Consider the following 144,179-nt stretch of genomic DNA (forward strand, 5'->3'; position numbering starts at 1 on the left):
AAACTCGTGACCAGCGTTCACACAGCGGAGCCCTGGCCGTGGGCGCTGCCTGCCCCTGGGCGCTGGGACTCCGGGCTGGCTGGCTGCAGACCCTCAGGCTCTGGTGGTGGGGACCTCACTGGGGCTGCTGGTCCAGGCTCCTGTCAGATGGGCCAGCTACACCCCCAGGACTCTGTGGTCCCCATACAGGTGGCAGCAGCAGAAGCCAGAGAAGCGTCTGCCCAGGTGAGCATCTAGGACTCACTGTCACCTATTGGAGGAAGCTGTGGAAACAAGTCACTGATGTTGGCTGATGGTGATGGCAGGAGGGTCAGCAGAGGACCGTGTGGAGCTGGCAGAGCTGCAGAGACCCCTGCTGACTGTGCCGTCTCTGCAGCCCTGCGTGGGTCCTCAGTGGCTGGCCCTGGCAGTGTCCTTGGCTGTGCGTGGCTTTGTTAGGATTTGTCCTCCAGGCCTCTTGCTGGCAGTGCCACTTGGACGTGCCCCACTTCTCCTGTTGACACTCACTGGGAGGTGTCTCTCTGGCCTTCCAGCAGGTCTCCTGATAACTGGCCACTGCGTCCTCCGGGAGCCTGGACTTGCAGTCATTTTCTTGCTGAGCGCGCTCTATCTGATCTGTTCAGACCCTGGCCTTGGGGTTGACAGTAAAAAGGCAGCCATGGGCCCGCGCCCGGCCTGGCCATCCCCCTCCAGAGGCCACCATGGTGGCCTCCCAGGCGTCCTGAGCTGGGTCCCGCACATGCGAGCACACGGGTGTGCTCTTGGTGCCCCACTTTTCACAGATGGTAGAAACCGGGCTTGGATGTTTCTTGTGGTTGGTGACATTTGTACTTTGTGTGATTCAACGTTCCCAGTGAAGCTTATACCCAGGAGCAACTCCGCTTTCGTGTCACCGTCGTTACCCTCCTGCTGCAGAAGCTCAGGTGGTTCTTTGATGAACCACCCAAAGGCTGTCCTAGGGGACAGTGACTCGTGCTTGTAGCTAATGGTACTAACACCAATGGCCACTCATTGTCATCTCAGTGGAGAGCCTGGTGGGGGAGGAGTGGCTGCCGAGGGACCCTCCTCTCTCTGGGCTGTGGCCGAGGGTCCCCAGCCACCTGTCTGCAGGTAGTTGTCCCAGCCAGGCGATGGCAGTCCCCACGGAGCTGAGCTGCATACAGCAGGCTCTCCCTGCCCCAGATGAGGAGTCTGAGGTGACTCTAGGCAGCCCTGCATGGGTGACTGTGCTGTGGGTGAATGTTCACTCCAACAGGAGCGTCCTGGTCCAACGAGTGCCAGAAGGACCAAATCCCTGGCATGTCAGGTGTCCTCGGGCTGCTGCTGGGGCCAAGGGACGAGCTGGTGCTTAAATTCAAAAGGCAAACCAGTGTGCTGAGCTCAAGGGGCTGTGCCAGGGACAGCGTGGAGGGCAACAGGGTGGAGGTGGAGTCTGGGGACCCTAGGCACTTGGGTGACAGGTCCAACTGAGGCAGGTGCGGGGCTGCCCATCCTGGGTGCCTGGCTGGGAGGTGGAGGTGGCAGGTGAGGCCTGAGGAAGGCCAGACCTCCACCCAGGCCCAGCTGCCTCTCTGGGGCTCAGAGGCCGCGGGGCTCAGCTTCGCGGGGCTCAGCTTCACGGGCCTGAAGCCATTCGAGGGACTTGCTTCTTGGATTAGGACTTAATTCAACAAATGTCTGGATTTGGTGAGAGCAGGAGCGTGGGCAGAGGCCTCTGCATCCACCCTCTAGGTGCCTGCCGTCTAGGGAGTGACAAACCCTGCCAACTTCCCAAGAGGACCCAGGCAGTTTCCTAGGGAGGACGGGCTCCCTCACCTGGCCCCCTGCCTCTCGGGGTCCTTTTAGCTTCTGGGCTGCCCGCTGAAGACCTGCAAGTCACGGGGACAGCAGGACGGAATCTGCATCATCAGGAGCTTCTGTCCAGGAAGTGTCTGAAACCCATTTTCCCGGCCTCCCCTTTCCTCTGTCCCCAGCGAATCTTCGCAGGGCCTCTGGCATGCCCTCAACAGCCTGGGGTGCTGGGGCGCTCCCAATTTGCTTCTATTTTGTTCTTTACAACAAAGGCAATTCAAGAATGCAAAATGTTTTTTTTTTTTTTTAAATAAATAATAACCTTCCCTCAGCTCCTGTGCCCTGAGTTGGGGAGATGTGGCCACGACAGACAGGCATCAACTGTGCTGGCTCTGCAGACTGCGGGGGCCCACCTGCCTGGGGTCTTTGAAGCCGTGGGCCACAGCTTAGCTACACAGCTAATTAAAATGAGCCGGTTCCTGAGCCCAGTCCCTGCCACTCAGAAGAAAGCTCCTCTGCTCACAGAGGGAGTCGTCTCCCTGCAGGGCAGGGTGCACCTCCACCAGTGTAGGGGCACAAGTCACTTGAAGCTCTCCGCCCAGCTCCCAGGGTGCTGTGGGCAGTGAGCCAGCCTGGCCCTCAGGTGGTACAAATGCCCCCTGGGAGAGGCAGGCTAATTCCCCAGGGCTCTGATCATCAAAGACTGAGGGCTGCTGCTCTGGCCTGGGTCTGGTGACGGCCGAGCCATCTGGGCAGTGCAGTCTGCATGGCAGGAAGGAAGCAGGTGGCTTGGGAATGGTTTCCATGCCTTCTGATTCCTGGGCATGACTGGGAGGGCACTGACCCTGTCCAAATGCAGCCAGCCCTCCTCATCCCTGGATGGGGACGTGAACTGAATGACGGGGTGTCTCAACTGTGGCTGCCCCAGCAGGTGCTGTTTGTGCTGAAATCTTTGATAAGACAGGCAAGTGATTAAAAGGAACAAGGCAGAACTCAGTGCTAAGTCAAATATTTGAAGGATGCTGATAAGTGGGTTCTTGGAGGTTCCCAAGATGTGGGTAGAGAACACTGAGCAGGGACAACGTCCTCAGCTGCTTGGGCAGAGGCCACTTTCTCTGTATTCTAAGTCATTGCTGGGAATCAAGTTGGAGGTGGGATCCAGTCCTATATTGCAAGTTAACAAGGGCAAAAGTTGTTTTTGGGGGGAGGGTACTGGGGCTTGAACTCAGGGGCACTGGACTACTGAGCCACATCCCCAGTCCCATTTTGTATTTTATTTAGAGACAGTGCCTCACTTTTGTTGATGCTGGATTTGAACTCTCAATCCTCCTGCCTCAGCCTCCCGAGCTGCTGTGATTACAGGCATGTGCCACAGTGCCCGGCTGAAAAGTTGGCTTTTGAATGTTAAAAGAAGATGGTAGTTTGACATAAATCTATTAAGTAGGTAGGTTTACAAAAGGGCTATGTAATGGAAACCTGAGGCACTCCTTAGGGGATACCTTCTGCAGCCATGTTAAACATGAATTATGGATAAGCAAACAGCAAGATTACCCAGCCTCTAGTTCTGGCCTCTTATAGAACAAATTATTGCTAGACTTTAACAAAACTATTATTTTTTGGTCCAAACTTCTTTTGTTTGCTAACAGGAGAGGGGCCATAGCAGTCAGGCCTGCTGTTCAGGAGGCTGAGGCTGAATTCTGTGCTGTGAGAGGTGCTGAGTCGCAAGGAGCCTGGTGGAGAGTTAAAAATACAAGTTGCCTGGGTGAGGGCTTTGCCAACAAGCCCGGCAGGCTGTCCTCCCACGCGGTGACCTTGGCAAGGCCTGAGAAGCTGAGTGGGAGGAGCCAGGGCCACAGCCTCCGGTCTTCCAGCAGCACCTTTGTCTCCAGCTCTGCCAGGACTTGAACCAGTGCCAGCAGGGTGGTGGGTGGGGGGGTGAATGGCCCAGGGGGTTGCAAGACCCGGGAGAGGGCACGGAGCTGCTCAGCATTTGAATCTGCTTGTTGACAGCCAGGGCTAAGCCCTGGTTCTTTCCCTCCCTCCCTCGGGAACAGAAAGGCTCCCAGTGCAGAGCAAATGGCTGCTTCTGGAAGCTCACGTTCAACACCAGAGGCCAAAGACATGGTGCCCACACGGGCACGCTGGAGCCCAGCGAGAGGGAGCCTGCCCTGCACAGTAGAGCAGGCCGGCCAAGTCACCACCACAGGCCCTGCCGCAGGAGCCAGGTAACCATCTGGCCTGGCTGCCCAGGGTGACGGACGCTGCAGGTCTGCGGCTCGCAGCTCTGCAGCCTGGGCCGGCCAGCACCATAAGCTCGCTGCTGAGGCAGCTGCTCTGCAAAGCAAGGGCCCGGTCAGGGGGTCAGGGAGGAGACAGCCCTGTCTGGGCCCACTGTCACTGGCCCCCCTAGGAGCAGCCACCAGACAGTTGAGGAGAGGGACCTGTGCAAGGGTGAGCCCTCTGTACAAGGCTGAGCAAAACCAGCTTGCAGTGATGATGCTGGCCATTGAACAGGTGGGAAGTGTCACCCCCGGGACCTACGTAGTCTCATTGCCCCACATCTGGGACATCCAGAAAAACAACGGGAGCAAAAAGAAAAAAAAAAGTACTTTCAGTAACTTTTAAAATAAATGTTTTCAGGGCTCTATTTTGAGAAAATCAAAAGTATTTGAAAAAAATATATTTTATATACAAAAAGGCATAAGCTCTGGATTGATTTCCAATCTATTTTAAGCACCTGTGTCAGTTTCGTTGAAAGATTTATGGATGGACAGCTTGGGGCCTAATGGGTAAAGTTCCAGGTCTTCAGTCCTCAGGGGACAGTGCGTGTCTCCTTTCTGTTTCAGAAAGGACCAAATGCCACTGCTGAGGAAATCCAGTTTTCCTTCAATCAGCTGAAATCTGAGCGGTTGGCCAGGGCAGGATTTCTATTGGGAGGGAAGATGCTGCTGTCCCTAGTGTTAAGGTGACTCATAACGTGGACCAAGGCAACACCATGCCCAACGCCCCAGAGATGAGAGCTGGGGGAGGGCACTGCAGTCCCGCCCGTGTCCATGCAGGAAAGGTAGCTGTTCCTTGAAAATGGCTACACTCGCAGGCTGCCTGTGTCCCTGGTGGGTCTCTGACCCTGGGCTGGGAACCCTGTGGTAGAGGCTCTGGGGAAGACTTGGCTGGGGCCCTCCACTGAGAGAACGGTGGAGAGCTGGTTCTGAGCCATGCCAGGAGGGGCCTGCCACCATGTACCCTGCGGAGTGTGAGAACAGCCTGAGCCACAATGAAGTTCAGAACACTTATACCAGGACAGACAGAGGCAGGAGGTACGCCACGTGTTTGGGGATGAGACCGGGTGGTGTCCTGCCCCCCCACCCCCCGCTGCATGTTCGGGGAGGAGCCCAGGAGGAAGAATCTGGGAAGCAGAAGAGCTCCAAGGAAACACAGGTGCCAAATGCACTCGGCACAGGCCTGGGACGCAGTTCCCTGCAAAGCCAGAGGACACAGGTGAGGCGGGGTGGCTGCGGGGTGGCTTCGGCCTGGCCGTGCTGACCACTGGGGGATGTTGGTTGAGCCTCGGTCGAGGCAGTTGACCCTGAGAGGTTCTACCCAGCTGCAGACAGACCTGTTTGGCCTGAAGGTTCACTGGGGCTAAGGGCTCTGCTCCGGAACTCAGGCTATCTTCCTGGGGGGCTGGGGGGCTAAACATCTCCCCCCTGGCTGGCTGTTAGCAGGGAATGCGCGTAGTTAAAACTGTTTTTAATTTTAGAAAGATTTTCTGCGTCTCCTGATTCTAGATGTTTCATTATCTCCAGTGGCTGCCAGGTGAGGAGGTAGGCCCTACCCGCAGAGTGCGCGGCTCACCTGGAAGGAGCTGCCTGAGAAAGAAACCGCAGGGGCCCAGCTGCAGGAGGACGAGCACCCGAATACAGGCAGGCCAGCAGAATGGGGCGCACAGCAGCTCCCTGCTGACAGGGGCATTTCTCCCAAGAACAGGAGCAGGATTCCGGTGCCCACCTGCTCCTGGGAGGCAGTCTGAGGGGGCAGTCTCTGGCCGGGGAGTGCAGTTTCCCCTGGGCTCTTCGCCTGGCTGTGTGAGCTGAGCCGCAGCGGGGTGTGGAAGGGTGGCTGACTGAAGCAAGCCCAGAACCCTCCCCAAGCTTCAGGCACAGCGCTTGCCTGGGCGGGGCCTGAGTTCCATCGCCAGCACTGGATCCCTGCTCACTTCTCTTCAGAGGAGGCAGCAGGTGACTTCATGTTGAGGCCAGCATTTTTCTGTCCCTAATAGTCCTTGTACCTTCTTTATCAAGAGCTGTACAATTCATCTGCTTCTAACCCTTCAACCCCCTCCTTGCACTTTGTCTGGGCCACCGTGGCCTCTCCTGAGCATCTTTGGGGAGGCCTCATCTCCTCCTGCTGTGTCATAGCTCCTCTCTGGCCTTGGCCTCTGTCCCCCTGTCCTGGGTCTGAGAACCCACATTTCCCTTCCCCAGTAACAGCCCTCCGTATATCCAATTCTGAAGGCCTGGATCCCCAGACACATTTTTATTTCTTTACTTTGTGTTGTTTCCTAACTGCACTGTCCCGGGGTCAGGGAACAGGCTACAAGGTGTCCGTCTCCTGCAATCAGAGACTTTCCAACATGGTCTGTGGACATGTGAAATGAGACAAGGTTCCACACACATCTCCTGGATCAAGCTTGCTAATGATGTTATGCAAATCCTCCAGGTCTTTAGGTTGTTCAGTAACTCCATCTGCTGATGACCCACTGCATGTGTGTCTCAGGCTGGGGGTGGAACCCAGGGGTCTCATGCCAGGCAAGCTCCATCAGCCTGTGTAGAGCAGCTGGTAGAGCAGCTGATGCTGCTGCTATTTAGAAAAAAAGTAAATCAAGACCAATGCGATGGTTCCCTGCTCTGGGAGGGAAGCTACTTCTCTATTGCTCTCTCGCAGAGTCTTATTTTATCTTCAGGGATTGAAGGCACGGTCCCTCCTCGACCTCTCCCTTTGGAGGATGGCTGTTAAGTTTGTGAATATTGAGAAAATACTTACTTTGTATCATATATTGTTGACATAATAGAAAGCAAAATAGTTCTTAATGAAATAATTGTATAAATATATACTTATAAACCCTGGTAAAAGCTATGAAGAAAAAGCACTGCTCTCCAGGTCACACTGGGCAGTGGCGAGGTGGGAGCTCAGAGGAGACCACTCTGAGTTGATCTTTGATCAACTTGAGCTTGATCTTTGATCCAAAGGATGGGGCCTTGTAGGCCCAGAGACCGGCACATCCCCAGGACCGCAAGGTCCTTGAAAGAGTTTGGAGGCTAGGAAGATGGCCACCAGGGCAGGAGCCGGGGCCAGCTGAGCCTGGTGTTCAGAGCATGGAGCTCCCTAGGCCTCCAGTGGGACCAGGGCAGGGCGGTGAGGGAGGAGGTGAAGTTTGAGTCGTGTTACTCTAAGCCACAGAGAGCAGGGTAAGATGGAAGGAGCCATGGCACACACCCATGCTTTGCCTGTGGCTAAGGGCAGCGGAGGCAGGTGAGGGTGCCACGCTCAGGAGCAGCTGGTCCCCCAAATGCCTACCGCTCTGTAGACAGCTCTCTTAGGGTTTGCAAGTTTATAAAACTGGTCCTTCCCACTTTTCTTCTTGCTCCCAATGAGGCACTAAATATTGTCACTGGGAAAAGTGAGCGCAAGGTCGTAGTTGTAACTGGTCATGGTGTCACAGGAGGAGCGGCAGACAGGAAGAGGGCTCTGGAAGGCCAGCTGGTCCACGGCAAACTCGTAGGCGTGAATCAGCCCCCGGTGTCTGGAGAAAGCAGAGGGACAACAGGTCAGGATGGCGTTACTGGCCCTCGCCCTGACGAGCTCTGGCTCTGTAGAAGGCAGGGCTTGGGACAAGACAGCAATTCATTTCGGGGCCCACAATGTGTCAGACACTCAGCATCCTGGGTCCAGGCAGAGCAGGCTGTGGAGGCGAGGCCTGTGGATGTGGGTGGGGTCAGCTGCAGGGGGCACTCAGGAGCTAAGCACAGTCCCAGAAAAGGCCCCTGAGCCCACCCACACAGGGACCTCTTCTGCCTGGCAGCTGGGTCACCAGCAGACTGAACAGGAGCTCTGAGGACCAGGCATGGCCCTAGGATTCTAAGCACAGGCAGGTCTGTGGGCTGCTGGGGCTCAGAGCCTCCAGCCGGCACCAAGTGCCACAAGTAGCTGGGGAAGGCTTCTGACAGGCCCTGGGTACTTCTCCTGGCTCTTTGGAGGTCACGGATAGGAAGAATGGCCACACCTGGGGTGCCCACAGGGGCAATGTGCCATGGAGGCTTCTATCAATGAAACCCAACTAAGATCGTCCTTGTGGACATGGCAGACCCGGCCCCACCCGACCCCACTGACCTCCTGTGAGTGGCGAAGCTGTCCAAGTCCGAGTTCCGCACCACCTTCTCATAGGGCACGTTGGCCGTGATGAGGCTGTGGCTGTTGAAGGAGATGTGCCTCACGGCGTGCCTGGGAGTGGGGAGGGGAACGCCTCTGAGGTGGAGCCCATTGCAGAAGAGGGGACAGCGCAGCCTCAAGCGGAGTCTGGACCCCTCAGGCCCTGCTTATCCCTGCAGAGCAGGCTCTCCCTCAGCTCCCACAGCTGCTGACACTTCGTAAACAAATCGGGGAGTCCCACCTGCACTCTGGCTGACATATAAGGACAAACTCAACTTGAGACAAATGGGCAACACAACACGCAGTGGAGACCAGCCCTGTTTTTGCCCCCCTGGCTAGAAGTCCTGGGCAGGCTTCCTGAGCTCTGAGCCGGGTTCCTCATCTGCAGCATGTGGGGACATTTAAGGGTGATCTGTAAGGCTTTAGCCATTTAGTCAGGACTAAAATGACACCTGTGCTCGGGCTGTGACAGCACATTGAGAACATCTTGGCAAGTGATGGCTTCAAGTCTAACGGACTTTCGCTCACTCTAGAAACCTTCTGTAGCACCTGCCAGGCCACAGTGCTAAGCTGGGAGGTGCCTGTGACACCAATGGCTCCCACAGGGGATGGCTGCCCTCAGAAGCTCCTCGCCAGGGGGAAGGTAAGGTGCATTTCCACAGCTCTCAGCCAAGGCCACCGCAGCACAAGAGAAGTGACGGCTTCTGGGAGTAGAACTGACTGAAGCACCTGGGAGGACACTCAGGGCCGAGGGGACACCAGGCCAGCACAGGAGTGGCCTATTCAGGCTGAGCCCAGGATGCTGTGGCAGAGGATGCTCCTGAGTAATAAAACCAAAGGGGGCATCAGAGCCCAGTGAGGGGGACAGAAGGCAAGAGGACGGGGGAGAGAAGGGAGGACTGAGGCCTGGGGATGTGTCACTAACGGGTGAGGAGGACCCAGAGGCTGGCTGAGGAGTCCGAAGCAGAAGGGGGGACATGAAAGTGACAACTGGACTGCGCTTAGGATGGGCAGAGGGCTCAGGGAGGACGTGGGTGAGTCAGCGGGTTCCAGGCAGGGGACCATGGAGAGGAGGAGGCTCCCTCGTGTGAGAAAAGTCAGTGCTGAGCACTTTAAAGGAACAGCTGGGGCAGCCCATACCTGGGAGACTGGCAGCTGCTGAATGGCCGGTCAAGAGGGGGCAGGGAGCCAACAGCCAGCACAGGCACAGCCAGCTCCAGGAGCTGCCCTCCAGCGCCAGCTCTCAAAACAAACTCCAGGTTTCCCTTAAAGGCAAATGCTTCTGGGAGGCCCATGTAGAACTTTTACTTGCTTTTGGCACCACCTGGTGGCAACAGTGGATCATCACAAAATCAGCAAGGGGCTTGTGCCAGTAGGGAAGGGAGGGAAAGAGACAGAACTGGGTGGTGTTGACACCACCAGGGGCCCTCCTCTGAAAAAGCTGCTAGCCACAGTACTCGCCAGTGCTGCTCTCCACCTCACCTTGCTGTCTGTTTTTTTCTTGAGATCTGGGGACTGGACTCAGGAGTGCTCGACCACTGAGCTATATCCCTGGCCCTGTATGAGATAGGGTCTCACTAAGTTGTCCAGGTTGGCCTTGACGTTGCAATCCTCCTGCCTCAGTGGCCTGGTTGCTGAATTACAGGCGTGTGTCACCTCACCTACAATGTCTATTTACAGGGTACTGAGTGTGTACCCCTTCCTCTGCTGTGGAGGTGGGAGTGTACTTGGTCAGCTCCAGCTCTGCTTTAAAGGTTAAGAGCAGGCTCACACAAAACCTTTTAACCACTTAGGCACTGTGAATATAAATGTGCCAGCTGGGTGCGGTGGCACACGCCTATAATCCCAGCAGCTTGGGCGGATTAGGAAGGACGATCATGAGTTCAAAGCCAGCCTCAGCAACAGCAAGGCCCTAATAAGCAACTCAGTGAGACCCTGTCTCTAAAGAAAATTGAAATAGGGCTGGGGATGTGGCTCAGTGGTCGAGTGCCCTGAGTTCAATCCCTGGTACCAAAAAAAAAAGTGTGTGTGACCCTACTGTGTGTACAACCAGAGAAGTGAAAAATTGTGATCCATTTGTGTACAATGAATCAAAGAGCATTCTGCTGTCATGTATACTGATTAGAATAAAAAAAGAAAGAAAGAAAGAAATGGAGATGCCTGGTATGGCATCACAATAGCCTAAAAAAAAAAAGAAAAAAGAAATAAAAAGTGCCTACATCCACAAAGCCATAAGCTGGTGCACAGCATAGGATCTACTTCTCTTCAATATTCTCAGTAAAGATTGAAATGAAAACTTGAGGCCGGATCACTTTTAGTCCTAGGTGCCCCCTACACAGTGTGAGGACAGCTCAAGCAACAGGCAGACCCTCTTGCAATCTGACACCCAGGAGTGTGTGCTCCCACCTGCATCCCCCTGCACCTAGTGGGAGCCACATCATGGCCTAGCTGAGCTGGCTTCTGACAGTTCTGAGCTAGCTTTAGTAAGATGGAGGAATTCTAAAACAACCAGAACAGCACTTATGAGAAATCAGTCCTTCTTAGAGAAGCTGGTCCTCTTCAGGGTTGGATATGAATGATGGCAAATGGATGCCCTAAGAGAGAAGAAATGCATCTCTCTGGAGCAGGACCATATCCTAGCCTCAGTTTCCTCATCTGAACACTGGAGGCAGCAGCACAGCCTGCTCACAGGATGCACTTGAGGAAGCGCTTAGTACAGTGCCTGGTTCGGGTGACTGGCATGATGGTTCGTGCGACTGCTATTCCTCAAAACACCTGCGGGACAAGCTTACCTGGAATGGACCTCCCACAACTTTTGGTTCATGCGGTAATCCCACACAGACACCAGGCCCTCCTCGCCTCCGCTGACAACCTTCCAGTCATCCATCTGGACTGCAGAGACCCCACGCTGGTGTGCCGAGAGTGACAGGGCAATTTTATCAGTGCGGAGGTCATGGATCCTCACCCTGGAAGGGCCAAAAGAGCACAGAGAAGGGAAAGGGGATTAGTTTAAAGCTTCCCCCTCAGTTGTGCTGATCTGGGTACAATGTTCCTACATAAATCTACTTCAACTGCACACACCTACAATACTGAAATAGACTACTCTCTCCCCACTGCTGTAGTTCAGAGTACCCACGACCACTTCATCACAATGATTTAAAAGCACATAGAACAGGAGTGACCCAGAGCAATTGCTGCTCTGTCCATCTGATCTCCTCAACAGGGAGACACCTGCAATGAGTGCATATCCAGGTAGAGGGTAGGTGACATCCAACTGGCACAAGGATGCCTCATGGTGTTGGCCTGAGAAGCGTGTCCCAGTGGTAACTATTATACAGTGATTTTGCTGGTGGTATAAGATTCTGTTAAGGGAAAATTGGTAAATTGGTGCCACTTGCCTGCAACCCAAACCCTTCCCTGGCCAGGAAACATTTCCCTGATCTGTGACCATCTTGACACTTAGGAAGTACTTTTATACTCGAGCCCAGCAGAACTGTGACAAGTGTGTGGATGCTTGGTAGTCACTTATCTGGAGACTTGAAATAATTACTTGCCTAGTAAGAATTTGGATTTAAGAACCTCCTTAAAAAACTCATTTTTTACAAATACATGCTAGCTTTTCACATGGATGAGTTAGAATGAGTCAGAAATCTCTTGTCTACTGCAAATACCATCATACTTAGTGCCAATAGCTAAAATTGAATGTGTCAAAATGTAAGCAAATTAATGAACAAGAATGAAGTGAATTTCACAGACCCTCTGACACAAATCAGAAAGGAAAAAAACAATTGCTACCCTGAAAAGACCCTGTCCTCGTGTGAAACGTGGTCAAAATATGTCTGACACAAAAGCATGGTGACACAGGATCACTGTAAACATAAACACAGTCCAAGGATCACTGCAAACACAGTCCACGCCCGGGGCTCTGTTCCCATAAGCAGCAACCCCCCCACACACTTATTTGCAGAGTTCAGTGGTGGAGGGGACTGTTTTGAACTAAAAATTCTAAGTTTAGTTTCCTGCAAAGTTTCAAGGCATGACGATTCGATTTTTAATTTTTAACAGGAAAGGACAAAAGTGAACTCCCTAAGGAGAACCTATGAAAGAAAATACAGCAAAGCATTAAAGGGACGGCGAGATGCCCACACAGCTGCAGCGAGCAGGAGGGCGGACGACCCCTCAGCCAGGGCCTGGCAGCCAGAGCAGCCAGCATGTCCGATGGGGCCACAGGCGCATCTCCCTTTCAGAAGTGAGACTCGTCACAGGTGGCCTGTGAGCATGTGTGCAGGTGACAAAGCTGGCAGGCTGCACTTCAATACCAGAAAAGGCAGGTTTCAGGGCAAGGTGTACTAAGGTGTGGTAAAGCTCAACTGGGGGAACCCAAAGCTGCACAAACCTAATTTCTTTCTTACAGATGGGACCGGTTTGTAATTCATTTTCCTTGGTCATTATAATCTGGTTAGGTTTTCTACTTTTTTGACTTAATTTTCTTAAATCTCCAGATTTCTAAGGGGAAAAAAATCACCCAAACTGACCCCCAGCCTGGAAAAGGAAGGGAAGCTCCACACTCCTGGGAAAGCAGGGACGTGGGCGTGGCCACACCGTACCTCACTCTCCGTGGAGGGGCCTCATCCTGGACACCCACTAGCACACTTGCTGCAGCACCGTCAAAAGAAAAACCACACGGTCATTTCCCTGGGTGCCGGAAAGAAGCCTGACCTCTAACACCCATTCCTAGCAGGAAAGAGAGTGTAAGGCAAAAGTAGATAATGATAGAACATGTAAGGTACAATATTGGAACAAATCGGGCAAATTTATAAATAGAGATGATAGTCCCAGAGAATTCAGTAATAATTCAAATATGCCAAAATCAATGGCTGTATTATGTATAAATAACCACTACTTTTAAAAATGTGATCAAAAAAGATCCCACTTTTCTAAAAGCAGTTAAAGGCAAAAATACTCTACTGTCTCAACTTGGGGCTGGAGGACATAAGTTACACCAAAATAAATTACAGAGGACTTAACAAGTTAGGCACAATTACACTGAAACTATTTGGAATAGGGATGACTATTCTAAACATCATAAAACCCAGAAGCCAGAAAAAGATTTATAACTATACATAAAAGTATTTTAACTTTTTCCCATACTGGAGGGAGAGACTGATAAACTGAGGAAAATATGTATAACAGAGGGCCACCCTCCTTCAAATTAATAGTAAAAACTGATAACCCAATATTAAAATGAAGGCAAGGATATGAAAAGCTTCAAAGAAAAAAATTCAAGTTTACTGTAAACGAAAAACTATCGTGCACAACCACTTGTCCCCTAAGATCCTCTGAGTAAGGCTGGGGCTTGGGAATGCTCCCAACACAAACACAGACTACCCAAACCCTACGCAAACACCACCCAGCCAAACAGCAGACACATGTAGAGTACATCTACACGGGCCATTAGCCACAGCACTGTGTTTAGTTGCAAAAATGGGGTCTCCATTTCAGACAACTTGTGGACCCTTCCACTGCAAATCACTTAATAATGGGGGCTTAAAACAGTGCTGAGCTCACCCACACAGTAGCTTCCCTGGGCCATGCTGACACCTAGATGGGGGGTACCTGGAGCTGCCTATGGGAGGGGGTGAGGCACTGGTGTGGTGCATGTCAAGACCGATGGGCCAGAGTCACCACAGAAAGCAGGACTCTTTTTTTTTAATTGGTTGTTCAAAACATTACAAAGCTCTTGACATATCATATTTCATACATTTGATTCAAGTGGGTTATGAACTCCCATTTTTACCCCGTATACAGATTGCAGAATCACATCGGTTACACATCCACGTTTTTACATATCGCCATACTAGTGACTGTTGTATTCTGCTATCTTTCCTATCCTCTACTATCCCCCCCTCCCCTCCCCTCCCATCTTCTCTCTCTACCCCATCTACTGTAATTCATTTCTCTCCCTTATTTTTTTCCCTTTCCCCTCACATCCTCTTATATGTAATTTTGTATAACAATGAGGGTCTCCTTCCATTTCCATGCAATTTCCCTTCTCTCTCCCTTTCCCTCCCACCTCTCGTCCCTGTTTAATGTTAATCTTTTTCTCATGCTCTGTTTTTAGTTGCTCTCCTTATATCAAAGAAGACATTTGGCATTTGTTTTTTAGGGATTGGCTAGCTTCACTTAGCATAATCTGCTCTAATGCCATCCATTTCCCTGCAAATTCCATGATTTTGTCATTTTTTAGTGCTGAGTAATACTCCATTGTGTATAAATGCCACATTTTTTAATCCATTCATCTATTGAAGGGCATCTAAATTGGTTCCACAGTCTAGCTATTGTGAATTGTGCTGCTATGAACATCGATGTAGCAGTATCCCTATAGTACACTCTTTTAAGGTCTTCAGGGAATAGTCCGAGAAGGGCAATAGCAGGGTCAAATGGTGGTTCCATTCCCAACTTTCCCAGGAATCTCCATACTGCTTTCCAAATTGGCCGCACCAATTGGCAGTCCCACCAGCAATGTACAAGTGTACCCTTTTCCCCACATCCTCGCCAGTACTTGTTGTTTGACTTCAGAATGGCTGCCAATCTTACTGGAGTGAGATGATATCTTAGGGTGGTTTTGATTTGCATTTCTCTGACTGCTAGAGATGGTGAGCATTTTTTCATGTACTTGTTGATTGATTGTATATCCTCCTCTGAGAAGTTTCTGTTCAGGTCCTTGGCCCATTTGTTGATTGGGTTATTTGTTTTCTTATTGTTTAATTTTTTGAGTTCTTTGTATACTCTGGATATTAGGGCTCTATCTGAAGTGTGAGGAGTAAAGATTTGTTCCCAGGATGTAGGCTCCCTATTTACCTCTCTTATTGTTTCTCTTGCTGAGAAAAAACTTTTTAGTTTGAGTAAGTCCCATTTGTTGACTCTTGTTTTTAACTCTTGTGCTATGGGTGTCCTATTAAGGAATTTGGAGCCCGACCCCACAATATTTAGATCGGAGCCAACTTTTTCTTCTATCAGACGCAGAGTCTCTGATTTGATATCAAGCTCCTTGATCCATTTTGAGTTAGCTTTTGTGCATGGTGAGAGAAAGGGATTCAGTTTCATTTTGTTGCATATGGATTTCCAGTTTTCCCAGCACCATTTGTTGAAGATGCTATCCTTCCTCCATTGTATGCTTTTAGCCCCTTTATCAAATATAAGATAGTTGTAATTTTGTGGATTGGTTTCTGTGTCCTCTATTCTGTACCATTGGTCCACCCGCCTGTTTTGGTACCAGTACCATGCTGTTTTTGTTACTATTGCTCTGTAGTACAGTTTGAAATCTGGTATTGTTATACCTCTTGATTCACACTTCCTGCTTAGAATTAGCAGGATTCTTAAGTCCTAGGCTTAGTCCCAGCTGGGGACTGAAGAGTACCAAGGTTCCTTCTTTTAAAAAAAGCCCTATAGAACTTCTATATTATGTGAAGATATAGTCCCTGAAATTAAATTCATGAGATTAGAGTATCTGGATTAGAGGATAAATTTGGAGAGATTACCAAGAAGGGAGCACAAGGGATAAAGAGATGGAAAATGTGAATGAGGAGTTGAGATGTGAAGGATAGAAGGGGTGGAGCCACACAAGTCCCAACTAAGTTCCAGAAGAGCAGAGAGTGTAAGGCAAAGAAGCAGCCCTCAAAGAGTTAATGGCTGCTATTTTCCCAGGAGTAAGTCATACACACTGATACTGAAGTAATCAGAATAAACTGAAATACATCCCCCAAAGGATGCTTTTTAAAAGTGAGAAAAAACAAAGCTCTTCAAAGCACCCTGAGGGGGGAACATTGCCTATTAAGGATGAGAATCAGGCTGACAGGAAAAACTAGAAAGGACATTAAAGTCACTGATTTGAATGACTGGATGTGGGTGGCACAATCAGCCAGGACATCCAATGAATGCTGGTTGAGCAATTTGGGGCATCCCTACGCTAGTTCACACGGGGCGTGAGAGACAGGCAGATCTACATCACCAATAGGCGCAGCCTCCAGTATGCGTCCCTCCCCACCCTGAATGAGCGTACTGGGGGGACACACACCTGTGCCACTGTAAGGATGACACCTGGAGGACAGCGGTCAACCGAGGAGGTGGACTATGCTGGCCAGGAAAAGGGGTGCATAGAAGACTGACCTCCTCAATGCCACTTTGTGCTTTTAAATTCAACTTGAAAGTTCATGCTGTTTATAAGCAACTAAAAATTCTGGAAGGACATACTGGAAATGTTAATGGCAGTTATACTGGAGAAGAGGTGTGGCAGTGGAAGAATGAGAGCCACAAAGAGTCTTCTGCTTTTGATTCTTGACACTGTCATGTGGTTTAAAAAACAAGAACTCATCCACAACCAGGAGGGAACCAGGTCTTCGAGGGTTCTAGTTATGCGCAGTCTCTGTTCTTGACATTATGTATATACCTTATATACACCCTCATTTGTATGTTGTGTGTCATAATGTTTAATAATTAATTTCTTAGGTAATGTTAAGTGGAAGCAGGATGTTGAAAAAAATATGGTCTTAGAGCCAGAGGCAGAGGCATTACTTCGTGCCTAGCCACGAGGAAGCAGTGGGGGTGCAGACCACTAGGGGCCTCCCGCTGTGGGATGCCATTCAGTCTGCTTAGTCTGCGTCTCCGCTGGAGGATCTGGGACTAGAAAGACCAGAGAGAGCTTGAAGTATGCTTTGAAAACAAAGATCCTTCTCTCTCTTCAGCTGCAGGGACACCCATCTCTGCGCTTGTGCAAGTAGGAGGACTAAGACTTTAGGGGCGAAGAAGGACAAGCAAAAGTGCTGGGTGAGAGGCCCGCTTCTGGACCACAGTGGGACCCTGCTAAGGATGGGGGGGGGGGGCATTTAGCCCAGTACTTCTGTGCGTGTTTGGTTACTAAGGGTCTATTTTTGGCGTGGTGATTTTCATAAAGAGCTCCTCTGTTGAATATTTATACTCCATAATTTACAGTTTGGCTGTTAAGGAGACAAAGGCAAACACAAATTTGGTCCAGAAGTTCAAAGTTTGCCATCTGTTTTCCTATTGTATTTAGACACCAGCATGGACAGCTCCAAACAAAATAAACAAATGCACCAAAAGATACAGCAGCAGTGTCTTTGATATCACCCAGGAAAACAACAGTGGGCCAAAACAGACTTGAACTTCTCCCTACAGGAAAAAAAGTAGTATTTTCTCTAACAACTCCTTAGAGGGACATCACTCTGGCTTCTTGTCTGCAAAAATAGCACACACCTCGGTGTGCTGAGTCCACCCAAGCCATCAAATTCACATTAAGAAGCAGGTATCGGCCTCGAACATCTGACAGCATGCAGCACCAAGTTGAAATGCAGCGAACCTTGGCACAGTCTACAACCTCAGCGTTCAAATCGAACACTTGCCGCTGGGAAACAGGTAGCACAGCAAATGGGCACAAAGATATGCCAGGACAACCGATTCCAGAGACAAAAAGAAGCCAACAGTAGATACTGCAAACCTCTATCTAGCGAGTATTTCATCAACTTTGCCCACTGAAAAGAAAAATAATTGGTCGGAAAGCTGTAATTGTATTATGTTTAATATTCATGGTTGGGCTGGAGGACTGTTCCAACACTCCCTCTCTGCAGCCCCTCTCTAATGAAAATCACACCATAGGAGCCGGCGCTAGCCCGCCAATTAAAACAAAAGACACCAGAACCTTCCAAAGACTCCAGCAGAGGAGCATCCATCTGATGGGCAGGAAAACGTGCTGGAACTGAGAGGGAGGCACGCTCTGGTTGGTCCTGTGTTAAGAGCTTTGAATAACTTATTATAACACTTGCAGATGGAGCGAATGCGACGCTGATGCCCCACTTGCGCACTCTCAAGCAGCAGGCGGTGGACCACAAGCCACCACAACTTTCTATTTGTCAGGCAGGAAGGAAGCTGAGAGACTCTTTAATTGGGGGCCACAAGTCAGGGCTCACTTCCTATTGGTCTGGATTAAATAGTCCCATATGATAATAAGGTAAATTGTATTTGGTGGCAAGGCTGAAGCCTATTCAGACTCTGGCTCAGCAGTTTCATTAAGAAGGACCCGACCTTCTGCTATATTTCCATCCAGAAAATAGAGGAAATAAGCAACAAAGCATTAAAACAGGCTTTTTTTGCTTATGACCAAATTAACTGAGAAAACTGGTGTATATTTCTTAAAAAGAAATCAATACATGATTCTGTTTGATCTTACTGAACCTGAGCTATTAAAAGAGCATTTTAAAATATAACCTTACATACCAAAATCAGTGGTTTTATCTGCACAGCACTGATGATGGCCTTCAATGAAATGATTCGTTTTAAATAGCGCCTAGAAGAGTACGTATTTTCAGGCTGACCTGCCCAATTTTTTCCGACTAGGCTAGTGCTTTCTGTGTTTTAAAGCTGGGTCTCTGATGTTTAGAGTTCTCTGTATACGGAACATAAAATCAGCATTGTCAAGAATAACATGTCATGTGGACAGGTCCCTGAATTTTTCTGGACCTTCATTTCCTTAGATGGTCTTGAAGAACTCTGTTAATCCTCAAATTCTGTGACCCATGACAAGCCGGCCCAAGATACTGCCTGTGGCAATGAGGGTCATGGATATCATGTCAAAACAATAAGGCACATGATCCCAAGTTGGAAGCACTGCCATTTTTTAAATTTTAAAACTTTTATGACTATTTTGTATATCCATGTTGTACATAAAGACTCTAAAACAAGTTTTTGACTTTCATTTACAACGATGTTGTGCAGCATGCCTGACATTCGGAAGCTTACTGTGTAATAAGTAGTATATTAAAATCAAAAACTGTACATAATCAAGGCAGTGTGGTGCTGGCAAATGTGGACATAGCTCAATGGAACAGAAATGAGAGTTTAGAATAAACTTTAAATTTGTGGTCAAACTTTCAAGAATAGGGGCTAAGAAAATTCAATGGGAAGAACAGTTTTCAACAAATGGTGCTAGACCAGTTAGATGTCCACATGCAAGAGAATGAGGAGGAACCCCTGCCCCACACCTGCTACAGAACTGCACACCTGAGAGTAAGAGCCAGACTACGAACAAACACAGCAGCAAATCTTTGTGACCCTAGGTTAATGGATTCTTATACATGACACCAAAGCCCAAGGAACAAAAAAGCAGATCAAGCTTCATCAATATTAAAAACTTCTGTGCTCAAGAAAGAGGAAAGAAAGAAGCCCACAGAATGAAAACATTTGCAAATCATATATCTGACAAAGGATTTGTATCTAGAAAAAATATGTAAACAACTCAGCAATTAAAAAAAAATAATTCAGCTAAAAATTGATTTGGATAGACAACTCTCCAAAGAAGAGACACGAACGGGCAATAAGCACCTGAAAGGCTGTCCAACACCACTAGCATAGGGGAGCCACATCAAAACCACAAGGAGGCAGCACTTCACACTCATTAGGACAACTCCAGACAACAACATTAAGTGCTGGTGAGGATAGAGAAAACAGAGTCTGCTTACAGTGTTGGCAGGTGTCTAAAATGGTGTGGCCACTTTAGAAGAGAGTCTGCTAATTTGTCAATAGTGAAACGTAGAGTTACCATACACTTCAAGTCCACTCCCAGGTATACAGAGCAAAGAGTATTGAAAACATGTCCACATGAACTATGGTAACAGCAGTAAACATAATAACCAAAAGGTGTAAACAACCCAGATGTCCATTAACTAATGAATGGATAAGCAAAATGTGGTCTAACTAAACAGTGGGATATTATTTGGCCATAAAAAGGAACGATGTGCTGGTACATGCTATAAACTGGGCTTCTCTTGAAAACAGCGTGCTGAGCAGGAAGCTAATCGTAAAAGATCATATACCATTCCTTGTACAAAATGTCCAGGAAAGAAAAATCCATGCAGAAACAGAGGAGACTAGTGGTTGCTCAGAGCTGCAGGCATTGGGGGAGATGGGCAGTGATGCTAATGGGTACAGGGTTTCTGTGAAGGTGTTTCAAAATTGATGGTGCTGATGGCTGCCTACCTTGTGAACTCACAAAACCCACTATTTGGTGCTATTTAAATCTCTGAATTATATGGTATGTTAATTCTATCTGAATACTAGGAGAGGAGAGTGTGGGATCTGTTGGTTCAACGAATGTTGCCTTAAGCAAGTGACAGCTTTCACTCTGATCAAAGCCCTTAGCGCCAACTTTTGCTCTAGTAAGCTCCATCCTAGATCCCTTCTTTCACTGGGAGAAGGAGCAGATCACAGATGAGAAGACTGAGGGCCAGAGAATAGGAAGGCATTTCATTTAACACAGCTCTTGCCTGTCAACTACTTGTTTATTTAAATCATTTACAAGAAAGTGGGAGTCCTGATTCTGGCCAAGACAGAGTGAGCCCACCACTGCTCAACCCATGGAGGAAAAACAAACACCTGTGGCTGCTAGGAACAAACTCAAGCCCCCAGACTGTGAAGGAGAGTCACAGCGGGGGCACAGCTGGCATGGGAGGTGTTCCCCAACCTTGCCCGTTCTCCTGCTGCTTGCCCTGAGTAGCTCCCACAGGAGAACCATGTGGCGCAGCAGGAGCTAAAATTCCAACAGAAACTACATCTTTCTGACTAAAGGAACCAATCAAAGGGGCCCCTGAAGTCCACAAGAGGAGGGTGGGAGTGCTTATGGGGTTTCTTATGCTCTTTTATGGCTTTGCCGCAAGCACAGTCCCCAGTTACAGTGGGGTGGTGGGGGTGATGCAGGAAGGGAAAACTCTTACAGAAACCCTGTCTTCTGGTTATAGGACCAGGGAAAGGAGCCCCTGAGGACTGGAAAGCTTAAGGACCAGGAGAAAAGGAAACTGAAAAAGCAGATTCCATAATCTTGTGCGAGAACCACGTGAGTCCCAGTCTTATCCCTGAGTATCCAGGACAGACCCAAGGTGTATCCGTGAAGCCTGTAAGACTTCAACTAAGATTAAACCACTGCCAAGCCTCAGACGAACCCCTACATAGCAATGTCCAAGACCAACAAAAACCACAGAGCAAAGGTTCTGGAAATTGAGCTGACACTGAATTCACCACCACAGACAATATGTGCAGTCTGAACCTAATTGGGGTGACTGCCTATTAAAAAAAAAAAAATTCTCCAGAGGGTTATGTAACAGGATCCAAAATATGCAACATTCACAATGTCCAGAATACAATTCAAAATACCTGACACATCATACACAAAAAGAAACAGGAAAATGTAATCCACTTTCAAAGGAAAAAACAAGTAACAGATGTCAACCTAAGGTAACCAAGACTTGGGGAATCATAACTTAAAAGCCCCTACCATAACCCTATTCCATAACAGTAAAATGAGTAAAAGTGACACTCTTAGTAGAGAAATGGCAACTATGAAAAAAGAACCAAATGGAAGTTTTGAACCAGAAAATACAAAATCTGAAATAAAATCTCTCTGGATGGGCTTGACAGCAGAATGAAGATGACAGAGGAAACAATCAGCGACCCTGAGGATGACCAGTAGAAATCAAAAACTCTGAAGAACAGAGGGCAGTGTGGGAAAGCAAATGAGCAGAGCATTGGTGACCTGCTGGGCGAGATCAAAAGATCTCACACTCATCACTCAAGTTCCTGAAGGAGAATTTTTATTTGAGAAAGAAATTAGTGCAGAGAAACTACAGGAGAAAATAATAATTGAAAGCTTTCCAAATTTGGTGGAAGACATAAATTTATAGACTCTAAATCTCAATGAATCCCAAACAGAGTTCAAACTAAAATCACAATTACCACCACCAAAATGATCTATTTGTTCTTGGTACCCATTCAAGCTTCTAATAAATATCCCAATTCCTAAGCTATTAATTCATTTATGCCTTCAGTGAATAAATATATATATTCACACCAGGGGTTGTAAAAAGGACCACTATCTTACGTAATGTTTGAAAATGCTGTCAGCTGTTCATGATGCCACTGGAATGACACGCCCTGGTTTCACAGATGCGAATGTGCTAGGATCAATATAGACAGACAAACAGTGTTAGACACCATCGAATCCAAGACAGACACTGTGGTCAATAGCCAGACACACTGTCCGCTTGACATCTAACAGCCCGCACCTGCAAGAAAAGATGCACTATGCCTTTGGAAAAACTCAGTTCTCCGGGCTGATAACACTGTAGACTCACACCACCTGCCCTCCTCATGGTGCAGGTCTTCTCTCCCAGCAAGAAAAAAAAGCACAATCTAACAGCGACTCAGTTTCAGACCAATCACTCTCTTACCCTCCCCATCAGACTCTTGCTTTCTTTCTGGAAAGGGTGATAGGCTTAAATTAAAAATGAAGAAATACCTAGCCTATTTCCCCTCCCTACCCCCAAAACAAAACCAAACAACAACAAATTTATAAAACCCCATCCAAGTTTTGTAAACTACTCAAACTGTTTTTCTTACTTTTTTTTTTTTATATTTATTTTTTAGTTTTCGGCGGACACAACATCTTTGTTGGTATGTGGTGCTGAGGATCGAACCCGGGCCGCATGCATGCCAGGCGAGCACGCTACCGCTTGAGCCACATCCCCAGCCCCTGTTTTTCTTACTTTTAAAGAATGACTTTCTTTAGTTTTGCCTTAACCACAGACAGTTTTATGTATCTCTAGAGTCCATTTCATTCTCAAGTTCTTTACACAGTACTAAGAGAATGCAGAGGCAATTAGATTTTTAAATAAAACAGGGAGGTTCCAGGGGTTCTGAAAATCACATCAGTCACTAGTAACAGCCAAGGACATAGTTCTCACAGCATCTGATCCTTGTTCCTTCTGAAATAAAACACGAGCACTGGAACTTTGGTGTGCATGTCCATTGAGATCTTAAGCCTCTACCACCTTTAGAAGATGCATTCCTTCCTTTTTACAAATGTACAATTTTTATTTGAAAACAAAGTACTTTTTAAAAAAGTTTTTTTAGTTGTAGGAGGACACAATGCTTTTATTTTATTTATCAATTTTTAAGTGGTGCTGAGAATCAAACCTAGAGCCTTACACGAGCTAGGTAAGTGCTCCACCACTGAGCCTCAGCCCTAGCCCCAAAACAAAGTATTTTTTTTTTTTTTAAGAGAGAGAGAGAGGGCTGAGGTTGTGGCTCAAGCGGTAGTGCGCTCGCCTGGCGTGCGTGCAGCCCGGGTTCGATCCTCAGCACCACATACAAACGAAGATGTTGTGTCTGCCAAATACTAAAAAATAAATATTGAAATTCTCTCTCTTATTATTTATTTTTTAGCTTTCAGTGGACACAACATCTTCGTTTGTATGTGGTGCTGAGGATTGAACCCGGGCCGCACGCACGCCAGGCGAGCGCGCTACCGCTTGAGCCACATCTCCAGCCCAAAACAAAGTATTTTTAATCCTGTATTTCAAGTGCTTGTTGAAGACTTAAGATTCTGATTCATAGCGCTTTCTTACATGTGAAGGCCAGCCCCTGATGCAGGGCAGTGGTCAAACAGCCCTAGGACTGGCCCTGTCTAAATGCTGCGCTGGATACCCAGTCCAAGTTCTTAGTCACCATTCTTTTTCATCCCGAGGGACAGAGGGATTTTTTTTTTTTTTAATGCAACACCAGTTTACTAACGAAATTTATTTAGCATGGTCAGATTTGAGCTTCAAACTGACCAGAGAGGCCTTTCATACCATACATGTGACTCTTCTTCTGGCAGTGGATGCATGATAAGGCAGCTTTATCAGGTGCACGAAGGACTCCTGACTGACAAGCTGATGTGCAGCTCACCATGGTCAGGACAGTCTGCTTTCACCATTTTCTTGGAGCTAACTGAGCTACACTATGCACAAGCAGAGGTCTCTTCTCTGCAATACCATTTAGGTTTCCTGTGAGTCTCACTGTGGCTCAACACCTAAATGCTCACACTGCAAACAAATCTGGGGCTTAATCTACAATCCCAAGCCTTTCCATTTGGATGTCCCCAAAAGCCCTCTATATTTGCTCTTTTGAAAACAAGAAGCTACTTGGTTCCTGTGTGAAGATTCTATGAGATAAGCTTGGAGCAATCTGATTTGTTTCATTTGCTGAGCCATGTGTAGGGGCTACTTAACAAGACTAGATTTTATAGAGAAAAACTGGACACACACTGAACTCAAGAGTTCAATGCTTAAGCATCAAAATATCAACCACTTTCAGAGACCTTGAGGAAAACAAAATGACAAGAATATGGTTTTCCAATGAAGCGTACATACATCATTTTTTGCTCTAAACTGGAGGTGGGAAGCTACTTGGGTGAAGGTTGGGAACTGAAAATATTATTTAATAAAATAATTATTTTTGCAAGCTATTGCACTGGTGGTACAGAGGTCTGGGATTTGGCAAGGAGAAGCGCCTGCCTCATGAGCTGATGCCCACCACTGAGCAGCCCACCACCTGCAGCCCGGGGCCGGGCCCAGGGGAGGGGCGCCAGCAGACCCTGGCCTCCAGCCACACTACCTCTCTTCAGGGTACTGGATCAGACACAGCAGATAACCAGCCAAAAAAAAAAAAAAGGCTGAAAGAAAAGGAAAAGAAAGGACAGGGGGGAGAGGGAATGGGGAACAGGAAAAACCTAAAATTTGGACTCAGAGGGTCTTTCAAACACTTTAATCCTTTCGTGCTGATGGTTCCTGGAGCGTCCGGGGCTGGCACTGGACCCGTTACCAGGAAAATCCGACTCTCTAAGCCAATGTGTTAAAGAGAAGGCTGCTAATCAGCTAAATAGAAACTGGAATCTGTTCACATCAAGTCTCTTTTCTCCCCCATCACCAGAGGGACACCATAGTGCTCTGAAACACACTCTTGACATCATTTGGCAGGCAACCCTGTTTTGTTGAACATGATTCATCCCTTAGGTTATTGTTTTTAATATTAGAAAGTGAGCTTTTAAATGCCAAAGAAATTTTGCAGCAGGGGGACAAAGGATATTCCAAGTGGTCTTGCTGGACCTTCCACCAACTGTGTCCACCAACTGGCTGAAAAGAAAGCCGTCCCACGGTGCTTCAGAAATGAAGCAGAGGCGTAGTGAGATCCAACTATTACCTAATACAAACCTGGGGTCTCTGTCAAGACCATGGATCCGATGGGTCAGAACTCAGGTGGGCAAAGCTACAGGGTGAGAACATAAGAGTGAGAGCACACACCAACCGGCACCCTGGAGGCTGGGGGCCAGGCCTCTGCCAAAACTGCAGTCCAACTCAAACCTACCTCCTATCCATGTTGCCACTGACCATAAGGTTGGGAGGGCTGTCCCTGAGGTTGACACAAGTGAAGTCACCGAGTGTGTTACCCAGCTTTGAGAGGCAGCGTTCAGCTTCCAGGCTGTACACGAGAATCTGAAAGAGGAAGAAAAACATGCGGGTGCTCAGTGCCTCAGATCACATCCCTTCACCACTGTTCAGGGCATGAGCATTCCACTCAGGTCCTATTGAAGAAGGTGGTCTTGCTGCTTCATCTCCTGACCACTTCCAGGTTATTCAAAGGAGAGGGGTAGGGCCAATAGAAAAAAACAACAGGAAATGCAAAGAAAAGAAGAGAGGAAAATCCAAAGAGTAGCTCAGGCCAAGTGCAAATTCATGGGACACAGAGAGAAATGCCAAGTGGGAACATTAGGAATCCTAATTTTAGATATTCTGTGCATGGAAGGCAGGTGCTCCACCACTAAGCTATATCCCCAGCCCACGTTTCCCAATTCAACAGCAAATGAAGGACGGAAACTAAAGGTCATAGATTGCTTCTGATTTAGAAGTAATGGGAACTTGAACAAGTGATGGGGAAGCTTGCAGGGATCCAGCTTGGGTTCTCTTCCTGTACTTGCACCACATAAGGTAAAAGCATGGACGGTACAAGCATCAGGAGGATGAAGCCTGTACTTAACCCTCAGATGGTTCCTTTGGACTGAACTGCAAACCCAAACCCAAACCTTCTTCCAACTCCCTCTTGTTGCTTTGGGGAGCTCTCTTTTGTAAGGTATGGAAGCAAATAAGAAGATGCCTGAGCTCTCTAGACAGGGCATCTGTCATTCTGGAACACTTCTGTGCCTTCTCCCCTGCAAAGTTGGGGTGGGATAGGGGTAAAGGATGATTCACAAGAATCTTCCCCAAAGATCAAGTCTTTTGCTTAAAAAAAAAAAAACCTTAACAATTCAATTCAACTTAATTTGACAAACATTAAATGATAAATATAGATCACTGTGGCAGGTGCCGGGGACACAGTCCTTGCTCCAAAATTCAGTTCAAAAGCTGCCTCACTAATGTGAACACATACCAACTTCCGACCATACTATCTATTCTGTTAATAATGTGGTAAATATTTTAAAATCAATCACCAAACTCAAAAGTTTTAATTGTATTCTTTTGTATAGAAATTCTCCTGTCAGCAACACATGGAAATGACATGCTCTTTTCTTGTTAACCTATACATTTATCACTTACCCATGTGCAGATTTTTATGTTGGTATTGAGAAGTTAATAATAAATTAAATAGTCTCCACTTTGACAACCATCAATTTCATTGTCAGCACACATTTCTAACAAGCCACTCTTTGGAAATTCCTGATAGTTGAAATATCACCACAATACTAATTAACCATTGCTAACAGCATTTAGAAGGAGAGATGACAATTTCAGAATTCAAAATGCCTTCTTAATCCATAAAGACTAGAGAATAAACTAAATGCACTTAAAAACAAGTTTATGACTCAGAAAAAATTAACAATTCTAAAATAACCAAAATAAGATTATTATTCCATATAAGAACATAGAAATAATTCTATCTAGAAATTTTTTTATCTTTAGCAAATAACCAAAAATCAGATAAAATCAACTCCTGAAGTGAATGAAAAAAATTAAAAACAGCAACCTGGTGGTGTGTATTAATTCTGTGAGTATTTCAAAATGACCAAAAGAAGTTTTTCCCACTGGTAACTGGGGATTAAAACCAGGAGTTCTTTACCACTGAGCTATATCCCAACCCAACCCTTTTTAAATTTTTTATTTTGAGACAAGACCTTGCTAAGTTGCCCAGGCTGGCCACAAATTTGCATTCCTGACTCGGCCTCAGCATGTGCTGCCATGCCTGTCTCCTAATAGAGATTTCTTCCCCCTAACATTTCTTTGTATTAAAAACACAAAGAAATGATAAATGTCTGAACTGAAGGATATGCCATTACTCTGATTTAATCATTATACATTGTACACGTGAACTGAAATGCCACACTGTACCCCATAAATATGTACAACAACTATGTTTCAATTAAAAATATGTATAATTAGGGCTGGGGATATAGCTCAGTTGGTAGAGTGCTTGCCTTGTATGCACAAGGCCCTGGGTTCAACCCCAGCACCACACACACAAAAAAATATGTATAATTAAAAGAAGCAATATTGTGCTCCTACTCATCAACAGAGTTTTCAATATTTTGGAACAATTTTCTTGTTTTTAAAACACTTCAACTTCTATAGCAGGAAGGTGGGTCTTCAGTCAGTAAAATAAACAAGGTAAATGCTAGCCTGGAAATCTGATATGGAGTCAATTCATATGTCTTTACTTTTTCTAGAAGTTTTTTTTTTCTTTGACAAGTAGACGAATCATCTCTGAGTGATTCAAAAAGACTCTCTGCAAATTCATCATGAAAACATCTAAGTCAGCAGTCAAGAGTCAAGCATTTTCTAAAATGTTCAATAATTCAAGGAATCAGAACTACCCGAAGAGTACCTTTATCATTGCGTTTAGTTAAAGACCACAGAGATTAGAAAACACATTACCATCTCAAAGGCGGTTCTTCCACGTTACAAGTCCCTTAACGACCTTTACCATGGCTCCCTCCCTCCCTCCACACTCTCTCTCTTTTAATAAGGTTGAGCAAATGGGACTTCATTTTATCTGACTACCACAGACTAGTGAGATTAATTATTCATGCTCGCACTCTCTCTTGTTAAGACCATGCATTAGACTAATTTTTCTCTTTATTGCCCTAGTTGGGTGCATCTCAACCCACGGTCACTTGACTCATTCTCAGGGTGTACAGATATGCTGAAAAGAAGAAAAAAGCTACCCAGACCTCCCCAATCTTGAAGAAAGCGCTGTGCTGGTGGCCACCAAGTCAACAGATATTGTTGGGGATTTTTTTCTTTTAAGTACCAAGTGTATATTATGGGAGGACTTAAGCAGTGATCACAGAGCAAATTTTTTACTGGCATCAGATGTTTCTTTAAGGATTATCCAAACAGGGCTGGGGTGGTGGCTCAGTGGTAGGGCGCTTGCCTAGCATGTGTGAGGCACTGGGTTCGATCCTCGGTACCACATATAAATAAATAAAATAAAGGTCCATCCACAACTAAAAAAAGAAAAGGAAAAAAAAAAAAGAATTATCCAAAACAGCTAAACCATGCTGAGACTGGTGTTACCTACAGGAAATGTAGGATGTCATCACAGACCCTGGGCATATTTCCTTGCTCTCTGGCTTCCACTAGACCTAGAAGGCACAGTGTGGTTGAAAGCATTGTCTTCAGAAGGAACTTGGGCAGAAATTCCTCTATTTATGGTGTTTTTCCCCTTAGAGATCTTGAATTATTTCTGATAAATCCCAGCCTTAGAAACTTAACTTTCAATTTTTATCAATTATTCTTATTTCTCTGAAATCTATTTCTAAATGTTTTTTTCTGATTTCAAATATGCTACATCTTGAATCAAATTCTAACATAACAGAATTACTTAATAAAACAAAGTGGCAGTCTTTTGTATATCCATCTCTCAGGGAAAACCACTTTTAACAGTTTGGTATATATACTTTTAGACTTTTATATATCAATGTTGTATATCTCTCTTTTTTATATGTGTCCAAAAACTTTCTTCTCTGCATGGATTATTATTTTACAATTTGTTTTTTCACTTGTCAGCGACTACAGTCAGATCTTATTTTAAATGGCTACACAGAATTTCTCTCGGCATATATAATTCTATATTAGTGAATATTTGGGTTGTTTCTGAATTTTTAAGATAAAACACATATAATGCTATAATTCATTCAACAGCAAGTCAAAAATATTTCTTAGTCACTTTTTATGCAATACGCACTGGAATGAACAGGGATGGCAGATGACGTGCAGGAGCTTCAGTCTGCTGCCAGATGAAAGAGTCTGCGCCTCTGCCAGCTGCTGCCGGCCACCAGCTGTCCTGCTCCTCTATACCCAGGACCACCTCTCTGTGGAGACCCACTGACCCACCGAATAGTTGTATCCTAGCAGCTGGTGCCTCAAGCAGCAGGGGCAGTACACTCAGAAGGGAGGCAACAACCTCAGGCCCAACATCTGGGAAGCATCAGCAGCTGCCCTGATCGGGCCTGCATCCTCCCTATGTGACCTGGATCCTCTGGGGTGCCCAGATGTTACTTTCCAAACCGTAATGGAAAGGGCTGGGAAATGGCCACTATCATTGTAATGGGGTAAGTCCAAGGCAGGCCAGTTCCTTCTTCGCTCAGCAAGAAGGGGGTTTGGCACTGCAAACTCTTCCTAAATCTGGGACTGACATTACCCTCAAAAGTGAATATGAAGTGAAATTATGGAGCCCTGTCAGCCTAGAATTCTGATGAACAAAGAAGGGAACTCCGTGCATGTTTTTTTCAAGTTTACCAAAATAGTGAAAGGCATTAGACCTACAACCAGCCAGCACCAAGTAGCACCAAGACCACCTCAGAACCCCAGCACAGCCTCTCCAAGCAGGTCAGGAGTGGGCAGGTGACTTCCTCATGAGACTGAAGCATTTTAAAAGCTTTGCGAATTAAATTTGTCCACTATCATTTTATAAAAGGAAGTAACAAAGCCAAAGGTCAGGAGACACTGGATGAACTGAAGCAGAACAGAAGCTAAAAGGCACAGGAAGAAGACCTGATGGACAGCCTTAGAGACAACATGGTCTACCTCTCTTCCTTTCTGCTCCCTGAAAGCTCTCCTCCATCACTACCACATATATTTTGCTCTTCTTGGGGGAAAAGTCATGATCAGAAGCCAAATTCTGGAGCACAGAGCCAGTAAACCTCATGTTCTCTTTTCCCACCCACTCAAGTGTACTCTGTGCTCTCTTCTTGAAGAAGCCCTCAGCACGCAGAGTTCTCCCCTCTTGTCAGGGTGGGAGGTATTTACTGTCTACATGCTTCATCTGGTGTTCTCACGGGGCCATCTTGAACCATGCATTATCCTCTTCCAAGTCTTAAAACATGGAGGATGGGAGAGTCCCCAAGGAGACTCTGAAGTTAGGTCAGGTGCAGCTCTGTTACAACACTGCACCACACACTGGAGAACATTCTATAAGACTTAAGACTCTAAGTAACTCCTTTGGAGTGGAACTCCTATCATTCATTCATTCCTGCAGCATGCAGCAAGGGCCCAGGATGTGCCAGGTACTATATTAGTTACACCTTCTCTGCATCTTGTTAAGTACTTGCATTGGCGTTTGGAGATAACTGGGACTCCATACCAGTCAAACACCGAAATCATCCTCATTAGGAACCCAATAAAGATTAACATTCTTTTTAATGCTTAACACATTTTTCCATGCCCAGATATTTGGCTTGTACAAAGAAACTGCTTCACCCTTCCCCAAAGAGAGGGAGGCTGCACAGATACCTGGTCATCATATCTACATTCTAGGAAACTGAAACTGCATCCAGTCCCGAGATTCCACTGCTCACAAGATGGCAAACTAACATGCCTAGAAAACAATGCTGAAAAACAGGATATGATTCTACCTGTTATCAGACAGGCCTTCAGACATTCTGTTTAACTCATAAGAAATTAAGGAAATTCAGAGGAGCCAAAAGTGACTAGAGCACTGAAAATCAGAAAGGTGAGTGAACGTTAGGCCAGGGACGCATGCCAGTGTCAGGAGCCCAAACAGCTGGTGAAATGGAAGACCAAGGGTCTGGCCAACACAAAGGAAAATGTTCTCCATAAAGCCGAGCCTTTTTAGGCACTTAGATAAAAGCAAACAAGGAGGAAAAAAAAATCTATCTACTGGTGGAGAGAGCTCACCTTATGGAAATCTGTCCACCTCAGCTTCAGCTCAGGGTGGACAAAACTCAAGCTGTGATCACATGTGTGCCCTCCCATGAGTTCAGGCGGAATTCACACCATCCGCATGGCCAGGAGAACCCAAGCCTAGTGATTCAAGTATTTTCAGTTCAGTGATATGGTTCCAGTACCTGGCAGAATCTTCTCAGGAGGACAACCTCCACCCAGACCCCTTAAGAGACCTATAAATCAAGATCAGCCAAAGATTAGCTCACAGTTAAAAAATAATTCCCAAAGCAGAAAAAAGCAATTTATCCTAAGTGAGAGAAACAAAACCAAGCTCAATTAGGGTTGGGGTTGTGGCTCAGAGGTAGACTGCTCGCCTAGCATGCGTGAGGCACTGGGTTCGAACCTCAACACCACATGAAAATAAAATAATGTGTCCACCTATAACTAAAAAATAAATATTTAAAAAAACAAGCTCAATTAGACTTCCAAGCATATTAGGTATTTTTCAAATAAAGAAAAAAACAAGCATGTCAAAAATGTTGATAGATAAAAGAGGGAGAGAATGTAACTTAGCAAAACTTATTAAGTAGGTTTGAAAAACAAATCATAGAAATTACAGTCAATGGATGATATAAACAAGAAGAAGGATGAGTCCAAGAGGGAATCTGTGAACTGAAGACTGATATGAGGAATTACCCAGAATGAAACAGAGAGAGATGGAAAAGAGGAGCAAGCAGTGTCCAGCACTCATCTGACCTGAGCTCCAGAGAGAAATGAGAGGAAATTTCAACAGGAAAAATGGCTGGGAATTTTCTGCAATGGAAAGGAAGGAAACACAAGAAATTTATCTTCCAAAGAAGATAAATTAAAAAATAAATCCATACCTAGAGACACTGGGGTAAAATCACAGAAAATTAAAAACAAAGAGATAATATTAAAAGCATCAAGAGGAAGAAAAAAATCCTAAAAGGGTCTGAGAGGTATGCTGGCAGCCACCTTCTCAGCAGCACAACCAGTATCTTCAAAAGACTAAGGGAGGGCTGGGGATACAGCTCAGTTGGCTGAGTGCTTGCCTTGCATGCACAAGGCCCTGGGTTCAATCCCTAGCATAAAAAAAAAAAAAAAAAAAAAAAAAAGACTAAGGGAAAGTACCTGTGAACCTGAACTATAAAAGACAGGAAGATTACCTTTTAAAGATGAAATAAAAATGTTTTTGGATTAAAACACTGAGAGCACTTGAGACCAATAGATCCTCACTAAAACAACAACAACAACAACAAAAACCTTCCAAAGGAAGTACTTTTGGGAAACAGAAAACAATTCCAGAAAAACATTCTGATGTGCTGGAAGGAGTACTGAACAGACTCAAGTAAATGTGCTAGAAGTAGACAAATCCTGGCTCCTTCCAACAAAAATAACACATAACACTGGTTTGGGAGTTCAGCAGAGTAAACACTCTCCAGTCTCTAGTCATTGTTGCAAGCAATCAAACACCATAAACAACAACGAAAATATTATAAAACAAGGAAAATGTACCATGATCACAAAGATGGCAGATGCACAGGGCATGCTTCATGTTCACACCATACTGTGTGAATGAACACTTCTCTGGATACCTGCACCATGCCTTGCACACGAGAGGGGCTCAGTATACAACTGATAAAAGAATGCACAGATGCGTAAGCCCTGCACACCTGTGTGGACCTGTCCAGTACAGGCAGGTGCCACACTGCCTTGTAGTAAAGACAGGCTTCACGAATACAAATGGAATGTTAAGTCAATCAGCTGTCCACCAGTGGCAAGGCATGGAGCTGCTTCCTGAGTTGCAAGTAAAGTTTCATTCCAGTCTTGAAGTATGAGACTAGGAACACTCATTTTTTTAAAAAAAGTACAAAACATATAAAAGATAAAGGCCTATAAATCTTTGGGGTAGAATCTACTCATGTAAACCACTAAAAGTGAGATTCTAATTCAATGTAACTATGATCCAGAGAAATGTGAAATTTAACTACAAAAAAATGCAGTATCTATGTATCAGTGCTCACACACAAAGCTAAGTGAAAGCTTCTGTAAATTCACAGATGAGCTAAGATTTTAAAAAAGGGATGAGAAAGATGGACAATTGAGGAGGGAGAGGGAGCTAGTGAGAAAAGAGTAAATCATACACAAAACAGCCAATAAAAAAATAAAAAAGCAGTTAATATACATGAATAATGGATGTCTGATTTAAAAGCAGTTTACTCCGATATGATGTAATTTTTGACAATCAGCCAGAGAGACTATTTTGTAAGTCCTTGCCAGAGATAAGTCATAGCGTGAGGCTTGGTAACACGGCCATATCTGTGAACATGTGGAAAATGACTTTCACCACCGTCCCAAAGGTGACTTTCTGTTGGCAAACAGAACCTCGCCTCTCAGGTGCACTTAGCAGCAGTGACCAGCAAGATGCAAGGACTGAAGAGCTGGCTCCCTGAATGAGCTCAGGTCTCTGAAACGTGCCCCCCAACAGTTTCCATGACATGCTTCTGGCACAGCACACACACACTCAGCACAGAGGGAGGAGCAGCCTGGGCTGCTTTCATGTGTAAGTTTTAATTGGAGTGACAAGCCCACAAGGCCAAGATATTTCAGGGACGAGACGGTGCTGCTGAGTGTCGCCAGGCTCTGGGTAGGCCAGGCCTGTATGAGCTCCCCACCACGTGCCAGTGCACCTGCAGCCCCCGCTGTTCCAGGACTGGACTCTTCCCGGGGAGGCAGTGCCAATCATGCAGGCTGTGCCAAATGCAGGCTTTGTGATGTGGGCAGATGTCTACAAAGGACCAGAGCAAAGCTGAACCAACACCTATTGTGACCTAAGCCTGAAAGGAACCTAGGGAGCAAAAGTGTTCCCAGGGGAAAACCAGGCAAAAGTCACCCAGACGTCTCTCAATTGCCTCCCTCCCCACTTCGTCTCTACCATGCAAAAGGTGCAGGGCCCATAAAGGAAGCCAGCTCTGCTTTGCGCAGTGAGCAGAATGCGGCTCTGCTTTGCTTCAGAGATCTCTTTAGTTTCTGTCCCAGTGCTAGGAAAGGATAAGAGCTGTGACCACAGAGAACTGGTAGACAGTTACATAAATGAAGAGGGGCGCCCACTGCCCGAGTGGTGGGTCAAGGAGGAGATAATGACTATGCATCTGCACATTCTCCTCTCATACTCTCACCGCGCCTCGTAATAAGGAACGCATGCAGTCTCCAAACACTCTACAATTACCCACGTTTATACAGTCCCCAGGAGAAAGAGTTATTATTAAATCTATGCTTTGGGAGAAAACTGGCTGTAAACTATGACACGAATTCTTTAAAATTTAAAGGAGCTTAAACATTATTTTAAAATGAAAATATTACAAGTGAGCTGCTTATAATATAAAACTACCTGTAAGTCTACAGACTTAATTAACACAGGATATTAAACCAGCTTGGTTATCAATTTTCTTTTGATTAGAATGGTGACTTCTAGCTTAGCCCCAAGTGAGGTGGACAAAGGCTTGGAAGAGGGTAGGCAGGCAGAATGTTACTAAGGTCAGATCACTGGAATAAATGACAGTTTGAAGGGGGGGCCTGAAAATTGCAGTATATAACCAGAGCCTTTGGTGTAGGACAGATAGTCCACCCCTAAAGTCTCCTCACCCCTGAGGCCTGGCCACCTTTAATCACATGACATAGTATACCATGGCATCACCGAGAGCTGCTTGACAGTGTTTGATACATACTGTTCATAACATCCAGCCTTTCACTCAAATTCTCTCCAAATATCACTCCATTTGAGTCTCACACCACCAACAGGGAGACAGAAAAATACTATTATCTTCATTTTATGCATTAAGAAACTGCATAAAACTGAGGCTTCAATAATTTTAAATAACTTGCCCCAAATCACACAGGTAACAAGGCAGCCACAGCAGCCCGAGGCACAGCCCAGGGGTCTCAGTCCTGTATCAGTGTACTCTCATATCTTTTCCCAATTCCTGTCAAAAATGGTTATTAATAGCGGCTGACATTCACAAAGTTCTCCTACACGCTCGACCCTGTAATAATGCACCATCTATCTGACCCCCACAATTCTATAAGGTGAGTGAAATATTTCACTTGTTGTACTTACAATGAAGTGAAGCTAGAGAGAGGGCAAACCTTTACCCAGCTCTCAAGTTCTGGAACCAGGACTGAAACCTGGACAGGTGGCCTTCAAAGCTTGTGCTCTTTAAATCTCCACCACAGACTGCTCAAAAGGTGGTCCAGAGCAGCAGCCACAGCAGCTATGGGCACACCGCAGACTGCAGTTCTCAGGCCCTGCCCAGACACACTGAATCAGAAGCTCTGGGTGGGCCAATGATCCCTATTTTAATCCTGTGGATTCTGATGTTCCCTAATGTGTGAAAACCCCTTCAAACCTTTGGGGCTGAAAAAGAGTTGCAGGCACAGGAGAGCTTAGTGTTACTCAGCTCTAACTGCCCACTTCCTGCCTCCTGCCATCTGGTTAGGCCACAATGCCATGCAGTAACCACAACATCCAAGTGTGAGGTGCAGGTCATGTGTACTGCAAAAGCTCAGACAGGGCATCTCTGAACAGCTGGTGAGGTTCTTCTAGTAGGTGGGACTCTGGATGGGAGGGAAAGAGGGACTGCTACTGTAGTCCCTGGAAGGGAATGAGCACAGCACATTCACACTGCACCTCCCTGGCTAGATCAAGGGCTCACCTTGCAAATGAAAGGCTGGGAGCCAACAGGGGGCCTCGCCCCCCCCAGGGTTTTGAGGGCCACACTGAAGGCAGACATGAGGGTCTAACCATAGTCCTCAGCATGTGGCCATACCTTCAATAAAACCTAAAATGGGCACAAGGCAGAGCACTTGAGCCCATGAGCAAAGACAGGGAAAGGGGAATAGGGCACAGCAAGTGAGGGAGGAATGCTACTCAGGAAGTATTTTTTTTTTCCATGTCATTTCCAATATGCATTTTAAAACTTATTGTGAAAGTGAGAAAAGAGTTCACAAACCAAGTGCAGAGGCCACCTGTAGGTAGAGTAGGTAGAGCCTAGGCCAGAGTCCTAACCTGCAAAGATCTAAAGAAAGCTGGGTTTAGAATTGGGGTCAGGCCCCGTCAATTGACCCTTGTTGTAGGCACAGTTCCTGAGCAGGACGGAGGAGTGGTGACTGGAAGCCGGGTCACTGCACAGCTGCTCTGGCCTGGGACACACCTCCTAAGACTTGAGGCCTCATTTTTACAAACTGTAACCCTCTTCCTCCTCTGGAGTTCCCAGCTTGGAATGTGATCAGTGGAACGGGGGCTGACCTGGCGCTTTCCTTTGTCTGTCTACAAGGGGTTTGCCCTGGAAATTAAGAAGACACCAAGGGAATGCTTTGAAGAGTAACTTTGCATCCATTAGAAGGACTCATCTCTGCGACTCAATAATTGATGTTACTTACAAAGGCCACTCTCTAACACAGTGCCTTATACAGAAGACTGAAGTGTTGGGTAAATTAATAAATCATATTCATCTATGCACTGGATTAAAAGCAAAGTTCTCTATAATACTGTGTTAGTCCAGTTTAAAGTGCTATGTGAATTTGGAAACAGTGAACTATTTTCTGTGGGACTGAAATTCGAACTCATATAGGCCATTTTTGTGGGCCCCTTTCTCTTCCTCTCTTCCAAAACAACATCATCGGCTGCAACTGTCTGAATGTGTGGGAAGCACACAGCCCGCTCTATGGCAGTACTGTTTTCACTTTGGCGATAAAGACAAACCATAGCTAATGGAGAAACACACTGGTTTTTAACACTAATAAACCTAGTTGCTGGCTGGGCAATATTTACTCTGTGATTCTTCTGGCACAAAAAACCCAAAGCCATCTCCATCTGTGCAGGTCAAATAAATTCAACAGTCAACTTGCAGTTTACATCCTCCAGTGAGTGAGAGATGGTGCAACAGGAAGAAACTTTCACATTAATAACCAGGGAAGCCATTAGAAAAAATGGGCCCTAAATAAAACTCTAAGTTTAACTGAAAATCCAAATGAGAAGAAAGGCAATGAACATCATAAATACACTTCAAATGTAATGGTTTTATAAACTTGCTCAGAGCCTCAAGAATACTAATTAGTTTCTTTAAAAATTAGAAAATTATACAAACATCACTGGCATACAAAAACTACACTAGTGTGAGTGCAGACAGGAGACATCTGGGACCTGGTGCCAGCCTCTCCAGGAAGGCTTCGCGTTACAAAGGCTTCCGCACCTCACCATGAGTCGGCCGTTACCGTTACCATTCATTACTGCACTTGTTCTCCTGGAAGCTAAACTGGCCCAACCCTTTCTATTCTGAGCGTATCTTTTCAAAACAATCCTCAGGAAAATGAATCCTGTGAAGATGCGGGGACTGCTATCGCTACAAGCATGGCTCCCACACCTGCTCAAGGTTACCAATGCCCCAGCCGGCCTGGACCCGGGGGGCTGCCTTTCCACACGGAGCTCCCTCTGGTGGGCCTGCTGCTTCCATCTGCACTGCCCTGCCACAGGCTTTGCCTGACATCTAAGCAACCCCATAAGTGGTGGGAGTGGGAGATGAGGGAGGAGAGTACAGAGCCCCAGCCACGTGCAAGGCACATTACTTACAAAGGTAGATGTTGTCCCGGTTTCCAAATGGGGAAACTGAATGAGTAACTTGCCTGAGGTTTGTCTGACTCCAAAACCCTTCCTTGCATGTCCCCAGTGGTGATATGACTACCTTACCTGTAGCTGACTGTTAACTTTCCCTGTACATACTTTTTATAACTTTGTCACTCCCTTCCAGACCACTAGAGATCCAAAAGCACTCTTAGTTTCTCTAAAAAGTGATAACATTCTAAGAAATACTTTCTGCAGAAAAACCTGCCATGGTTTTATAGAATATCAGACCCTCACAGGCCTCTAAGCTGGAAGACTTTTTGTTCTGTCTTGAGAAATCCTACAGATCTATGGAGGTGCTTCATGGTTTTCACTATAAGTGAGGAGAATTACATTTATTATTATTCATTATAAGCAACATACCTGCAATGATATCAATTATGGATATCATTTTAATATTAAAACATGCACAAAAACATTTCAATGTTTATTTATACAATTTTTTATCACTACAGAATTCACCAAGTTCATTGAGAAGGTCTTAGGAACATCCATCCATCCCAATCTGGAGAAAACCACCTTTATATTGCTAAGTCACACTCAAGAACCACAAGGGGTGTAATCCATGAGACAGATGTCATATTTCATTCATCTCTATGTCCAGCACCAACTAGACATTTAGCACAGAGCAAGTGCTCAGTCAGTAATTCTTAACAATAATATAACCTCAACAATGGATTCTTTTGATTGTATCACTCATGGTCTCCATGAGATATTTTTCTAAACTTCTTCAAGAAGGAAATAGAGTTTTAAAGGTTGAAAGTGAGCAATAAAATTTAAATAAGATATTCATTTTATGAACTTTCAACTTTATAACTATTCATCCTGCTTGTAAAATACCATTTTTATTCTCCTCTGGAATGGAATCTTGAACAAAAGACAAGATGGCTCTCCTACTCTGGAGAAGGTATGAGAACAAGGCCACAACCTGAGCACTGTGCTTCGGACTCCAAAGGCTCCCCAGACAAACATTTCAACTCATGACTAGTGCAGGCAACCAATCTGGGGTCCTTCGTGTCCGTGGTTGGGGAATGATTATCATAAGAGACGTTAGCAATTATTTTCCAGTGTGATGTAAGCTGAGGCAGCAGCGCCAAGCAAGCGTCCTTGTCAAACACAGTCCAGCCTTCTGGATGACTTCACTCACATTTTCCTGATTAGGATGCATGCCACGTGCTGCTTAATACAATCTGCCATCAAATGCCAAGTACTTCAGAACTAAATTAGAAAATACGTCCAAATACATAGAATGATGCTAAGAGCCCTAAGTGGATCTCGCTTTGCCTTTATGAGGCATGAGACTCATCGTCAACATAATGCTCTTCAAGGAAGCAATTCTCTCTTCTAACCCTCTACCTCTGAGAGCAAAATTTAATTCAGGCAACAAAAGAATTAATAAAGATGATATGCTATCATAAATATGGTTTCATAAATGAAAGTATTTTTGACAGATTCAGTAACTATGAGACACACAAACACACACACACACACACACACACACAAAATTTAAAGGGATGTTTGGGTACAAAGGGCCACATTAACAGAGTTCACAATGCTCTTTGCAATGCAGCATGACGAAGAGATGGAGCCAGAGTTAAGGCTGGGGATGTGGCTCAAGCGGTAGCACGCTCGCCTGGCATGCGTGCGGCCCGGGTTCGATCCTCAGCACCACAAACAGAGTTAACTACTGTTACATTAGTTTTCCTTTATAATCACATGCCACTCAGCAACAGCTACCTTTAAGGTCATTTATACACTGAAGTCTGAGAATCCAAGAAGGCAACTTCAAAACTTAACTATCGGGCTGGGGCTGGGGCTCAATGGAAGAGCACTTGCCTAGCATGTGTACGGCACTGGGTTTGATTCTCAGTACCACATATAAATAAATGAATAAAGTAAAGAGCTCCATTAACAATTTTAAAAAATATATTTAAAAAACACTATCAGGGAGGGAGGGGACAGGGCTAAAGAGTGACAGTGATCAAATTATATTGTCATATTGTGCACATATACAAATGTGTAATAACAAATTCCATCAATATATGCAAGTATAATGCACCAATAAAAAATGAAAAAAACAACAACAACTATTTTTGCCTAAAAGTAAAAGGCTTTCAAGCAGTACTTTTCAACAATACCACTTACTTACAAGACACAGGAACTGATGATAAATACCAGTTTCCTGTCCAACCATTCTTGCCAGCATCAACATGACCCTTAGAGAAGAAACAGAAGCAATGGACTCCACAACCCATTTCAGAAGCCCTGAACTACTCAGGATCCTCCAGCAGTAGATGAGTTCAGTACTATATCACAGGGAACAGGAAAAGGTGAAACCACTTAATCACCAACCAAAGAATCCAGGAATGTGGGTGCTGGACAGGGGACCAAAGACCCAAATGTCCAACCTCGATTTATAGGGGAGAGATTACCATCTTAAAAGAATCATAGACTCCCTCAAAGACACTGAATACACCAGCAAGGGACATGCATCAGAGTGTAGCTTTTCCCACTGTAAGAGCAGCCTGACAGGACTGTCAGACCTGCTGCACTGATTCCAGGTGAAGCCAGGTGGTCTAGTCATTTCTCTGAAAAACAGAGCTGCAAAATAATTACACAAAGGACAAGACAAGTCACATCTCAGCACATCCTTCCTGGCCTCATATTATTGTGATCCTTCTATGAAACCAAAAGGAGGAAAGGTATCAAGGAACTGCCAGGGGAATGGGATGCATTGCCACCCACCAGTCTCCAACATATAACTTCTGTGGAGGGTAACAGCTGTCAGAATTACCAAGGCACACATCCCTTTGACCAAGCCAGTCTCCTCTGAGGAATTAATCCTGCAAATGCATTCATGTAGACCAAGTGTTGCCTGCAATACAAAAGACTGGGAACAATCAAACATTCACCAAAGTGGAGCTAGCCAGATTCACCAAGGCACCTCCATAAGGTGCAATACTATGATGTTCCCCCGCAACAAAGAAAAGAACACCAGGAAGTTCCGTGTTTCACTGCATAATCAATCGTTGCCACTGCATTAAAGCATATTTACAGGTATTCCTTGCATCCTAATCTTGTACCAAAGACAATTTAGTAATAAATGATTTTAAAGTAATATCATCACAGGGCTGGGGTTGTGGCTCAGTGGCAGAGCATTTGCCTAGCATATGTGAGGCACTGGGGTCGATTCTCAACACTGCATATAAATAAATGAATAAAATAAAGGTTCATCAACATTTAAAATATATTTTTTTAAAAAAGCAATATCACAGTTTTTTTAAAGCTTTACATAATGGTCACACCTCACTTCTTTGGAAAAAAAATTTGGCATAAAATCTGTGATGATGATGATGCAGTAAAATACAGTTCTTTATTATCTCCAGAGACGGGGTACAAGGAAAAGCAAGGTGCAAAACAAACATACAGTATTTTTACCATTCACATTTTTTAAAAGGGAGAGTTCACGTAGAGTAGAGTACCCAGGAGTACATGAACCACCTCTGCAAGGATACACAAGGAACTGCCAGCAGTGATCTGGCTCTGGGAGGAGAAACTGGGAGGCAGGCTGAAAGCAGCGGGAAGGAGCCTGCCCATAGCACACCCTTCCCCTCCTTCTTCTGGTTTCTGAATCAGAAGGTTGCATCACTTACTTTTTTAAAAAGACATTTAAAAATCTGATATTTAAAGAAAGGGCAAAAATAACAGCCATTTTTATCTATGACTTTATGTAGCCAACGAAAATGCTGGCAAACCCAAGTGTGGCCCCTTAATTCTGACCCCTGAAACCCAAGTGTGGGAACTCCTGCCCCAAGGGCAAACCCAGACTGCAGAGCACTAATTCAGCCTTTTCCACTGAGCTGGAGAGGACCAAAACCCAGCTAGACTCACAAGCTTTTCTCTAGAGATTAAGCAGACAAGCTTTTGCTAAATTACTTTGTTTCTTCTCCTTAGAAAACTTTTGTTTATTAACAGAGCTTGCTTGGTTGCTTGACAAGTACCAGTTTGTGAAAATCTGTGTGTAATGCTGTTTTAACACTCCAATGCCAGGAACACACTGGTGCTCAGTGAGTATTATGATGCATACACAACAGACTGGCCAGTAGCATACATGACTGGGTAGGTCTGAACCATTATTACTCAATGCTCATGCAGCTGTGGTGCCTATAACATGCTAATGTGGTCAGCATATGGTGTAAGGACATTTTCTACCTAACAGTTACCACCACCTCTGGAGTGCTTCTACAGTTAGGGAGAGCTAGGTTCTTGGCTAAAATTCTATTTCAGCATTTGCTTTTACTATCTACTTTTATCACAGTTATAATCAATAATGCACTACAGCTAAACCCCAGTTCTGTATCAGGTACAAACAAAGATAAACTAAACCCTCTGTTCTCACAAAGCATTCATGTGAATCCTAGATATACAGGCCAGAGGCACAGACACAAACCCCAGTGTATCCATGGCTCCAGGCAAACTCCACTGCTAATTGTCTCTCACCAGCCTCATAAAATGTGCCCAACTCATGTTGCCAGGCAGAAGCACAGACATAGCCAAAACATGGTAGTCACAAGCAAAACGACTCTGAGCCTTACACATGAGACTATTTGGGAATTATGACATTACATTATAGAATAGCAGGATGACACTAAAATTTCACAGAGCCACCCGTTACATGGCTTAACTCACATGGAAACTGTACCCCACAATGCTTAAAAAATATAAGTTTTTTTCTGAGGAAGCAGAATATCTATTAGAGTCAAGCAGATGGAAAGTGATATAGAGGAAGCTTTGCATCCATCTTGCTCTGGAAAGGGTGGCATTCATGTTGGAGACTCATCTCAACACAAAACTCTTATCAGCCAATCACTCACGCAAGGATCTGGAGTTTGGTGTCGTGCTCACAAAACATTTGGATGATTAAATGCTACTGATAGTTTTCCAGTTGATATTTTAAAACATTCTTACAAAAACTTTCTGCCACTCCTAATTTTAAAACAACAATGAAAAATATCAGGTAGTAAGTTATTTGAAAAGGAGGATAGGAGGGAAAAAGAGGAAAGATCATGAATTGAAATCAATTTTCATGCATGTATGAGTTTGTCAGGTTGAACCCAACTACTATGTGTAATTATAAAGCTCTAATTTAAAAAAAAAAGTTATTTGAGAGACTACATAATTTTATTTTATTTTTTTAATATTTATTTTTTTAGTTTTTTAGGTGGAACCAATATCTTTATTTTATTTTCATGTGGTGCTGAGGATCGAACCCAGTGCCTCCCACATGCCAGGTGAGTGTGCTACCATTTGAGCCACATCCCCAGCCCGGAGAGACTACGTAATTTTAAACATGAATTTTATTAAAATTAATGTATTAGCCAACTGATCTCATAATTAATGATTTGAAATAGGCTGAAAATTTTGAGAGTCATCAAAAACAAAAATAACAACAACAACAAAAAAAAAAAACACCTGCTTACATCTGCATCTAAAGGATCCTTCCAGAGATGTGAATGTAGCTCAGACAGTGTGCCTAGTACCCTCGAGGCCTGGGGTCTGATCCCCAGCACTGAAAAGAAAAGGAGGGGAATCCTTCCAGTCCAATTTTATGCTGAACTATCCCTTTAACATTGAGTTTCTCAAATCTATCCACTACAATTGTCTCTTTATAGTAATAAATCCATTCAATAGGACCTGCTGGATAAAAAATTTATTAAAAGTTTGAAAAGAGGTTGGGGGTATAGTCAGTCCATGCTTAGCATGTGGTAAGCCATGGGTTCCATTCCCAGCACCACACACACACACACACAAATTAAACTGGATTGAAAATATGAAAAAATTGGGCTAGGGGTATAGCTCAGTGATAGAACTCTCACCTAGCATGTATGAGGCCCTTGGTTTGATCCCCAGTATCACAATTTAAACAATATAAAAAAGGCCTTTCAAAAATATATATGAAAAATTTAAAAATAGTCTCTTTCTCAATAAGTGAGCTTACCAGGATCAGAAAATAAAGTCCAGAGCATAAAAAAGGAAACTGCCTTAGAACTCCAATTCTTGCTCCTTCCCTCTTCACAGGAAGATGAAACTCAGGAGTTTTGGCACCTCGGACTTCCCAGCCACAGTGCATCAGATCTGCTCCAGCCCAACAGGCTGACCCCAGCACCGAAGGCAGCCTCCTCACAGAGAGACTTCAGTATGCCACACATATTTTCTCAGTCTTCTGGGGTGAAGAATATGTGATTAGAATTCAGGATGCTTCAATTCTTGAGTACTGACTAAGCTGTAAAAATAGGGGCACGTACATAAATGACCTTACAGGTCAAATACAAAGGATGTGAAAATCACCACCAGAGACCAGAGTCCAACTGAATGGTAAAAACAACTAGTCAGCATGGAGGGATAATTAACACTCTCCTGTGCTAGGGACTGCTGCTTAAAAGCTTCACATGTATCTTTTCATTTAGTCCTGCAACAATGGAACTCCATTTTATAAATGAGGAAACCAGCATAAAGAGGGTAAGCAACCTGCCCAAAGTCACACTAGGTAGTAGGCGAGAGAGCGGAGCTGTGCATGTACAGAACCTCGTTCTTTCTGTATTCACATACTGCAATGTGGAAAGGAGTCTCCTTCCTTAGGAGAAGTCCGCTGCCAAAGGAGTCCTTGGCTTCAGATGTTCCTTCCCAGGAATCCTACCAACTGCCAGCCATGATGGGAGCAGACAAATTGGAAGAAACACAAAACCAAACAAAAACTTCATTTCTTTCTCCCCGATCCCACAAAAGCAGAGTTCTATAAATCAGCTTGGTCTACAGTTAGAATAGTAAAAAACAATGGAATAATGAAATTTAGTCATCATTCAAAGAATTTCAACTAAAAATGTGTCTCTCTGTATCTCACTCAAAGAGTACCAGAAGGTAGTTTGATACCCTGTTGGTGAGAATGTAAATTATGATGCAACCTTTCTAGAGTGCAATTTGGCAATGTCCGTCCACATCTCAATGCACATCCTACAGATACACCACACAGGATTGTTTTCAAGTTGCAACATGCTGTGCAGCATTGCCAGTGACAGCCAAAACAATGAAAGCGAGGGAAAGGCTAAGGAGCCTGTGGACCGTGAACACACACTGGATCTGGGTAAGAGAGCCTAGTATACTGGAACATGAAATGCTCTCTGAGGCATGGTAATGAGTGAAAACACTAGATACAGAATAGCATGAATATTATCAATACTATGATCTCATTCCTACAGATATGTTTTTAGTAAGCAAATGTACCTATCTATGAATTAAACTTCACTATAAGAATATCAAAAAATTACTAATGGTTTCTTCAGTGCAGTGGGGTTGAAAAAGGGAAAAGAAAGGAAATAATCACTTTTCACTTTGTATCTTTGGAAGTGCTTGAATTTTTTTCCTAAGCGGATATACTGCCCTAATACATCTGAAAAGAAATAAGATCAGCTTTAATTTTTAATTGCTTTATAAAAAATAAAGTCTGTCTTGCTTTTTGTTAATTGTGCATCTTTCTGTACCTTGTTTCCTTCATACACCCATCCTAGACTCTTTACGCCAAAAGCCACCTGGTTGGCTGAGACATCTAAACATGTGACAGGCTGGCCGTAGACATAATGGAGGGTTCTGGCTGAGTCTTCAGCTTTCAGCAGGTATACCAGGTCTCCAGCAGTGGCCACTGCCACAGGGTACCTTCCAGTATCTGGAACTATTTCAAGGTAGTCAACCTGTTAAAGGATAAGAGTTGTTTAGTCCTACAATGTACTCCAATATGGTCAAAAATAGCAAATTTTTCTATACATCAGTAAGAAGACCAGCAACCCAACAGAAAAAGACAAGCAAAGGGACTGTTTACAGAAATGAAACACCGTTTTTTAAAAAATATCTTTTTAGTTGTAGATGGACCCATTTATTTATTTATTTATTTACTTTTATGTAGTGCTGAGGATGGAACCTAGTGCCTCACATGTGCTAAGCCAATGCTCTACCACTCAGCCCCACCAACAGTTTTTGCTCAAATGAAATGATGTTCATAGTGAAAGATACACAATACACCCCTGAAAAATAAAACACAAGAGTGAAATCTCATTGAAAACTCATTTTTCACCTGTCATATCAGTGAAGATCAGTAAGTCTGAGAACACATTGGGTTGGGACACTCATGTTTATGGTTACCACTTGCTATTGGTGGGGATAAAATCTGGTCCAGCTCATCAAAGGAAATCTGACAATTCTTCCAAAATGTCAAATGAACACACTCTCACACCCAGCAAGTCCACTTCTGAGAATGTACTTGTAAATAAACCCATATGCAAAACAATTGTGGGCAATGTTATTCATTGCAGTGCTATTTTGTCATAACTAAAAACTGGAAAAGTTTCAACATTCACTACCAAAAGACTAATTAAATAACTTAAAATACATCTATATATTGAGATACCATGCAGTCACAGAAGAAAGCATGAAGATATTTTTTATAAACTGATACAAATGGGATACCTCCAAGATAAATTTGAGGGAGAAAGTAAGGATGCAAGCAAGGTAAGAGGATTTCCAGTGTGCTAATGTGTGTAAAAGACGGGGACAGAGAAGTATACAATGCATGAACCTTCCCACAATGCTTTCCTTCAGGGAGGGAAATGGGCTGTGAGACTAGGTGCCAAGGAGACTGCCCACTGTTAGTGTTTCCCAATGTGTCTTTTGAATTCTGAACTGTGAGGGTATACTAGCGATTTGAAACAAAACAAAATATATTTTTATTTTTGTACAAGAAACTAAGAAAATAAGTTCATTCAGTGCAAAATTAACAAAACCATATTTTAACAAATTTGTGTAAATGCCATAAATATGTTACAAAAAGGTTAAAAAAGATTATCTGAGTTAACTGCTATCACCCAGTTTCCATGTCAGGCAACAATTCCAAATGATTCCATTTGGCCATCTAGGGGTAGGAAGCCAGCATTTCAGTACTCCAGACTATACTAGACTACACTAGATTACACTAGTGCTAGCGCCTTCTCTAATTTGCAAGGGATGAGGAAACTTTAAAAAATTATTTGCTTTCTTCTATTCTTGGGGGGCACATTTCTTTCTAGTGCAGTTCACACCAAGTTTTCCCTCCTCGAATAAATTATGAGAGCATGAGTGCTGAAGGTGAGACACACTGTGTAATTATGAAAATCCACGGTGTAAAAGAACAGCACTGCCCTGACAGCATGCCAAATGAGTTCAAAATCCTGAATTCTGAAGACTGTCCAGAGGAGCTTGAAAGACAGTAAACATCCGGGTCACTCTACTAATCCTTGGGCTCAACCATGTAAGTAGCAGCCCAACACCCTGAGCCATGGGTCCATCACAAAGGACGGATGCTCCAGGCTAACACTACAAACCTGGGAACACTGCCACTGCTATTCAGGAAGCATGTCTGGGGAAAAAGAAAACGTTCAGCTTTCTGGGCTGGGGAGTACTTTTTCTAGGGATACCCAGCACATCCTGTGGCACCTCCTTACCCAGGGTAAGAAATAGACATAAAAATGTATTATAACACACACCTCCAACAATGCTTCATCTCTTTTCTAAAACTCATTCCTCATTTTCCTAAAGTGGACATTCCAAGTCCAGCCACTTAACTTCATGTTGACGTTGGATTTTTGACAGACCAAAAGGCTCAGATTGACAGTGGTTGTGCCATTTGCTGGGAGCTGTAAAGTACTTCAAAAAGCTTCCAGTCTATGCCAGGACACCTTATTGCCAAGGCAGGATTTATACCTTATAGGGGGATTCGCATTTTTTTTTTTAAATCAGGAATTGAATCCAGAGGCGCTTAACCAACAAGTCACATCCCCAGCCCATTTTATTTTTTATTTAGAGATAGGGTCTCATTAAGTTGCTTATGGCCTTGCTAAGTTGCTGAGACTGGCTTTGAGCTTAGGATCCTCTTGCCCCAGACTCCCAAGCCACTGGGATTACAGGTATGTGCCACTGTGCCTGGCTTGAATCTTAAATAATCATCTTAGTTCATATAATTATTGCTGGTCTATAGTGTCTTTCAGTCAGAGACAAAATAATAAGCACTGTGGTAGTTTACATAATAAAGAGAAAGATTGTACTTTCATTTTTTTAAATAAAACCCCAAAGATAAGATGACAGCATCAGGCAGGTTGCAGGGATACTACTCCAAACTGCAGAGACCTAATCCTTTTTTGGGTGGGTGGGGGGCTGGTACCAGATATTGAGCTCAGGGACATTAACCCTTGAAGGGACAAGAAGTCTGAGGAAGTGAAATATTAATGCCTTGGCTTTTAAGTTATTCAAATTTAACAAGATTTCTACCAGAGAGAAAATTGAGAGAGATTAAGGGCTGGTTCTAGGTTAGGCCATCAATTCATTATTCAATGTTGGCTTTTCTGTGCATTCTCCCAATTAGTGCCAAAATCCAGTTTGTTTACATTAAATCCAAATTCAGCACGGATACTTCCTTCCCACAAAATCATCTCCATACAAAATCAGATTCTCATACAACTGCACTCTGAAATAAGTTCTATGTAAAGATTCCTTAGCTGGCTCAGCTTCATATGTGGCATCCTGAAACATGGCTACCCAATTAACACTGACTCAAATCTATTTTCACTCAAGAGTTGCTCTTAATCCCAGGTTTGACAACCTTAGGACAAAGAAAATGTAGGGTGAAAACCTTCCTTCCATATGGACCTGGACAGCACTGTTGAACTCATTTTCACTTCTGCATTCAGCCAGAAACTGATCTCAGACTTCCAGGGGTGAGCAGAAGTCTACCATTTTAGTCTAGAGGAGTGTGAGGACACAGTGATGAGAAACTCTGGCCCTGAAATTAGTCCTGAGGTTGGCATATTTTGGGTTTTCTTTCTGCAGTACTGGATCAAATTCAGGGCCTCCCACAGGCTAGACAAGTGTGCTACCACTGATCCAGGCGGCCCAGCTCTGAGATTTAAACCACAACTTCTTAGCTCTGGGGCTAGGCAATTCACCTTAAGCCTCTCCTGGATTCTGGGTAAATGGAGAAGATAATACCAACTATTTTGCAGGCTGTCATGAGATTTATGGAAATAGGAGCCTATAGGAAGCCCCAGGTGAACAGGAGCTGCCACTATCCTATTTGTTTATAGTAGACCCAGAGATTCCAAGAAGAGAAAACAAGTTCACCGGAATAAAGGCTTACCAGTTTCTGAACTTCAAATTCTGCAGCGATCTGCCAGTACCCCTCTTCATTGGGATACAACATCACAACATCAAAAGCGGAAGCTGTGGCAACTGTGGCATCGTCCTTGCTGAGGGCCAGCGCCTGTATTCTTGCATCATGCTCAAAATGATGAATAGGGTACTTCCCAGTCCTCAAGTCCCAAATATTAAGAAATCCTAGGTAGAAAGAAACCATGCAGGTAACAACTTTAAATTCACTTAGTATGTATGATCTTATAAGAATCATACAATCATTTTATTTTTCAAAATTCAACAAGAAATAATTGCACGGACATAACAGAGTCTACAGCTATTTGGTTGAATCCAGCTCCACTACTTGCTAACTGTAGGATTTGGAGGAGTTACTCCATAGTTGTGAGTCTCTTTCTCCACCTGTAAAACTAAAGGTAACATTACTTACTGCACAGGACTGCTGGGCTTAGGAGACCAACTGTATAAAATGCTGAGGATGGGCCATTCCTAGTTATCTCCAATTTGTATGCATCCTATAGTGCCTGCTGTGTGTAAGTGTATTTAATCTACCAATAATGCTAATTTCCTTTCTATTGCTCATCCACAAATCCAGTCCCATTTCCTGTAACTTCCTATTGCCTAGAATAAAGCTCTTCATTTTTTTCTCTTTCCAATCTATCTTCCCATCACCCTTTGCTCTTGCCTTGAATTTGGTCTCTGAACTATAAACGCCTTGAATTTTAGGTTCTTACTGTAAACTATCATTCAGCTCACATAAAGTTAAAAGAAAGTAATACATCTGGGCCACTTTGCAAGACTTTCAAACTGTCAGTAGCCTAAGCAGGTGAGCACACAAAAGCAGAGCTTTCCTCAAGCTCAGCGTTAGAATATAAGACAGTATGTTCTCTAAGGAGATACAGATCCCGAAAGGCTCCACGGAACGACGCATTCCCCTGATGAATATTTTGCCAAATTCTCTCCATTCTGACTCAGAGGGAAAAGCTGTGCCACAGGAAATGCCCATAGTTTGCCCATTAGATTGGAGCTGGGCTCTCCCAGTCCAGGAAGTGCTGTCTTCACAGGGGGCTCTCGCAAATGCTCTGCACTGCATGTGTCTGCATGTGCTTTGAGACATTGCCACCAACAGTCAAGAGAAATAAAAGCTGCTACTTGCATGGAGCTTTCAAGGGTCCAGACTCCTTGTCTCCTCTCAGGGAGGCACATCAAGAACTCACTTTGTGTAAGAGAAGAAACAGAAGCTAAGCTGAAATTCAACTAGAGAGGTGCAGGATGAGTGGCTATGTTTACAAGTTCATGAAATAACAAGGAGCGTGCTGAGTAACTGCCATACACCAACAAACTCACCCCGTTCTGCCAAGCATGGAGGCTGTTGAGCCACAGCTCACTCTAAGCACACATGGAGTTTATCTATAAACACATTTTTCACTATTGATTAAGTATTTTGGTTTTGTTGGCATCATTTTTCCAACAGAACTGAAAGAACTGGATGCAATAAAATACACTTCACCCCCCAAAGTTGAGTTTCACAGAGCTATCTTGAGAAGGACTTTTTTGTTTTGTTTTTTTTTATTTATTTTGGTACCAGGGATTGAACCCAGGGGTGCTTAACCAGCCAGCCATATCCACAGCCCTTTTTAATATTTTATTAGAGACAGGGTCTCATTGAATTGCTTAGGGCCTTGTTAAGTTGCTGAGGCTGGCTCTGAACTTATGATCCTCCTGCCTCAGCCTCCCAAGCTACTGGGATTACAGGCATATGACACTGCAACCGGATAAGGACCTTTTTAGGGCCGGGGCTGGGGCTCAGTAGTAGAGCACTTGCCTAGCATGTGTGAGGCCCTGGGTTCAATCCTCAGCACTACATAAAAGTAAATACATAGAATAAAGGTATTGTGAAAAAAATTCTTAAAAAAACAAAAAAAGGACCCTTTTAGATAAAAATATATTCCAGGGCTCCATGAATTTAATGGCCATACAGTTCTCCAACATCCCTTTTAATGCCTAAGCATTAAGGACTGGTGTTGCTTTTTGAAGAACTGACCCTTTATGATAAAGCAATGCCCCTCTGTACCCCTGGTTATATTTTTTTCTGTGAAATCCACTTTTTCTGTACTTGCCAAAACCACTCCAGCTTTCTTCTGGTTACTGTTGGTAGCTGGATCTTCACCTTTTTACTCTGCCTCATGACTTCAAAGTGGGTTTCTTATAGACAGTAAATAGTCTTGCTGTTAGCTGGGGTGTTTAGATTATTTAGTATACTTAATGTGATTATGATGAGGTTGGGCTTAATCTACCACTTTGCTATTTGTTTTCTGTTTGTTTCTGTTTGTCCTATCTGTTCTTTGCTACCTTCCCCCCCCCCACACTCTCTCTTTTGATTGTTTGGGTTGAGTTTGCATTGATATTATTTTGATTCCTTTGTTGGCTTATGAGTCAAAATTCTTCATTGTGTTATTTTACTTATTACTTTAGCATTTTAAGATGCATGACTGACTAAGCACAGTCTCCCTTCAAGAGTATTTGCACCTCACAAAGTGGAGAACTTGACAGCAATATGCTTCATTTCTCCCCTCCCAGCCTTTGTGCTCCTGGCATACTTTTTATTTCTGCATTATGTGATAAGCCTTGCATACACTGTTATTTTTGCATAAGCAGGCAATTATCGTTTAGACTGATTTAAATAATAAGAAAAAGAGCCATTTCTTTTTACCCACAAAATCACCACTTCTGGTGTTCTTCTACTTACATCAACATTATAAAATCCTGCAACTTCTGCAAGATTTGCAATTTCCCTCTGAACTGTGTAGCTGGGTATGTGACCCAAAAGCACAGCTGCAAGAATGGGCACAGCAGCCGACAGAGAGGGATGTTTGAATGAAGGCTAATATTATAAATGGTCAACTTATTAGTAGTTAATCATGGCTACTTTTACAACCTCAAAACTTCAGAGACTTAAACTGTGAATACTTGAATTATAAAAATATTCTATAATACTGTAGTTGATCATCATCCATGTTGATAACAAAAAGGAATTAATGTAATAATGCATTCAACAAATACTTATTGAGCCCTTGCTTGGTGCCCATGCACTGCTGTAGGCACTGGGAATGCTGTAGTGAATCAGATAAAACAAAAAAGTCTCTGATTGCATACAACTGACATTCTAGTGGCATCTACAAAGTACCTCACCTGGGAGCACATAAAGATTAGAAGAATGTAGGGTTGGAGTTGTGGCTCAGTGGTAGAGCGCTTGCTTAGCATGTATGAGGCACTAGGTTCGATTCTCAGCACCATGTACAAATAAGTGAAAATAAAAAGTCCATCAACAACTAAAAAATATATTTAAAAAAGATTAGAAGAATGTGATCCCTATTCTCACAAAACACATACTAGAAGAAAACAAACATTTTAGTTACTAAAATGTAAAATTAAACACAACATAAAGTTTAAACTTCTGTCACAGTATCACTCCATTTTCAGGTCCCCAAAAATGGAGTGGCTAACTTTTCCAAAGACTTCAAAGTTGAACTAGGTCCACATTCACTGCATGACTAAGGAAGAACTAGTCAATGCCTCTCAGAGCCAAAGAAATCTGCTTCTCAAATAGGGTCTGTTTTAAACAAAATCGGATATAGATTCATTCAAAAGACCAAGTTTTCTCATACTGCAGACACAGCAATGAAGAGACTTGGCTTTGGACATCGTGTGGATTTATAAAAGTGGCAGAGTTGTGTTCTTCTCTGCTCCCCACAGCAGTGAATTGTGAGTGCTGAACAGGGCCTAACATCTGTGAAGGCTTGCTGGATGTTTGTCTCATGTTTCAGTAAGGGAGCATTTGGTTGTAAGAAACAGAATCCAGTGAAATTGGCTTAAACACATCAGGAAAACAGACCAAAAAGGTATAGCTGTCATATAGCCCAAGGGTAGGAAATGCAAGAGATCAGAACCAGAACAAGGAAGACACTGGAAACAAGGCAGAGCTTATCTTCAATTCTGACAGTTTCATTTTTCTCTCTGCACAATCCAGCTTTCTCTTGTCCCTGAGTAGATGAAGAATAGTGGCTGTCCCCATTCCACAAGGTCTTCTACTCCGAGACCACAAGTCTGAGTCCGAGTCCATGAAAGGTTTCCCCATCCCTTGTCCAATCAGCTGAGGCCAAAAGGCAACTCAAATCCTACATACCTGCCTTCCTCTAGAGGGGCTGCAAAGGGACTTCAAAGCAAGGAGACACCCCAAAGGTGTCTACCACACCCACCCTGCATATTACACCAAAGGAAAACAAGAAAAATCCTCAGCAAAGGCAAAGGGAGGTTCTCGGTGATTTAAGAAGCAGGTCTCAGTTACCATTTCCTTCACCAGCCATGATCTGCCAGGCATAAGCCTTAAGAGTCAAAGTTGATGACCCCCACTTTGCCTCACATCAGACTAGAAGGTGGAGCAGGTGTCGTTCTACGTTGAAATCTGATGTGGTGCTGGGATGAATGGTACTGCTCTCCTCCCAAGAAATATGAAAGGATGCAGACAAAGGAAACTGGGTCTTTCTAAGACTCTGAAAGAAGATAATGAGGACAGACCAAGGCCCCCCAAATTAGGTGGGAGCAGGGTCTGGCAGCCCCACCTGCTTCCTGAGCTCAGGACTCTCCACCTTGATGGAAAGGAAAGAAGACTTGACGGAAGGAACTCCAGTGGCCCTAGACTAGCAACAGCCATTAATGATGACATGAGTAATGAGGGCGGCTTTTGGAGGAGACATAAAGCTGCTCAGCAGCTGTGGATGGGCACCCATGCCAGTTTGCAGAACGCCCCTCCCACCTCCCAGAGGAGGCCAGCCAGAGTGTGGTAATGAAACTGCATATAGTGGAAATGGGATCTAAATGAGTTTAAACTGATTTATGTTAGCTTTTGTAAAGATTACTAGGTATCTGGAAAGCGCTACCACTGTGAAATAATGTTGACAATCCTTAAGACCTCTGCCTAATGGTACTTGCACAGAGTATTTATATTCCTCGTCATGGGAACAAGGACCATAATGGATACCATTTTTGTTTTATTAGGGATGCATATTTAAATTAATCTGCTATTTGCCTAAACAATTAGCTGCTTCTGTTTGTGTGCACAAAGCCAAAACTGCAATTAGGCTTCCATCAAAAAGATAAGTCCCAACTAAAACTGTCCCGGTGGAGCCATAAGAGCTCAGGGCACAACTTTCCAAAATTACTTTTTAGCATAATGGTAATTATGTTAATTGCTTGAAAGGTAAATAACCGCTGAACTGGTTTTGGAAAAAAACACAATTGGTATTGCCCCTCCCCTTTGATCTTTTCCATGCACCATAAAATTTAAAACAAGTTAACAGTTTAAAAAGTCAAATGCTGGTCACTTCTTGAACTACAGCTTGCTTGTGCCGTTTGGTGCCTTCTTGATTAGAACTCATTTTAGTTTTGAGTTCTTCTTTATGAGCTTACACCTGAAGTTTGGTTTCAGTTTCATAATAGTTAATAGACAGGATCAATTAACTGTGTTCAGAGACACGAATGAAGCTGAATGTTTATAAACACAGCTGGCAATCTCAATTTCCACCATGTAAGTAACAGTTACCCATAAGAAATTAAGCAGAAGTCAAAAGAAATCCTACAACAAGGGAAAGGCATTCTAACAAAAAGTGAAACTAAGCAGCACATCACAATAGTTAAATTGTGGAGCCAACCCAGATGCCCTTCAGTAGATGAACAGATAGGGAAACTGTGGTATATATTCACAATGGAACATTACTCAGCATTTAAAGAGAATAAAATCATGGCATTTGCAGGTAAATGGATGGAGTTGGAGAATATCATGCTAAGTGAAGCAAGCCAATCCCAAAAAATCAAAGGCCGAATTTTTCTTTGATATGAGGTTGCTGACTCAGAATGGCGATGGGGGGGGGGAGCATGAGAGGAATGGAGGAACTTTAGATAGGGCAAAGGGGAGGGAGGGGAAGGGAGGGCGCAAGGGGGTAGGAATGATGGTGGAATGAGTTAGACATCGGTACCCTAAGTACATGTATGAAGACCCAAATGATGTGAAAATATTTTGTATACAATCAGTGACTTGAAAAATTGTGCTCTATATGTGTAATATGAAATGAATTGCATTCTGCCATCATATATAACAAATTTGAATAAATTTTTTAAAAAGTCAAACTAAATGTGTACCTCTCCATTCATCAATTCCTCACAACAGCACTTGAATTGTGGGCCAGAGACACAAAGGAAGTATAAAGTTTGAGAGGATAAAAAAAGTTTTGCTCTCATCGAAGAGGGACCTGCCAATAGGAGAGTAATACCAGAGAAAACAAGGTCATGAAAAAGAGCTAAGCCATGAGGGTCTTGACAGGAAAAAGCTGAATGAAGTGCACTCTTGCTTAGATGCTGAGTGTTATCCTGGACAGGACAGCTACCACAGTGCTGAGGCTGGACTCTGTTGCCTACAGCAAACAAATAAATAGGAAGTATTCTAGAAACTGCATGTTAGATTATGATCTGAATGGGCTTAAGACCAGTGAAGGGACTGGTTAGGACATAAGCAATGCAGAGACCAGATATGAGATCACCAAGCAGAATGGGATGACAAAGCAAGAGGAAGGAAGGATGAATTCCATATTTAGTACCTCTCAAGTTCAAAACAGAAAGAACATCTGAGAAAGAATAAGAAATTAAGACACAGTAAACTGCAAAGGAGGAGGAAAATGGTACACTGTGAGACTGTGGCAATAAGAGTCAAAGGAAAAATGGATGGAGAAGCCAAAGATTCTGGACTGGCTCTTCTACAGAGGCAAGTTCTGAGTAGGCAAATAATATGAAAGAGACACCACTGCACACACAGTCTCTGATGCCTTGTACTTGAACAAAGTAGAAGATATTCACCAGAGCGAATCAGGGACTGGTCAAAGCAGAGGCCACAGGGAAGAGACTGGGGAGTCCAGAGGGCTGGGGGACTGCTTGGTGGTGGGTAATAAGGGAGGACTTATTTTTCACCATGTAGTCCTGGGTTATATTTTAATTCTTTCTATGTGTAATACTATGTAACAAATTATAAATTTGGGTATACAACTTTATAAGTAATAATTTCATTAGTGACTGGATTTTTCCAATAATAATCTATATCATTTTAGAATCAACATTTTTGTGTACAAAAAATAAAATAAAACTCAAATTCTACCTATGGACCACTGATGATGGGTTTAGGTGAATTAGACTCCAAAGGAATCCAAAACATCACTGTCACCACCTCCCCTGGACCAAATGGGAGCAAGACATCCCAGCACAGGACATGGCCCAGGGCCAGCGTGCATTAAGCCTTAGACTCTGTTCCTTTTAAAATAGATTTTATTTCTACAAGGAAAGTATGTATATCATCAAAAAACACCCACGTGGTTGAGTAACACCACTATGCAATATTTAGAAACAAAATCTCAAAATAATGATGATTCCTAATGGATATACGGGAGTTTATCACACATTCACTTCAATTTTGTATGTTTTGAATTTTTCATAATAAGAGTTTTTTTTAAAAAAAATAACTAGAAGGGTTAACACTAAGAAATAAAAGTATGTTAACCTGCATTTTGTACATTTCCTTTCTACATGTATTTTACTGAGGATAGAACCCAGCGTCTTGCACATGGCTAGGCAAGTACTCTACCACTGAGTTACATCCCCAGTGCCTTCCCCAGCCATTTTTTTTTTTTTTATGAGGGCGGAGGATTAAACCCAGAGGTGCTTTACCCCTGAGTTATATTCCCAGCTCTTTCATTTTTTATTTCAAGACAGGGCCTCCTTAAGTTGCCCAGGGCCTTGCTAAATTGCTAGGACTAGTCTGGAATTTGTGATTCTCCTGCCTCATCCTCCCTAAAGCAGGGATTACAGGCATGAGCCACCTGGCCCTCCCCTTTTTTTCTTGACAAGTTTCCAGGTTAGTCTTGAAGTCACCAACTCAAGTATTCTCCTGTATCAGCCTTCTGAGTAGCTGGGACTAGAGGCATGTCCTTCCATACCTAGCTTACAAACGTTTTCAGTAGTCACATTGCCAAATAAGGGCCTTCTCAGATTTACCATGAAAATCCAAGATATTTGCAAACTTTAGAAATCCCAATTCAAATCTTCAAAAGATCTTGAAATTATACCTTTCAAGCAAAAGCATGAAGAAACTCTACATAAGATTCTTAGATTATAGCAAACTGCAGTTGGTTTTGAGTTACCTAAGGCAAATGAGAATCAGAACATTGAATCCACAGAGAATCTAATGTCTCACTCAGGCATTCAGATTCAAATGCAAATTTCCCCAGGAAATGGGTGGTTTTGCCACAGGAACCCTGGATGTTTGGGATGGGGCTCTTGGGTTATAATCTATTACTGTCACCATATTTTATTGCTGACATTTTCTCTGCTTTGGCCATTGGTAGCCCAATTAAGTTGCACTGCCCCATCCCAGTCATTTTTTTTTTAAACCCTTTTTTTCTGGTCCCACAAAGGTGTTCCACTTTGTACTTACCTGCCCTACCTCTGTTTTCTTTTATTTAAACACTAATATATAGAAACTCAAATCTGGGCACTAGTTGTACTCAGCATTACTAAGGTAGCATAATACTTTTAAAACATTTAAGAATTAGAATGAACAAATCCACGTCCTCAGCTGAAAGGTCAAAAGTCAGGCTCAGACACTATCCTTTCTTGCTGGGCAAAAAGGACTTTCTTTTTTTTTTTTTTTTGTCTTTAAATGCAAACGTATATTTGATCACACCATTCATCAAATATAAACAATTAATGCAAAAAGTGTTGGGTGTGCTGGAACACCCCAACTAGCATTCAGTGCACACTAATTAAACACTATAAGCAGATAAACAATTAATGCAAAAGTGTTGTGTATACTAGAGTACCCCAACTAGCTTTCATTGCTCATTAATTAAACACTATAAGCAAATCACAGAATCCTAGGGCAACCACAGTTCCAAAATACCTCCGATGCCACATGACTTCTCTTCCTTGTCTGGTGGTTCTCTCCAGCTGATGGCTGGACGTCAGGGAATGGTGGAGTAGGTCCAGGGATGGACAGCAAGGTCGCCAATCTCACTGATGGCCTTGTAGCAAAACTCTTCAGTGTGGCAGGACCAGCAATTTAAATACAATTCCAAGTTGGTGGTGTATGTTGGTGATTGGTTACACCCAGTAAAAGTCAGCATCCATTGGTTATGTCCAGTGAGGTGATGTAATTGCAACTAGGCATGTTCCAAAAAGGACTAACTTTTCAAGAGTGACATCAACTATACTGCAAAAAGTTATTAAAAGAACTCTTCTTTTTTTTTATTGGTTGCTCAAAACATTACAATGATCTTGACATATCATATATCATACATTTGTAAAAGAACTCTTCTTTTTTTTTTTTTTTTTGCCTTTCAAAAATCAAATCAGTTTTGCAGAGGTAAAATCTACATGCAAAAAAAAAAAAAAAAAAAAAAAGAAAGTGAAAGCCATCCTGGTGGGCTGTGGATGTAGCTCAATGGTAGAGCACTTAACTAGCATGAGTGAGGTCCTGGGTTTGATCCCCAGCACCACACAAAAAATAAATAAATAAATAAAACCATCAACTTTTAAGTTGTAGTGGAGCTTACAAGGCTATAGATACTTGTCTCATCAAGTATCTACAGCCTTGTAAGCTCCACTACAATCATAACATAGAACACTGTGTCACCCAGAAAGTTCCCTTATACCCCTTTGTAATGAGTCCCTTCCCCTGGTCCCAGCCCCTGGTAACTGTCCCACTGTTTGCTGACATGGTTTGCTTCTTTGAGGACTTCAGATAAATGAAATTTTATATAGTGTATACTCCCCTGCAAGCAGCTTTTCTTTATTTAGCATAATGCTGCTGAGATGCATTACACGGTTGCATGGAGCAGTGTTCCACTGTGTGTCTACACCACAACATATTTATCCACTCACCAGCTGATACACATCTGAGTTGCTTTCAGTTTAGAAACATCATGGATAAATTTCTATCAACAATCAAGTACCTTAAGTTGTTATGTGAGCGTGTTTTCATTCACTGGGATAAATATAACAGTGAGACTATTGAGTTATTGAGTTTATTTTTAATTTTATACAAAAATGTCAACTATTTTCTAAAGTGCTGTCCCTGATTTGCATTCCCACCAGCAAGGAATGGAAATGCCAGTTACTCCTGGGAGACCAAAACACTTGTGTTATTAGTATTTTTAATTTAAGACATTACAGCAAGTGTGTGATGATGTTTCCTAGTGGTTTCAATTTGTACTTGTTCAATGACTAATGATTTTGAGCATCTTTTCATACACTTCTTGGCCATTCATATATCTTCTTTAGTAAAGTATCTATTCAAAACTTTTGCCATTTTTAATTGGTTGTTTGCTTATACTTAAGTTGTAACAGCCCCCCCATATGTATTTTTTATATATACATATACACATACATATGTGTGTATATATATGTGTGTCTGTGTGTGTATGTGTGTGTATATAGTATATCTACATGATACATGCCATGTAGCAGATATGTCTTGCAAATACTGTCTGCCTGTCAATGGCTTGACTTTTCATTCTCCTAGTGGTCTCTGAAGAGAAAAGGTTTTAAATCTTAATGAAATCTAACTCTTTTTTTTTCTATTTTGGCTTTTCGTGCCTGAAGAAATCTCTGCCCAGCTTAAGGTCACAGCGACTTTCTACTTTGTTTTCTTTTACGAGTTTTACACTTAGGGCTACAATCCATTTTGAGTTAACTAATATATGGCATGAAGGAGAGGGTCATTCTAGGGGTGGGAGGCATACATATACCCACTTGTTCCAACACCATTTGTTGAAAAGATAAATTTCTTTATTAAGTTACTGCATTTATAAAAACATCAGTGGGTGGGTCTCTCTTCTGTGCCTCTGTTGTACAGGTCTCTTCCAATGCCAGTAACACACTGTCCGGATTACTGTGGTTTACAGTAGATTTTCAAATGAGGGGGAAGAGTCCTTCAACATTGTACTTCTTTTCTCAAATTGTTTTCAGCTCTGTACATTTTTAGACTTTAAATTCTTTTTAGTCTTAAATTTTAGGACTGGTTTATAAATTTCTATGAAGGGGAAAAAAGCCTGCTGGGATTCTGACAGGGATCAGACTGTCTCTCTAGATCAATTAGGTGAACGATGACATCTTAACTGTTAATCTTCCAATCCATAGTCATGACAATTCTCTTCATTTGAGTTTTCCTTATTTCTCTCAGCAAGATTATCTCATATTTTTGATGCAAAACCAGTTTCTTGCTGTTTGTTGATAACTTGGAGAAACAACTGATTTCTGGACACTGACCTTACATTCAATGACACGCTAAACATACTTTCTAGATCTAGTAACATTTTTGTTGAGTGTTTAGGATTCTACACATAGATATTCTAACCATGGACATGTTTTACTTCTTCTTTTCTATTTGTCAGTATTATATTTCTTTTTCTTTCCTTTCTGCACTAACTAGAACCTCCACTACTATGTGAATAAAAGTAATGAAAGTGCCTTATTTCTGATTTAAGAAGAAATCACCATCTTGTACCATTAAGAATGAAGTCAGAGGAGGATTGTAAGTTCAAGGCCAGCCTTAGCAAGTTAGTAAGGCCCTAAGCAACTTAGTGAGGCCCTGTGTCAGAAAGAAGAGGAGGAGGAGAAGGAGGAAGAAGAGGAGGAGGAGGAAGAGGAGGAGGAGGAGAAGGAAGAGGAAGAGGAGGAGGAAGAGGAGGAGGAGGAAGTAGTAGCAGTAGTAATAGTTGTTGCTGTCAGCTGTAGGTTTTATACAGATGTTCTTAAGCAAATGTAAAAAGCTCTTTTCTGTTGATAGTGAGCAAAGAGGTTTTGTCATAAGAATCAACTTCTGTGTGGGCCAAAACCCCATAATAACACATTGGTGTTATTTTTACATTAAGCAGACCCATTAACTTTTTTTTATATATGACATCGGAATGCATTACAATTCATATTTCACATATAGAGCACAATTTTTCAAATCTCTGGTTGTAGACATAATATATTCACACCAATCATGTCTTCATACCTGAACTTTGGATAATAATGTCACATTCCACCATCATTAATAACCCCATGCCCCCTCCCTTCCCCTCCAACCCCTCTGCCCTATGTAGAGTTCCTCTATTCCTTCCATGCTCCCTCTCCCTATCCCACTATGAATCAGCCTCCTTATATCAAAGAAAACATCCGGCATTTGGTTTTTTGGGATTGGCTAACTTCACTTAGCATTATCTTCTCTAACTCCACCCATTTACATGCAAATGCCATGATTTTATTCTCTTTTATTGCTGAGTTATATTCCATTGTGTCTATATGCCACATTTTTTTTATCCATTCATCTACTGAAGGGCATCTAGGCTGGCTCCACAGTTTAGCCTTTGTGAATTGTGCTGCTATAAACATTGATGTGGCTGTGTCCCTGTAGTGCGCTGTTTTTCAGTCGTTTGGGTATAGACCAAGGAGAGGGATAGCTGGGTCAAATGGTGGTTCCATTCCCAATTTTCCAAGGAATCTCCATTCTGCTTTCCAAATTGGCTGCACCAGTTTGCAGTCCCACCAGCAGTGGATGAGTGTGCCTTTTTCCCCACATCCTCACCAACACGTGTTGCTGTTTGTCTTTATGATAGCTGCCATTCTGACTGGAGTGAGATGAAATCTTAGAGTGGCTTTGATTTGCATTTCTCTAATTGCTAGTGATGATGAACATTTTTTTTCATGTATTGTTGATTGATTGTACATCAGACTTATTAACTTTTAAAGATATAAAACAAAAATATCTTTATATTCACCCACATATTTACTATTCGCTTCTGCCATTCTACATTCCTGTGTGCAGATGCACAATTGTGTTTGTTATGGACTTCTTTCTGGCTGAAAAATTTCTTTCATGGTTCCTGGGGTGCAGGTCTTCTGTTAATGGCATCTCTCAGCCTTGATCTGTCTGAAGAAGAATATGTGATACTACCCTGACAGGTCGATGAAGCTCTGCTCAGTACTTCCCTCTGCCTTTTTCTTTCTGCTTTTAAGTGTGCACGGTGTCTATTTCTACATCTTCAAATTCACTGATATTTTCTTCTCTACTGATTACATCTAGTACATTTTCATTTGAAAAATTATCTCTCTTCTGTGGAAGTTCCACTGGGGTCTTTTTAAATATCTTTTCTTTCCTTATCATGCTTATGTTCTATGCTTTTAGAAACCTAAGCACCTATTTATAAAAGCTATTTTAACACTGTTATCTATTAGTTTTCTGTTATTTCTTTATTCTCTTTCTGTGATTGACTCTCTTCATTTTATGGGTTGTATTTTCCTGCTTCTTTATAAGTTTAATTTTTTTATTGAATGACAGATGCTGTGAATTTTTCATGCTGCTTCCTGGGTTTTGTTGTATTCTATTAAATAGTGTTGGATTTGTTCTGATACAAAATTAAAATTAGTTGGATCCTTTTGAGGCTCACTTTTCAACTATTTTTTAGAGTAGCTTTTAGACAGCTTTTAGTCTAGAGCTAACATAGTCCCACTACTAAAATGTGATGTCCTTCAAGGATTGCTCCCAACAACCCATGAATTACAAGGTCTTCCCACACTGTCTCATAAAAATGCTAACTATACCTAGCCCTGAGTGAGCTTCAAGAACCACTTAGATTCTCCTCCCTTGTTCTAAGGTGTTTCCAGTTGGAAAACAATTAACTATAGGCCTGCCTTGTTTGTTCACCTTTTCTAAGGGATCACAATGTTCAAAAACTGTGGCTTAATATATTTTGTCCAGCTTTCCAGTTGCTTAAAGCAGAAGGATAACTTCAATTATCTAATTCCTGTTATATCACATTGATCAGAAACAAGTATTTTAACTTTTTATTTTGAAATACTTCAAAATGACAAACTGCAAGAAATTCTATATATTCATTGTTCAGATCCCACAGCCAAATGTCCCAGTGACATGCTTTATAGAAAAAAGATCCAACAGAATACCCTTATTGTCATGTACATCTAAAAAGAACAATTTTTTTTAAAAAAAATGTAAAAAAAGATCCAAGCCAGGATGACCCTGAACTTGGCTGACATGTCTCCATTGTCTCTTTTAACTAGAACAGTTTCCTAGATTGTCCTTGACTGTGGAGATGTGTGGCAGTTTTAAAGAGGGCAGGTCAGTCATTGTGTGGAATGTTCCTCAATCTGGGTTTGTCCAGTATTTCCTTAGGACTAACCAGGTTTGACAGTTTGGCTGGAATCTCACAGAAGTGCTTCTGTGTTTTCCTAACTGCATCCTATCAACATGGTACAGGATGACAATTTGTATCACTACTGATGATGTTAAGTTTGACTGCTTTATTAAGATGTTATCTGACAGGCTTATCAATGGCAAAGCTACTTTTTTCTCTTTTTTAATTAATAAGTGTTCTGTGAGAATATTCTTCGAGACTATGTAAAATCCCAACCATCATCCCATTCTTTTTTTTTTAAAGATTTTTAAAATATGGACACAATATCTTTATTTATTTTTATATGGTGCTGAGGATCGAATCCAGTGCCTCATATATGCGAGGTGAGCGCCCTACCGCTGAGCTATAACCCCAACCCCCATCATCTCATTCTTACTCACTAGTTTTATCATCAATTGACTTTTCTGTCTGAATCAATTAGTACCATGGTTATCAATTAATGATTTTCTAATCTCATCATTCTTTCTGTAGTTTTTAGACGACATTCTATTTTAAGAAATTTCTTCTCCCTTTTTATTCATCTATTTATTTTTAAAAGTGTGTACTTGAGGATTCCTGTTTTGTTTCATGGCATGTTATATTCTGTTGCCATCAATATTTACTTTGATACTCAAACTGTCCCAGAACTGGCCAAAGGGAACCCTTCAGGCTAGCCCCTGTGTACTGCCAACAGGGTACCATCATTCCTCAGACCCCTCTTCACTTCCTGGTGCACACCGCTGTTTCAGGGTTACTTGGTTCTTTCCTGCCCAGCCCTGCAGTCAGCACTTCCAGAAGATCTGGCTCCTCTTAGTACACAGCATCTTTTCGAGAGCTGGGTACTAGCTGCACTCCTTATTGCTGGGCTGATGATCCTACACCTCCTCAGCAACAAAGCCAGGACAAACACGAACACACACACACCCCATCTGTATACTTCTCTTCCTATCTGTACTGAAAATCATAAATTCCACACCTATACTCCCCATGCCAACCTGGCCCCACAGGGCTCACTCTGGCCTCCCCCATCCCATACGTTCACTTCCTTCTCCCACATGATAAAACTGGCTCCCATCACCCACTACACACTTACCAGCTCAGCCTTCTCTGTGAAGTGCCAACCTGCCAAACCACCATGCTGCTGCAGTGGGGCTCTCTCCTCCTCCACCAGGCCCCTCAGGGCCCTCTCTCCCCAGTGGGACCTGCCTAGTGGCTTTCTCACTGAAAAGGCAAGCAGCAGGCACATTTTGCTTTTAAAACAGAAATTCACTCATTCCACGAATATATTTCTTTCTGTTTTGAGAATGGAGTAAACACTACAACTAAAACTGCAAGTACTGAGAGGGAAATTAAATTATCTCACTTAAAACCAGATCTATCTTATTCAAAAAAAATAAAACTTATGGTGGCTTGTCAGTTGGCACATTTAAGAATTTGAACAGTTTATTTTTCAAAACTATCTCCCAAAAGCTACCTTGTGCTATTTATTATTCCTTTCAGTTTTTAACTTCAACTGCAATAAGCCAGGAAGCTACTCTGAATTTATGCATCACACTGTGTATTATTAAAAATTAGTTTTCAATAAACAACCTCTAATAAACCAAAGGATTAACACTAAATCTTATATCATAAATTGAAAGTGCCACTCCTTTTAAAAATTTCTTAGTTTTCTTAGAATTTAATCATCTGCTATTCTGTACCTAATACAGTGTTGCTATTGTTTTTTTTTTAATTTGAGAGCTTGCAGAACCCCAAGAATTATCTGTGGACCCCTCAGCATGAAAAACAATGTGTTGTAAGGTTAACACGGACATGTGGGTGATCATCCAGTGCCAAGAGCCTGCAAACACAAATGCACACGCTGAGAACCCACAGTGCAGCTCAGTTACAGGGTCAAAAGACCTACGTGGGGCTTTCTGAGATTGCCATCAACATAAATACGCAGATTTTCTAAAGTTTCACAACTCTTGCCCAAGACCATCTCTGTTGACTCCCGCTGAAGGAATACTGCACCATTATTCAGTTATAATGCGTATTAGCTCAAAATATATATAAATAAGTATAATTTCAAGCTCTTCTTATTGAATAGAAAAACATTTAAAGGAATAGCTTCCTCCATCACATAATACAGCCTCTGTGGCTTGCATATGAGACAAACTCTGACACTCTAGAACATACCAGGTAGGAACTGCTTTAAAGCTTAATTCTCCAAGAAATACTTCCTGAACACCCACACTGCCTCAGCTCAGAACTCTGCATTTATTTTTTACTATTATTTTTTTTTTTACTTCTCCATAGAATATTTTTTAAATGTGGGCACTCCTTCTGTTAAGAAATTGCTCAAATGAGACAGACTGGGGATCAGGTCAGTGGTAGTAGAGTGCTTGCCTAGCATGTCCAGGGACCTGGATTTAACACCCAGTACCACAAAAAATAAAAAGAAAGAAAATTGCTTAACTATGTAAATGTACCATATTTTAAAAAAAATTTTTTTAGTTGTAGATGGACACGATACCTTTATGTATTTATTTTATGTGGTACTGAGGCTCGAACCCAGGGCTTCACACATGTGAGGCGAGCACTCTACCACTGAGCCACAACCCCAGCCCGAATGTACCATATCTTTTAAAAGGACTATTCCTAGAATTTTTTAGTTTTTGTCAGAAAGTTGTTTCACTTCATTCTGTTTGCCAAGTATCCAATTGAAAGGTGCCTGGGCCTAAAAGCAGACATCAATATCAGGCAAGAATTGATTAATGAAACTTTTAAGAAAAGTGACCAGAAAAGAAAGGCCTTGAAACCAAATAAAATTCTCCACAACCCACAGTCAGCTGTCCCAGGCAACTCCCAAGCAGCACCTCAACATATTACTAATCCACCTCTCAAACTTCAACTTTGACCACAAGAAAGGGAGGCAAATTGTATTCTGCACTCATCGTCATTATCAAGATTCAAACAACGGGGCTGGGGTTGTGGCTCAGCCGTACAGCGCTCACCTAGCATGTGCGAGGCCCTGGGTTCAATCCTCAGCGCCATGTAAAAATAAATAAATAAAATGAAGATATTGTGTCCAACTAAAAAATAAATATTTTAAAAAAAGATTCAAACAAGAGACATATGTAAAACAATCAAAGAACTGATTTTTTTTTTTATTAAATGCAAACTTATTAATGAAACTTTAGAAGCACCTTGTCTCTAGAACTGCATAACTACACCATGGTCCTACTGTTTACGGTTAACAAGCAGTTTGCAGAGAGCTGCTCCCAACCATTGTCCCTACAAAAAATCACTGTCACTTCAGCCCAGGAAAGGCTGGGCCCTGGACAATGGAGCCTGTGTATGCTCTGACAATTGCACTGGGACTGCTGCAGAAGTGGCTAAGCCACCTTGCCTCACTTAATGGCACCACAGAAAGAGGACTGCTGGCTGTCCCATCTAGGTCCCACATGCTAACATGCACCTGATCTCATCTTTCCTCTGCCCATTTAGGGGGACAAACAAGAACTTCTTTGCATATAAGAAGTGTGTAATCTCACTTCTTACCAAAGAATGAGTTTTTAAGACAAACTCTGAGCAGGGAGTGGGCTTCCAGCACACTGCCATTCCATAATGCTGTGGCTCAAGGCCAAAGGCAGGCAAGCATGGAGCAGATGGAGTCCTGGCAAGGTCTCTGCTGTCCCTGCATTAGCAGCATCTGCTCATTACTCAGAACCTTCGCCTGCTTTATCTAATGCTCCAGGAAAAGCATTTTGATTTGATTCATTTCGGTACGGTAACGTGCAACACAATTAGCGGTAAAATCAAACTGGAGGACAGCCAGTGCTGACAATCGGAAACAAGGCAGAAGAAATATGAGGCCAGTGGGTTGGAATTCAAAAAATCACAACTGTGGATCACCTTGCCAAATCACCACACCCCAGGTGCATGTGCAGTGTTCCTACAGGGCAGGGAAGTGGAAAAGGAAAAGGAGGTAGGGATGACTTACTTTCTCCCAAAGCAATTTCCATCTCCCCTCTGGGTGAGATTTCTTCTGTGGAGAACATGGTACAGACCATGGAGAGGTTCGATGACTACAGAGCTTCACTTTGGCACAACCAGAGAGCTGGAGTTCATTAACTCATTTTATTATCTTACTCTTCTTTTTTGTGAGGCACAGTCACAAATTTTATATGGTAGATCCCACAAGGTAAATTTCCCCTTCGACATTTTTTGCCAAAGAATAGCCAGTTTAAAAAAAAAAAAAATAGTGTGCATTTGATTGTTCAAATCCGTCTTTGCTCAGAACTAGCTATTCATGAATATGTTGACATAAATATCATTGTGCCAATCTTATAAACTAAAGTAAGAACAAAGGTAATGCCACCTGAGGTCTGGGGAGAGAAAGCAATTGCTCTTTATCACAGAAAAGAGTAACAGCCTGTATCAGATTGGTAGGATGCACTCAGAGAAGAGCCAGAAAACTCAAGAACTCTAAGAGAAATAATCCTTAACATCTAAATGAACTTGAGACAAATCAAAGACTTCAAGATGAAGTAACCATCTTCCCAAGCATTATGTGAAACCCAAAAGGACAAGACAGACAAACTCAATGATATAAACGTAAACTATCAGACAAATCAACTGAAATATGAAGTATGAAAACAGATTGAAACACAAAAATAATTTCATTTCTACAAGCTTGTAAAGGCAGATTTCTGATAAGAGACATTGAAAAAAAAGATCCCATTCAGATCCATATTTTCTACTAACCCACCAGGATAAATTCTATATGGATCAAGATTTATAGCCAGATGTGGTGATGCACACCTATAATCCCAGTTACTTGGGAGACTGAGACACGAAGAATTGCAAGTTCAAGGCCAACCTGGGCAACTTAGTGAGATCCTGTCTCAAAATAAAAAATATAAAAAGGGACTGGGTGTAGTTTAGTTGTATAGTGCCCTTGGGTCCAATTTCTAGTACCAAAGAAAGAGAGAAAGAAAAAGATTTAATTATTTAAAAAGTTGTAATGGTTAATGGAGAAAAAGAAGTAGCAGGTACACATATGAAAAAAAAATTCAACTTCTCTCACTCTAAAAGAAGTATAAATTAAAACTATACTCAGATTATTCAGATACCAATTCTTATCCAGTTGATAAATACCCAAAAGTCTGAAACACAATTCAATGGTAAAACTGAGAAAATGGGCACAGTCTCACACTATGCACAATACCCCGTTTGCATTTACCCTTTAACCCAGAAACCACTCCTCTAGGAAACTACTCTTCTGCCCCCATGTAAAATGTCCTCTGACAGTTTTCCACCACAGCACTGCTCATACAGCAAGTGACCAGATGCAACACAAGTGCTCCTCGACAAGCCGTAGTGCTTACATACGATGGGATGCCACGAGTGTGTAAGGAGGGGCCTTCCTCTGCACAGACAAGGGCCACCTTTCAAGATATGTTACGGTGTGGAAAAGCCAAGATGTGGAAGAACATATGGCAGTACGCTTACCTTTTGTAAAAAGAAAAAAGTGTGAGGAATAAGAATAGATATTTATGTTTGCTTGGAATTGTAATACCAAAGTACTGGAAGGACATATAACAAAATATTGTTCTTTAGAATGGAATGGAAAAAAGTGGGTGAAAGCAAGATTTCTCAATGTATAATTGCCAATATTATTTTGATCTTTGATCCTTTAATATATATGAATCAAAATTATTAAATCACAAAATAAAATTTATTAACCATTTAGAAAATTAAAATCAGCCACTAATTTCTAGAAAATAACATAAAACAAAGTCCATTCAAGAATAAATGATAAAAAAATCAGAAATATGTAGGACCAGGGTTATTTCCTTAGCCTTTTCCTTTTGGTCAAGAAAAGAGAAAACCCAAAAAAGAAAAATCGGAAAACACAGGAACAAGCAATTTGCAGACAAAGAAACAGTAACAACTAAACACATAATGAAAAGGCATTCACGTAAACTTCGAGTAAAGTAAGGCAAACACAAGAACAAGGAAACGCCACTTCCGCATGTCAGACACAAGCGAACAGTCTCCCTCACATACCTTTGTGAGACTAGACTGGTGAAACCCTTCTGGGGAGCAATTCGCAATATTCATCCAAACATAAAACACCCCCAGTCTTCAACCCAGCAACCAGTCATTTACCACTCGTGTACGCTTACACAAGTTCACTGTGGTATGTTTCAGGATGCTGCTTGCAGCATTGCCTTTTTTTTTTTTTTTTTTTTTTTTTTAGTTAGTAGGAGGGATTGAACCCAGAGGCACTTAACCAACGAGCCACATCCCCAGACCTTTTCATTTTTTATGTTGAGACAGGGTCTCCCTGAGTTGCTTAGGGCCTCACTAAGTTGCTGAGGCTGGCTTTGAACTCACGATCCTCCTGCCTCAGCCTCCAGAGCTGCTGGGATTTTAGGTGTGCATCACCATGCCTGGTGCAGCACTGCTTTCAATCACATCCTAAACAGCTCAAATGTACATCAACAGGGGCCCTAACAGATGGACTGAGGACAGCGACACAGAGCAACACTACAGGCACTAAAACAAGATGCTGAAAAGAGTAGAGAGAGAGAGTGCATGTAAGACCATGTAACAGCAGCACTTCAGCTTCTCTTCTGATATATTTCATATACATTTTTGCCATCTGAATTTCAATTATGATTTTAAAACCAAGCATGTAAAATATTTTGACAATCATTTGACACATATTTACCAAACAAAATCAAATTTTTTGTCATATCTACTTTGTTCCCCAATATTTCTGTGTAACAATAGGGATGAGGGGGATAAAGACAATTCTTATTAACAATATAAAACCAGGGTCTGAGGGTATAATTGAGAGGCAAGTGTAAGCTGCATATGCCAAGCCTTGGATTAAAACCCCAACACCAAATGCACACACACCCAACCAGCAGAATACCTGAGTATCACCTCAAGCTGTACCTTGCAAGTTCAAATATGAAACAAGGGCACAAATAAATTGAGTGCACAGTTCTAGAATAGCCTCTGAGTTTGGCATTGCAAAAACAACACTAAAACCCCCTTGTACAATCTGGGATTCACATTCAGAGTTCTGGATTTACTACTGGCTTCAACCTCAAATCTATTACTTAGCTGGCTTTAGGCCTGTTTCCCCATTGGTAAAATATGTGTGTACCAATGTGTATGTGGCAGCAAGAAGTTCCTAGATCATTCTAAAACATGCTAACTTAAAAGTGATACAATTTTCATATAGGTGTTTATATTAAAAAAAAACTCACTGTTAATTTAAAAAGTAGCAAACAAGCTCAAGCTGCTCTCAGACTGGTTTATAGAATTTCAGTAGCTATAGATGAAATAATAACTATATGACAGAAGCAGCTCAGCTGAATTTCTATAGGCTGAAAAGACAAGAATCTATCTATCAACAGTGCCTACTAACATCAAACCAAAAGAAGAGCATTCACAGTGCTAAAATAATAAAGATCCAGCTCTAATTTTCATCCTTGAATGACATATAGATATAAAATTCCCCATTAGCTATTTCATTTTTGTCCTCTGAGGCAACAGACAATGTCACACTGACTCTGAGGACGTGCCTCAGCGCCCTGACATGAACACTAACATTCTGAAATACACTGCAGTCTACCTTCAGGCAAGTGGGGAGACAAGAGATTCAGTTTCCAACAGAGTGGACGTGAGGAGCATGAGTGGCGGGCGGTCTTACAGGATACCACGGCCACTGAAATGATTATTTCTATTAGCTATAAACTTCCAAGTGTTTCATTACTTCTGTAAAAACTAACTTTAGACTATTCTCACCTAGTTCCATAAGCCCACAGTTGCTCACACACAAAAAGAACCCTCTCAATGCCAGAGAGACAGCACACTGCTATCAAATATCTTGTATAGTATGTAAGTGCCCCAAAAAAAGGTAGGCACTGACTGTTATTTTTCTATTTCCATATTTGTCAATAGATTATCTATGCTATCCCCTTATCACTATTCCTTTTGGACTGAACAGAGGCTAAAGGAAAAGTAGGCCAAGTATATTTAATATTTTACACCAAACAAGTTATTTGCTTAAGATGGCTTGGCCAGCCCTGTCGTGTCTGGCACCAACGCCCAGCCCGACAGTTCCAGTAGGAATTAAACACCGGTTTTAATGGGTGCTGTGTTCCAATGCCTGCTAACGCACTGAGGGTTCCTCGCCAGCTTCTTCACATAAAGGCAGGAGTGAGTGTGTGTGTGCCCACGTGTGTGTGTGTGGAGGGATTACAGGGGAGCCAGCCACAGCTGCTTAATTTCTGTGAAGCTTTTTTTCCCTTCAGAGGGAGGAGGGCTGCGTTACTTACCATCCTCATAAGCTGCTACCGCCAGCGAGCTGTTGATCCTCACAAAGGAGACATATGGCTGCATTCCAGGCTCGTCCTCCTCATACTCTGATTCCAGGAAGGGGGCCACATAGTCCCAGGTGCGGGTGTCCCACACCCTCACTTCCCCTGATGTATATCTGGAAAAGAAGGATACACTTGGTTCCAAAATGGGATTGGAGAGAAAAATGGGGAGGGCCTTGAAACAACAGGGGAGTGAGATCTGGACAGCAGGGAACACTCCTGTGACACTGTTTGGATGAGTAACTCCAACGCGGGAAAATGTCAACTGGATGACAGAAGGCTGTGAACACGGTTCACATTCTCACAGCACAATGGTGACAATTTCAAACAAGAAACTATAATAAGAAAGTGGGCATCGAGATCTCCTCGCTTCCCTTTTTACACTGTTAGAACCAATCTGCCACCTTAAGTTCTCCCACTAAAGGGCTCACTAGCAGAAATCTGTAGGAGCAAAGAGATTCTCTCTCTCTCTCTCTCCCTCTCTCTCTCTCCCTCTCTCTCTCTCTCACACACACACAGACACACACACACACACACACACACACACACACACAGCAGAAGGAGATGCTGCTGGGATACTAGGAACTGATGGTCTTACAGGCGCAAGCTTTCTAATACCTCATCCATGCATCAGATCTGACTGATTAAAGTCCCTAAAGACTAATTGATTTGCTGAAACAATTAAATCTTGCCTTTAGCAGCCAGACAGCACTGCCTCCTCATGAAACACTCTTGTCTAAATGAACACTGGTTGTGCCCTCTTGGAAAACAAGAGCACTTGCTCGGTCCTATCCCTACTGCCACTCCCACAAATGACCATCTCCATTAAAGCCAGGTAGGGCCAGAACTGCTCAGACAGGAGACCCTTAGGGTAACAGAATGCCAATGATGAGTGGGGCACTGTCTGCCACTGAGGGCTTTTTTTTTTCTTTCTTTCTTTTTTGAAGTAGTAGGGATTTGAACCCTGAGGTGCTCGACCTCTGAGCCACATGTCCAGCCCTTCAGTTTCATTCCTGAGACAGGGTCTCTCTAAGCTGCCTAGGCTAGCACTGTAACTTGCAGTCCTTGTGCCTCAATCTCCTAAATTGATGGGATTATAGGCATGCACCACAACACATGGCCTTGCCACTGAGTTATTCAAGTTCTTTTTTTTTTTTTTTTTTTTTGGTACCCATAGGGTGCTTAACCACTGAGCCATATCCCCAGTCCTTTTTAATATTTTATTTAGAGACAGGGCCTCACTAAGTTGCTTAGGGCCTCACTAAGTTGCTGAGGCTGGCTTTGAACTCACAATCCCCCTGCCTCAGCCTCCCAAGCTAGTGGAATTACAGGTGTATACCACCAAACCCGGCCTTATTTAAGTCCTTTCCATCTGTTACACAGGTTTAATACCACATGTAAAACAAGTGGCAGGAGGGTTAAGGTTGGAAGTAACTTTGAGTACCTCATGATGAGCCCACATCACAAAGACAGGCAGGTGATTCTGAAGAGCTTCAGTCTTCCTAAGGCCCTAACCATTCATTGTTCCTTCGGGGTTTCACTGTAGAACTGAACAAGATAACCTCTCAGATCTATTTAATCACTGAAATCTACGACATGACATGTATAAAGCAGGCACACAAGTTCAATCTCAGTTGAGATTTTTAAATAAAGAAACAAAGAACACTGATTTGGGAGTGCTTTGTTTACATTTAATAGCTTTTCCTCCAAATTATTACTTTATAGTAAATGCCTGTATTACACAATCCACGGGTTGTCCTGTCACACCAGCTCCCTAGGCTGAAGAACTTGCTCTCCATCTGGGGGATGGGGTCTGGAGAGAACACGTGATGGCCAGAGATGAAGAGGAGAAATGTGCTTTCTAACATGGGCCTGCTGCCTCTCTGACCACTGAAATGCTCGAAGAAATAAGCATCTCACAGAACCCTCACACCATCAACGTCCTTAAGCCTGGTGATGAGAGAGCAAGGGAGGCTGTGGCTATCCCCCAGGCCAAAGCACACTTGTGGGCTTCCCAGGCTCTCCAGGAAGCTGTCCACATCACCCTCTTAACCGTGAACCCGACTCAAGAACACAAACCCCACACCCCACTGCATCAAGACACCACACTCAACTTGACACCCTGAAAATGACTTGCGATGTTCTCTGGAGTAAGGCCACTTGCTTAGCTTCAGAGACACTGAAAGAGACATTTGAATTCCTAGACTGTGTGATTAGAGTCTTAAGGTTAAATTCCAGGTAAAAGGAACTAGTTAGTTTGGAAAAGAAAGGTTAAAGGATGGCACTGTCTCTCAGAAATACAGAGAAAGGCAAGTGAGAGAAAGAAGGGGAATTTAGATCAGAGAACTATGGATCTCTGAGGAGAAAAGAGTACTCAGCCAGGAAATGTTATGAGCCAGGGTGGATCTGAGTACCACACCACACCCTCAGCTTCCTACTGCTCTCTGTGGCACCCCCTTGAGGCACAGAGGGAGGCGCAGGGTGTCCAGGACAGGATTTCAGTGGCCAGAGCTGCAGTGCTCACCTCAACACCATCAGTCAGTACCCCCAACACAGAGTGCCCCAGCAAAGCAACAACAAAACTGCAAAATAGCGGGGGGAAAGGCAAGGAGGGCTTTAACTTCTGAACCAGACAGAAGGGAACTGTGAGATACAAACTGTTGATTTCTCACTTCGAGGGAAGAGGAGAGAGGCAGGGCAGGGGTCCCAGGGAGAACAGTGCTCTATTGATATCTAAAAGGCAGCTGACGAGCCTCTGCTTCCCTGAAGGAAGCTGGGCACTCACAGTGACTCTGCACATGGAAATAAATGCATGTTCTCCTCCAAAAGCTCCCACTCACTGCCACACTAGCTGATTCCGAATTCCTTGTTTTTGTCAATGTTTTCGTCAGTCCCAAGTCACTGGTACAAAAAGAGAGAGGCCCCTTCAACACCTCCTTTGCCATGATGCAAGACTCCCAACTGTCACAGCCCCCCCTGTGTCTGAGCCTCTCCCATCTTCAGTCAACCCTGCTACGCCAAGCCCTCCAAACACCAGTGTTCGTGAGTCATTCTTCAGGAAACACTGCCAGTTTCCCCAGCCTCTGTGCGAGATCATGTCCCCACCATGATCTACTTTGCTAGCAGCCTGGACTTGTCTCTATGACAATTATTTGGTGATTACCTAACTGTTCCTCTTCCTACTCTACTCACCTCTCAGTGTCTGAGACCAGGGTCTGGGTCTTGCTCACTGCTGTACCTCCATCAACAAGAACAGTCAGACCAGAACAATGCTTGACACTCCAGAAGCCTAGGCCAAGTCTCACCTCGGAACACCTTAATGAATGAAGTCGGAATGACAGGGCCTCCTGAAAACCCTCCACAAGCCAGCCCCTGCCCTGTTCCCCAGCCACATCCTCTCCCCTCCTCTCCTCTCCCAGTGCCAGCCTCCAGACAAGGTTCCCAGCACTCAGAGGAGATTTTCCATAGATACTCATTGAAATTAACTCCATTTTTCAAGTTCAAAGAGCATGAGAATCACATAAATGTTTTGCTACAAAATGACTCAGGAGGTGAAACATAAAAGACTGACTCCTTTATTGAAGGGAATGGAGAATAAAAGACTGTATTTCGCAGGTACTGAGCCATGATGTGGCAGCAGGCCATGAAGCCTAACACAAGTAAAGAAATGACAGCAAGGGAGTGAGACGCGGTGCTCATGAGCACACTCACGTTTTCACAACTGCAGAACACTGGTTGTGGCAAAGGGGCCCGGATCTAAAGGAGCTTATTGCTGGCCAGGAGTAGCAAGAACAGATACTGAATGGAAGTAGGAAAAAAGGCTGATTTTTCTCTAGAGCTCCAGATGTCTTTATCGCTGCCTAATGACAATTACACTCAACCAATTAAGACACCACTATGATAGCTGCATTGTCAGTAAGCCTTTGGACCCCAATGTTGATGGCTCTAATTAGTGTCTGCAAAGTACAACTGCAACTAATACATTAGCTGATGTAAAAACACTAAAGAAAAACCAAAGAAAGAAGCCTTTCCACACGAGTAAAGATGTGCCCCAGCCTGTGGCATAGACCAGTGACACAGTGAAGCTGTGTGCTTTCCCAGTCTTTTTCATGCTTGGCAAGGCTGAGTTTACCTCTAAATAAATAGGTCAGGGACCACAGCTGATTTTTTGTTGAAAGAACGGGAACAGAGCCTCTCCCAAGCTTGGCATGCCAGAGCCAATTGCCAATTTAAAATGATTTACCACCAAAGAGCTTTCATTAACTAGTAAGTTTCCAATAAGCAGACTACTTATTTGCACTAAGAGGCCAGGAAAAAAAGAAGAAATTCTGTACAGCTAAAAATAACCTTTAGCCTTTCTTCCTGTGTGAATATCCAGCAGGGCTTCCATTTTGCTTCCAGGTGTCGGCTCTTATTTGCTAAAAACAAATTTGTTCATGGCTCTTCATAAAGATGCAATGGGGAGGAGTGTGTTTTGATTTAAGAATGCTGAGAAATAAGGTTAAGTGACTTACCCAAGGTCACAAGAAACATTTTAGAGGCACAGCTGGGATCAAATGTGCCCAGGTTTTATCAATGTGCTGCTTAGCTAGCACGCCACTCTGCCTCCTCAGATGACAGTGTCTTTAAATAAATACTGCTTTTAAGAGCCATCTCCATTTAAGTGCAATATAAGGAATTTACTGTTTTCAACATTGTGACTCAGCCTTGCAGGACATAACCCCTAACCCTAACCCATCAATTCACCACTATATTTCAACTGGAAGGTGAGAAGCAATACAGGAGATTCATCAGCTGATAACAGGAGCAGGAGCGTGGGGTGGGGCAGATCAAGCTGCCACACTCGCTTCACAGGTTCTGTGTGAGGACATACAGAATAGTTAGTAACACTTACCCTTTATAGGATTGTACTCAAGCAGTCAACCTCAAATCAAGTCCCAATTCAATTCTGATCAGACACCCACAGCAGCTTCAGGCCAGGGACAGTAAATGATTTGTGTGTTTTAAAAAACAAACAAAAATGTAGTGGCTACCTAGAGTCCTATGTTGAGAAGGATTCTGAAGCTATACTCCATCCAGTTCACCAGAAAAGTAAATGCTGTGGTGAATTATTAACAACCATGACTGGTTCAGGAGTGAGAAAAGGCAACTCCCCTGCCCCAACCCCACCAAGTCCTGGTCATCCCTCCAGACTCAGCTGAAAACCACTTCCCAGGAGAGACCTGGCCTGAGGCTGAGTATGTGTGAGGTGCCTCTCCGGTGTGTTCTGGTGCTCCCCTCTCCCCCACTCCATGCTCTCCCTAGTCATATCCGGTCAGCCTTTTTGCTTCTCACAAGCAAGGAATGCCCAGGAATGCCCAGCAGACTCATCCATATGCTGATGTTGATGGAGTAAAGGGATCTGCTGACTCAGCCTAGAAGCTGGAGGCTGTTTAAAGCCTGCTGAGCAATCAGGCAGAGACCCCTAAAAGTAAAGTACCCACATTCTAAGAGATACTTATGCCCTCGGCATGTAGAGGTTTTAAGAACTGTTTACTTGTTCCATACTTTCTTTAATAATACCAAAGATCACAAATCAACTAAAGCAAAAGTATTTGCTTACTATTTTATATAAAATATGACTGTGTTGCATTATGCAATTAACAAAATGAACTTAATCCCACAGTGCAGCCATTCTGCAGAAATGCACTACAGCAAACATCGAGTACGGTTGAGATGCATCAATTGAAAAATAATGAACGTCTTAATGGACCTTACGAGATGCGTGCACCACACACTTAAAACTGTTTTCCATACATCTTGGTTAATCACAATCAATAGAGTCAGAGTCAATGATGATCATGCAGTTACTATAGCTGTGGCCCTTCCCTTTATTCCTTGGAGAAGCAGAGATGGATAAATGCAGCCATGAGTTCACCAGTATTTATTAAGGATATTCTGGGGCTCCTTCATTAAAGATATAATAAATGTAATGCTCTACTCAAGTCACTTATCAATATCTTACCTCAGACTTATTTACTAGAAGAGCATATATACCTCACAGCAGAAAATAAATAAGTAAAAATAATTTTAAAAAGAGGTCCCTAACGGGTAATGATCAAATTCCTTATGGGAAACAGTCCAGTGACATAATAAGCAGCAACACAAAATGCATACAAAACAAGGTTGAAAGGAAAACTGTAAAGAGAAATCTTTTTCTGAAAAGGAGAAAGCCAGAAAGCATGTCCTGAGTTACGTATAAACATGGGTGACATTTATCTAACACAACTTCATCCCAAGCTGCATTTAGAAAGTGTCTGTCATCTCAAGAGCCTCAGGGCAATCCACAGGCATTACGAAACTAGCAGTTTTCTAGGAACACTGTGAGTTCCTGAACAAAAAATATTTTCAAATTCAGGGTAACTATATACCATTTCAGATTGAAGCCTCTTTTAACACTTTGGAATGCCACATGATCCACATAAAGGTACATTTTTCAAATAATGGAAAAGATGGAGGAAGAAATGGCCAAAAGCAAAGCACTCCAAAAGTGACCTTAGATGACTACGTTTAAACGAATATTTCCTAATAGTTTTTAATTGTAAAATAATGATAAAATTATTAATGTTAAAAGTATTACAAGGAGCCTGGGTTGTGGCTCAGTGGTAGAGTGCTTGCCTAGCATGCATGAGGCACTGGGTTCAATCTCTGGCACTACAAATAAAATAAAGGTATTGTGTCCACCTACAACTAAAAAATATACATATGGAAAAAAAAGCATCAAAAGGTAAACTAAAGCTATCAAAGATTCAGACAGCAGTTGATCCCCAGGGGTGCCAAAGGGAGGGGAAAAATATATATACATATTGAACTGGGTCATGCCTGGCAGCCAAAGCAACAGCCAGAGTTCATCATGTTGTCTGAGAGGGTGGGGGAGGGAGGGCGGGAGGCCTTTTGTTGTACATCTTCTCAGGCACACTTGCCTCAAAGGGAATGAAACAAAATGGGACAATTAAATATTTTTAGAGAAAGAAGGAAGCTAAATTTTTGCAACATTAAATGATAAATTCTTCCCTTCAATTCCATTTGGTAGAGGATAAACCTGAACAAAGAGTCACTGATTCTTCCAGTAAGGACAGGAGCTCATGCTGAAAAGGCAGATCACAGTAGAGGAAAACCAGGGCGCAAGCATCTAGAAGTATTGAACAAACTTCATCATACAGGTTGCTTAATATTTTTTTTTAAACCAAAAGAGGGGAAATTGATCCTCTCATGTGAAAATTTTAAAAAATGTGTTTCTTTATATAAATTGAAATGCTCCAGATGTATGATTTTAAGTAACAGTGAGGAGGGAGTTTATTGCAAAACACCACCATACTCCTGGGCATCTGATAAAAGCTTCTGTGAGCTATTAGCTTAATGGCAGCAGAGCTGGCACAGGGACTCCAAGGAGCCCAAGGCTTGCCTCTCTTCCCAGGTTTACCTGGGAAGCTCTCCTTCACTAGGTGGCTCTCCTTCACTACTTATGGCAAACCCTACCTGACACCCCCCAACCAGGTCTTGTACTGTGACCTTTCTGAACTCATGATGTCATCTGTTTGCAACTTGTAACTTCCAGAGTGCAGCTGGGGAAAAGGAGAACAGTCCAAGCATCACAATTAGAACAGGGATGTTGTCTATCACGCCCCCTTTTCTTCTATTATTTTTTCCTCAATGAAAAAAAAAAAAACAACATGTAATTTTATTTTGGTTTTGGTGTTGGGGATCAAACCCATGGCCCAACATATGCCAGGCAAATGCTCTACCACTGAGCTATACCTCCAGTCCCAACACATAATTTTTAAAACATTTATTCTAAGTGTTGTCACTACCCAAAACCAAAATATAATTTTTTAAAAAGGAGCAAAGACATATTTCCCAATCTCTTGTTATCAACCAACTTTCTAGATAACATCTCTTCCTCTAAAATACACAAAAAACACACATGAAACCTCATTAGCATTTCAGGGGGCCATCACATCACACAGGAAATGCAGACAGATGGGGTTTTGATAGAAAGTCAGGTGGCTTATTCTGTACTATTGAAAGACTTTATTTTTAAAAAGTATTTTTTAGTTTTGGATGGACACAATACCTAATTTATTTATCTTTACGTGGTGCTGAAGATTGTACCCAGTACCTCAAACGTGTTAGGTGAGCACCCTACCAGTAAGCCACTGCCCCAGCCCCTGACTCAAGACTTCTAAACACAAATTCTTCCTAAAGGAAGGTCACTGCTATGTCTCAACTGCTCAGCTACAGATGAAGGAACTTCTGCTAGTTCAGGCATTTTCTGGGATGCTGCTTAGGGTGGCAAAGTGACCAGATAAGACCGCAGAAAGGCAAGAGGAAGGGCTAGAGACAGAGTGCAGGCAGGCCAAAGGGAGCCCAGAGTGCAGGCTTGGCATGAGGAGTCTTCATTCTACATATTTGAGGTTCCCAGATTTCTAGGTGCCAGGACTGGCTTCAGGCCCCGAGGGTACAAAACTGCTGACTATATGGTCTCCACCTTTTCAAGATGGTGCAAACAACAAGATCCCACACTGGCAGAGGCTCAGCAGGGAAGTCTACTCATTCACCGACCAAAAGACCACCAATGACCTCAGAGGGCTCAGCGTTATTTCTGGCACTGACAGGAAGCAGGGAGGTCTATGCAGGAGTGAGCTTGAGGGACAGTTTGTGAACTTCAAACCACATGGTTAAACTGGAAAGAAATTGAGGGCTATGAAAGCATTTAAAAACAATTTTTTAACCTGGAAAATCATAAAAATCAATTTATCTAAACATAGTAATCCCATTTTTGGATTTTAGCCTACGAATGAATATAACCTGGAATGCAAGGACAATGGAAAAACTAACTCTTTAATCCTACACTCTTACACAGAATTCAAAGTTTCTACAATAACACGTGTCTTATAATTTTCAAATAAAGAATACTTATACATACACTGCTTTAAAATAAGAAAAAATATGCAAATCTCTGTATATAAAATATTCATAACATTATAGAAATATATGCCACATAAAGTCATTTGGTCAAGAGACCACATATACGATGTGATCCTAGTAGATTATATGGTCTACTGATGTCAGTTATCTTAGTTTGTATATGTCAGTTCTATAATATTTACCAACAAAACATTTCTCAAAACATATCCTCATTGTTAAACTATGTGAGACTGTATAATACAACATAGGAAATAACTTTAATGTCTACTATTAGGGGAACAAATGAGAAAATTAGGGTATAATTATTCATGGAATTTCGCAACCAAGCAAAGAAGGTAATGCAAAGTAACAACATGAAAAAAATCTCACCAGCTTAGTGAGGAGAAAAAGGGCAAAGATTTAATAATGCAGGCTATGATTATATTATTTTTAAAAAATGTATATAAAAACCAACTGAAAACCAAATGGCACACCCCAGAGATAACAACCGAATAAGTCATGCTACATGGTAGGACTTAAGTGGCTTTCTCTTTTCCACTCCATAATATTTTTACAAACGAACATGGTTTTAGCTCCACTATTATTTTTAAAGAGAAAAGAAAGATGCATACCACCAAAGAAAAACCAGAATGACACAATAATAGAACAGCTCGAGACTAGTAAACGAGGGCTGTGTGGAGGTCTCAGAGACACTCGGTGCACACATGCCCTGCTCTGCCTCTGACGACTCACACAGATGGGTGTTCTGGGACCAGACCAGAGGTTCCTTCCAGGTTTAAAATCATATAATTTTTTAAGTTGAAACAACTAAGAAATTAGAGAACAAACAAGAGAAAATGGGCATTCTCCAGTTATTCACTGTAATGGAGTATATAAGTGGTGGAGGAAGGGGTCATCTGTATATTAAATTTTTGTGCTTATTCCAATAAAATAGTACCCAAGCACTACAGAGCATGTCATGGAATATTACAGAGCACCCCTAGCTAAGATGCTCAGAAATTACTAGAAAGCAGATCCATGCTGTAAAGTTCAGTGTTATTTCTGAGTGAAACAGTAATTTAAAAAAATACTGAGACAACAAAGCAGCATGGTTAGCAGCTCTAGGTGCTACAGCTGAGCACATGTCCAGGTGCTGTGAGAGGAGCAGCTCTGGGTGCAGGGCAGCTGTTTATTAGGCTAGAGTGCTATGGAAACCTCTGGGAGGAGCACGGGCCTTAAACGACAGGGACTGGGTTTCTGCTCAGTGTGGTGAAATGTTCTGGAATTAAAACAGTGGCAGAAGCCGCACAATCTTGGGAGTTTACCAAAAATCACCCAATTTTCCACTTTGAAAAGGTGAATCTTACAGTATGTGAATTACCTCTCAGTTTAAAAACAAAGATGTGATCAGAGATGACTAACTAGAACAGCATGAAAAAACCCAAAGTGTACTTGAGGGGAGTAATGAGGAAAAAGGTAGACGGGAAACAAATGTCAATGAACTCTGCACATCAGGAAAAGATAACCACAGATTATTCTTAAGATAGGAAAGCAAAGTCTCTTGGACAAAAACTGCAAGGTCAAAAGCTTAAGAAATAATGTCTGCACATGGCTGAAAAAGCAAGCACAGGTTGGGGGGCACAGCCACATGACAGGTGCTCCACCATCTGTCAGTGAGTTCATGAGTGAATGACTAAGGTTCCACTGACTGGGTCAACTGTGAGTCCAACTGCAAGAAAAGTTAGCCTAGTCCTGTGCAACTTGACTCCAACCCTAGGACATTTACACAGAGAACTGAAAAGATGGAAAGAAAAAGAAATATTGCATATCTTTGCTCTCCACCAATTATGTGAGATATATTTAATAGGTTTAAATGCAAAAATGGTTTATAGTTATATAAAACAAAACTTCTGAACAGGTTCCACTTGGGTAAAAAAGAGAAAAAGGAAAGGCAGAAGGGAAATGAAAAGAACATAGGTAAGTACAAGAGAAAGCAAGGTGAGGTGGCATGTCTCTTTAAGAAGCTCCTTGGAGATGCATAACTGCAGAAGGCCTGGTGAATACAACATTGATTGGGAATGAGGTAACCACAAACACCATCGTCTCAAATGAAAAGGGATTCGAGAGCTGACCCAGAAAACAAGCATCGTAACCACCAGATAAAATTTTAATGATAAACACGAGATGCTCTACATACAAGCAAGATTGAAGGATCCCATGCTAAGCCATCAACACAAGGTTCTTAGAAAGAGGAGCCCTGAGGAGCCTCTCTGACCCACAGCTCAAGTTTCATCTTATCGATCCACAAAACTCTGCCATTGCTGGGCTTTATGCTGCCTAATCTGCAGCACTGAACAGACCTCCAGGGAGCTGGGAGGCAGGGAGGCAGGGAAAGGAGGACTGGCACCTGGCCTCAGAGACCATGACCAGATAACAAAGTTGTATAACTGGCTTTCGGGATGAAAGTCTCTCCTCTATTTCTAATCTCTTTTTAGGACTGTTCAGTCCAATCTCAGAATTCTGTCCTCAAGCATCTTCTTACACAGGCAGAGAGAGACTCTTTAAGTCAGAAGGATATAAATACATTATGCAGTAGCCATTGACTCTCGGACTTGGGGGATGGAAGCACCATGCATAACGTAAGCTCTGAGGTCCACATTTCAGCCATGAGGGGCAGAAGCCTCATGACCTACTGATAACTGGATGGAAGGAATTCCAGATTTTTGACCCATTAATCTTTCTAAAAATAACAGTGCTACAGTTCTCCCAATAATGACATTAACCTCTAAATTATAGCCAGTGAAACAGAAGCCAAAAAGAAGTGTCCCTCCTGGGTATAGCTTGTTTAAAACAAATAATTTTTCAGGAACATGGCATATCATAAAATATTTAAATAATCTATTTGGAATTTCAATTCAAATAGTGCTCTTCAAGGAATGCTATTTAAGGAAAGTTTTTTTAAGAAAAAGTCTAAGCCAAGGTTGGTTTTGGTTTCCTGTAGGTAGGACCTTCACTGAGGCAGCTCAGCCAAAGCCCATGGAGACGCAGAAGTTTAAGGGTTCGGATCTTCACATTTGAGCATACAATTTGAGATGGTAAAAGCATACAATCAAAAGTTTACAACTGCAGACTGTAGTTCAAGACACCTTCCTAATCCACAAAGAAAATTGATCTTCTTATAGTTCATTAAAGAAATACATAAATGCACCTCTGTAGTAAAACATGAAGAATTCATGAAAGTGGTTTTTGGAACAGAAGCCAAAGGAATTTACAGAAGCTAAAATTAAATTTCTCGGCCATGGAGACACATAAAAAACCTAGTTCCAGACAAGTTAAATAGCAAATACATACTATGTGGTGGGCAAGGAAGATTATGTGTGGCCGCAGCCCTTCCTCATAATAAATGCTTCAGAACAAGAGAATAAGAACAGGACCTGATTGTGCCAACACTTATTATTCTTGCTTGACTTTTTTATGTCTTCATAAAACACAAACTGTTTGCCTTAATGAAAATCTAACATAACATGCCACGAGAGTGATTTAAAAGCCAGGAAAGACATATTAAGACAAATGAATCACAAATCTGCTCCACACTATTTGCTTCTCTCTACTTACTACTGAGCTCTCAAATCCTAAAGAAGAGAGTCAGAGATTCTCCTCCCTACGCACAGCTGTCACTGGGGAAGGTACATGCTCTCACAGGAAGATAAGGTCACTGTGCTCAGAGGGCAGTTCTTGAAAAATGAAAGGCTCTAAGAAGAAGAGCAGTAAGTGAAAATTGCTTGGCTTACCCAGCAATGACAACACCGTCGTGAGAGTGCACATCACATAAAACCGCGTCAGGAATGTGTTCCAGCTCACTCACGGCACCTTTGCGATTCTGTGTGAGAAAAAGATGCAGTTTATACTATTTTTAGGGCAGCCAGGAGACAAGCACTTCACCTTCACCCACCTTCCACAGATATTTTTCTATGGCATGAATTGCATTCAAGTTACCTGGGCATTCAAAAGGACAAAGATGGCAACTAACATCACGTTTGAGTTACCACATACATCAAAGACACTGAACCAGAGGGCAAGGTCATGTGAGATGCTGGACCTGTCCTCAAGGAGATCACTGAATATAAAGGAAGTATGTGCACATAAATAGCCACAATCCACAGTAAGCCAACCACATTTGCTGGTAATCACAAGTATCTGAAGAAGTATATAAAGTATGTTTAGGGGTGGTGTCTTAATGTCCTAAGAAAAAATACCTGTACTAATTCTCCTTAGAATGGCAGGTCTAACAAGGAGCAATTCTGCCCCCATGTGACATCTGGCAATATCTGGAGACATTCTGAGTTATCACAACTTTGGGGGAGGATGAGAATACTATTGGTATTTAGTAAGTAAAAGCCAGGGATGCTGCTTGACATCCTGCAATGCATAAGGCAGCTCCCTACAAAAAGAGGCTGGCCCAATGTCCCTAGTGCCGGGGCTGAGCAACCCTGAATTAGAGAGACACTGCTCTGGCTAATGTTGCTAGAACTGCATGAGGTTGCCCTCATCAAGCATATCAGTCACTAATCAGGTTATGAGGTGACTAGGGAGAGACATACACATAGGCAATATGTCACCATCAGTAATGAGCAAAAGCCATTCATGTTAAAATCTATTAGGATTGACTTTATGGGAGAGAAGAATGTGGTTCTATCTCTTCTCTACTCATGAATATCCAGTTTCCTGGGCAGGAAAGAAATGCTGCTGCACACCACTGCCTTGTCATGCCTCTCACAGCTCTATGTAGCACGCTTCTCGACAGTTATCCATGGAAACACTTCTCTGTGCAAATTCTTAGCTGTGATCTAATATTTCTGTAGAGACTTTTAAGTGATAAATGCAAGGGCAGCAAGCCAGCGGGTTACATGAGGGAAGAGAAGACAGCTCTTAAGGATGTGCAATGATCTCCCTCTTACAGTTACTAAAATGGCATTTGCAGCTCCTCTTTTGTGTGCAGGTGGTGCTTCTGCGTTCTTGGACTCTCCAAGAAGGTGACAAAAGTGAGAGAGACCTATATCAAATATGACTCCAACAACCCTAACCAGCAGAGGGAAGTGACAGGCAGCCCAACCTCAGCTGTCCTTCCCTGGATAATAGGGGGATGCTCTCAGAATTTGTCACTGAAAACAGAGGCAGATCTTCCAAGGAGGGACAAAACAGGTCATCAATGGCGATCAGCACACCCCTCTGCCTCTACTTCTGGCAATTAACCTCAGGCTGCAACTGAAGGTTTGGACTCCCATGTCTTTGCAAGCTATTTTTCCACAGGTAAAGTTATTGGCCACTGCCTACCTTCCAGTTGGTTCTTAACATGTGTTCCTTGGCTCGGCACTCTTGGAAGATGAGCTTCCAGCACGAATAATCTGAGATGCTGCTCTCCGGAAGGTGCCCTTCCTGCTGGCACAGCCTGTACCAGAGCACCTCATCTTCAGCAATCACCTTCCACGTCTTGCTCACCTAAAGCAGCAGAAGTGACACAAATGTCAAAATCTGCAATTAGAAGGGCCCCTCACCATCCAAAAATCAATCAACACCTCTATTACTGCCCTGGGTTTATGGCAGTATAAAATGTCTCATTAACAAAACACTCCGAGGTGGAAAAAAATACAAGCAAATGTTTCCAGTTTTATCTTTCAAGATTTCAAAATTGTTGTACCACCATGTAATCTCACATTTTAGCCTGCTTGATTAAATTATTATCTAACAAATGAGACAGAAAAAATGCACAAGTACATAAAATGCAAAAAAAAATTATGAACTTTACCATGGTAATTAGCTACATAATCATACACAGCTCTTCAGAACAGAATTTCTACTTTTTACCAACAGCACTTGTATTTCCATCTTATATAATGGAAGACTGGCCTCTGAAATGAGAGGCTATAATAAAATAAATACCCATAAGTCAAATCTCTGGTCATATAAAAATCCAAAATTATGTTACAAATGAGAACTTAGATTTTAAATATATAGATTTTAAATATATGGTTGGGGTTGTGGCTCAGTGACAGAGCACTTGCATAGCATGTGTGAGGCACTGAGTTCAATCCTCAGCACCACATAAAAATAAATAAATAAAATAAAGGCATTGTGGCTATCTACAACTAGAATTTTAAAATATATGTATTACATATGTAAATATATATATTTAACACAAAACTCAAAGTTGTTAACCAGGCCTGCAAGATCTGGTAGACAGCAACTGATGTTATGTTTGGCCTGAATCTCAATCCCAACAGTATCCAGCGGAAAAAGCTGTTTTAGCTATGTTTTGTTTTCCAACTATAATTTAGGGGAATAATGGATTTACTTCATCACAGGATAATGTACAAAGCTGGCCAGATTGCAAAAAAATGGACTCTGCTGGCAAGAGGAGAGAGTGATTCAGAAGATCAATAGGATCCAGTTTATGGTACATGCTGGTAATGCAGGATCAAGCAGGTTGAAACTCATTTCTAATAAAGTGAGTGGTAACCAGCGGTTTGTAGGAATCTGTGCTCTTTAGCACTCCTTGGGGCTAATTCGTGAACCAGAGACAGCTGAGAAGAGAGAAGCATCAGAGAGTGAGAAAGAATGTGCATCATGCACAAGGCAGAGTCTCGTTGCTCAAGGGGGCCTTGGTGGATGAAGCACAAATAGAAAGCTAACTTTTGCATCTCTGAAAATCTGCTCCTCCATAACACCACAGAGAATGCTGCCCCAGTCACAACTGACTTTTTTCAGGACTCTAGATTTAATGAAAGGCTTGATACACTCTAAAGTGCATGTAATCATGAAAAATGGCTGCATATCAGTAAGATCTTCGACTTTCAACTTGTACTTAAGCAGCGAAGTGACACAAGGCAGCCCTGAAACAACAGCCTCACAACTATGATACTGTAAAAACCAGCAGCCCCGCAGCCACCAGAGGTGCCAAACAGGTTTAGATCTCCCTAAACTCCAATCCCCAAAGGATTTGGCTTGTCTGGCACCTGGCTGGAAAACTGTTCTTGAAACTAGTCTTTATCTGACCTCTATCCCATCTCCAGGGCATTTGTTTAAAGCAATAAGTGTTAAGTAAATTTAGCACTATAGATGCCAGAGGAGGCACTGCCAGTAGAGCTAACAAGAAGCTGACCAAGAAAGCTTAAATTTATAAAGACAGGAAAAACTGGGGGATGAGGTGTTCTCAGGGTTTGTCTTTGAAAGGTTCTCATATATTTATTCCTGGGAGTCTGGAATGTAGGTTCATGTGCAGTACTGTGCATGTGCCCAGAAAAAAAACGGATGGGGCCCTGATCTCTCAATTCTGGCTGACTTGCCCTGCACAGGCAGGAAGTGAAGGCTAAGGCAGAGTGGTAAACTGTTGGGATAGTGAGGGGGTGTCCCAACATACAAAGAACACCTGAGCACATTTAAGAAAATCTCTGTCCAGTCACTGGCTAACCAAGCAGAAACCTCAGTGGCCATAGAGGATAAAGAACAGAGACTAGGGAAGTCACTTAACAGCAGCAACCAAAAACAATAAATGGTAATAACAACAAATTCTTCAGAGGTAGGAAAATATGATTATCAGAGTTGCAACATTATTTTAAATGTTCAGTTTTTAACAACCATAACAACAAAAAAGTGCAAGACATTCAAAGAAACAGGAAAGTAGGACGTATGCACAGGGTAAAAAGCAGTCAGTAGAAAGTGTCCCTGAGGAGGTATAGACAATGAATTTATCAAACAGAGACTTTAAATCAGCTATTATAAACATGTTCAAAATACTAAAGGAAAGCACGTCTAAAGAAAAACACAAGTAGAAGTTCTAGTGTTGAAAAATACAGCAAAATTTGAAACAAAAAAAAAATCACTAGAGAGACTCAATAACAAATATGAACTGGTAGAAAAAAATCAGCGAATTTTTGGATTATCCAATCCAAGAAAGAATTATAAAAAAATGAAGAAGAAAATGCACAGAGCCCCCAGAGACCTATGGGACACCAGGTTCCAAGTATTTCAATGTATGCAAAATACAATGATAATGGAGCAGTTCTTGGTGTCTATTAGAATTAAGTAGGTATTAATCCAAACTAGATTGTTTTAAGATGTTCACTCAAAAACAATCCAGTGAAAGAAACAAGGGGATTAAAGTGCATAATAGAAAATATCTATTTAACACAAGAGAAGACCATAATGAAAGAATAGAGGAATAAAAAAGGACATATAGGAAGAAGCTAAAACTTACAAAGTAAAAGTCAGAAATCAAGAATGCAGTCTATCTCAGTCTAAAAATTTTTTGACTTTCCATCTCAAGCAAGCTATATAAAAAATAACCATTATTATATCTTATTCAACCAAAAGGAACACTGAATAATTTAACACTCTGATGGCACATTAAGTTCTGGTTTCCCTAATTACATATCTGCCGTACATGTGTGCATACAAGCTCCACATGTGATAAATAGTCACATCATGTAAGTCACTTTCTTATAGACACAGGCTGTGCACTTCACATGAAATCCACAGCTTCAAATGTGGCACAAATAAATGGCAAAGCTTCTGTCATTTTCCTGAAGTGTCACACTGTAATGCTGAAGGTGTCACACAGGCTCAAGCCTCACCCACCTTCAATGGTTTAGAAATGAAGAATTACGAGGGCGCTGGCAATCAACTGGGCACATCTCCCCACTGCAAGAAGGCCTCTCACAGCTTTTCTGAACAGCAGAGGTCCAGGCAGTCCTGGAATGCTGCCAGTGAAGAGCTGACCTTCCAAATCACTTGGGTCTCTCACAAGGCCATCTAACTATTAGAATGTGCTTCCTCCATTGTGATGAAAATGACTTCTACTCATGGCCCTGATTTTGCTCTTTGGATGAAGAAAGCTATTTAATCTTCCGACAGTCCCTCACGTAGATGAAGACAGTTATCACACGTCCCTCAGCCATTTCTTCACTGGTCTAAATATTATCCATTTCCTTCAACTATCTATGACTGATTTCCATACACATCACTATCTGAATGAACCCTAATAGCTGTGCATTTATAGAGTTCCTCTTCAAATAAGGTACTCAGAACCAAACAGTCCCCCATATATGGGTTGCCAAGTGCCACAAACAATATGATCTCATCAGACATTAAGGTTTTTTGGTTTTGTTTTTTTCAGTGCTAACTCAAGCATCACAAATGCCTGTCAGATACCCCACCACTGAGCTATTTTCCCAGCCCTTTTTGTTTTTTATTTTGAGACAGGGTCTCAAAATAAGGGCCACACTAAGTTGCTGAGGCTGGCTTTGAACTTGTAATCCTCCTGCCTCAGCCTTCCAAGCCACTGGGATTATAGGTATGCACCACTGCATCTGGCTACACCTAAATTCTTAACTTTCTAAACTTCTTATCTGTTTTAAGGGCTACCTCATTGCCTGTCCAATGCCCCTCAACATTTTAGCCCCCTCAGATCATCTCTGAATCCTAACTGTTTTCCACCGTACTAGCTAATTCTCCCATATATAAATTCCCTGCAAAATATGATACGTGGGCCTTTGTGTCTTAATTATTTAAAAAAAAAATTAACCAAGATGAGGCTGAGGCTGGACAGGGCCCTGTGGCAAACCACTGGAGTCCACCCCACTGCTGACATGGATCCATTAAGCAACTCACCCTGGGTAAGGCCACAGCATCAGTTACAAATCCACTTAACCACACCATCATCCCACACTCTTCCATCTTAGCCATAAGGGCTCAGGAAACAAATTCTCATCTGATCACAAGTGGTCAGACAATAAAGAATGGAATAATGACTCAATAACACTGGAGCCCCAGTTTTGACTAGACAGAACACTGTGGTTTTATTTTTGGCATATGTGATCCACAGCTGAGCCTACCCATGACACCCTGGTAGTGTCTGTCCATCTGTCTGTGCCAGAGTGAGTCTGAGCAGTAGGCATTCAAGAAGCACAGAAAGGGATGGACCAACATCAGCTGTGATAGAGCCAGACCACAATTCAAATAGTTTCAGAGCAGAGTACACCCCCTAACAGATCTCTGGAACTCAGGAGCAAATGAGCCATAAGATGAGGAGTAACCTATAGAAATCCTCCCAGGTTCTCCAAGGTAGAAAGTGCTAACCAAACACAGAGTAACTAACTCTGATCCTTGGGATACGTGAGCCCTTTTTGTAAAAATTATAAAACAAAATTTTTATAAAAATGTAACTACTGAACAAGACTCAGAATAGCAAAGAGGCCATAAAAATGTCATTATTACCTCATTAAATAGACCAGCACTACCCAAAGTGTGTTCAGCAGAACAATAGCTCCCCAGTGTGCTGATAAATTTCTTTTTTAAAATTTTTTTATAGTTGTAGATGGACAGAATAGCTTTATTTTATATGTTTATTTGTATGTGGTGCTGAGGATCAAACCCAATGCCTCATGCATGCTAGGCAAGTGCTCTACCACTGAGCCACAGCCCTAGCCACAACCCTGATAAGTTTCTTTAAAAAAGGGGGGGGGGCTGGGATTGTAGCTCAGTGGTTGAGTGCTTGCCTGGCATACGTGAGGCACTGGGTTCGATCCTCAGCACCACATAAAAAAATAAAATAAAGATATTATGTCCATCTACAACTAAAAAATTAAAAAATTATTTAAGAAAATAAAACTTAAAAAAAAAAAGTATTCCACAATCAAGTCAGTCTAGGGAACACTGGTTTAAACAATACTAAGCAGGATTCTTTGTTGCAGGACTTCTCAGAGCTTTTCACAGACTGCTTATCTCTAAGATGGGAATGTAAGAAGCTGCGTTTCCCAGACTTTTTTGGTTCCCGACTTCTTCCTCCAAGAAGTGTTTCAAAAGCCCAGTGCTTTGCAGACAAATTAGTCAAGATGTAAGTTGGGCACCAACTACATCTATGACATTAAGGTCAGCAACTCTCATCAGTACTTTACTTCAGTCTGCCATACTGACACCTACCTGCATGTGAGACCCAATCCACAGATGTACCCCAACTGAGGGCTGCTTCCCATTCTTGGGGAAACTATACATGGGAAAGTTTGGTTCCTGCTCATACAGTCAGTCTAGGTCAAAAGACTGAACCCAAATAGAGACCTTTAAATTCTGGAGTCCAAAATCTTTTTTTTTCCCCTTCTCTCAGATGGAGCTTCTAAATCACTATTTTAATAGCATGCAAACCCAGTGCTCAGTGACTACAAATTAGAAGATCCCAAGTACATTAAACATTCTGGATGGGTTGTCATAAGAACTAAACCAAACATATTTCAGCCACTTTAAAATGGAGAAAGTTTATGCTCACTTTGGCAACACATATACTAAAATTGGAATGATACAGAGGTTAGCATGGCCCTTGCACAAGGGTGACACACAAATTCGTGAAGGGTTCCATATTTTTAGCTCAAGAATTAAAATCAAGAATCAATAAATGGGATGGATTCAAACTAAAAAGTTTCTTCTCAGCAAAAGAACCTGTGAGGTGAAGAGAAAGCCTACATCTTGGGAGCAAATCTTTACCCCTCACACATCAGATAGAGCACTAATCTCTAGGGATATAAAGAACTCAAAAAGCTAAACACCAAAAAGTAAATAACCCAAGCAATAAATGGGCCAAGGATCTGAACAGACACTTCTCAGAAGATGATATACAGTTCACTCAATCAACAAATATATCATTGCTAGCAATCAGAGAAATTCAAATTAAAACCACTCTAAGATTTCATCTCACTCTAGTTGGAACGGCAGCTATTATGCATATAAACAACAATAAGTGTTGGTGAGGATGTGGGGAAAAAGGCACACTCATACACTGCTGGTGGAATTGCAAATTGGTGCAGCCAATATGGAAAGCAGTATGGAGATTGCTTAAAAAACTGGGAATGGAACCACCATTTGACCCAGCTTTCCCTCTCCTTGGTCTACACCCAAAGGACTGAAAAACAGCACACTACAGGGACACATCCCACATCAATGTTTATAGCAGCACAATTCACAATAGCTAAACTGTGGAACCAACCTCGATGCCCTTCAGTAGATGAATGGATAAAGAAAATGTGACATTTAGACACAATGGAATATTATTCATCAATAAAAGAAAATAAAATCATGGCATTTGCAGGTAAATGGATGGCGTTGGAGAAGACAATGTTAAGTGAAGTTAGCCAATCTCAAAAAACCAAATGCTGAATATTTTCTCTGATATAAGGAGGCTGATTCATAGTGGGGTAGGGAGGGGGAGCATGGGAGGAACAGACGAACTCTAGATAGGTCAGAGGGGTGGGAAGGGAAGGGAGGGGACATGGGGTTAGAAATGATAGTGGAATTGATGATCATCATTATCCAAAGTACATGTATGAAGAAAAAAAAATGGAGAAAGTTCTCAGTGGGACTTTCAGGAGCTGCAAACATCTCAAACCTTCTATCAGCTCCAAAGAAGATCCAAGTTGTTTTAAATAACAATCTGAAAACTGCAAAACAGGTTTACAAACTAAAAAACTGAGAATAAAAAGTTGACATTTTGGTGCATTATCCACATCACTAATGCCAGAACTCAGTTCTTAGTCTGCAAAAAATAATATTCAGGATCCTGGATAATACACACACACACACACACACACACACACACCCCTATCTGTTTGAGGGATTTACAAAAGGTAGAGGTGAGAATTACTTCCAAAAAGGGATCAGGATTGTACCCACAATTATGCATTAAAAATGAAAGTATGCCAGCAATTTCTTTAGCAAACTATAAATGGAAGGTGCTTTTTAACTTCTTTTAAAGGAGAAGAAAAATGACAGCCTTTAAGAATTTAATTCCGAAGAAAAAAAAATCAGCAAGGATCTAGTTAAATTTTCACAAGCAAAATTTAAAGGGGCTAACCAAAAGAAAATCTTTCTAATTGTTTTGATTTCTTGACTTATATTAAATGTAGCAAGTTTACAAGCCTGAATTTTCCAAAGGTCCAATGGTCTTTCTTTAATTCACCAGAATTGAAAGGCCCTGGCTCAGTGAAAGCCCCACTGAGTGAGCCTCAGCTGCAAGAACTTGCTAATAAAAGTGTCTCCAGCATTTTGTTTTATAGCACCACTGTGAATCACCACATTTGGGGTGGGGGATGGGGAGGAGTGAGCTGGTGGCTGGAAAATTAGCTGTGTTAGCTCTGCCTGGATTAAAGTTATCAACAAAGATTACAAAAGGGAAATGTCATTGTTCCATTCACACCTTCACATACCACATCTGCTTGGGGAGAACACACCATATCCATAGACATCCCTGAATACCCTCCTCTTCCCACATGCACTTCCTTCATGTTCTCTTGAGTTACCTACCTCAAATACTATTGACGTGCAAAGGGCTCGCAAGTTAACATCTCCAACCCAGAGCTCAACCCAGAACTCACCTTCAGCCTCACACCTGACTACTGGTCTTCCCCTCAAACCTGCTCATCACACGGTTTTCACCTTCTCAGCAAATTGCAAGCTCATCCTTCCAGTTCCTTAGTCCACACCTCAGAAGTCTTAGCTGACTTTTCTTTCTCTTCCTGCATTCAACCCATCGGCAATTCTGACTCTGTCCACTTCTGCTGGGGCAAGCCTGGCCCAGCCAACATTCTCTTCTCTGGATGATTTCAGGTCAGAGTGGTCTCTCTACTGCCATGCTTGTCCCCCAACAGCCTATTCCCCACACAGCAGCCAAAATGATCCCACTTAAAAAGAAAGTCAGGGGCTGGAGGTGTAGGTCAGTGGTTGAGTGCCTGCCAGTATGCACAAGGCCCTGGGTTCCATCCCCAGTACTACAAAACAAATAAAATAAATCAAAGTAAGCCTTTGTCACTCCTCTGCTCAAAACACTCAAAGCCTTCCCAGGCCACTCAGAATGAAGCTTCAAATTCTTTTAGTGGGCTAAAACGCCTTTTACATTCTGACCATCCTTCCTCTTATTCCCTCCCACTCTATTAGTTTCTTCCTCTTATTCCCTCCCACTCTATTAGTGCCACTCTATTAGTTTCTCATGGTTACTCTAACACACTACCAAACTTAGTGATGTAAAACAACAGAGATTTCCTCTCACAGTGCTGGAGGCCAGAAGTCTAAAATCAAGGTAGTAGTTGCATTCTTCCTGGAGGCTCCAGGGGAAATATATTTCTTACCTTTCGCAGCTTCTAGCTGCCATCTCTACTCCTTAGCTTGGACCCCTTATTCCATCTTCAAAGCCATAAGCAAGTTCTCTCTTCTCTGAGCCTTGTAATTACATTAAGCCCACCTGGATAATTCAAGATAATCCCCCATCTCATCTCAAGATCCTTAACTTAATCCCATTTGCAAAGGCCCTTTACCATGAAAGCATGTTCACAGGGTCCAGTGACTAGGACATGGACACATCTGGAAATCCATTATACAGTATACCACAACCCAGTCACTCTGACCTTCCTGCCATCCATCACATACCACAGACCCTGCTTCAAGTGAAACTCAACTGTATCTGCCTCAGGGCTTTTGCCAGAGTCCTGTACAATTTCCTCTGCTCTACCTTCCAGTCTCTGCTCAAAGGTCACCTTCTCTATGAAGTCTTCCCTGTCCTCTTAAAAGTGCAACATCACCTCTGCTGTCTTGGTCTACGACATAGCACATATCACATACTCTACTTTTGCTGCCAGGTTTGTCTTTTAGGGAGACATACTCTATATAATGAGGTGTTTACTGCATACAATGTAAGCCCTCTGAAAAGTAGGGGTTTTATCTGAGATGTTCACTGCGGAGCTTGCTGTCTAGAAAGGCACCTGGCACACAGCAAGTCCTCTGTAAATAATCAAATGAGATGTAAGAATAAGGCCAACTTTTAAAAAATTCAACTTTAAAAAAAACTGCTTTCATTTTCAAAGTTCATATAAACAGCTCAGTTCCTGACATGGGCTGCCCTCAACAGGCTCTGACTTTCTCACTCACAACCATTCTCTTGCTTTCTGCTTTTATTATCTTCTTCTTCAACTTTCTAATTATGGAAAATTTCAAACACACAAAAGTCAAGTGAACAGAGTAAAGAACTCCCAAGTAGCTCCTACTCAGTTTAATGACTGTCAATACTTGGCCATTCTTGTTTTCTCTAGGTCTAGATCTACTTTTTAGAGTTGTTTTGGCTTTTCCTGAACCCCTGATTTAAGAAGGCAACCACTGCAACCAGGTGAATTAAAAGTGCTTGGGTTGTGGACATACACGGGACCTTCTACATCTCTCCCTAAAAGATAAACCTGGCAGCAAAAGTAGAAGTTGAGAACTAAAAGGGAACCCTGCCAACAACACAGATCTGCAAAATCATTGCTGCCTGAGGATTAATGCAGCCTCACTTGGATATGGATTCCTGACTGTCAAAAACTTCACTAAAATTATAATGCTTTAGCTATAAAAGCACAGAATTTAGTTTTTCCTATGTGAACATCTAGTAAGATCATGAGATCACATTCCTTGAAACTAGAAATATCAATCTAATATATTGAGCCTTAGCTCTAGAATTATTTATTTTGCCATCACCTACTTCTTCCTCACCAATATTATCACAGTCTTTAGTTTTTCACCTCTGCATCTTCCTGCTTTTCCCTTTGTTGCTTTCTTTATTTCCATTTTCCAGCCTTTTACATGAAAAACAAGACATAGTTGCCAATGCAGCTAAATTTCTAAGTATTACACATGAGTAAATACATACAACGAAAAATATTATATCTTTTGAAAAACTGAAAACAAAAACAGACAAAACTATAGAGATGGAGAACCAATCAGTGGTTGACAGGGGTTAGTGGAGGGGACAGAAGGTTAAGGTCAGGGTAGCTATAGAAGGATAGCACAAGAAATCCATACAATTATATTGACTATGGTAGTAGTTCATGGATTTACACTTGTGATAAACTCACACTCAATTAAAATCACACCTAGGCACATGTAAAACTGCTGCAACTTGAATACACTTTGTGGATTGTCACAATGTCAACTTCCTGGTTTGATATCATTTTATAATTATGCAACATATTACTAATGGAAAAAACTAAGGGTACTATTATTTTGCAACATCTCATGAATTTATAATTATTTTTAAAGTTTTTAAAAATGCATATTGGTAAATACTTAAAAAACCAACCCTCCTCAGTCCAGTCAGGGTTGGTGCCACATGTCTGTAATCCTATGTACTGAGAAGGCTGAGGTAGAAGAATCATAAGTTCAAGGCCAGTCTGGTCAACTTAGTGAGACTCTGTCTCAAATATAAAAACAAAAAAAAGGTTGGGGAAGTAGCTCAGTGGTAGAGCACTTGCCTTACATATGTGAGGCCCTCAGTTCAATCTCCAATATTACCAAAAGTGAAAGAAAAAAAATTATCAGTGTTGTAATGTAACAGTAAACTTAACTTTTCTCATTAAAACCAAAAAATCTGTAATTCTAAAATTGATGATTTTGTCACTATTATCCAGTTTAAAATATTATCTTTTAATATGCCAGGAATCCTGTGTATATGAAAAAAGGATGAACATAAAATTATAAATAACAAAATGATAAAGCTGTTCAATGAAGGGTCCAATGAATAACTTTGCTTACTAACAGCCACACTGTGTTTCAGGATGAAGCACTCCCAAAGATACTAAGTCCCTTGAGGGTTATCCAACAATAACAAGAAGCTAGAGAGGTCAGCATCAGAAGTGCACAAGAATCACCAACCAAGGTAGAGGACTTCAGTTCTGGAAACATAAAGCAAAAAAAGGAGGGAATGTGGAAAGAAGGCAAAGTCGAAGCAAAATCAGTTCTCCAGCAGAGTTTGAGGCATAATTAAATCTCAAAAGGCCTCCCCAGTAAGGATTCCTTACTGTTAGTTACCAATTTGGCATAAAGATCTAAGCAAACAGGTTTTCTCCAAGGCCGTACACATAGTTCATGATGCCAATTCCACATAACTGGCCCAATTTCATTAAAATCCCAAGGTAGCTAGATTCAAAGAGAAAAAGACAGAGGAGACAGAGAGAGTAAGTCCCCTCTAACACAAAAATCGTAAAGCAGCAGGACATTCCAACCAATAGAACAACTTTTCCCCTGTTTCAAAAATAAAAACACCACAAAAAACAAATGAAAATGCTACTTATATTTATTATTTTGTGGTTTATTTTAATGATTGAAGAAACAAAGCCAATTCTATAAACTACTACATGTCCATCATTATCTTCACATCAAAGCTCTAGAAAATTCCTGGTTACACACATCACAGCTAACTTAGCCACTGGTATTTTTTTAAATATTTTTTTAGTTGTTGATAGACCTTTATTTATTTATATATGGTGCTGAGAATCAAACCCAGTGCCTCACACATGCCAGGCAAGTGCGCCAATGCCAAGCCCCAGCCCCAGCGCTAGTCACTGCAAGTTAAAGGGGCTCTGTTTAAGAATATTTTCTATTCTTATACATGTGCTCTTAGACCTAGGCTAACAACAATAAACAAATCCAACTGGCCAAAGAAGGAAGAATTCTGGTGGACAATTGGACCACTGTGTTGCAAATTATACTGTTCACACCTGCAGAATAATTTCACCAGCATAACCAATCTATCCTGAAATACAGCTCCACTGTACCAAAAGGGGGATCTCTTCTTCCACTAGATCCTATCTTTCACTGAAAAACTCTTTGGATGAGAAAATCAGCAACAGATGTGAAAGCCACATGGCTTTCGACAAAGCGGGAAAGCAAAAAGCAATGTAAAAAGAAATTATTCCTTAAACAGCAGCTCACTATCAAGAATGAAGATTTTATCGTCTAATGCTGACTTTGTGTAAAGCAGCTAGTTATTAGACCCTGTTCCAAGACTTCAGCTAACAGCATCAGGCTCAAATCCAGGAGCTGGACTCATTTAGCAACACTCTTGTTTTCAACTCTTGGGAGCAGGGCCAATGTGTAAAGTTAGAATATAACAAATCAGATTTCCAAAGGGAAAGAAGACAATATAGGTACTCTTATTTAATACAACTGATAGGCTCTGGGCCTGGTTCACACTTCAGCACATTGAGTTTCAGTTTTAAATAATTTCCATCGTTTCTTAAAGACACACACTACACATCCAAAAATATTTGCAGCATCTCCACTGAAGTAATACTGAGGCAATTAAGAATACTGAAAAATTCTTTCAAACTCACATTTAAGTAGAAAAAAATGATTAAGCAAAATGTGTCATGAAAAATAGTATCACACCACAAACTCTCTAAATTGTCCTGTATCACGTGTGATTTCACCCAACTGCCAACAACATAGCAAGTTCCATAGTCCAAATCTGACTTTTACCACTCTCAAACTGCCTTAATATCCTGGACTTCACGTTCTTGGGGTGCTTTGGATTTTAGTGTATAGTCTTCTTACTAGTGAATTTTACCAAACCTTTCCTCTTGGAAGATATCTCCACCTGTGTAAAATGCATTATAGAATCCAAGGATGAAAATGGCAACCACTAAACAAAGTCATTTTTTGGCAGTTAAGAGAATGGATCCTCCAATATCTTCTAGGGAATATCATAAAAAGCATATGATCTGCAGTCATACACACTTAATAAAAAATCAATGGGAATCCATAAATGTGATATACATGAACAGAATGAAGGACAAATTCATATGATAATCTCAAAAACACCAAAAAAAAGCATTTAATGAATTTCAACAACTTTTTTATGATAAAAATTCTTTAAGAAACCAAATATAGAAGGAATATACGTCAGCACAATGACAGATAAGTAGCATCACACTCAACTGTAAAATGCTGAGTTTCCTCTAAGACCAGGAATAAGACAAGGGTGCCCACACTCCCCACTTGCATTCAACATAGGGCTGGAAGTCCCAGATGGAGTAGGGGGACTTTCAGATTGGAAGGGAAGAGGTCTCCTTGTCCCTGTTGGCCTACAGTGTGATCTTTTATATATAGAAAACCCTAAAGACTCCAACTAAAATATAATCAGAACTAATAAATAGATTCAGTAAAGCTGTAGGATACAACATCAACATTCAAAAATCAGTAGCTTTTGTATTATGTTAACAAGAAACTAACTATTCAAAAAATAAAGCAATGATCCCATTCACCATAGCTACAAAAAAAAAAAAGCAAAATACTTAAGGAATAAATTCTACCACAAAGATTAAAGACTGAAAACTATAAACATTAATGAAGGAAACTGAAGGAGACATAAATAAATGGAAAAATACCCCGTGTTCATGAATCAGAACCATTCCATCAAAAGCACTCTACAAATCAATGCAATACCCATCAAAATTCCAAAGACATTTTTCACAAAAAGAAAAAAATATATACAAAATTTGTAACCACAAAAGACCCTGAGTAGACAAAGCAATCTTGAATCAAAAGAAAAATACTGGAGGCATCATACTACCTGCCTTAAAAACATACCACAAAAGCTGGCCAGAGTGGCACAAGTCTGTAATTCCAACAACTCAGGAGGCTAAGGAGGGAGGATCACAAGTTCAAGGACAGCCTCAGCAACCTAGAGAGTCCTAAGTAACTTAGTGAGACCCTCCTTGGAATAAAAAATAAAAAGGGCTGGGGATATGGCTCAGTGGTCAAGCAGCCCTAGGTTCAATTCCCAGTACAAAAAAATACACACACACACACACACACACATATATATATATCACACATACACACACACACACCATAAAGCTACAGTAATTGAAGCAGTATGGTACTGGCATTAAAAATAGATATACATAGACCAACAAAACAGAACAGAGAACCCAGAAATAAACCCCTGCATTTACATTTAATTGGTTTTCAACAATGGTGTCAAGAACACACAATGTGGAAAAGATAGTCTAATGAATCACACTGGGAAAACTGAATATTCCCACACAGAAGAATGAAATTAGACCCTTATCTCACACCCACATACAAAACTCAACTCAAAATGGATTCAAGTCTTAAGTGTAAGACCTGAAACGATAAAACTACTAGATGAAAACAGGAGAAAAGTTTATTGACATTTGTGCGGGCAATGATTTTTCTGAATATGACCCAAAAGAACAGGCACAAAAGCAAAAATAGACAAACAGGATGAGAACTGTTTACTCTGCACAGCAAAGAAAATAGTCAACAGAATGAAGAGACAACCTATGGTATAAGAGAAAATATCTGCAAATCACACATCTGATAAAGAATATCGAAAAACATCTAAGGTACTCAATAATCAGAGAACAAGTAATTTGATTTAAAAATGAGCCTAGCACCTGAACAGACATCTCTCAAAGATATACAAGTGGCTGACAGGAATATAAACATCACTAATCAGGAGAGAAATGCAAATTAAAACCTCAAGGAAACACCACCTCCCACTGTCAAAATGGCTGTTATCAAAAAGACAAAGGATAACAAGTCTGGAGAGGCTGTGGAGAGAAGGGAAGCCTGCAACTCTACTGGTGAGAATGTAAATTGGTAGAGAAAACTGTGGAGGTTTCTTTCAAACAGCAAAACTACAACTACCCTGTGATCCAGTTGTTTCACTGCTGGGTATAAATCTAAAGAAAAGAAAATCAGCAGGTCGAAGAGAGAGCTTCACTCCCATGCTCACCACAGCATTATTCACCAGAGTCCAGACACAGAATGAACAGATGACTGCATAAGGAAAACGGGGTGCATACGCACAATGGAATACTAGTAAACCTGAAAAAAAAGGAGCTTCTTCCATCTGTGACATAAATGTGTCTAGAGGGCATTATGTTCAATGAAATAAACCAGGCCCAGAAAGACAAATACAACATGATCCCACATGATCCCACATGATATATGTAGAATCTAAAAAAATTGAATTCCTGGTAATTTCTGCTGCTAGAGAGGAGACAGAGGTTGCAAGGGGGGATCCAGGAGTTGGAGAGATACTGGTCAAAGGATATGTCAGAAAAGAGGAAAAAGTTCAAGATTTCTACAAGAGATCTACTGCACAACATGATGACTATAGTTAATAATAACGTATTGTATACTTGAAAAATCCCTGAAGAACAGATTTTAAAATGTTCTCACCACAAAATAACAAGAGTATGTGAGATAACACATATGGTAATTAGCTTGACTGAGCCATTCCACGATGTATACATATTGTACAAAATAAGTAAGATTTTTATCAATTGAAAAGATGAATTAAGGGGCTGGGGTTGTGGCTCAGCGGCAGAGCGCTCGCCTAGCATGTGCGAGGCTAAAAAGGATAAAGACAAATCAAGTATATACTCTCAGCCAAAATGATGAGAACAAAAGAACAACTTTAGTGGCATAAACACTTGCCTCTCAAAGTGTGGCCAAAGATAAGTGGTGACACCTGGTCACAAATGTGGACCACTGGGCCCCACCCCAGATCTCCTCAATTCAAATATGCATATTACAGATATCCCCCATGATACATGCACACAATGAAGTTTGCCCTAGATGATATCTCCCAACAATCCACCCCATGGTAGTATGCCCCAGAGTCAGCATTAAATGGGTGACATTGATCTTCAATTCCCTGGTGGGTCTCAGTTTTCACATACCTCTACTTCACTGAATGGGATTCTGGAGCTTAAAGGGTAATTTGGACTATATGCCTAAAACATGACTTCACTGTTCTGTCCCTGAACTGACCCTCAGCTCCCATCCTAACAACTAGCCTGATTTAATCAAGGACTCACATCTTTGCACTAAAAACTGTGAGTACATTAACAGTGTAGGCAGGCTCAATGAAGGCGGAGCCCAGAATTGTCAGCTTTGAGCTCAGTGCCACAGGTCAGCCACAATTCAGAATGCAGGAAGAAGAGAGCTCTTGAGTTCACAGTCACAGAAAGATAAACACCAAGTGGTGATGTGCAGCACGGTCCTTTCAAGTTCAAGGTTGCCTTCCTTCAAATAAAGTCACTATGCAATTCACTAATCCTATAAAGCTTGTAACTCTATAAATTTCTGTTATCCAGGAGTTTTAACCACACATGGTAGAAAATCTGAACATCTGTTTAATAACAGCTTACCTGTGCACACCTTCCTAGCTCCTTCCTGTCCAGATACTGAAATATATTGATTGCCAATTCATAAGGCAGCTGGACATCAAAGAAGGGCACATCATCCATTTCATTCTGAGGAGAAAAAAAAACAAGCTTAAAATTCTGAAATATGAAAATAACTCACATCTTCAGGCCTTATACCAGAGATACTCTTAGGTGGTAACAAGAGAGATAAGGCTGTTTCCCAGAAGGGAAGTACTCTATTTCGCAAAGAAGTCATGGGATTAATTCAGAACTTGCCAGCCACTCTCAATTCTCTGACCCCCATAAACCTCACATACACTTACAAAATCCACATGACCTGGGATACACTACAAAAATAGATGCAAAGGTTTGTGGAAGGCCTCCTGCCTTCTAAGGCAAAGTGAGCAGCAGCCGTCCAAGAAAGTGAGCCTGCAAGTCAGGGAAGCCACCCCTCTTCCCAGGACAACTGCTACTCTCCCCACCTCAGAGAGGGGGCACACCCAAAGCTGGAGAAATGCTGACCTGGGTCACTGAAGTGTTTTCAAACCAGGGAAAGAATAGGGCAGTGAACATGAGTAAAAAGTCAACATGCCCAATGCTCTCTAGATGGAGGTGAACCCGTCCCTCTGCGAGGTTTCCTAATGCTCTCAAGGGCTTATGCTGCTTAACCTGAGCAAGCCAGTGCAAACAAAGAGTTCTTCTTCAGTGTCATTTATTAATGCAGAGAAATGAGAGCTCGCCTGCCTTTGGGTAAGCAATTAGAGATGAGGTAACAGCTTCAGCTGGAGATAAGGCTGTCATGACGACCCTGGTGGCACAAAGCAATACATGCGAGAACAGGGAAAAGCCAAGTGTGCATGTGTGCCCCTCTGCCTGTTCCCAAATCCACCTGCCAAAGCTCACTGTGGCATGGTATGTGCCTTGCAAAGCTAGGGAAAGCTGTGCTCTTTGTCCCGGCAGAACTCACTTAATAAAATTCATTTTTAATAGGCTTTGGCTGACATCAGTGACTTATTGGTTGCAGGCAAATTGTTAATTCACTACTCATATACAACAGTTTTGTGTGTTGTGAGACTGCAGTCCCAAAATAGAAAATAGTCTCAGCATTGTTAATGGAGTGTGAGCGCTAATTTAGACCCCACCACAACTCAGGATAAAGATTATTCTGGAATTGTATTCCTATTCATTTAAGAGTCTCAGGGATAAGGAAACTCTGGAGCATAAGGAAATGTGATGCTCAACTGTAAAAACAGTGCAAGGTGAAGTATGAGAGCCAAAAAAGCTCTCTAGAGGGAAAAAAAGTGAGAGCTGACAGTCCTCTGTGGACAAAGAAGGAACAGAATGTTAAAACAGGAGAGAAGCGTTGGCCATACAGACAAAAACAGGAAAAAATCTGCAAGGGTAATTGGAAAACACAGGATCTTTGCCTAAAAAAATAATGGAAAGTCGCTTCAGGCGAGGTCCCCTCCCACAACTAACTGGCTTCACTCAGCTCAGATACACCTGGGGACGCCTCACAACCCACCAGAGGGAGTCCCAGCTGGTCAAGGAAAGCATGCACAAGACAAGACTGCTGCACACACCTCTGGACTCCCTCCTGCTCTCCCCTTTATATTATTAGGACTGTAGTAAAGCAGAAAGGCCTACATTACCCACTTAGAAAGAAACAAAAGAAAACTGTTCCTTATCCTCATACAAGCAGAAAATACAGAGGGAAAAGCCCACTCTTCAAAACTGAAGTCTCCTTTTGTGACTTGTCAGGACTTGCTTTCTTCAGTAGGTCCCGTTCAGGATGCTCCATGACCTAGTTTCTGGATTTGATACTCTGAAGAGGAATGAGACATCATCATCTTTGTTTTTATTCTGGTGCAGAAAAGTCACACTTTTGGTGGCTGCAGTTCCTGTCTTAGGTCTACACAGCTGGCCTATCCTCCATCCTCATCCTGGAAGACAGCACCTCTATCCTAGCATACCCAACCCTGCCAGGTCCCTCTTGATCCCAAACACCACCATCTCTAGGAGCCTTGGAGGCTCAGAGCAGATCCCAACTGGTTTCAACTGATGATAAAGCTAATTGTTACCTTACTAGCCAAGCCAGCAGTCTAACTTCATCTGAGTTTCCTCATCTATAAAACAGACCCAGTATAACAACCCCATGAACATGTTATTACAGATAAAATGAGATAATACACGGAGAGAGCTTGGCACATGTACCAGGACTAAGCATGCAATATATGATTGTGAATATTACTATTCATTTTCCTTGAGGGACTTTTGCCTATTTCTTCAACAAACAGGTGTTCCCCCTCTCATGACACTCCTAAACCAGCTTGTTTACACATTATATTTATTGTCATATACAAGCAGATGACAATCAGAGCAATAGCAAAAGGCTGGCAGAGGCTAAGCTACTCAGAAGTCTGAACACCAAGTACAATACAACAGGGATTCTTTAAAGTTAAAACAATCAACTTTAAAAGGGCAGTCCTCTATAGTGAGTCAGGAAGGATTCCTTCTGGTGCACACTGGATGGAAAGGAGGCATTTCCCCCAGGCTGCGAGTGAACAGTAAGTGGTGTTATGGCCACCATTACAACAGTCAGTCTGATGCTGCACTGGTCTGTTAATGCACAGGCAGTGATGGATCATTTCTAAGTCCTGGAGAGAAACCAAAGCATTATATTGTAATTATGTAAACACCAACAGTCCAAAGACAAACTTTTTTAAAAATCAGTGTGCTCTTAGAATTACATCTCATCGATCATCAATCCAAAACAGATCAAGTCCCAGACATTCATATAATAATAAATGATTTTCCCTGTTGTTCCACTGACTAGAGAACAGCAGGAAGACCCACATCTTAAGAAATACGTAGCTGGATGAGGTGGCACATGCCTGCAATCCCAGCTATTCAGGAGGCTGAAGCAGAAGGATCACAAGTTCAAACCCAACCAGGCGCAACTTAGATGGTATCTCAGAGAAAAAAAGAACGGGGGGCAGAGGGCTGGGGACATGGCTCAGTGGTAGAGCTAGCATGTTCCAGGACCTGGGTTGGATCCCCACTACATGAAAAGAAATATGTTGACCCACAAGGTCAGGAGATCAAATGTTGCAGCTTCATGCTGCATAAGGCATTCATTCAATGGCTCTAGTAGTGGACACCGCAAGTCCTCCTTCAGATCCGATGAACTCATTCTACCTGATGAAAATGCTACCTGCCAGTGATTCAGAGCTGAGTGCTTCCTAGACACTACCCTTGGCCAAAGAAGCTTCCTTACCAAAGAAACATCTCCTCTCAGAGGGCAGCCTGCATCTGCTGATTAGTCAATGCCTATATACAACAGCCCGGCCCTGTTGCCTCAAAGCTGGATCTCTCCGAAAGACCAAGCCACTAAACCACCTACCTGAAATATCTGTCTCAGAGTCTGTTTTGTGTAGAGTCAAAACTTTTTTCCCAAACCAACAGAATTGGTGGTCTTGTGTCCAATTCATCCCCAAGGATTCCTCTGTACAATTCCAGAGACATCAGTCTAGGAAACCTACTTCCCACTCAAGGAGGTATATGGAAGGCAGGTGAGGATAATGTCATTATACCAGCCAACTAGAGTAGATTAAAGTTTAAGTAAATGATTCATAAACCTCTTTTTGTTATTATTAATAACATACCACTTGGGAAACAACTCACAGAAGATTAAGAGTTATGAGCATGTGGTTGAAAACACAACTCTTTTATAGTATGCATGACTCAACAAGGACAGGCAGCCACGTCCTGGGCCAAAGCTGTAGCCCCAGTAACCACAGAAACTCTCCTAGTTGCAGCAGGGTGTCTGAAGCACTCGGATTAGTGTTTACCACAGTCCATAGACGTAGATAAAAATATAACTTGCTCCTAGAGAAATTCCTTGTTATCTAAAAGAGAGCTACCACACTACCACCTAGACTATGGTGAAACACACTCCACCCAAAGAGTTTTGAGCCATTTTAACCCACCTCAATATCTATTCTGACTTAAAAACATGAAAATGGGCAACTCTGAATTTCAGAAACATACTCGAAGAAGAAGGAAATTAAAGACATTGAGGGCTGGGGATATTGCTCAGGGGTAGAGTGCTTGCCTAGCACATGTGAGGCTCCTGGTTCCATCCACAGCACTGAAGGAAAAAAGGCACTGGAATTATTAATACAGGAGAACTAGTCACACTATACAAAAATCAATGTGACTACACTGATAAAGCAATACACTATTATTGTGCACTCGCTTAATAGTTCCCTTCAGTGTGAGACTTGCCAAATTTATGCTCTAGAAAACCAATGAATTCAAAGAATTAACATTATTCAAATGTAAGGAAAAGTGTCTTTCTGATTACACACAACCTGGTTTTTAATGCTTTGACCAATGGCTTAGATATTCTCTTACCATTCTTAGTGACTTCTGTCACCAAAAATGGTGACTCCTATCAAAATCATCCATAGTGATTTTTGTATTTGTTTTATTTTGAATGCTGAGAACCCACCTAGACCTACTGCCCCCAAATTTCAGGGAAGGTACTCAAACATCACCTTCTCAGGGGTTCCTCATGCACATTAAAAACTGAGAACCACAGCCCTAAATCATAGCAGATATCAAATCCATCTACTGGCTTTCCCAAACAAGGGAAACACACACACACACACACACACACACACACACACACATGGGTAGTGTTACTTTGTTAATTTAAGGTCAGTGAGTACAAGATTTTCCCAAAGTCTACTGGACTTACTCCAAAAATGCTGAGAGAAATTGCAAAGAGATCCATCCCCAGGGAGGCCGATTTGCACTCCTATGTGCTAATGTAAGACTAATTCTGTAAATGGATTGGTTTTGTGCCTTACTGTTAGAAATTTAATCTGTCTTCTCTTGTTTAATAGAAGAAGGGATAATTACTAAGAGACAAATCAGTACAAAGTGAAGAAACTGACTTAAGGTTTTTGTTCTCAATGTATATCTCCAGGGCAAACAACATGAAGAGCTCTCTAGGTGGTGTTTTGAGAATCTGAGAAAAGAAATCACTTTAGGTTCAAATAAGAGATCTGCAGTAACATTTCTACTAAATCTGTTATGAAAAGGAGACTGTTTTCTAAAGGAGTTTATCTCAACTCTCCACATAACACAAAAGTGGAGCACAGTTGACCTCACAATCTCAATCAGTAGGAATGAAGGAGTTCCAGTTTCTCCTGTGTCTTTTTTTTTTATAGCAAATAAGGGCATTTTTTTATTTTTTATTTTTATTTTCTTTTTATGTGGTTCTGAGGATCGAACCCGGGGCCTCACATGTACGAGGCAAGCGCTCAGTCACTGAGCCACAATCCCAGCCCCTCTCCTGTGTCTTCTTTAAAAAAAAAAAAAAAATTGGCTGATGGAAGGGGATCCGAAACACTCCCAAAATAAATAGGCAGCCATTTTGTCTTAAAATGAATATTCTTACATATAAGAAGAAAAAGAATTTCAGAAGTATACCAAAATGTGAACAGCAGTAGCCTGAGTTACAGGAGATTTTTGTTTTCTTCTTTCCTTCTAAATTTCCTAAATACTTCTGTAGTAAGCATGCTACCCACTAAAATAGGATAATTTTTTAAATATTTATTTTTTAGTTGTAGGTGGACACAATATCTTTATTTTATTTTTATGTGGTACTGAGGATCAAACCCACTGCCTCATGCATGATAGGCGAGCGCTCTATCTCTGAGCCACAACCCCAGCCCAAAATAGGATAATTTATGTTCAAAATACTATCTGAATTCAGGGACATGACCAATGCAGGGGGAGGGGAGGTGCTGTTAGCAAATGTATAAGTATGGGCAACCGCACTCAAAGAGCTAAAATCTTTTATAGTGATAAATCATCGTCATGTAAAGCAGAATAAATACACAAGACTATGAGAGGCAATATAGATAGTCCCCTAAGGTATTCCACAGTTCATTAGTAAGTCAGCTATTTAGAACTTAGAAATCATTTCTCCAAAGAAACAATGCTATAAAGAGAGGTTAAGCTCTCAAGCAGTCCACAAAAAGCCAATTTATCTCTTAACGTTGAACCTAATGCCCATGTCTAGCTGTAAGAGCAAAAGGTATGCAATAAATATCTGCTGATTATCTGTGCAAATAACTGAACTATAATATTACCAAGTCAAACCAGCCCAGCACTAGGCACATGGTAAATGCACAAAAATAACTGTGATTTATTTTTTTAAACAGGATTAGGCTTTCCCACTCTGAGACACATTCTCATATTTATGGCCTATTGGTATGACTTCCCCAGGCACTCTGGCAAGGGAGGGAGATGGAAAATGCCAATCCAAAGGACTTGGGGAGTAAGTGCTGGGGGAATCCCAAGACACTGGGTGTGGCACTAAAAAAAGTCAATGTGAAACAAAACAGGCTGGACCTCTGCTGTCAAAGCTCCCTGAGTCTACACTGGACCCCAGATTTGAAACAAGGCAAGCACAGAGTCAGAAGGGAGGAGGAGATCCCGTCAGAAGCTTCAGGTCCCAGAGGCGTACTACTCATGGCTGTGGATTTGTTTGGTGAAGTTACTCCAAGCACAATCCCACCATCGGGATCAGATGTATAATTTGGGGGGCCCAGTGTAAAACAAAAACGTAGTCAAAAACAGTTAAGAACTTCAAGACAACACAGAGCTTTAACCAAGCACGGGTCCTTCTGAGCACAGGGTCTTTTAGTCACTTTTGGGCCGCACGCCCAGGAGGCTGCTGGCTCTGGCCACCATAGAACCTTTGCACCTACTGTTCTCTGCCTGCAGTCAATGTGAAATGTTGATTGCCCATGCCCCACATCTCTTCATGCCTGCTTCCTCCCCTCCTTGTCTTCCATGAAAAGTGATCTTCCCAAGAAAGGCCTTACTGGACAGCACCATTAAAATTACAGCCCCTACCCTACTACAGTCCCACTCGAGCCCCCTATCTGCTTTTTTCCCAGAGCATTTATTATTTGAGAACTGTCTAGATCCCTCTTTCCTGGAATGTAGACTATAAATTTTCAGTCTTGTTCACTGCTGTATCCTTGGTGCCTAAGAACAGTGCCTGATACTAAGTTAAGCCATTTAATAAGTTAGTTAAGCCTCTTAACATGTATTGTGGAATGAATGAACCCATGACACTTCCAGCCATCAGAACTTTGCAGTGAAAACATGACCTAAGTTACAATTTACATATATACACAGTCTATTTCAAATGCACTAAGTAGAGACCTGCTAATTCATGAAAAAAAAAAAATGACACTGACAATAAGACCTTTTTCAGTTAGGGGAGTGGAGAAATTTGGACTGAAGGGATCATCAAGGAAGAGTTAACACAAGAGGGGGAATTCAAGCTGAGCCTTAAAAGGAAGACAAAGGGTAATAAGAGGAAGGGGAGTCATTCCAGGTATGCCAGCACATGACTCCACACCAGGAGAGAACCAGTCAACAGCACAATCTGAAACTCAATGCTGGTCCACTGACTCTAAGCCCAGGACCACACCCAGGCTGTGCTGGCTCCATTAATGTTGTTCTTTAAGTTAGAAGAGGTGGTCTCCAAGGGCAGGAACTGTATCAATTCTGTTGATTGCCCATGCCCCAGCACCTACCTGATCAACAAGTATACAGAGACGGATGAACAGAAAACAGTCCTACAGTGCTGCTCCAAACAGCCACCTAAAGTGGACATCAGTAATGGCCACAGTTGCTTGCCCCACATTCATTCTCTCTTCTCTTCCCACTCAATGTGATTTAAATGGGACTGACCCCACCCTTATCTTCAGGAGTGGGCACTAAATGCAAGCCTGGACAATTTTAAGCAGAAATTGGCTCCAAATTGGTCACATGACCCAATTTGGCCCAATAAGAACTTAGGTTCATGATATCTGTTGCATACCACAGAAAACACACTCCTTACTCTCTCCCTGCATTGCCAAGCTGGTAGAATGTAGGACTGCAGATGCTGGCCATTTTGTCCCCAGTGGGGGAGAGACTGCTGCAAGTAAAATCAACAAAGGAAAGCCGTACTAAGAGGAGGCTTCCAGTCACGTTATGTTAACACCCAGAACAAGCACAACCACCTAGAGGTTTTAGTCACATAAATTGATGGATTCCAATTTGGGTTTTTTAAGACAATTTGAGTTGGGGGGAGATCTGATATGCTACCTAAACAAAAATGGGACCAAGCAATCATACTCAAGTGGCTCCACTAACCTAAGGAGCCTGGGTTTATGGACAGGATGAAAGACTAAAACAAACTGCCTACTGCCTCTGGAATTTGGACAAGGGGGATGCCATTTCTTTCATTAGTTTAACCATATGTTAAACCAAGTGCCAATTTAGATATTCCTACCTCATAACCTAAACAGAGATGGTTTCTAGGTGCAATTATTAAAAGCCTCATAAGTCAGATGAGGTAGTATAAATTCCAGCTATTCAAGAGGCTCACAAGTTCAAGGTCAGCCTAGTTTTTTGTCTCAAAATAAAATGGACTGTGGATGAGCTCAGTGGTAGCCCCTGGGTTCAATGCCAAACACTTGTGGGGAGAGAAAGAAGACCAGGCTCAGGAGGAGTTATTTCTAAATTTCATTTCAGCTGCGCTTGCCCATCAACGGTTCTGGCCTATTCCTAGCCAGGTAACATTCCAAGTGTGTTCAACTGCTCAACAAAAGGAACTCAACTTTTGGCTGATAACTTAGGTGCTTTCACTATGGTGATGATACTGAAGTCTGAAGTGGAAGAGACTAGCCAAAACCACAACAGGATGCACAAGTAGAAGCCAATTGCCAAAAGTTGGGGGTGAAGTTTACCATTTTTATTTCCCTTTCATGACTACTATGTCAGTCTCTGGGAACAGTTTCTGGGAAGTCCCAAAGGAACATAATCTTTCCAGAGTACAACTACTTTGGAAAATATCAACATCTACCAAGGCTGTTACCCGCATGCTTTATGACCTAGTAATTCCACTCCTTGGTGAATTCCAAACATACACACACACACACACACCAAAAGATGTATAAAATGTTCGTAGCAGTGCTGTTCCCAATAGCCCCAAGCTGGCTCTTAACAAACTAGTTATCAATAATGCCCATCAACAGTAGCATGAATAAATAAAATGTGGTAAATTCACATAGATCAATCTCATATGCACAAGAACCCCCGCACAAGAGTAGACACAGTATGATTCCACTTAAATGTAGTTCAAGCTTGGTGTTAGAAGTCAGGTGAGTGTTTACCCTGAGGTGAAAAAGCACATGGGGGCAGGGATGGTTCTGCCAAGCTGGTGATGCTGTTCTGTAATCTGCCTGCTGCTTCCATGCTCACGAACTCTTCAAAATGCATCAAGCTGTGCAGTTATGATTGGTATACTTCAAAGTGTGATTTAAAAAAAAAAAAAAAAACTTTTAAAAGTGAAAAAACAAAAACAAAGAGAGCCATATTTCAAGAAAGATAATTCCTACCCTGACATGTTTTATGTCAGCTGCCACCATGAAACAAATTCTACAAACTATGATAAAATCTGGAAAAAATACACAACAAAATGCCTGAAAAAAAGATACTGCTGGGGCGGAAAAAGGATTGAAGAGGCAATACCTAGCCTGCTTCACTCAGTTGCATTACCTGTCTGGACCCTGTGGGTAGTAGGGTTTGCAACCACTGATGCAGGTAGCCAAGCTTTTTCTGTAAATCATAACATCCATTCTCAGACCAAAGATACTGGATGGGTTTACTGACCCTAACCAAGGTACTTTCCTAATGCTCAGGTTCCAAGTGCAGTTGAAAATGGCCACCGTGGAGGGTTACTGGGAGAACTGAATAAAGTCTCTGAGCCCTTAAGACAGCACCAAGGAAAGAGTACGCTAGTGCTTAATGGACAACTACTACTTATGAAGTATTGTTTTAAAAAATCAGAGATGCCCCAACTTGGATGCTGCCTCATCTAATGTCGTGACTATGAAGGGAACAGAGAAGCCCACCAGGTCTCATCCCAGGGAATTAGTGCAGGCTTTTTTCCGACTACATATTAGATTCGAATGTGCTCCCTGGATCCTTCCCAAAGGAGGGTCCTTCCTTTTTTGCACACTTGATTTATTTCTCCACTATTCTTGGGAACAATGTCTATGACTATTACAGCTGGAAAGCCTTGAGAATCAGGATTTAAAATTCAAAGGAAGCAAGAACAATGTCTCAAATGTGTCTGATCATTCTAATCATCAGATTTGGGGCTCTCTTCCCTGACCACTGATTTCATAGGTCTGAGGAAGACCCAGGACCTATATTTCAATAAGGCCTCAGGTAATTCTTATGCCAACTCAAGTTTAACCTGGTGAATTAGAAGTCAAAAGACCTTACTCTAATTTCAATTCCCATTATTTGTTGATTGGGTAACCCTGGACAAATCACAGAAAATTTTTGTCTCTTCATTTGTAAAAGGAGAGTTAATATCTACCTCACAGGATTGTTGTATTAAAAGTCAGTCAGGGGGCTGCGATTGTGGCTCAGCAGTAGAGCACTTGCCTTGCAAGTGTGAGGCACTGGGTTTGATTCTCAGCACCCCATATAAATAAAGAAACAAAATAAAGGTCCATCAACAACTAAAAAAATAAAAAATTTTAAAAAATTAAAAGAGCTCAGAAACAGACATTTGTTTTAAAAAAAAAAAACAAGTTATGTTATTTGAATAAAACTGCACACTACATAAAAATAAGCCATTAATTCTTGGAACAACTCCCACTACACAATAATTCCCAACTGGAAAGCTGTAGAAGGTTCTTTTGAAAATCGTGTAAATCAGGCTATTAAAGCTTAATGTCCTCTTCCAATTCTTAACCTGGGAGCCATGGATAAGTGCCAGGTAGTCCTGATCCTCCCACCTTGGTGAAGGGGGTCATTTTTATGGCAGGCCTCCAGATTCTCCAAAAGATCCATGCCCCCTCAAAACAACCTCCATCCTAATGATCCTGCCTAAAGGATTTTTCCTCCTTTTCTTCCTTTTTCCACTTTAATTTTTTGAAGTTGGAAAAAAAATAAAAACAAACAGTACACAGAGAAAAGTTAAAAGCAATTATTTCTTTCTCACTGTGGCTCAGGAGCTGAGGCAGGAGGACCGCAAGTTCAAAGCCAGCCTCAGCAAAGGCGAGGCGCTAAGCAACTTGCCGAGACCCTGTCTCTAAATAAAATACAAAATAAGGGCTGGTAATGTGGCTCAGGGGTTAAATGCCCCCGAGTTCAATTCTTTCCTATCCGTTTCCTAGGCCCTCTTTCTCCAAAGACAGCCTTTGTTAAAAAGTTTAGGTATCTACTTTCTTGAGTTCTCAAACTCCTACTGACATTTTGGGCGGCTAATTTTTTCGTGGGTCTATCCTATGCATCGTAGGATGTTTGCGAGCAAACACTGGATGTCCAGAGCTTGCATGCTCACACCCACTGAAGCACCCCAAGATGTCTGCAGACACTGACAAATCTGGGGACCAAGCAGCCTTGGGTCTGCACCCTATGCACACACGAACATAGGTGAGTACACGACTACTCTTTTTTATTTTACTTTTTTTCCAGTCGGTGGCCCACAGAGAAAGTTGCTTTACAACTCCTGAGTGGTTAGTTCCGGAGCGGGGGCAGGCCCAGGGCCTCGGCAGCAGGCGACCGCCACTCACCAGGTCGCGGATGAGCTGATCCACCAGCTGCTCCCCGCCCCCCGCGGCTTCGCGGACGGGAGGGGAGCGGGAACGGCTCGCCGCGTCCTGCCTCTCGGCCCGGGTCGCCCGCACCGCCGGGGGCCGCCCCGCGCCCTCCAGGAGGCCCTGAGCCAACGCCAGGTACCCCGAGGCCTGCTCGCCGCGGCCGGGAGCCACCTCGGCCCGCCGCGGCCGCCGCTCGGCAGCCTCAGGCCGCCGCCGCTTCCTCAGCGCCTGGGCCTGCGCCAGCTCCTCCTGCCAGCGCCGACGGAACTCTTCCAGGCTGTGGTCATCCATTGTCGCTGCTCCGGAGCCTCCGTGTCCTCCTCAGCCCCGCCAAGTGCCACGGGATAGTCCCTCCGCGGGAAGTGTCCGCCGAGGCCGGAAACCGCTGCGGGTGCGGCTCTTAGGTTCCGGGCGGCGATCACGCCCCAGCCACGCCCCCTCGCTCTGCCGAGGATGGCCCGGATGCTTCGGCTTTTACTGCGAACCGCTTTTGCCACGGCCGGACTTTGCGCCAATCATTTCCCTTCATTCAAGAAATATGCACTGAACAACTACTATACGCCAGGCATTGAGAATTTAGCATGTAAATCTACCCGCCCCCAAATATCCCTGACTTTTTGGAGTTGTCATTCAAGTGGGAGGGAAGATTTTAAACAAATACGAATGTTTGAATCAGTATTAGGAAGGAAAAAAGTGATAAAAGTGGTTGACCACGGGAGGGGATGCATGATGGAGGACGGTTGGTGGGGGCCTCTCTAAGGAAATGGCATTTCAACTAGAGCTAAATAAGGAAAAAAAAAAAAAACAGCCATGGGACTATCAGACCTCAAGAGAAATTTCTAGAAGGAATCACACAACTCCAAGAGCGTTAGGTGGAAAAGAAAGTGGCGTACGTTTCCATCCGTCTTGAAAATGCTTTGCACCCACCCTTTTCTGGGCAGGGAATTTTCCTCCCCACCAGACAAGGCCTACACATCTTCCAGATGTACACGCACACCCCACTTGCTCTTGCAAACCCCGTAAAAATATAAAAATTAAAAAAAACTTCGGGCCCCTCCCTCGCATTCATTTTCATAGCATCCTGCATTTCTCATTATAAAACATAGTGCAATTCTACAATTTTATATTTGTGTGAGTATTAATACATCCTTTCCTTCTAGATTGACAACTCCTAACTTGGAAGCTGGGATTAGTAGGCACTGAATAAACATGTAAGGAATGACTAGCAGCCCTCTGAGATGAGAGCTATTGCTCTCAGTTTACAGGTGAGGAAACCGAAGTACAAAAGCTTGAGAAACTTGTCCGAAATCAAGAAAGAAAGAGAGAGAGAGAGAGAGAGAGAGAGAGAGAGAGAGAGAGAAGGAGAGGACTCTAGACCTAACTTGTTAATCATTAAATCACTCAGCCCACATCCCTAAGCCATCTAGGAACCAGGTACCAACCTCTGGTTACCATGACTTTTTTTACTGTAATGATATTAATATCATGAATGTTAATAGCCTTGGCTCCAGGGCAGATAAACCAATCCCAGTCTTCATTTACGTGGGTCCTATTCTTTCAGCATTTCCACTTCTAAGAATTTAAGAATTTGGCCCCGCAGTGGTGCGTGTAATGCCAGCCGCTGGGGAGGCTGAGGCAGGAGGATTGTGAGTTCAAAGACAGCCTCAGCAATTTAGCCAGGCCCCAAGCAATTCAGTGAGACTTTCCTCTAAATAAAATACAAAAAGAAATGGGCTGGGGATGTGGCTCAGTGGTTAAGACCCTGGGTTCAGTCTGGGTACCAAAAAAAAAAAAAGAATTTTTCTAGTCCGGCCCTGTGGCTCACTCCTGTAATACTAGCAGCTCAGGAGGCTGAGATAGGAGGATCACGAGTTCAAAGCCAGCCTCAGCAATAGCAAAGCACTTAGCAACTCAGTGAGACCCTGTGTCCTAATAAAATACAAAATAGAAAAGGGGATGTGGCTCAGTGGTTGAGTGTCCCCCTGAATGGTTGAGTTCAATCCCTAGTACAAAAAAAAAATGTATCCTAAAAGCAGAAAATCGAGAATAAGTGTAAAGAATACTTAAGTGAATGTTTATTGAATGTTTATAGTACTGAAAACTGAAAGCTAAATAGTCCACAGTGGGATGTTGGGTAAATAATCATGCTCCATTAGAATGTAAGAAAGATCCTGACCATAAGGCCAGCTGCATAGGAGCAGAGGTCTGACCTAGTTTGTTCCTTTCTGTGTTTTTACTTTACAGATGAGGAAACCAAACTGCATTTGGGCTGTAGCCACTGCTTACTATGTAATGAATAAGTACTGTAAATGAGATACTGTGAAGCTATGAAATCTCACACCGTTGAAGAAAGTGTCATCCTCACATGAAGATTTTCACAATATAGCAAAAGTTTAAAAAAGAAAAGTCAGGATATATATCAATTATCTATGTGCTAGTTGGTTTTCCGTTGTTAATAATAAGTTGAAGCCAGGAGTATTTTTTAATATATTTTATTTGTTCTAATTTGTTCCCCCAGACAGGGTAAGTTTTAAGGAAAAGAGGTTTATTTGGGCTCATGGTTCTGGAGGTACCCTGTGGGGGCTTCAACCCAGGGAACAGATTCATGGTCCCAGCACACAGAAGAAGAGGCAAGAGACAGTTAGGATAGTAGACATGCTTTAGAGGTGGCCACAGCTCAGGCTTCCAGCCAGTCCCATTTTGCCCCCATTGAGCCCCTGAGGCTTTTCCATGGCCCCTTTGCAGACCAAAAAGAAGGCACACTGCCAACAGGCTACCTAAGGGGGCACGTGCTCACAAGTAGTGCTTACAACCTTGAGTCTATACACTGAGTCACAGTTTGTCTGACCTTGACTAACCATAACAGAGCTGTTTCCCAGCCCTGGCTACACACTAAAAACCTAACGTAGCCCACCAGAAGCCTCAGCCAGGGAGCCTAACTAGACATTTTGGCCTGCCCCAACAGGAAGTCAAAGGTCTCAGGACCAACTCTGGTCTTATTCCTGACAGAAGGTAGCATCTCATAGCACCAGGCAGGGAACATGTAGTTCTACGTCTGTCTCTTCTGATCTCTTTTCTTTTTGTTTAGCCACCAAGATTCAATTGTGGGGGCCTCCACCTTAATGGCTGTAATCCTGATCACCTTCCAAAGGCCCCACCTCTGAACACCACAGTTGATTGGGTTTCTAACTCTGGACACCTCACACTGCAGATTAAATATGAACCCTTAGGGACACAAACTATATTAAAGCCTTAGCAATACAGTATGATCCCCTTTATTGTGTATGCATTTTAAAAGGAAGAATATTCCTTTTCTAGAATTCCTAAATTCTAACAGAAGAGATCTCTAGAGAAAACAGGATTGTTCGTGATTTTAGAGTTCTTTATCTGCACATTCTAATTTTCTACCATTCATGTTGTCCTAGCCAGAGTTCCCCCAGGAACCAAAACTTGATCCCTGCGCTTGAACGCAACTAGTTTATTTGGAAAAGTGATTCCAGGAAATAGAGTCAAAACCCAAGAAGACTGAAAGAGGGACAGCTAATCTGAAGAACAGTCTTGTTCTATTTTTTTGGTACGGGGGATTGAACCCAGGGGTACCACTGAACTATGCCCCCAGCCCTTTTTTATTTTTATTTTGAGATAGGGTCTCACTGAGTTGTCCAGGCTGTCCTCCAACCTGTCTGTCCTCCTACCTCAGCCTCCTGAGTCACTGGGATTACAGGTATGCTCCACCGCACCCAGCCCCCCAGAGTATTCTTGGGTTGATCCAGCTATGGGCTCCACCCCCACCCAGGATCTTCTAAGGAACTTTAAGAATACACTTTGGGAGTGTCCTCCCAAGAGACAAAGGGAAAATTTATCCAAAAATTCTCATACCTCGTTGGAGAAAAGTTGAAGCCAGGAGTATTTTTTAATATATTTTATTTGTTCTAATTAATTATACATGACAGTAGAATGCATTTTGACCCATCATACATAAATGGTTAAGACAGGAGTAAAAAAAAAAAATTTTTGGTACCAGGGATGCTTACCATGAGCCACATACCCAGTCCCCCCATTTTTTAATTTTAAGACAGAGTTTCCCTAAATTGCAGAGGGCCTTGCTAAATTGCTGAGGCTGGCTTTGAACTTGCAATCCTCCTGCCTCAGCCTCCCAAATTGCTGGGATTACAGGCATATGCCAATGAGTCCCCCTAAACCAGGAGTATATTTTTTTTTAAAGAGAGAGAGAGAATTGTTTTAATATTTATTTTTTAGTTTTCGGCAGACACAACATCTTTATTTGTATGTGGTGCTGAGGATCGAACCCCTCGCCTCGCTCACATCCCCAGCCCCCAGGAGTATTTTTAACAACTTCCACTTCCAAGCTGGATATAAGTAAATGAGTTCCCATTGATGTCCCATACCAACACAATGGAAATGCTCTGGGGTAAAAAGCAATAGATACTCTGCAGATAACAGTAGGGACTGTCAAGTTACTCATGCATCCAGTCAGTTGCCACAGATGTATAAAGTAAATAAATATGGATGATTTTCTTCCTCTGTAAAGGTTTTATCATGCACAGAAAGGGGAGGGGCTCAGACCTTGGCAGCTGCTTTCTTCCTGGGGTCAGACATGGTTCATCTCTTTCTTCCTCTTGGTGTAGATGCATGTCCTCACCCTTTTCTTGATGAACTTGAAAACCCACTTGTCCTTGGAGAACTTGTGCAGCTCCAAGGCAAGCTGCTGGTGCAGCACAAAGGCACACACCTCTGGTCCCCATAAACTTTGTGTACCGTTGCTGCTGCACCTGCGGCAGCAGCAATGCCTTATCTTGCTTATGTTCTTGGTCCCTTTGTGGCCCTTGTCAAGACCCACAGCCATGACCCAGCACAGAGCTATGGCTGCCAATCTGCAGTGTCTGCGGCCACTCACCTATCCTTTTTGTCATTAAACTAAAAACAATAAGCTATTTCTCCCCAAACATTCAGCTGACCTCCCCCGAATCCCACAGGCCCCAGGGTCCATAAAACATGCCTTATCTACTTTCGAGTCAAAAGCCAAATGTCCCTTTTCTGATATCCTTGGAATTTATAGTACACCTAACATTTAAAATACAAAGCAAACTAGGGAATTTCAAACACCAAATTACACACAAAAAAAAAAGAAAAAGAAAAAGGAAAAAATTATACTGGTCTAGGTCAATGCTTCCTCTCACCCCTTTTAAAGGATTTTTATGGGGTCAGGTGCAGGCAGGCTGAGAGAACCAATAGTCACTCAGTGAAAGTTAGTGGAAAACAGAGAAAGAAACATGCTCAGAGGAAGACAAATATTGTTCTTTTCTCCGTGGTGCCTCCCAGGCCCTGATAATGTTTATGTAGATTTATTTTATGTCTTTCCAACAGTAAATCCCTGGGCCTCCATTTCCTCAAATGAAAAGATCAAAGCATGTTCCCTTCAGAGTGCTGATAAAAAGCCTGTAAAATTCCTAGGCACATAGTAGGTATTCCAGAAACAACGCTCTAATGGAGTCTTGGCAGATGGACGGTGTGTCAGACCTGTGCTCTGCAGGTCTGTTCCTCCACCGGCCCCACCTTTTTCCATATCAAAGGCGTTCATTGCAAGCTCAGTCCGTTCAAGTTCTTTGATTGCAAGCAACAGACACCAAGATGTGCCGCTTAAGCAAAAAGGAATTGAATTTCAAGGGTGGCTCCCAAAGTTAAAGAGGCGTGAGCAGACCTTCAGAATGCCAAGAACCAGGTCAGGTTCCTGGGTTTCCATCAGAGGAGCTCCATAGGATCCACTCACTGGCCTGTCTTCCATCTTCTCTGTGACTCACATTCGCAAAGCAGGAGATTCTCAGCGGGTGGCACGTGAGTGGGTGCTCACTTGGAGGGCAAACTCTCAGCTCCATTTACTAAGTCAAAACCTCTGTGGTGCAGCCCCAGCCAACTGTTTTAATAATCCCTCCCGGGTGATTTGAATGTTCACGCCAGTGTGGGAAATCACACCCTTCAAATGGCCTGAGTCACATTCCCTGCTCTTGTTTGGAGGTTAGAGAGGGTCACAGCTACAGAAGAGCAAGAAACAGGGGAGACAGAGTTCCCAAAGCTGAAGAAAGGGGGAAGGTTGAGGACCAAATTAAAACATCTGCAAGGCAGTCCTAGGAGGGGGACTGTGGGAATTCAGTCTTAGTGTCTCCCCAGGTTCTTCTCTGCCCACTATTGATAGGTGGTGTGTTCCCTTAGAAGTTCCAGCCCCTGCTGGGGTTGGAGCTTGGTGGTAGAGCACTTGCCTCCCATGTGTGAAGCCCTGGGGTTCAACCCTCAGCACCACATAAAAATAAACAAATAAAAATAAAGATATCGTGTCCATCTACAACTAAAAAATTTTAAAAAAAGAAAAAAAGAAGTTCCAGCTCAACTTCTGCTGGACCCCCAGAAAGATGGCTGATGGCAACCTTTTCCCAAATTCCTCCTGCCCGCCTGCATGTTCCTCAGAACAGCTACACCCTGAACTGCAAAGGTTCAAAGCTTCTTTACTCCAGGGTCAGCTAGACTCCAAAAGGGATTGAGGATGGGGGACAAGATCGTAGATTGTTGATTTGTTTGTTTTCATATAAGGTGTATTAGTCACCTGTTGCTGCTATAACAAATAAAGTAGCTTAAAGCAACCTGTAATTTTTCTCTTCCCAATTCTATGCATGGAAATTCCAAAAATCAGTGTTAAAAGGCCCATATTCCCTCCAGAGACTCTAGAAGAGAATCGCTTTCTTGTCTATTTCTATTTCTAGTGGGGTAGGGACTGCCACAGGGACAAAGGGCAAATGCATTTGTGGGCCTTGGCTCATGTCCTGACAGCTGGCCCCAGGAGATTGGTGCATGCCACCCTCACCAGGGTCAGTTTTGTGACGTTAATGTCAGGGTGCGCTGCATGTGTTCTCTTGAACAGCTGCAGTATCATCTTTAGCAAAGGGCGAGATGCTTGAGTTGAGCACAACTAACACCCATTAACATTTCCACTCCTGCAAATAACCAAGAACATGAGTCCCCTTCTGTTCAGGGAGGCAGCCTGAGGCCTTCCTGTGAGAGCTGTGTTTCTCTTCCTAAACGGAAGGCCCGAGAAGAGGCTTGCCTGCATGTTTGCTGGGATGGCTCAGTTTAATTGACACCATCATCAGGTCCGAAGATCCCAGTCATTGGTACCACGTTTCTCACCTTCTTGGGCTTCTGACCCCTTCCCCCCACCTTCAAAGCCAGCATCGAAGCTTTTTTTTTTTAATTTTTTTTTTATTTGTTGATGGGACTTTATTTTATTTACTTATATGCAGTACTGAGAATTGAACCCAGGCAAGTGCTCTGCTGCTGAGCCACCACCCCAGCCCCATCAAAATCTTCTTTTAGCTGTCACATCACCTTCTTTCTCTGTGTTCAAATCTTTCCCCTCCCTCTTAGGAGACCAGTGATTGCACAGGGCCCACCTGGTAATCCAGAATAATCTTCCCACCAGATCCTTCATTTAATCACTTCTGCAAGAGCATGTGCGAGGCCCTGGAGTCCATCCCCAGCATAATCATAATAATATAATTAATAATTCTATAATCCAGAATTATATTATTATGTGATCATATAATTATATATGTAATTATATAATTAATAATCATATAATGATTATTAACAATTGTATAATATGGAATAATTATTGCGGTTATTATATGATTATTTAAAATTATTATTATTATTATTATTAAAAAGTTCATCTAAGGCAGCATTTTCAGGTTCTAGGGATTAGGACCTGGATATCTTTGGGGGCCATAGTTTAGTCTACCACAGAAGGACAGTGGTGACCACAAGCTCAAGTGCTTCTAGATGACTCCAGAACACAAAAGTGAAGCAAGATGGCCAAGTGTTGGGCCAGATGTTGGGCCACGCCAAGCTGCAGGAGGATGCCCGTCTAGAATGGGAAACCGATAAATACTTTGTTCCACTCAACTGCAGGATTTTAGCCTGGACTTGCAAAAACAAAACCAAACAAAAAAAATCAATACCTTGACTTTAAGTGTTAGCAACAAATTCCATTTTTTTAAAGGATAAAAATTTTTTATTAAGAAGCAGAAGTTGCATGAAAGAAGCCTTCAAAGCCCAACAGAAGTTCATTCTTGAACAATCCATGAATTGAATCCAAACTGCCGTTGTCTGACGTTGATTCCTTCTTGGCTGTTGTCAGAAAACTGGAGACATACACCTCACTTTGGCATTGCTAACAGGTAAGGGACACCAGGAGATTAACTTTTTTTTTTTCTGATATTTATTTTTTAGTTTTCGGCAGACACAACATCCCTGTTTGTATGTGGTGCTGAGGATCGAACCCGGGCCGCACGCATGCCAGGCGAGCGTGCCGCTTGAGCCACATCCCCAGCCCCCAGGAGATTAACTTGAGGACAAACATAGGAACTGTGATATATACTGTTTAGTCACCTGAGCAAAAGCATCAGGAATGGTTACCCTTTTGATTGTCACCAAGACACTGGTGCTTATGCTAGGAGCAAAATATAAAATACTGTTGAAAAAACTCAGAAAAAAAATTACCTGTAGCAAGAAATGATATGCTTATTTTGACGCATTAAAAAAAAAAAAAAGCTACACAGATGAATTTCAGTGTGTCAGCTGCCGCTTACAAGCTTAGTCACTTAAAAGAAAGTTGTTCCCTATAGACACGGCTCTTTCTTCCCCTCCCCATCCTCTCTGGTGCTTGTACAGACGCCTCTTAGCCTTTAATCCTGCCAGGCTGGTTCAAAAGATCCCTCCTTCTGAAAGTGTTACCCTCCCCCACAACAGGAACAGTTTTGTCCTTGGGTCCTTTTTGTTTGTCTTGAGATTTCAGCCTCTTCTCCGGGTTGCTTTGTTCAGCTACTGCTGGCACGGAGGTGATGGCTTTGCTTGGAGGGAGGGTGCTTGTCCTCCAGCTCAGCCTGAGGACATCAAGAGCTGATTTCCTGGCCCGCCCCGCCTAGGAAGCAGCTCCAAAAGCTAGCATGAAGAGTCCTCCCAGTCTGGTCTCAGGTGGAAAAAAGGTGGTTGTTTTTTTTTTGTTTTTTTTTTTTTTTGATACTAGGGATTGAACTGAGGTACTCAACCACTGAGCCACATCCCCAGCCCTATTTTGTATTTTCTTTAGAGACAGGGTCTCACTGAGTTGCTCTGCTGGGATTCCAAGCATGCACCACTGTGCCTGGTGGAAAAACAAGGTGTTCTTGTTAGCATGACTTTGACCCTGAATCCTATAAAACAGCAGCCCAGACATTGTTATTTTTTAATTCCAAATAATTTCTCCCAACATTTTTTTTTTTAAATCCAAACCCTCTGTACAATCTTAGTTCTTTGCAGCCCCAACAAAGTCTTTCCATTTTGGCAAACGATGCCACCAGCCTGATGTTTTGGGCAGGACCCCAGCTCTTCCTCTCCCTCCCGTCTCACACTCTCAAGGCCTGACAATTCCACCTTTAAATATGTCTTGAATCTGTCCATTTCTTTCTATCTCCTCCACTAACACCCTAGTCCAAATAGGATTGTCAGATAAAATGCAAGATTAACAATTTTAAAGATAGAAACACGTTCATGCACAATTTTTAAAAATTTTTTAATTGTAGATGGACACATTACTTTTACTTTTTTATTTATTTTTATGTGATGCTGAGGATCGAACCCAGGGCCCCACACATGCCAGGCAAGCGCTCTACCACTGAGCCACAACCCCAGCCCACCATGCAGAATTTCAATTTTGGATAAGCAAAGAATAACTCTTGTATGTCTGGTGCAATTTTTAGGATCATACAGTCACCCCTTGGTATCTTCAGGACCTCCCTCCCAAGGATACCAAAATCCATGGATCCTCAAATCCCTTATATAAAATAGTGAATATCTGTATACAATCTATGCACGTTCTCCTATATACTTTATCTCACCTCTGGATTATTCCTAATCTAGATTTCTAAAGTCTAATACAATGTAAATAGTTTCAATACTGTTAAGAGACCAATGGAAGGGAAAGTCTGTTCAGAACAAATACAATTTTAAAAAAATAAAAATTTTCCATTCATCATTGGTTGAATCCACAGATTATGGAACCAACCAATTCAAAGGGCTAACTCTACTAAAATATTCTTTACTTATCTGAAATTCAAATTTAACTGAGTGTTTCATGTTTTGATTTGCTAAATTTGGCAAGCCTACGTCCAAGGCACGGCCGTCAAGCCTGGACCACCGCATAATTTCCTACTGGTCTCCCCACCCTGGCTCTCACTCCTGCCAATGAATCCCACAGCTGTGGAGGAACTTTGGAAAAAGTGAATCTGTTCAGGGCTCTGCCCTATCTAAAGCACCTCGAGGTGCTTTTACTCTTCTGGAAATATTGCCATCTTTTTTTTTCTTTTTAGAGAGCAGCTTTATTAATACACATGTTGTACAATTCACCATTTTGAAGTACACAATCCATTGGTTTTTAGGATACAAATGGTCCCCCACTTACAGTGGTTCTGCTTACAATTTTTTGACGTTATGAGGGCACAGAAGTGATGCAGGTTCAGCAGAAACTGTTCTTTGAATCTCCTCCATGTTGTAGCACGTATCAGTTTTTCCGTCCTTTTTATGGCTGAGTAATAATTCCATCATATAGACAGACCAAAATGTATTAATTCATCCATTGATGGACAGTCGAGTTGTTTCCATCGCTTGACTGTTCAGAATAATGCTTCTAAGAGAAGAGATTACTAGGAGCTGGGAAGGGGAATGAGAAGTGAATAGAGGTACCCGGATACGGGTACCAAAATACAAGTAGGCAGAAGGAGCAAGTTCCAGTGTTCTACAGCACAGCAGGGTGTCTGTCATTTATAACAACATATCTTTTGGTTGGTTGACTGAATTAATGAAAAAATGAATCAATGAATGATTGAGCGCAAAGAAGGCAGAAAGTGTTTCTGAGATCCACTTCCAAACATAGTTGGTGCTCAATAAATATTTGTGTTGCTGCTATGAGAACAGAGGAGTTTGTAAGCTTCAAATACAAAGGAATGACAGGTGGCTAAGGAGATGGAAATGCTAATTACCACACAGGCCGGATCATGACACATTGTGTATCTGTACTGAATTACTATACCACAGCCCTTAAATATGTATTTTTACTAGGTGTCCATTAGAAAAATTTTTAAAATAATGCTTCTGTGAACGTTTATAGACAGGTTTTTGTGTAGATATATGTTTTTCATTTCTTGTAGGTGAAAGGAAAGTGACCACAACACTCGGAGTGACCAAAAGATCTTTATTGCAGCAGTGCAACAAAGAGAAAAGAAGGAAGGAAAGAGAGAGAGAGAAAGAAAGAAAGAAGAGAAGAGATGACCAGGGAGAGAGCAAGAGCAAGAGAGAGACAGCGCACGCAAGAAAGATAAAGAGCAAGAGAGAGAGAGAGCAAGAGAGAAAGAGCAAGAGAAAGAGAGCAAGAGAGAGGGGGGCCTGGCAGGAGGGAGTTTTTATAGCCCAAATCTAATGGGGCCTCTGGGTCTGCAAGCTGCCTTGTTGGCCCAAGGGGGGTTGAGTGCTCAGCCTTGAGCGGGACTTGACACAAACAGGTGATAAAGGACCAGATAGAGGGGGGTTTGAGTGCATGGGCTATCTTGCAGCCAACATCTGTTCAGCCTGCCCTGCAGACAACACAGTTCAGCCTGCTCTGCACCCAACAGTAGGTACGTATTTATGCATGGAATTGCTGAGTTAAATTTTTGGGGCGGTAGGGTACCAGGATTTAACCCAGGGGTCCTTAACCACTGAGCTACATCCCCAGCCCTTTTTAATTTTTCTTTTGAGACAGGGTCTGGCTAAGTTGCTTAGGGGTCTCACTAAGTGGCTGAGGCTGATCTTGAATTTGCAATCCTCCTGCCTCAGCCTCCCAAATTTCTGGGATTACAAGCATGTGCCACGATGCCCGGCTGGCTTAGATCATTTTTGATTCAACAATTGAGAGATGGCAACATTGCTTTTTCAAAGTGTGTGACCTGACATCCCCAAGAGCGTTGTACAAGGGTTCCGGCATGTACTTTGCATCTTCCTATGCAAAACTGTCCATAGTCTGAAGAAGCGAGGCCCTTTTCGGTCCTGCGAGCCTTTGCACATATCCCCCTTTTTCTAAATCACTCTTCCTGGGTCTCTCTTTTCAGTGAGGCCTCACCCTTTACCTATCAGCTCTCACTCCAAATGTCACCTGCTCAGGCCCTCCCTGACCACCCCATCTAAGGAATGCATCCACACACAATGTTATCCATCCCTGAAATGGACTCTTATCTTAATGGGTAAATGGTTTTATTTGTATTTATTTATTTTTTTTTGTGCATCCCCAACTAGAATGTGCTTCCTGGGAAGGTGGAGGCCAGGCCTTCTCATTCATCTTGTATTCTCAGCTACTCACAGGGAGTCTGGTTCCTAGGATCTGCTCAGTAAATCTCAGTTGGTTGAATGAATTGATGAAAAGCATGAATCAATGAACGGTTGAGCGCAGAGAGGGCAGAGGTATTTCTGAGATCCACTTCCAAACATAGTAGGTGCTCAATAAATAAATAAATAAACACACACAACTACACACACACACACACACACACACACACACAGAGTAACAGACAGAAAAATGAACTCACTCCTTCAAGAGAGAGGTGACAGGTGCCACAATAAGCCTCATAAATCCCGACACAAATGCCCAGGCAAGAGACAGATGAGATGTTTGGCCTATTTCACTTGCAATCAGCTGAAGAGATGAGCCTTCTTTCTGGTTTAATAGAAAAATCGCTTTGAGCACTTTGGTGCACAGAGCACTTTGAAATTCTAATTACAGGTGACACACAAATGGAAAGAAAAATAGGAAATCAAACATGGGAGCCAATACCGTGGGATTTATATGGAAGCTCGATAGCAACAAATTACCTCTGACTGCTCAGAATTTTCTCAGAGCACTTTGCAGATGGAGTTCACCGGGGCTGGCATGAGGATGAGGTTGGGGACATCAGTAATGCATCCGAGTTCTCTGCAGACATGTCAATGTCCTGAATCTTTGGGTCCATTTTTGCAAGATTTCCCCATGGCGGAAATCACAGAAGACCTGCTGTGTGGTCTGACTCTAGCCACCTCCAGATGCTGCTCTCCCGACATGTTCCCTCCTCCTCCAGCCTCCAATCATCTCAGCCTCCCAGCCTCCAATCCTCTCAGCCTCAACTCAGAAAAAGAAAAGAAAATAAAAATAAGTAAATATATAAAAAGCCTTGCTAAAAGGAGAAATCATTTCTGCTCTGAGAAGTCCAGGGATAGAGGTCAACTCAGACTCCCAACAAGGCTTCCGGATCTCTCTGGTTCCTTCTATCTCCCTCTCTTTTATCTCCATTGGCCTCACCTTTTTTTTTTTTTTTTTTGCTGTTGGAAAAAAAAAATTGCTCCGAGCTTATTATATCATTCCAGTTTAGCAATTCCAGAGAAAATACTTGCTACACCCAGCACCCATACCCAAATGGCTCAGGGAGGGGCTCTGATTGGCCTATCTTGGGTCACATGGTCACAATAGGATCCAAAGGGTGTGGCACTGCAATTGGCCAGGCCTGAGCTCCTGTGTGCCTGGTGTGCATGTGTTCTATAATCACTAGCCCCGGCAGAACCCTCTGGATGAGAAATGGTCAGTTCTCTAAGAGGAACAGGAATGCTATTATCCAAAGATGTGGAGGGAAATGTCAGGGTCCTAGCACTCAACACTTAGTGTATATTAGGTGCTCAGTAAGGATCTATGGAACAAAGGCATGCCAACCGCTAAGGAAGAGTGTGGGTTCCACATTCTCTGCTCTCCTTCTTTGATTGGGTCTCTCTTCCTTCCTGCATCAAAGCCCATATTGTTAGTATTAAGTTCATTGGGTGCATATTTCATACTAGGCTGTGCAGAGATACGAAAATTCTTTTTTAAAAAATTTTTTTTAGTTGTAGATGGACACAATACCTTTATTTTATTTATTTATTTTTATGTGGTGCTGAGGATTGAACCCAGGGCGACACACAAGCTAGGTGAGCACTCTACCACTGAGCCACAACCCCAGCCCACAAAAATTCTTTTTACTTAAGGAGTTCATGTCTAGATGGGAAGGTAGGCAACATGCATTAAAATGAAAATATCAGTTCAACCAGGCAAGGTGGCACATGCCCGTAATCCCAGTGGCTCGGGAGGCTGAGGCAGGAGGATCATCAGTTCAAACCAGCCTCAGCAATTTACCAAGGCACTTAGCAACTTAGCAAGACCCTGTCCCAAAATACAAAGGACTGGGGATGTGGCTCAGTGGTTAAACGTCCCTGGTTCAATCCCCAATACCCGCCCCCCCCAAAAAAAAAAAAACAAAAAACAAAAGAGCAGCTAAAGAAACAACCGCACTGTAAGGCCCTTGATTTTAATTTCCTTATCCATTACATGTCAGTCAGGGTTCAGCTGTACAGAAGGGGATCCCTTCTAAACAGAAAAGGAGGATCACACTAGGTTAAATCGCTTGCAGGCTTATTAAGAGATCTGAAGAAAGAGACCCCAGGCTGAGATTTCAGGAACAATTCCAAAGGCCACCTCTGAGAGGGGACTTTCTTCTGCAGCAAGCAGGAAGCTGGCCACGTGTCCCTCTCCAAGCAACCACTGAGGCCAGGCAAGGTGTGATGGCTACCCACCTCAGTAGCCAAGGGAGCACAGAGGTCCCTCAGGACACTGGTCTCTGTCCAAATCACAAGGTCAGAGAAAGGGAAGTATTTCCCCAAAGGCAGGGGCTGGACTCTGGGCAGGCCCAAACCAGACGTGTGTGTTGTCCTCTGGACATTCTAACAACCATGAAACCACAGCTCTGCGGTCTCCTTACCTGAGTACTTTGCCTCCAAGTGAAGCAGGAAAAGGCAAGATGATGCCTAAGGACCCAGGTGACCTTCACTATCAAAAACCTCCTCATCATGCAGGGCTCGGTGTCACAGGCCCGTGATTCCAGCCACTGGGAAGGCTGAGACAGGAGGATTGCAAGTTTGAGTCCAGCCTCAGCAATTTAACAAAATCCTATCTTGAAATTAAAAAAAAAAAAAAAAAAAAAAGAAAAAAGAAAGAAAGAAAAGAAAAAGAAAGGGCTGGGGATGTGGCTCAGTGGTAGAGCAATGCTGAGTTCAATCCCCAATATCAAAACCAAAACCAACCAACAAAAAACCCTTGCCATCAAATTCCTGAAATTCGAATAGGTGGCAAAAACACTTAATTCTTAACAGGTACATGGATGTCATTCCCAATTCCCCTTCGTCAACTGTCCTGGTGTAGTTTCTACCCTCCAAATCTGAAGGCAAATCCAAAACCACCTTTGTGAATTTCATATGCATCTTCCAGTCTTTATTAGAGGAATACGTGGGCCAGGGGAAGGAGCAGGGGAACTTATAGTATTGCTTCATGTGTATTTCAAATTTACATAGAAAGTATCAAACAGTTACCTTAATCTACTAAACATGCTTTTCACATACATCTATGTATAAATCTAGATTTTTTTCTTGCAATTCCTGACAGTATGCCATAAATATGAATATACCTTGCTTTGTTTACTTTCTCTCTCCATGAATGCTATTATCGTTTCCAAATTTTGTCTATTTCAAACAAGGCTTCAGGGAACATCTTTGGGAGAGTTTGTCTAGGGTAGCAGATCCCTCCATTTCTTTTCTTCTTCCTTGCCAATAAAACCTGAATTTTGTTTGGACATCTTTGTATACAGCCTCAAGAAATAAATCATGACCTGTCCAAGATAGCAATTGGTGGTATTTTTTTTTCTGTAAAAGGCAATATAATAAATCTTCTAGGTTTGCAGGCCAGACAGTCTCATTTTAAGTGCTCAATTCTGCTATTGTGATGTGAAAGCAGACTGGGATGATACATAAATGAATAGGGATGAGTGTGTTGCAATAAAACTTTATTGGAAAAAAAAATGGGATTCACCAAAAAGGATGCGGAGACAACAAATAAGCACAAGAAAAGATGGTCAGCGTCATCTAATACATATAAGACTAAAGCAAATGGTGATAAATAAAAAGTAGCCACAACACCAAATGCTGGAGAGGATGCAGAGAAACTGGATCCCACTCACATTACTATCGGAAATGCATGTAAAGTGGTACAGCTAGTCGGAAAACAGTTTGGCACTTTTTCTTAGAGAGTGAAATATGCAACTACCATATGACCCAACAATTGCACTCCTAGGCATTTATCCCAGAAAAGTGAAAACTTATGTTCACACAAAAACCTGTAAACAAATGTTCATAGTTTTATTTCTTGTAGCCTCAAATGGGAAACAACCCAGATATTCTTCAATGAGGGAATGGTTCAATAAGTGATGATATAGCCATGCCATGGAATCAATCTCTTTACTGCAGTAGTAGATCCATGAATCTACAAGCATGAACGCACACACACACACACACACACACAAAGTATAGTTCAAACTAGGGAAATCTGAACAATATCAGTAGACTGTGTCCATCTCAATATCCTGGCTATGATATTATTGTACAGTTTTGCAAAATATTGCCATTGGAGAAAATTGGGCAAAGTATAGAAGGAATCTCCCTACATTATTTCTAATATATGCATGTAAGTTTACAATTTCTAAGTTAAAAAAAAAAGATGGAAGGCTGAATATGGCCTACAGGGTATATTTCTAAGGCAGTTGTGTTGAGATGGAGACCATGATTTACTTGCTAATATGTGTTCTTCCCTTCCGGGTTAGTACTCCCACATGTATTAGATAGGCACATTGATGCCTAGTCAGAGACTACATTTCCCAGCCTTCCATGCAGTTAGGCATGGCCACATGATGAAGTTCTAGCCAATGGAATGTACCTGAAAGTGTTAAGTGGAATTCTGGGAACGTACGAGCATGGAGGGAATTCAAGCAGCCATCTTGGATCATGAGGCAATGTGGAATGTTAGTGGAATGTGGAATCTAGAGCAAGATCCAAGGAGCCCAAGACCCAGATTTCTGTGTAGCCAGACCCATATCACCTTCCTTGGGCTTCTCTATGAAAGGGGAATTCATATAGGAATTGGGGATTGAGCCCATTACCACTGAGCCACATCCCCAGCCCTTTTTCATTTTTAAATTTTGAGATAGGGTTTTGATAAGTTGCCAAGGCTGGCCTCAAACTTCTGATCCTTCTGCCCCAGCCTCCCCAGTACCTGGGATTACAGGTGTCCCCACCACACCCTGTGGGAAATAAAAAAATTTCTCCTGTTAAGCCACTTGTGATTTGAAGTGTTTTGTGTTATTTATCACCTAACTATTCCTAATTTATAAAGCAGTATATTATTTTCCTAGCTGTTGCTACAAATAACTGTGGAGTGGGTGGCTTGCAACAATAGAAAATTTATTTTTTCATGGTTCTGGAGGGTAGAAGTCAGAACATGTCACCAGGGCCGTACTTCTTCCAAAGCCTCGAAGGGAGAATCCTTCCTTGCATCTTGAGCGTCTGGGGATTGCTGGCACTCCTTGGTGTCCCTGCACTTCCATCTCCATAGAGCTGTCCTGCCCTGTGTATCTGTGTCCCCATTTCCCCTCTCATTTACGGATATCAGTCTTTGAATTAGGACCTGCCCTCATCCAGAATGACTTCATCTGTAAAGACCATATATTTTTTAATGTATATGTGCCCACACACACACACACACACACACACACACACACACACGCGCACACACACGCGCACACACACACACATCTAGTTGTCAATGGACCTTTATTTTATTTATTTTTATGTGGTGTTGAGGATTGAACCCAGTGCCTCACACAAGCTAGGCAAGTGCTCTACCTCTGATCTACAACCCCAGCCCCATATTTTCTTATTTGCAATTCTGGAGATTGAACCCAAGGGCCTTCTACCACTGACGTACACTCTCAGCCTGTTTTCCTTTTTTTTTTTTTTTTTTGAGCAGGGTCTCACTAAGTCATCCAGGCTGGCCTTGAGCTTGTGATCCTCCTGCCTCCGCCTCCCAAGTAGCTGAGGTTATAGGTGTGCACTGGCAGTAAAGATCCTATTTCCAAAGTTTCCAGTTGGAAATCAACTTTTGAGGGACACTATTCAACTCAGTATAAAGGGCAGTTATATTATCTGTTGCCACTCATTGGTCTAACCAACAAGATATAGGAAAGTCTGCTGGGAGACTTTTTTTTTTTTTTTTTAAGAGAGAGAGAGAGAGAGAGAATTTTTGATATTTATTTTTTAGTTTTCGGCAGACACAACATTCCTGTTTGTATGTGGTGCTGAGGATCGAACCCGGGCCTCACGAATGCCAGGCGAGCGCACCACTGCTTGAGCCACATCCCCAGCCCCGCTGGGAGACTTCTAAAAAAGGTTTTTCCTCTTACTGCTTTGGATATTTCATTGAAGATGTGATAGCTGGACTGTGGCAGCCATCTTGAAGCTATGAGGCAACAAGCATGAGGGCCAGAACTAATAATGCAAAGACTGATGTAGTGCAAGCCTAGGTATAAAATGATTGTTGTTTAAATATTTGTACCACAAACCCAACCAACCTTGGGCCTGCCTTTCTCTGGACCAGGACTTGGCACATCTTTTCTGTAAAGGATCAGATAGTAATTACTTTTATGGACCATACCATCTGACAAAAACCATTCAACTCTGCTGCTATAGCACAAAAGCATCCAGATATAAAATGCAAATGAATGATCATGACTGAATTGCCATAATGCTATTATAAAAGCAGGCTGCGGGCCAGACAGGCATACAGGTGTAGTTCGCCAACCCTTGCTCTAGACTTGTCAAGTAAATAATAAAAATCTCTATGATTCAAGTTGGATTGATTTTGCGTGACTTGCACTGTATGCATACTAATGGATAGATCTAAGGTGAGGTTTCTCACACTCAGCACCATTAACCTTTTGGGCTAGATAATCAATTCTTTGTCTGTGCCTTGTAGGATACTTAGTAGCATCTCATTCCACTCACCAGATGCAAATAACACCCTTCAGTTTTGACAACCGAAAATGTCTGTAGACATTGCCAAATGTCTCCTGGGGAGCAACACTGTGCCCGGTTGAGAATCACTGGTCTAGAGTAAATAGCTAGAAAGGGAATCACCAGGTCACAGGGCATATGCATCCTGTTTTTCCAGGTCTGCCAAATTGTTCTCCAGCATTTATCCTCATTTACATGCTCATCAGTATAATTTCAAGTCTAGTGATTTGCTTGTTTAAACCAAGCTCAGTTGCCTTCAATAAGGCGATCATTGCCTGAGCAAAGGACAATATGTCTGAATTTTCACAGCAGGGGTGCAAGTTTAATCAACCCTCTCTCTTGTGACTCCTAATCAAGGAATTAGGTTTTATTTAAGTGAGGTTTGGCCTTTATGCTTAAAGTATGGATGAGACTATAATTAGGGTCTGGTTATTTTTTTTTCCTTTCCTGCTGTGGACATTCATCTGCTCGTCTCTCTTTACTCACAACAACAAGATCCTTAGGGGGAGGTAGCAAATGAATCATTAAGAGGTCCCTGGAGAAGGGACTACCCCCTCTTTTCAGGTAAGAGAGGGTTAAATAGGATGCATGTGAGAGCCAAACGCTGTCTGGCTCCAGGTCTGTCGGATGGAGGGGACCTTCCTGGGAATTACTGCCAGGTAATTCAATATTGGACTCAACTGAAACCTGAATCCTTTGGTTTTCCCGGTGGGTTTGGGTCCAGGTCCTGATTCTGCTTCTTAAGTGGATACTTAATAAGCCCCTGATAGCAACAAAGACCCTAACTAATATTTATTGAGTGCCAAGCACTTTACGAAACACTGGATATACATTCTCTCTTTTGATCCTCACAACAACCCCATGAAGTAGGCACTAGTATTATCATTCCCATTCTACAGATGGGAAAGCAGAGGCTTAGGAAGCCCCTTCACCCCCCCCCCAAAAAAAATAGTCTGCCCCAGGTACCAGTTATGGCATCCTGTGGCTGGGGTGCAAGCCCAGGTCACGCCGGCTCACGGATGCAAACCACTCTGTTTTGACTGCGAGTTCAATTCAAGTATGCCGTGGTTCACCAAGCAGTCTCCTGGCACCGACCTGGCCTTGGCATTCATACATGGCTTCAGGAAGCACAGCTGTTTGGAGGAGGCACCAGCTGTTCATTCATTTACCACTTCACCAAGCCACATGAATTAAAACGCCATACGGTAAGGCTCACTTGGTTTCAAACACCAGGACAGGTAATTATTGTTTTAATTAAAGAAAAGAAATACCCAACCTCTTCCAGCTCCAAGCACGGGAGTATTTATTTCTGGAGGAGACAAGGGAATGATTCAGGGCAAGGCATTTATATAGTTCTGATCAAATATATCTGTATATTCTAATCAATTATGTATGTATTAATTTATAGTTTTAATCAGTTATGTGTGCATAACTCTATGTGTGATCATCTTGTATGTTTGAAAGAGAAAAAAGACAAATTAGGATGGTTATTTTCTCTCTCTTTAAAAATTTTTAGTTGTAGATGGACACAATACCTTTTATCTATCTATCTATCTATCTATTTATTTATTTCTATGTGGTGCTGAGGATCCAATCCAATACCTCACACGTGCCAGGCAAGCGCTCCACCACTGAGCTACAAATAACCAGCCCTGGGTGGTTATTTTTCTCTTATTCATTCATTGAGTTCATATCTCAACAAATGAACAAAACTTCACGGAGTAGAAAATCTGTCTGTATTTTTTCCCCCCTCTAAGCGAGAGTCTGTACTTCCTTGCAACTGGTAGGAAAATTTTCCCTGAATGAAATTATCAAGTGAATTTCCACAAACTGTTTTCCAAAATAACCCCCTAAAACGCCTCCTTCCTTGAAGGTCTCCAACAAAAGAGGGTACAGGAAGGAGGGGAACAGGCACACACCCCTTCTCAAAAACCCAGGAAAGAATGCCCCAGCGGCCAATGTTGGGGGACACGTCAGCTTCCAGCTGCCCACTTAGGGCAGTGCCCCGCTCTGTATTGGTTTTCCAGGGTTGCCATAGCAACGCACCACAACCAGAGTGGCTTAAATAACAGGAACCGACCTTCTTGCCGTTCTGGAGGCTGGAAGTTCAAGATCAAAGAGTCAGCAGGGTTGATTCCTTCTGAGGGTTGAGAGGGAAAGATGAATTCCACGCCTCTCCTGACTTGTAGACAGCCCTGTTCCCTCTGTTGTCCCCACGTTGTCTTCCCTGTGTGTGTTGGTGTCCTTATTTCTTTTTTCTTTTTAAGTTGTAGATGAACACAATACCTTTATTTTATGTATTTATTTTATGAGGTGCTCAGGATCAAACCCAGTGCTTCACACATGCTAGGCAAGCTCTCTACCACTGAGCCACAACCCCAGTCCCCTTATTTCCTCTTTCTATAATCTGTCTTAATGGATTAGGGCCCACCCCCAATGACCTCATTGGATCTGAATTACCTTTTAAAAGATTCTGTCATCAAATATAATATAGTCATCTTCTGAGATACCAGGGTCAGAATATCAATATATGAATTTGGGGGTACCGGGAGGGATACCATATAGCCCCCAAACAGCCTCATGTCTCTCTTCTGGAGTCCCCAGTGGTGACAAATAACAAAGAGCACAACTTTGGGGCCAGAGAGCCGTGAAATCTTAGAAAACTTACTTAATAACTCAGTCTTGATTTGTTCAGTCTCCATGTTGGACTCCAGTTAGTCTCCATCTTACAGAGTTACAAGGAGGATGAAAGAGTTAATAAGTCCAAGGCATTCCTAATAATGCCTGGCACAGAGTAAGCACTCTATAAGTGTTTATTAAATATTAAAATAAAACCTTTTTTTTTTTTTTTTGCAGTGCTGGGGATCAAACTCAGGGCCTTGTGCACGCTAGCTAAAACTCATTTTGACTAAAGTTTTAGGATTGTTATGTAACTCTCCCAAAGAATTTCTTTCTGTGGGCAGTAGTTTAACAGAGAGTCACCAATCCAGAACAGGGAAACCATGTAGATATGAGGGTGCCGGTTCTCCAACCTTCTTCAAAGCACGCCACTCACGGACTCCATGATCTACTTTAAGATGTGAACAGGAGCCAACATTTTATTAAATGTGAACAATATGCTAGGCATCATTCTCAGGAGGTAGCAGTATGATCTTATTTCACCCTGTTGAGTTAGGTATTCTTATTGTTCCCACTCTACAATTAAGGAAATGGAGACTTCAGAAGGCCACATCTCCAGGCCAGGTTCCCCAGTGAGTCAGTGCTGGGGGAGGGCAGGGCAACTCTAGTGTGCTTTAGTGTGTCGGGGACATGGTCTTCCCTTGTCTTCCACTTATCCATAACCCCCTTCTCTTCTCCCTCTGGTGAATGATACATTCACATGTGTTCCCTCTGCTACAGAAAACATGCAAGCTGCTGGGACTGGACCCAGCGCCACCTTGTGAGCCCAGCATTTCGAGGGGCAGGCTTCCAAACAGGGTAATAATCGTCCCATTAAAATTAATGTCCATGAAGTGAGCCGTTAAAAGCGTGCAGATTAAAAAAAAGGGGGGGGGTGTTCAATTTAAATCCGAAGGGCTTTTTAAATAGACACTGTATCTTCATTCTTGGAACGCTACACTCGGGCAATGGATCAGGGCCCCTCTGCAAAGACAAGGGGAGGATTAAGGAGGTGAGTCCCAGGAGATGGAGAAGTGGTTCTGGCCAGAAGCAAAGGGAACCAAGGTTTATCCAGGGCCCACTGCATGCCAGGTGCTTGGCATAGATTTCTTTCATTTAGTCTCTGCCCCAGTCCTGGAGGGAGGTATTATTATTCCCAGATTACAGGGGGCAGTATAAAACCGCAGTTAAGAGCTTAGCGCCTGCAGCAGAGTGCCCTAGTGTTGATCCAGGCTTCACTTTTTACTAACTCTGCGAGCATGAGAGGACTTACCTACCTGTGCCTCAGTTTCTTCATCTTTAAAATAGGAAAATATGAGTGCCCTTCCCCCAACAACAGAGTCACTGGGAGACTCGTGTAGACTTTTGCAGGAGAAGAGGCCAGGGCCTGGATTCAACAAGGGTTGGCTGTTATTAGGGTCGGAGAACGGGGCTCAGTGAAGGCCAAGGCCAAGGAAATCAGATAGCCCAGGTGAATCTGAGTCCTGAATCTGTCATTGCACCATGCTGCAGGCCAAGGGGGAAATAATCTCTCCTCTCCTCATGACAAACAGACCCAAAAATAAGTTCAGCATCTAAAAGAAGCTTTTCCAAGGCATCAAAGAATCCATCAGGCCGTGGCAGAACTGCCAGTGGGAAAGAGAGCCCTGAAACTTCCCCCACCAGTTCCCAGATCACTGGCTGGGAACTGCCTCTGGGCTTCTCTAGTTGTTTGACCCTCAAAGGATTTCACATTGCCCATCTGCACCTTCCCCTTCAGGGACAACTCCAAACTTCCCAGAGACTGTCAGGACATTGAGCAGCCTGGGATTGGAAAGCTGGGGATGGGGAGGTTTAAAGTTCCCCACGTCACAGCCCCCTCCCCCACCAGCGTCAGTCAGCTTCACTGTACATTAAATCTGGATGGCCATCATTAGCTATAACCCCGGCAAGAGAATCATATTCACAAAGAAAGCAGGCAAAAAGAAGTTTCCATCTAGAAAGCGCTTTGTGAGGGTCTTTCGGGTGCCTACGAGTCGCACCCGGACTCAGGACCGAACTCTCCACGCAGCCACCCAGTCACTTCGCCTCCATCAGGGGCTCTAGGCACGCGCCAGGGGAGCGTTAGGGTCAGGCTGCTAAGCTCAGCAGTGGGTGGGGACGTGTGTCGGGTGTCTTCAAACCCTAACTGTACAGGTGACGAAGTCAGACCTGAAACGAAGCACACTGGGTAGAATATGGCCCTTTCACAAGATTTTTGCATCCACACACCTCCCCAAAACAAAACAACAGCTCCGGAATATTTTTTGAATAATGCAGACGAATTCGATGTCAGCTTCATCCCCAAACGGCAAACAAGCCCGCTTCCCTCGCCAAATCGGAACTGGAGCTGAATTCAGGAAAAGGAAAAGGAGAAAATCTCCTCTCACGTGCCTCGCCACGGCGGGGGTCCCCGAGACCCCCAAAGCCCCGGGCCCGCTCCGCAGGGCGCCTTCTCCTGTCCCAGCGCGCCGCGCTCCTCCTCGCGAATCGCGCGCCCTCTCGCTGCTGCCGGCGCGGCTAGGGTTAAAAGTTACCTCTCGGTTTCTTCTGCCTGCAGCCCCCCCCCCCGGGGGCCGGATGATGTAACCCCCTCCCCGCGCCCTCCCCGCCCCCCTCCACCATGTGACACTTTAATTAATAATAGCGCCGTCAGCACAACAAACGCACAACACAAGGAGAAACTTGGTGTCCAGGGGAGGCCCCCGGCTGCTGGAGCGCGGCGGCGGCGGGCGCAGAGGCCGGAGGCAGAGGAGGCGAGGGGCGGCCCGAGCGCGGGGAGGGAGCGAGGCGAGCGGTCATGTGCCCGTGCCCCCTGCACCGCGGCCGCGGCCCCCCAGCCGTGTGCGCCTGCAGCGCCGGCCGCCTGGGTCTGCGCTCCTCCGCCGCGCAGCTTACCGCTGCCCGGCTCAAGGCGCTAGGCGACGAGCTGCACCAGCGCACCATGTGGCGGCGCCGCGCGCGGAGCCCGAGGGCGCCGGCGCCCGGCGCGCTCCCCACCTACTGGCCCTGGCTGTGCGCGGCCGCGCAGGTGGCGGCGCTGGCGGCCTGGCTGCTCGGCAGGCGGAACTTGTAGGAACGCAGGGCTTCTTGGTGGGGCCAGAGCCGAGACCCAGCCGGATCGAGCAACAGGTACGCTAGCGACCGAGCAAGCAGAGCCAGGGCGCGGCAACTGGGCACGGCATACGCGGGCCTGGCCCGGGAGCGGGAGAATGGCAAGTTGGGCTTTCTTCTCTTACCCTCTTTTTTCTTCCTCTGCTCTTTTCTCTCTCTTACAAGGATCTTCGTCACCCTCTCCTACCTAGTCCCCATACGTCCATATAAGTAAGGTCCACCGTTTCTCTCCCTATCTCTTGGTCTTAAGTGCACCTTGCCACTCTTTCTAGCGCGGTGGCCTTAGAAGGACTTAAGACTCCAGAATTTCCACCAGCCCCACAAGTATACACACGATGCAAGTCTAAAGTACACTTGCTTTAAGAACATGATTACAAGCCACGCCAAGTGTTATTATGTATTGGGGTTTCAAAACAGGTCTTCAGGCCCCTTCCAACATCTCTGCCCTCTTCGGAGCCCCCTGCCATGCCTAAGTCGCCCTGTCTCCATCACTTCTACTCTCAATCACCTTTCCAGTGCCTGGAAAGTGTCACTTGTCCAGTGTCTGGATCTTTATTCACTCCAAGCACATCTGGCCACTTCCTCCCCCTCCAGGTTTGCGGCTGGCTGGGTCTTTCTCTCCAAGGCCCGCGCACTTGGCAATTTTCCGTCACCCTGCTAACTTGGTCGCTCCTTTTCTGGAAAGGTGTCCAATTTAAGGAGCTTGGCCACCTGTAACCAGACAGTTGTAGCTGCTATAAGGAGAAGCCCTGGAAGTCGGAGGGAATATGAGGTTCTTAGGGAAACTCCAAGTAGATTTAATAAGAAAGTATTTATTGAGCTTCTGGGTACTCTGCAGTTCAGGGTGGGGATGTTTTGAGAGCATCTAGGCTAGGCACTGGTCAGGGGTGGAAGTGGGTACTGAGTGTCCAGTGTGCTTGGTGTTAGAGAATTGTACCAGGCCCTTGGGGTGGGGGCAATTATTGAGCACTAGCTGTGCGCCTGGCACTGTGCTAAGGCTTGGCGGGGTGGGGGGTGGGGGTAGAAGTGTTCAGGATCGTCTTTCCAGGCTCTGGAGTTGGGAGGAACGCTGCAGAGAATGGGGGTGGAGAGAATCAGACTGAGCCAGCCTAGTTGAGCCAAGGGGCAGAAGGCGAAGATTAAAGGTGAGATGGCCAGCAGCACCGGATGCCCGGCCCACGGATGCACAGCTCTGTGGTGTCGGCTGATCCCCATCGTGCATAGACACCTTAGGAAGCTGGCGGGGCGCCCGCAGGCGAGGCTCGGGCGTCTGCGCCCTCAGGGAGAGGCGGCAGCCGGAGCGTGGGGGGTGGCAACGCCCGGGGAGCTGCGGGGGTGCGCAGGGTGTGAGCCGGGAGCGCGGGCGACAGATGTCGCGTGGGCCCGCGCAGCCCGGGCGCTGGCGAAGAGAAGTGCGCGCTTTGGGGCGCTCTCCTCGCGGCTCCCGGGCGCCGAAGCTCCCATCCGCTTTTCCCCGCGCCTTCCTCCACTCAGGCTAGAAGGGCCAGACTGGGGCCGCGGAATCCCAGGTCCCAGACCAACATTTTGGATCCTGTGCAGGGGGAACAGAAAAAGGGAACCGAGCGACAGATTTGAAGGCCAAATCGTGTAATTTGGAAAAAGAAAAAGCAACAGGCAAGGAGACCAGGAAAAGGAAGGTTCGGAACCTGGAGAAAAGACGTTGTCTGAAGAACAAGTCACAACTGGAAAAATGAGAAGGAAAGATGGGAGGGGAGGAGACTAACAGAAACGGGGAAGGGGCTTTGGTTCTTGGGTTACAGGTGGGATCGCAGAAGCGCTCACTTTCAGGGACCAGGTGGTGCTGGCAGTCGGGCGCCCCACCCAGGAGGCAGGGGACCCCGGCCAAGGCCTGACCGTGTGCCTACGCGGGTGTTCATGAGTACTGGGGTGTAAGTGTCACCCAAGAGAAGGCTGCGGGGCGAGCCCCGTGCGCTCGCGTGCGCCTGTACGCGGTGGAGAAGTTGGAAAACTGCGGCCCACGCTGCAGGGGAGGGGTGACAAGGAGTTTCGCTAGTGAGTAGCGTTGTACGAGGGTCGGCAGGTAAGTGTAGCGGTGGAGTCTACTTGACCATCTTTACTCTGTTTCTGTGCCAGTTAGTTGCGTGCTGTTTCCTGACTCTGGACTTCCTCCCCACACCCATTTCTGGATTGCCCTAGCACCTGCTGTGCCCCGCTGCAGCGTCTGCAGGAGACACACCCTGCAGGGTTCTCCTGCCGATAGTGCGGTGACCCCACCCGGCTTTCCTCCAGCGCTGCCCTCTCCCGCTCTTCAGACACCAGTAGATTGTACATCACCCCCTGCCCTGGGCGGAGTCCAGGAATCCCCCATGTTTGGGTTCCAGGTCTCTCCCTTCCGCCTACATCCCGACCTCAAGCTGAGTGCAACTCTGGCCTTCCTGGTACTGAGGCTGAATTTTTTCAGTCTTTTCCCAGGTCCAGTATATTAGGTAGAAGTGAAAAGAAATTCATGGAAGAAAGACCATTTGTTGACTTCTGTGCTCAACGTAGTGTGCTCTCTCCACTTTCCCTATCCTGGTGGAGAAGTGGGGACCATCACACCCTACCTGGATGCCTCAGGGAGTCTTGTATCTGCCACAGAGGGCAGGAACCACTACTTCTAATTCTCTTGGGTTTTAGGGTGAGTTTAGCTATTTGCAGAATCAGTAGGTCCGACTTACCTGTTCTGGACTCTATTGTGAGCTGGAGACACTGTTCTCAGAAGCCATCATTAACAACAACAACAAACAGAAACAAATCCCAGAGACTCAGTTTTTCCATTCGTAAATTGGGGACAATAATAGCATCTGTACATTTTGCATTGCACATGTTCCTTTCCAAAGTAGTCGACATTTAACCACTGTTATTGCTGGGGATTCCACACCATTCCTCTTGTCCTGTAGAGGTGCCAGACAGGGCTGGGGGTGTCACTTAGTGGTAGAGCCCCTGCTGAGAGGCCCTGAGGTTGATCCCTAGTTTTGCTTTAAAAATAAATAAATAAAAATGAAAAAAAAAAAAAGGAATTGCCCAGTTGCTTGCTGGCAGTGTGGCCTTGGGAAAGAGCTATTGCTTCACTGAATCTCTCTGTAAACTAGAGCTGTGCTCTTCCAGGTTTTTTTTTTTTTTTTTTTTTTTGGCCGATGCAAGAACATTCATTAAAAAGTGTCCAGTACAGAGCCTGGTTCTTCGTTCACTGCTTGGCTTGAATTGAGGCTTGAAGTCCTACTGACTTCAAGCGGGAACCTGAGACAGAGCGCGTCCACCTGATTGAGAACTGGAATTGGGATTTCTGTCTTTGAGGACCCCAGGACCCCTTACCTGCCCCCTACCACAGGACTTGGGGGCTGCCAGGAAAGAGAAGATAGCTGGGAGTGTGGGGGTGCATGGTGAATTCCTGCACTTGTGAGATTCCCTGTCTGAGGGTGCCTGGGGAGTGTCCTCCCAGGCTGGGGAGGCCCAGGATGGGTATGATTGAACCAGTCACTGGTCAAAGATGGGAAGAAGAACAAAAGAGGCTTTCTAGTGGGCTGGCGTGGGAGGGAGGGAGGGAGAAGCCCTGGAAGGGAGAGGGAATGGAGCCCAGGAATCTGCCTGGGAGAGGGGGCTGGAGTGGGCAGACCCTGCCTTGGGACCTGGGGAAAAGGAGAAAGGGGGACTCAGAGGAGACGTGGTCAGTGGCAAGGAAGATAATGGCCCCGGCAGGAGTCTGCTTTAATGAATTAATGAAGGGCTGGCCCGCCAGCCAGACAAGCTAACCGGTGCTTGGCAGGTACTTTGGGGATTAAGTGGTTAAACCTGGAGGCGCGACCCGACCCGCAGGCTTCCCTCCCAGCCCGGCACCCCTGCCAGGATTACTTTTAGCGCTTGAAAGCTTGGGCTTCTGCTTGGCCAGGGGTGAGCGCCAGCCTGCAGGAGGACAGCTGTTGGGAAGGTACCCCCGGGAAGGGGCCAGATGTGCAGGACCCTGGCAGCCTTTCTGCCACATGGCTGCTGTCTGGAATTATCCACTTGCCCACTGAGAGGCCTTGAGTGCACAAGTGACTGAGCTGTGGATGTAAAAACAGCCCCCACTGAGGGACAATTAAATACGCCCTTAGATGTGGGCTGAGTGGATTTGGCCATGGCTCCTTCTAGGTTTTGAAACGTCAGCTTTTCAGATCTACTTTGGGAGGCAAGAAAGGGAACGACTTGTGCTTGTGTGATAGGGTTTCACGGGATTCTAGAGCTACCCCATAGTGTCCCTAGCCCCTGGTGACTTCCTTGTCACTGGTACACAACTATGTGCTGGAAAAAAAAAAACACAAACAAACAAACAAACAAAAAACAAATCACTCAGAAACTAGGCAAGACAGTTTTCTGTCCCTGCCCCCTGCATAGAATAGACACCTCCAGCCCTGGGCCTTGTGCATGACAGACAAGCTCTACTACTGAGCCACATCCTTGGCCCTAAGATAATTCTTATTTTTCCCCCAATTCAGCTTCTTGCTCTTACTCAACTATGAATAGTCAACTATTATTATTGCAGTGCTGGGGACTGAGCGCTTCAGCATGCCAGGCAAGGGCTCCATCACTGAGCTATACCCCGGCCCTCAACTATTAGTTAATGAATGCCTACTGTGTGCAAGGCACTGTAGATACAGAAAGGACCAAGATATTGAAGCCCTGCTCCCATGGCCCATTTAATTCAGTGGAAAGAGAAATAAATAGTACATAAAGCTTGTTCTGTTTACTATTATATAATGAATTACTCCAAAACTTAGGGGCTTCAAACAGTTATTTTATTATGCTCATACATGCTGTAGGCTGGGAATC

At 43.1% G+C, this 144,179-nt stretch overlaps 2 protein-coding genes and 1 non-coding gene across 3 annotated transcripts in view; 2 read left to right on the plus strand and 1 right to left on the minus strand.

Moving 5' to 3' along the window:
• Positions 1-6,292: 6,292 nt before the first annotated feature.
• Fbxw8 (F-box and WD repeat domain containing 8) lies at positions 6,293-114,882 on the minus strand. Its single transcript, XM_026386028.2, has 11 exons — positions 114,504-114,882; positions 102,838-102,942; positions 86,144-86,308; positions 84,601-84,689; positions 71,822-71,979; positions 49,193-49,389; positions 45,516-45,722; positions 25,468-25,595; positions 11,013-11,186; positions 8,182-8,292; positions 6,293-7,594 (listed from the first exon to the last, which is right to left on the minus strand). Exons 1-11 carry the CDS (start codon positions 114,819-114,821, stop codon positions 7,450-7,452), a joined length of 1,797 nt encoding a protein of 598 aa, XP_026241813.1. The 5' UTR covers positions 114,822-114,882; the 3' UTR covers positions 6,293-7,449.
• LOC113180944 (U6 spliceosomal RNA) lies at positions 92,119-92,222 on the plus strand. Its single transcript, XR_003300549.1, has one exon. It is a non-coding gene; the product is annotated as a U6 spliceosomal RNA (small nuclear RNA).
• Positions 114,883-138,932: 24,050 nt separating the features above from the next.
• Positions 138,933-144,179, plus strand: part of Hrk (harakiri, BCL2 interacting protein) — an 18,046-nt gene continuing 12,799 nt past the window's right edge. Inside the window, exon 1 of the mRNA XM_026386142.2 lies at positions 138,933-139,367. Coding sequence (XP_026241927.1) covers positions 139,036-139,311 — 276 coding nt within the window. The 5' untranslated portion in view covers positions 138,933-139,035 and the 3' untranslated portion in view covers positions 139,312-139,367. The remainder of the gene's footprint in view (positions 139,368-144,179) is intronic.

Source organism: Urocitellus parryii, chromosome 3 (assembly GCF_045843805.1).
Source record: "Urocitellus parryii isolate mUroPar1 chromosome 3, mUroPar1.hap1, whole genome shotgun sequence".
Taxonomy (NCBI): Eukaryota; Metazoa; Chordata; class Mammalia; order Rodentia; family Sciuridae; genus Urocitellus; species Urocitellus parryii.

Coding starts and splice junctions, on each gene's coding strand:
- Fbxw8 (XM_026386028.2), bottom strand. CDS start 114,821: ATGGATGACCACAGCCTGGAAGAGTTCCGTCGGCGCTGGCAGGAGGAG. Junction 86,309..102,837: donor AGCTAGGAAGGTGTGCACAG/GTAAGCTGTTAT, acceptor CTGCTGCTTTAG/GTGAGCAAGACGTGGAAGGT. Junction 8,293..11,012: donor TTGTGGGAGGTCCATTCCAG/GTAAGCTTGTCC, acceptor CCCCACTCCCAG/GCACGCCGTGAGGCACATCT.